Genomic DNA, 121,896 nt, shown 5'->3' on the forward strand with positions numbered 1-121,896 from the left:
GTCTTTAAGACAAAAGTAATTATGTGTATGGGTATTTGTTTATATAACAAAGCATGTATGTGTAAATAAATGTCCCGCAGACATATTTCAAAAATTGCCAGGAGCTCCATGTCAACATTCGTTGAGGGTTTTTCTCACACTTTGTGTGATGTGATGATGCTGAGGCCTTGGGTTCAGTAGTTCCTCCAGGCCAGGCAGCAGCTGAGGGCACAGAGCGGTGAGGTGGCTAGTGGAGCTGTCAAGCAGTATGGCTTATATAAGACCATGTGTCACTGAGACTTGGACAGTAAAGCTGCAGTTTATCACGATCAAGATACCTGATACCCTGAATAATTATAAACAATTAATACATATTTTCTCTTAACAGCAGGTGGCCAAGAACGGGTGTGCGTGTGTGTTTGAGATGAATTGTTTCATTCTCTGAATGGAAAGACACTCAGTGATCCCAAGGTTTGTTACCCATGTACAAATATGATAGCTAGCATACATTGTTGATCTTCTGAAGAATCGTGTACTGTATAAGTAAACTCAATGCGCATGCAAAACTATACCTCTATCTTTCTATGGGACTAATGTCCAGAACAGCTGGGAGTTATTAACTTTTAGTGTAGCACCTATTTGGAAATGTTAGCCTAATTGCAGCTGTGTTGAGCTGGTTGCCTTTCTACACCACTCTGTAATTCCATTCCTGACAGACTCTGGGGACGGGTTGGAAGGGAGGGACACCAGGACCTCTGTCCTACCATGTCAAAGTTCCAAAACATGACAGCCTGGGTCAACTCTGACACTGAAATGTGATGAGCAACCTTTAGACACTGCACAATGTACACAAAAATCATGCACGGCTCAAAGTAGTTTGGAGCTATTATTGATGCGGTTCAAAATGACAGTACATTTAAATGATAAAACAGTTTGGCAGACAAATAATATTCAGTACCTGACCTAATACACTGCTAAGAAATCAGGAATTCACATTGAAATAGACATACCATTAAACATAACCAAACTGAATTGGATGCACAGACACAGTATCTGTATCTGAGCTGGGGCAGCCTGGGACAACATATCGGCCCTGACATTTTATCCACACCAGCCCACATCACTGCATGCACTGCCAACTCCCTGTCAAATAGGACTCCATAATTTAATTATTATTATATTTTTTTAATAGAGATTAGTTACATACATCTTTATGTACATTAATATCATAGGCTAATTTGTTTGCGGTTCAAAACCTGAGGAAGTGGAAAAAACACGTTAACTAGATTGTTAACTGTAAATATAATACCCACTGCTAGTCCTAAAAAAAACTTTGCAGTTGTAGGCACAGCACTCAATATCTCAAAGCCATATTAAATATTTTGTTAGCAAAATAGTTGCTATTAAGCTGAATATTGAGAGTTGAGAAATAAATATATACCTACAGGAAGCTGAGACCCTCCTCTCTTCAACAGGGACAAAGGGACGAAGCTTTCAAAGCTGTGTTTTTACTTCAATTGCATTTTGAAATGTTATATGTTCAGAACGCATTTCTCTCTCAAACGCATGGGAGGAGAGGAGAGTGGCTCGCTCATCACAGCAGCAGGCCCCAGCGAGGGCACAGGCACAGGGGCAGGGGCAGGGTAATGCACCAAATCGTGGTCAATTCTTTTTGACTGAGGTGACAATGTAGAATGTTCTCTTTCTACGTTTATAGGCACCCTTTCCAGTTTTTTACAATCCATGATCTTGACTGTCTGATGACAGAGTCGGAGCAGGTCTCTTTGCTGATGCTGAGTTTGAGTTTGTGTTTGTGTGACCTCAGCTCAGAAAACCAGGCTGGCCCATCTTGGTAGGGAGGCCGGCCGTTGCTTCCTGATCAGCCAAAGGCTCATTACAGATCAGAGAAATTGCCCCAAAATGTTTCTTAAAAAAATCTTAACAGGCCCATGGGCCACCGGGCCATTTCACCTTTTTCATTGTTTTATTTTTTGATATATATAAAAAATATATTTGTGTGTGTCAATTTCGACCAGCCCATCCAAACAAAATAATCGTCCAGCCGATCTGGCAATTACCAGAATTGCCAGATAGCCAATCCACCCCTGTATCTGAGAAGCCTATAGACCCCAGAATAACTAGGGTCAGGGGTGATGAGTGAGGACTCTGAAGACCACCACTCTAGTCCAGGTTGCTTCATACAGATCCCTGTGGACATGTTTGTGTGTGTGAGTGCCACTGCTTGAGTGCATTCATGGCCGGCACTTCGGGCTCTGCAGATAAGCCCCCTGTTACGCTGGACCTGGATCCATTTCAGCCTGGACAATCTAGTAGTGACCCAGCTGGCCAAAGGCCAATAGAAAGCTGGATGCAACAGGCTGGATGCTGGATGCAACAGGCTGGATGCTGGATGCAACAGGCTGGATGCTGGATGCAACAGGCTGGATGCTGGATGCAACAGGCTGGATGCTGGATGCAACAGGCTGGATGCTGGATGCAACAGGCTGGATGCTGGATGCAACAGGCTGGATGCTGGATGCAACAGGCTGGATGCTGGATGCAACAGGCTGGATGCTGGATGCAACAGGCTGGATGCTGGATGCAACACCAGTAGCTATATATGGTTTGCCAAATTGAGTTTTTTAAAATCTGCTTAAGATTCTTTAATGAGATAAAGAATACTTTCCTGAGTTCTTATGAGCTTTCTTCATCTCAGCAGGGACAGTTTAACCACATGCTGTGTGGTGAGGTAATCTAGTCATAACGTCATACAAATCTGATCCATAATTATTGGCACAGTTGATAAAGATGAGCAAAAATGACTGTATAAAATAAATAATACAAATACTGAGCTATATTGCATGCAACAAAAAAAGGAAAATTATATTATTTTATACCAATACAATTGCTCAGAGAAAGAGTTTTTGTTTAACAAGTAATACAAAAAATAAAAAATGTATAGTGTTTCCAGGTCCTTGATATCCTTCATCTGCCCTTATGGACTGCCCTGTTCAATTCAAACCACAGGTTTTTAATGGGGTTCAAGTCCAGAGGCTGAGATGGCCATTTTACTGGACAATTAACATTTCTTTGTGGAGTTTGATGTATGCTTGGGGTTATTGCTGGAAGATCCACTTGCGGCCAAGTGTCAGACCTCCTGGCAGAGGCAACCAGGTTTTTTACTAAAATGTTGGTAAAATGTTTACTTGTTAAACAAAATCTCTTTCTCTTAGCAATTGTATTAGTATAAAATAATATAATTTCATTTTTTTTGGAGCATACAATATACTGTAGCTCAGTTTTTGTATAATTTATTTGATACAGTCTTTTTGCTCATCTTTATCAAGGGTGCCAATATTTATGGAACTGACTGTATGTGGTGTGTTCAATCAGCACATTCTCAGGGTACATGGGCTTGGTTACAGGGCAAGGAGGACGTAAATACAATGTGGTTGAATTAGGAAATATCACCTTTTACATTTGTGACTGGAGAGATAATACAGCATACTATCTTCCCTGTGCTCAAGTCTTTATTAAAGATAAGCATGTATGACTGTATTTTTAAACACACCTGCACATTTGTCGTTTAATAGAAGCAGTCCAGAACATTGAGAGGTTGTAGTGGTATTATGGCACATGTACTTACTCGTAGTTCCCTAGGGGGCTGTATTAGTGTGTATTTGTGTGAGTGTGAGTGTGCGAGCGTGAGTGTGAGTGTGTGGGCATGTGCCCATATTGGTACATCCAATAGTGACAGAACCTTTAATCTTCCAAGAGCAGTTAAGGTGCTTCTGCTTTATAAAGCAGCATGTGTAACAGTGTGAGTGTAACAGTGTGTGTGTAAGAGTGTGAGTGCCCTTTGCAGCAGCCAGTTTGTAATCAGCTGTCGAAGTGGGCTCCGAGTCTTAGCTGTAGCCGAGTGGTAGCACTCTCCTCTAACCCTGGTCCACTCAGCCAGCCACACAGCCCTGTGATTCACAGCACAGCTGCGGTAAGGTGATGGAAGGACAGAGGGACACACGCTAAACCTGAGCTTCACCACTACGCTAACTGGCACATGCATGCAAGTTGCATGCTGGTTGTGCGTATGTTTTTTTTTGTGTGTGTGTGTGTGTGTGTGTATTGTGTTTGTTGCAACATATGTGTGCATATTTATTGGTCGAGACCATTGTGATACTCTACTATAAAGGTAAGATAACCATCAGTCAGTTTTCTGATCATCTTGGTTGATGCAATTTCTTATGCTTGAGTAAGATCAATGTCGATTCAAATGCAATTAAATAATTGTTTTTGTTATGCGTTTCATATGGGTATGAGATTTTTATATGTACTTAAACACCAATTTTATAGTTTATGTACACCTTATGTACACATTTTGTAGTTTATGTACACCTGCAAAATACATCTTGCAGAGAAGGCTTGTGGTATTGCAAAAAAGTATTATTTGTAATGATAATGCGTGATACATCATATGATGACAAAAACCCTGAAAGTATTCTAAATTGATCAGTTTACAACTGATCAATATTGAATGTTTACATGGAAAAACAATCAATAGTTATTGTGAAACCCACATTGCTTCCTTTTGCTAACTATTTTATGATTGAACATTTCTGTAAATATAATTACATTGGAAATGAGTTACAATGTAATTGAATTGTGTAAATTCATAGCGAGATCTCGTTTAATGTTTAATGTTCTGGTTAAAATAAACTACTGTATACATACATCCACTCCAGAATATTATATTATACACTTATTCAAAATAACTCATTTCGGTAACTCATTTCAAGTCCAACGGAATAAGATTTTCTTACTGTAGTAGTTGACATCATTCAAACAGGAAATTATGAAAGAGGATGTTTAAAATAAATGTTGTTACATTACTTCAATGTAGCCCATCTTTATTGTCTACATTTTAAATATGCATTTACGCTATAATGTTACTGCTACAATTACAGCAACATGTTCTGTCACTACACAGTACTTTGTGGGATAATAACACTGATTGGGTTTGTTATTAACCAGTGATGTTGTGTTTTTAGCAGTTTGTGTGATTATTTGCTATTTTATTTTGCCTCAGCCTACACAAATATAACAATCTTTGAGAAGTATTTAGGCTGTCACATAACAAGATAACCAGGCCATACTGACTCCAAGTCAGCATGTTCTGACTCCAAGTAATCCACCTTGCCATACAAATACGCCACGGATAATTCAAAACACCTGCAACATGTCTACATAACATGTCATCTAATGCCATCAATGTGTTTCACGCCATGTGATACCGTAAAATGTTAGGTTTTGCAGTGAGTGCTGAGTGTGTCGTATTAGTGTGTATGAATGACTGTGGTACAGAGACAGCGCTGGGTGGGCCAGTGCTTCTCAGCTGAAAGGAGTCGACCGAGGTAGAGGGGCATGCATACAGTTACAGTAGTAAGACTGGTTATGGATGGATCTCTTCTCTGGAGATTGCGATTGTGATTCACCCTTTATTAACTGTCAGATTAATTATTAGGAATGGCTCGATAAATACATTTCTATTGTGACCACCAAAAACGGTGACCTCAAAATGAAGCTCTGTTGCCTTGGTACAGTATAATCTTGGTACAGTGCATTTGGGAAGTATTCAGACCCCTTCCCTTTTTCCACATTTTGTTAAGTTAAAGCCTTATTCCAAATGTATTTAAAATTCCAACATCAATCTACACAAAATACCCCATAATGACAAAGCGAAAACAGGTTTATAGAAATGTGTGCAAATTTACTGAAATACCTTATTTACGTAAGTATTCAGACCCTTTGCTATGAGACTCAAAATTGAGCTCAGGTGCATCCTGTTTCCATTGATCATACATGAGATGATTCTACAACTTGACTGGAGTCCACCTGTGGTAAACTCAATTGATTGGACATGATTTGGAAAGGCACACACGTGTCTATATAAGGTCCCACAGTTGGCAGTGCATGTCAGAGGAAAAAACAAGTCATGAGATCAAATTAATTGTCCGTAGAGCTCCGAGACAAGATTATGTCGAGGCACATATCTGGGGAAGGGTACCAAAAAATGTCTACAGCATTGAAGGTCCCCAAGAACACAGTGGCCTCCATCATTCTTAAATAGAAGAAGTTTGGAACCACCAATAATCTTCCTAGAGCTGGCCACCCGGCCAAACTGCGCAATCGGGGGAGAAGGGCTCGATGTCACGCCCTGACCGTAGAGATCCTTTTTATGTCTCTATTTTGGTTGGTCAGGGCGTGAGTTTGGGTGGGCATTCTATGTCTGGTGTTCTATGTTGTCCTTGTTTTGTATTTCTGTGTGTTTGGCCAGGTATGGTTCTCAATCAGAGGCAGCTGTCTATCGTTGTCTCTGATTGAGAATCATACTTACTGTTCCCACCTGTGTTTGTGGGTGGTTATTTTCTGGTTAGTGTTTGTTGCACCTGTCAGAACTGTTCGTTTCGTTGGTCGTTTTTGTTGTTTTTGTTCATGTATTCATATTGATTAAAAGTATTATGGATACGTACCACGCTGCACTTTGGTCCTCCTTTCCTTCTCCCGACGACAATCTGTAACGGCTGTCGTCTTCCTCTTCCTCGGACGAGGAGAGGAGAGAAGGATCGGTGGACCAATACGCAGCGAGGTATGTTGACATAATGAATTTATTGAAAAGACGAAGACTGACACGAACTATACTTGACTTATACAAAATAACAAACAAACAACGTAGACAGACCTGATCATGGAACTTACATAAAACACGCAGAACTCACGAACAGGAACAGACTACAATAAACGAACCGAACAACCAAAACAGTCCCGTGTGGTGCGCAGACACAGACACGGAAGACACAGGAGACAATCACCCACAAACAAACAGTGTGAACAGCCAACCTATATATGGTTCTCAATCAGAGGAAAACGTCAAACACCTGTCTCTGATTGAGAACCATATAAGGCTGATTACAAGACCTAAACATAGAAACACAAAACATAGAAATGCCCACCCACACTCACGCCCTGACTGACTAACACATACAAAACAACAGAAAATAGGTCAGGAACGTGACACAATCGTTACACTCGAGGCTGTAATCGCTGCCAAAGGTGCTTCAACAAAGAACTGAGTAAAGGGTCTGAATACTTACAGTGGGGAGAACAAGTATTTGATACACTGCCGATTTTGCAGGTTTTCCTACTTACAAAGCATGTAGAGGTCTGTAATTTTTATCATAGGTACACTTCAACTATGAGAGACGGAATCTAAAACAAAAATCCAGAAAATCACATTGTATGATTTTTAAGTAATTAATTTGCATTTTATTGCATGACATAAGTATTTGATACATCAGAAAAGCAGAACTTAATATTTGGTACAGAAACCTTTGTTTGCAATTACAGAGATCATACGTTTCCTGTAGTTCTTGACTAGGTTTGCACACACTGCAGCAGGGATTTTGGCCCACTCCTCCCTACAGATCTTCTCCAGATCCTTCAGGTTTCGGGGCTGTCGCTGGGCAATACGGAGTTTCAGCTCCCTCCAAAGATTTTCTATTGGGTTCAGGTCTGGAGACTGGCTAGGCCACTCCAGGACCTTGAGATGCTTCTTACGGAGCCACTCCTTAGTTGCCATGGCTGTGTGCTTCGTGTCGTTGTCATGCTGGAAGACCCAGCCACGACCCATCTTCAATGCTCTTACTGAGGGAAGGAGGTTGTTGGCCAAGATCTCGCGATACATGGCCCCATCCATCCTCCCCTCAATACGGTGCAGTCGTCCTGTCCCCTTTGCAGAAAAGCATCCCCAAAGAATGATGTTTCCACCTCCATGCTTCACGGTTGGGATGGTGTTCTTGGGGTTGTACTCATACTTCTTCTTCCTCCAAACACGGCGAGTGGAGTTAGACCAAAAAGCTCTATTTTTGTCTCATCAGACCACATGACCTTCTCCCATTCCTCCTCTGGATCATCCAGATGGTCATTGGCAAACTTCAGACAGGCCTGGACATGCACTGGCTTAAGCAGGGGGACCTTGCGTGCGCTGCAGGATTTTAATCCATGACGGCGTAGTGTGTTACTAATGGTTTTCTTTGAGACTGTGGTCCCAGCTCTCTTCAGGTCATTGACCAGGTCCTGCCGTGTAGTTCTGGGCTGATCCCTCACCTTCCTCATGATCATTGATGCCCCACGAGGTGAAATCTTGCATGGAGCCCCAGACCGAGGGTGATTGACCGTCATCTTGAACTTCTTCCATTTTCTAATAATTGCGCCAACAGTTGTTTCCTTCTCACCAAGCTGCTTGCCTATTGTCCTGTAGCCCATCCCAGCCTTGTGCAGGTCTACAATTTTATCCCTGATGTCCTTACACAGCTCTCTGGTCTTGGCCATTGTGGAGAGGTTGGAATCTGTTTGATTGAGTGTGTGGACAGGTGTCTTTTATACAGGTAACGAGTTCAAACAGGTGCAGTTAATACAGGTAATGAGTGGAGAACAGGAGGGCTTCTTAAAGAAAAACTAACAGGTCTGTGAGAGCCGGAATTCTTACTGGTTGGTAGGTGATCAAATACTTATGTCATGCAATAAAATGCAAATTAATTATTTAAAAATCATACAATGTGATTTTCTGGATTTTTGTTTTAGATTCCGTCTCTCACAGTTGAAGTGTACCTATGATAAAAATTACAGACCTCTACATGCTTTGTAAGTAGGAAAACCTGCAAAATCGGCAGTGTATCAAATACTTGTTCTCCCCACTGTATGTAAATTTGATATTTGTGCTATTTATTTTAAATAAATGCTCTGTTATTATGGGGCGTTGTGTGTAGATTAATGACGGGAAAAAAACAATTTAGTGCATTTTAGAATGAGGCTGTAATGTAACAAAATGTGGAGAAAGTCAAGGGGTCTGAATTCTTTCCGAATGCACCGTATAGACTGTATACTGTGTTTGCATCCGTGCATCTCCAATAATTGTTTGCTGTGAATTGTGCAGAGGCATTGGATCATTACATTAATTAACCCACGTCTCTCTGACTGTCAGATTTGAGACAGAGAGAGAGAGATGATCGAGCTGGGCCTTGCAGATGGCAGTCTGATTGATGAACTGATGGCGCTGACGGCTCAGAGCCTGAGCCACTTGGAGATCAAAGAGCACTTCAACATTATCAAGGAGATCGGCCGGGGGAAGTATGGCAAGGTTCTGCTGGTCACCCATCGCTGCAGGGGTAAGACGCCAACTCATTGTTTAAAAGGCTGAAATACTAAGGGCTTTCCTTTGGTTCAATGACACAAGAAAATGTTTTATTAATTTCATGTAGCTTGGAAAGTGGCAGAATTTTTTGGTATCAAATTACCCTTAGAATTATTATTATTTTAACATTTTAAAATTTCACATTTATTTAACCAGGTAGGCCAGTTGAGAACAAGTTCTCATTTACAACTGCGACCTGGCCAAGATAAAGCAAAGGAGTGCGACAAAAACAACAACACAGAGTTACACATGGGATAAACAAACGTACAGTCAATAACACAATATAATTTTTTTTTATATACAGTGTGTTTTAATGTAGTAAGATTAAGGAGGTAAGGCAATAAATAGGCCATAGTGGCAAAATAATTCAAATGTAGCATTAACACTGGAGTGATAGATGTGCAGATGGTGATGTGCAAGTAGAGATACTGAGGTGCAAAAGAGCAAAACTAAATAACAATATGGGGATGAGGTAATTGGGGCTATTTACAGATGGGCTGTGTACAGGTGCAGTGATCGGTAAGCTGATGCTTAGAGTTAGTGAGGGAGATATGTCTCCATCTTCAGCGATTTTTGCAATTCGTTCCAGTCATTGGCAGCAGAGAACGGGAAGGAAAGGCGGCCAAAGGAGGAGTTGGCTTTGGGGATGACCAGTGAAATATACTTGCTGGACCGCGTGCTATGGGTGGGTATTGCTATGGTGAGCTGAAATAAGGGAGGCTTTACCTAGCAAAGACTTATATATGACCTGGAGCCAGTGGGTTTGGCGGTGAATATGTAGCGAGGACCAGCCAGAGCATACAGGTCGCAGTGGTGGGTAGTATATGGGTCTTTGGTGACTAAATGGATGGCACTGTGATAGACTACATCTAATTTGCTGAGTAGAGTGTTGGATGCTATTTTGTAAATGACATAGCCGAAGTCAAGGATCGGTAGGATAGCCACGGAAGGAGTGTTGTATGGCATTGACTTGCTTGGGCAAGTTGCTGCGGGGGTGCAGAACAGGTGCTCTTATTCTGCATGGACTTTGTGCTACAGGATGCAAATTCAAATTCCCCAAAGTTTTGGGACACTGTAAAGTCCATGCAGAATAAGAGCACCTCGTCCCTCCTTTCCATAAGCATTTTTCTACGGCTTGCCATGCTTTCCACCTGGCTACCACAACTTTACAGTGTCCCAAAACTTTTGGGAATTTGTGTTATAGGATGCAAATTTCTGTTTGAAAATGCTATCCTTTGCTTTCCTAACTGCCTGTGTATATTGGTTCCTAACTTCCCTGTTGCATTTCACGGGGGCTATTTGAGGCTAATGCAGTACGCCACAGGATGTTTTTGTGCTGGTCAAGGGCAGTCAAGTCTGGAGTGAACTAAGGGCTATATCTGTTCTTAGTTCTACATTTTTTGAATGTAGCATGCTTTTTTAAGATGCTGAGGAAAGCACTTTTAAAGAATAACCAGGCATCCTCTACTGACGGAATGAGGTCAATATCCTTCCAGGGTACCCGGGCCAGGTTGATTAGAAAGGCCTGCTCGCTGAAGTGTTTCAGGGAGTGTTTGACAGTGATGAGGGGTGGTCGTTTGACCGCGGACCCATCACGGACGCAGGCAATGAGGCAGTGATCGCTGAAATCCTGGTTGAAGACAGCAGAGGTGTATTTAGAGGGCAAGTTGGTCAGAATGATATCTATGAGGGTGCTCATGTTTACGGATGTGGGGTTGTACCTGGTAGGTTCCATGATAATTTGTGTGAGATTGAGGGCATCTAAACTCAGCAAAAGAAGAAATGTCCCTTTTTCAGGACCCTGTCTTTCAAAGATAATTCATAAAAATCCAAATAACTTCACAGATCTTCATTGTAAAGGGTTTAAACACTGTTTCACATGCTTGTTCAATGAACCATAAACAATTAATGAACATGCACCTGTGGAACGGTCATTAAGACACTAACAGCTTACAGATGGTAGGCAATTAAGGTCACATTTATGAAAACCTAGGACACTAAAGAGGCCTTTCTACTGACTCTGAAAAACACCAGAAGAAAGATGCTCAGGGTCCCTGCTCATCTGCGTGAACATGCCTTCGGCATGCTGCAAGGAGGCATGAGGACTGAAGATGTGGCCAGGGCAATAAATTGCAATGTCCGTACTGTGAGAAGCCTAAGACAGCGCTACAGGGAGACAGGACGGACAGCTGATCGTTCTCGCAGTGGCAGACCACGTGTAACAACACCTGCACAGGATCGGTACATCCGAACATCACACCTGCGGAACAGGTACAGGATGGCAACAACAACTGCCCGAGTTACACCAGGAACGCACAATCCCTCCATCAATGCTCAGACTGTCCTCAATAGACTGAGAGAGGCTGGACTGAGGGCTTGTAAGCTTGTTGTAAGGCAGGTCCTCCCCAGCTATCACCGGCAACAACAGTGCCTATGGGCACAAACCCACCATCGCTGGACCAGACAGGACTGGCAAAAAGTGCTCTTCACTGACGAGTTGCGTTTTTGTCTCACCAGAGGTGATGGTCGGATTTGCGTTTATTGTCAAAGGAATGAGCGTTACACCGAGGCCTGTACTCTGGAGCGGGATCGATTTAGAGATGGAGGGTCCATCATGGTCTGGGGCGGTGTGTCACAGCATCATCGGACTGAGCTTGTTGTCATTGCAGGCAATCTCAAGGGGAAGACATCCTCCTCCCTCATGTGGTACAATTCCTGCAGGCTCATCCTGACATGACCCTCCAGCATGACAATGCCACCAGCCATACTGCTCGTTCTGTGCGTGATTTCCTGCAATACAGGAATGTCAGTGTTCTGCCATGGCCAGCAAAGAACCCAGATCTCAATCCCATTGAGCACGTCTGGGACCTGTTGGATCGGACGGTGAGGGCTAGAGCCATTCCCCCCAGAAATGTCCAGGAACTTGCAGGTGCCTTGGTGGAAGAGTGGGGTAACATCTCACAGCAAGAACTGGCAAATCTGGTGCAGTCCATGAGGAGGAGATGCAGTGCAGTACTTAATGCAGCTGGTGGCCACACCAGATACTGACTGTTACTTTTGATTATGACCCCCCCCCCCCCTTTGTTCAGGGAAACATTATTCAATTTCTGTTAGTCACATGTCTGTGGAACGTGTTCAGTTTATGTCTCAGTTGTTGAATCTTGCTATGTTCATACAAATATTTACACAAGTTTGCTGCAAATAAACGCAGTTGACAGTGAGAGGACGTTTATTTTTTTGCTGAGTTTATCTTATATTGTAGTACGGCCGGGGTGTTAAGCATATCCCAGTTTAGGTCACCTAACAGTACGAACTCTGAAGATAAATGGGGGCAATCAATTCGCATATGGAGTCCAGGGCACAACTGGGAGCTGAGGAGGGTCTATAGCAAGCGGAAACAGTGACAGACTTATTTCTGGAAAGGTGGATTTTTAAAAGTAGAAGCTCAAACTGTTTGGGCACAGACCTGAGTAGCATGACAGAACTCTGCAGGCTATCTCTGCAGTAGATTGCTACCCCGCCCACTTCGGCAGTTCTATCTTGGAGGAAAATGTTGTAGTTGGGGATGGAAATTTCAGAATTTTTGGTGGCCTTCCTAAGCCAGGATTCAGACACGGCAAGGACATCAGGGTTGGCGGAGTGTGCTAAGGCAGTGAATAAAACAAACTTAGGGAGGAGGCTTCTTATGTTAACTAGCATGAAACCAAGGCTTTTACGATTACAAAAGTCAGCAAATGATAGTGCCTGGGGAATAGGTGTGGTACTGGGGTCTACAGGGCTTGGGTTAACCTCTACATCACCAGAGGAACAGAGGAGGTGTAGGATAATGGTATGGCTAAAGTCTATAAGAACTGGTCGTCTAATGCGTTGGGAACAGAGAATAAAAGGAGCAGATTTCTGGGCGTGGTAGAATACAGTAGATTCAGGGCATGATGTACAGACAAGGGTATGGTAGGATGTGAGTACAGTGGAGGTACACCTAGGCGTTGAGTGACGATGAGAGAGGTTTCGTCAGGTGAGGTCTCAGCGTGTGTGGGGGGTGGGACAACAGAGCTATCTAAGGCAAGGTGATCGGGACTGAGGGCTCTACAGTGAAATAAAACAGTAAGGACTAGCCTAGACAGCAGTAGACAATGCATATTGATTTTAGAGAGAGGCATATTGACATTAGAAAGAGGCATAAAGCAGTCACAGGTGTTGATCGGGAGAGCTAAGACAACAACGGGTAAATGGCGATGAATGGGCAGAGCGGGTCAGTTAGGAACATGCAGGACCTGAGTTTGAGGCTGGGGCCGACAGATAAACAAAATTAGGTACTGTGTTATTGAAACTGTCCAGGGGGCATCAGCTGTGTAGACGAGAGATCATAGGGTCCAAAGAATAGCAATAGATACGCTAGGCGAGTGGGAGACACGGCGCTTAGAAAGCTAGCGGGCCGGGGCAAGAAGATGGGTCTTCGGCGACATTGCAACAGAAAAGCCAGTTGAGACCACATCGGGTGACCATGTCGGCAGACCAGTCGTGATGGATCGGCGGGGCCCCGCGTTGACAACAAAGGGTTTTGTTGAATTAGCTGGTATATGGGCATAGCTCATGGCTAGTTCAAGGCTAACTGGTGCTTGCTTCGGGACAGAGGTGTTAGCTAACAGTAGCCACTCGGTAGCAGCTAGTTAGCTGCGATGATCCGGTTTAATGATCCAGAGCGGCAGGAATCCGGTGATGTGGTAGAGAGAAGCAGTCCGATATGCTCTGGGTTGATATCGCACTGTGCAGACTGGCATGTATTGTCCGAGCTAAAGCTGGCGGTGTCCAAGCTAAAAGGTGAAGACCGCTAGCCGTGTCTAACAAAAACTAGTAGCTAGTTAGCTGGCTAGCTCCTGATGGAGGTTCCAGTTATAAGGAATAAAAATAGCAGATCCGTACCACATTGGGTGAGGCGGGTTGCAGGAAAGTATATTTAGTTCATAGATAGAAAGTGAGATTGAAATGTATACGGGGGAAAAAACGGCTATTTACACACAACACACGACCGACTGCTATGTCATCTTGGAACAGCAAATGTCATAGTGTACTGCCAATACTGGATCTAATGCTGCTGCTAATATCATTTATACCGTCTGCTATCTCTTGTGTTTTCTATTCATAAACATCTCTTATGGTCATAACATTTTGCCAAGTTGTTATAAAACATAACAAATAGGAATGTTTTACAGGAACACCGATGGCTCTTAAAGTGATGCCAAAAGCCTCCACCAAGCTCCAGGGATTCTTACGGGAGTACTGTATATCCTTGCACCTATCCTGCCACCCCTGCATCGTAGGTCTCTTCGGAATCGCCTTTCAATCTAATGAGCACTATGGCTTTGCCCAGGAGCTTGTTATTGGGAGGGACCTTTTTGCCGTCATCCAACCAAAAGTAAGATTGTGTTTGATTTTGATATAGTAAATCTGTGACCTAACATTGATTGAATGTTTTAGAATTCAATCAAGAGGATTGGTGAATATTGTCAATCTATACCCTTTTGAGTGTCCATAAGCGCAATGTACTGTTAAAAATAGTCCAAATGCACTGTACAGTCTTCTAATTCACCTTAGACAAGTCTCAATGACCACAAAGCTCTAACAGTTTCCAATCCTCTGCTCCCAGGTGGGTATCCCAGAGAGTGCAGTGAAGCGCTGCGTCCTGCAGATTGCCAGTGCCCTGGAGTTCATCCACGAGCACGGCCTGGTCCACCGCGACATCAAACCTGAGAACATCCTGCTGCTGGACAGCCACTGCTGCCGGGTAAAGCTGGCTGACTTCGGCCTGGCTCAGACGAGAGGCACTCTGATTCGCTTCATCTCCGGCACGCTGCCCTACATGGCCCCAGAGCTGTGTGCCGTTGCCCTGGAGGAGGGCCAGAAGGAGGTGACAGCGCCCCCGCTCAGCGTGGAGCCCAGCCTGGACACCTGGGCCTTCGGAGTGGTCATCTTTTGCATTCTCACCGGCTACTTCCCCTGGGAGCGCTGCGTGACCTCAGATGACTTCTACCAGGAGTTTGCTGATTGGTGCCAGGCACCCACCGTGGAGGAAGTTCCACCCTTGTGGAAGAGATTCACCCCAGCTGCCATGGAAATGTTCAGCAGGCTGTTGGAGCTCAATGCTAACAACAGATGCACAGTAGGGGAGGTCAGGTCCTATGTGGAAAAGGACTGGTTGATGCCGACGCTAGTGGACACAAACGGACTGCAACCGGAGAATGGCAAGGTCAGTGCCACCTGCTCCACCCCTAGTGTGTGTAGGAGTAGTCCTGTCCACCAGGAGGTGGAGTAAAGGTCTTCAGTGGAACGGTGTCTGAGGTATCTGTGTACACCTCCAGCTCATGGTATCAACTATCCAATTTACAGGGAGCACAAGGTGTGCATTCGACACCACTCTTACAATGCACTGATAGGTAGGGTAACTGAATCATACTCAACGTCAGTCCAGAGAGCCACACAAGGGCTACATCTGAAGTGAAGGGGAAACATTTCTGATAGGATAAGAGTGTACTGTAAAAGCAGCACTATTTGAGTGTGAGTGAGCTCGTACTATTCTGTGTGTATGTACACAATATTGGTAACCTGATAAATTTAGCAATGTTACAAAAGAGTTTGTATCTACTGTAGCATAGGAGCCGCTGATGCTATATTGTGTGTAACTACACAACGTTGGTAACCTGAGAAATATACTGTTACATAGAACTTGTACCTAGCATAGGAGCAGCTATTTTCAGAACAATGCTTTATATTCTGCGTTTTAGAATCTCTCACTGCACAGAAGACAAGCATTAGAATCATTTCATAGAGGGAGAGTGTGCACTGTGCGTTCAAGCTGGCTTAGTGGCAGTGTTCACTTTGGCAGTGCTCAATGTTCTCTCAAATGTTTTTGTAGTGTGTCACACTGTACAGGCTGTTCCGTGAATGAGGCTACCTCAGTTTGTCTATTTCTGTGCATACTCTCATTGTTCATGAATGATCCATATTCAAAAATAGATATACAGAAAATACATTAACTGTATAATGAATGTAATGTAATAGACTGAATATGAAAGGGGTATGGGTAAATATCCAGAGTGTAATTTTTAGATATTCCCTAACTGGCCCCAGTAAATGACTGTCACACTGAAAGCTGTTTCAAGTTTACATTGTTTCATATCAACTTAATTTAAAGCAAAGCCAACAACTTGGGAGCTGCTATATACCAATTAACTCTGTCACCCTAAATAGAAATTGACGTTCCAATCATCCTTTTTTGTGCACTGTAAAAAAAAAAAAAAATGTTTTTACGGTATCTTATTGACAAACAGGTACAGTATGTTACCGTAAATACCGTAAACTACAGTAGTGTACTGTTAAACCAAAGTTTCTTTGAAATTTATGGTAACATACTGTAACTTTCTTTTATTCGAATCAAGTACATAATTATTGTGTATAGGTTGCACGTAAAGTTTTTGACACAGTGTTTGAGTATGCCTTTGGTATGAACAAATAAACATAATCCATCTCTTCTGTCTGCTTCTTTTCATCCACTCTCGAGGGCATATCATATTTCCTTCTTTGAAGCTCCGTCCATAACCTAAGTGATTCATAGTCGCACCTCTCTCCCTCTCCTACCACAACCCTCACTCCTCACTACTCTCCCTCTCCTACCACTCCCTCACCCCTCACCTCTCTCCCTCTCCTACCACAACCCTCACTCCTCACCACTCTCCCTCTCCTACCACTCCCTCACCACTCTCCATCTCCTACCACTACCTCACCTCTCACCACTCTCCCTCTCCTACCACTCCCTCACCACTCTCCCTCTCCTACCACAACCCTCACTCCTCACCACTCTCCCTCTCCTACCACTCCCTCACCCCTCACCACTCTCCATCTCCTACCACTACCTCACCTCTCACCACTCCTCTCCCTCTCCTACCACTCCCTCACCCCTCGCCACTCTCCCTCTCCTACCACTACCTCACCTCTCACCACTCTCTTCCTCTCCTACCACAACCCTCACCCCTCACCTCTCTCCCTCTCCTACCATTCCCTCACCGCTCAACTCTCTCCTCTCTTACCAAATTTAATCAAATAAAATGTTATTTGTCACATGCTTCGTAAACAACAGGTATAGACTAACAGTGAAATGCTTACTTACGGGCCCTTCCCAAAAATGCAAAGAGAAAGAAAATAGAAAAATAATAGAAAAGAAAAACACATAAAAAATAAGAAATACACAATGAGTAAATATAACTTGACTATATACAAGGGGTACCAGTTCCGAGTCGATGTGCAGGGGTATGAGGTAATTGAGGTAGATATGTACATATAACTAGGAATAAAGTGATAGATAATAAACAGTAGGAGCAACATATGTGATGAGTCAATGCAAAAAAGTAGCTATTTGTTAGCTATTTAACTAACTTTATAGTAGTCATGTCTTGAGGGTAGAAGCTGTTCAGGGTCCTGTTGGTTCCAGACTTGGTGCATCGGTACCGCTTGCCGTGCGGTAGCAGAGAGAACAGTCTATGACTTGGGTAGCTGGAGTCTTTGACAATTTTAAGGGCTTTCCTCTGACACCGCCTGGTTTAGAAGACCTGGATGATGTACTGGGCCGTACGCACTAGCCTCTGATGCGCTTTGCGTCGGATGCCAAGCGAGGAACTTAAAGCTCTCGACCCGCTCCACTACTGCCCTGTCGATGAGAATGGGGGCATTCTCGGCCCTCCATTTCCTGTAGTCCAAGATCAGGTCCTTTGTCTTGCTGACTTTGAGGGAGAGGTTGTTGTCCTGGCACCACACTTTCAGGTCTCTGACCTCCTCCCTATAGGCTGTCTCATTATCATTGGTGATCAAGCCTACCACTGTCGTGTGATCTGCAATCTAAAAGAGACATATTTTGGCAATGAGGCCCTTTATCTACTTCCCCAGAGTGCGATGAACTCGTGGATGCCATTTTTATGTCTCTGCATGCAGTTTGAAGGAAGTTGCTAACTAGTACTAGCACAATTGTTAACTAGCATTAGTGAATGACTGGAAGTCTATGGGTATCTGCTAGCATGCTAAAAATGGTATCCATGAGTTCATCTGTTTCTGAGGAAGTAGATGAAGGGCCTCATTGCCAAAATCCTGAAGTATCCCTTTAGTGATAGTGTTGGAGTCATGCGTGGCCACGCAGTCGTGGGTGAACAGGGAGTACAGGAGGGGACTAAGCACGCACCCCTGAGGGGCTCCCATGTTGATGGTCAGCGTAGCAGATTTGTAGTTGCCTACCCTCACCACCTGGGGGTGGCCCCTCAGGAAGTCCAGGATCCAGTTGCAGAGGGAGATGTTCAGTCCCAAGGTCCTTAGCTTAGTGATGAGCTTGGAGGGCACTATGGTGTTGAATGCTGGGGTCAATGAACAGCATTCTCACATACTGTAGGTGTTCCTCTTGTCCAGGTGGGAAAGGGCAGTGTGGAGTGCAATAGAGATCATCTGTGGATCTGTTGGGGGTGGTATGAGAATTGGAGTGAGTCCATGGGGGTCTGGGTTGATGGTGTTGATGCCATTACTAGCCTTTCAAAGCATTTAATGGATACAGATGTGAGTGCTATGGGCTGATAGTCATTTAGACAGGTTACCTTGGCGTTCTTGGGCACAGGGACTATGATGATCTGCTTGAAACATGTAGGTATTACAGACTGGGTCAGGGAGAGGTTGAAAATGTCAGTGAATATACACTTGCCAGCTGGTCAGCGCATGCTCTGAATACGTATCCTGGTAATCCGTTTGGCCTTGTGAATGTTAACCTGTTTAAAGGTCTTATTCACAGGCTATGGAGAGAGTGGTCACACAGTCGCCTGGAACAGCTGGTGCTCTCATGCATGGTTCATTGTTGCTTGCCTAGAAGGTATTAACCTCGTCTGGTAGGCTCGCTTCACTAGTTAGCTCTCGACTGGGTTTCCTTTTGTAATTTGTGATTGCAAGCCTGCCACATCTGACGAGCATCAGAGTAGGATTCGATCTTTGTCCTGTATTGACGCTTTGCCTGTTTGATGGTTCGTAGTGGGATTTTTTATAAGGGTACGGATAAGTGCCTCGCTCCTTGAAAGCGGCAGCTCTAGCCTTTAGCTCAGTGCAGATTTTTCCTGTAATCCATGACTTCTGATTGGGATCTGTACGTACGGTCACTGTGGGGACAAAGTCATCGATGCACTTCTAATCAAGCCAGTGATTGATGTGGTAAACCCCTCAATGCCATCGGATGAATCTCGGAAGATATTTCAGTCTGTGCTAGCGAACTAGTCATGTAGCTTAGCATCCGCTTCATCGGACCACTTCCATATTGAGCATGTCACTTGTACTTCCTGTTTGAGTTTTTGCTTGTAAGCAGGAATCAGGAGGATAGAGTTATGGTCAGATTTGCCAAATGGAGGACGAGGGAGAGCTTTGTATGTGTTTCTGTGTGTGGCGCAAAGGTGAACTAGAGTTTTTTCGCCTCTTGTTGTACAGGTGAAATGCTGGTAGTAATTTGGTCAAATTGATTTCAGTTTCCCTGCATTAAAATCAACGGCCACTAGGAGCGCCGCCTCTGGATGAGCATTTTCTTGTTTGCTTTTGGCTCTATGCAGCTCGTTGAGTGAGTTCTTAGTGCCTGTAAATAGACAGCTACGAAAAATACAGATTAAAACTATCTTGGTAAATATTATGGTCGACAAATATTACAGTTCTTCAGGTTTCGTTAATAGGTAAGTCTCGAATGGAGCTCGTCCAGTTTGTTCTCCAGTGATTGTACGTTCGCCAATAGAATGGAGGGTAGATGCAGTTTATGTACTCGCCGACATAGTTTTGTCAGGGTGCCCGCACGTCAGCCTCTTTTACGGTGCCTTTTTTTTCTGAGTCTCGAGGATTAGGGATTACCCCTTAACCACTCACCTCGCTCCTACCACCTCCTCGCCACTCACCACTCACCCCTCTCCTACCACCCCTTCACCCTCCACTCACCACTCACCCCTCTCCTACCACCCCTTCACTCACCACTCACCCCTCACCTACCACCCCCTCACCACTCGGCCCTCTCCTACCACCCCCTCACCACTCGGCCCTCTCCTACCACCCCTTCACTCACCACTCACCACTCACCCCTCTCCTACCACCCCTTCACTCACCACTCACCCCTCACCTACCACCCCCTCACCACTCGGCTCTCTCCTACCACCCCCTCACCACTCGGCCCTCTCCTACCACCCCCTCGCCACTCACCACTCACCCCTCTCCTACCACCCCTTCACTCACCACTCACCCCTCACCTACCACCCCCTCACCACTCGGCCCTCTCCTACCACCCCCTCACCACTCACCACTCACCCCTCCTACTACCAAGTCACCACTCACCACTCACCCCTCTCCTACCACCCTTTCACTCACCACTCACCCCTCTCCTACCACCCCCTCACCACTCACCACTCACCCCTCTCCTACCACCCCTTCACTCACCACTCACCCCTCACCTACCACCCCCTCACCACTCACCACTCACCCCTCTCCTACCACCCCTTCACTCACCACTCACCCCTCACCTACCACCCCCTCACCATTCACCCCTCTCTTACCACCCCCTCACCACTCACCCCTCTCCTACCACCCCCTCACCACTCACCACTCACCCCTCTCTTACCACCACCTCACCACTTACCCCTCTCCTACCCCCCCACACCACTCACCCCTCTCCTACCACCCCCTCACCACTTACCTCTCTCCTACCCCCCCACACCACTCACCCCTCTCCTACTACCCCCTCACCACTCACCACTCTCTCTCTTACCACCCCCTACCACTCACCACTCTCCCACTCCTGCCCCCCTCTCACCACTCTCCCTCGTCTACCACCCTCTCACCCCTCACTCCTTTACATTGAATAAACCCCTGGCACCTGCTGCAGCTGGCCCTGTACTGACGGACGCCCGGCCTTTGTTAGGTTAAGAGCGGCGGGCGCAAGCACGGCTGTCCCAGGGAGGGAGAATGCGGTGTCCTGTGAGCTGGTGGCAGGAGGTTACTTGGTTACTTGGCCTGCCCTCATGCTTTGCAGCATATTTAGGGTGTTACACTAACCAGGGTCATCTTTCACCAGATCCCAGGGCCCCAGTCACACAGAAACACGGCCAATGTAAACTCACACTGCGGTGCACGCTATGGCATTTGACTCAGTTTTCTTCACACTGAAAAGCCTTTAGATAAATTCAGCCTTCACATTATATTACATTAGTGGGCACATTCAGACCTATGTGCCCTAATCTAAATGTTGATTCTACTATTTTAAAACTCAACAGTTTTGATTTTCCTGCACATTACATAGCAACCTGATAGCAACCCATGTGTCTTCAGAATGTGATTTTCAACCTCGCAATCCAACTGGTACAGTAAGTATATATACAGTGCATTCGGAAAGTATTCAGACCCCTTCCCTTTTCTACATTTTGTTATGTTACAGCCGTATTCTAAAATGGATTAAATAAAATAAAAAAATTAATCAGTCTACACACAATAGCCCATAATGACAATGTGAAAACAGGTTTTTAGACATTTTTACATAAGCATTCAGATCCTCGAAATTGAGCTCAGGTGCATCCAGTTTCCATTGATCATCCTTGAGATGTTTCTACAACTTGATTGGAGTACAACTGTGGTAAATTCAATTGAATGGACATGATTTGGAAAGGCACACACCTGTCTATATATGGTCCCACAGTTGACAGTGCATGTCAGAGCAAAAACCAAGCCATGAGGTTGAAGGAATTTTCCGTAGAGCTCAGAGACAGGATTGTGTCGAGGTACAGATCTGGCGAAGGGTACCAAAGCATTTCTGCAGCATTGAAGGTGGCCTCCATCATTCTTAAATGGAAGAAGTTTGGAACCACCAAGACTCTTCCTAGAGCTGGCCGAGAGACCAAACTGTGTAATCGGGGGAGAAGGGCCTTGGTCAGGGAGGTGACCAAGAACCTGATGGTCATTCTGACAGAGCTCCAGAGTTCCTCTGTGGAGATGGGAGAAACTTCCAGAAGGACAACCATCTCTGCAGCACTCCACCAATCAGGCCTTTATGGTAGAGTGGCCAGACGGAAGCCACTCCTCAGTAAAAGGCACATAACAGCCCGCTTGTAGTTTGCCAAAAGGCACCTAAAGGACTCTTTGGTTCTTTGGCCTGAATGCCAAGCGTCACGTCTGGAGGAAACCTGGCACCATCCCTACGGTGAAGCATGGTGGTGGCAGCATCATGCTTTGGGGGTATTTTTCAGCGGCAGGGACTGGGAGACCAGTCAGAATCGATGGAAAGATGAACAGAGAAAAGTACAGAGAGATCCTTGATGAAAACTTGCTTCAGAGCGCTCAGGACCTCAGACTGGGGTGAAGGTTCACCTTCCCACAGGACAATGACCCTAAGCAAACAGCCAAGACAATGCAGGAGTGGCTTCTGAATGTCCTTGAGTGGCCCAGCCAGAGCCCGGACTTGAACCCGATTGAACATCTCTGGAGAGACTTGAAAATAGCTGTCCAGCAAAGCTCCCCATCCAACCTGACAGAGCTTGAGAGGATCTGCAGAGAAGAATAGGAGAAACTCCCAAAATACAAGTGTGCCAAGCTTGTAGCGTCATACCCAAGAAGAGTCAAGGCTGTAATCACTGCCAAAGGTGCTTCAACAAAGTACTGAGTAAAGTGTCTGAATACTTATGTAAATTGTTTTTTTTTGCTGAAATTTCTTAAAACCTGTTTTTGCTTTGTAATTATGGGGTATTGTGTGTAGATTGATGAGGGGGGGAAACTATTTAACCAATTTTAGAATAAGGCTGTAACGTAACAAAATGTGGAAAAAGTCAAGGGCTCTGAATACTTTCTGAATGCACTGTATATTACATGCAAGAACATGAATCTTTGTGGCAAACAAGTTATTGCGGTGTCACTTCCAGGAAACTACAGAGATGAATCATGTGTTTTAATCAATGACAAGTACCTCAAATAGTATAGGGGTTAATCTGGTATTGATGACACTATGCCCATATATGCGTTCCGATACATTTTATCCAAATGGTTGTCATGTTTGTAGTACTACACAGCATATATAAAACATGTGTGAACAAAAATCATCATGTAAAATGACTGTCCAGCTCATTTATGCTCTATAATAATTGGATTCTAATGGAGACAAGGCGTTGCAAAAATGTAAAGCTTGTTAAGCCAGTCTTTTCCATTTGTCATCTGAACACGACATAACAGTACAAACCATTTGGTCATTCAATACTTTGGCAGATTCCTCAACCATTAGACAACATACAGTGGGGAGAACAAGTATTTGATACACTGCCGATTTTGCAGGTTTTCCTACTTACAAAGCATGTAGAGGTCTGTCATTTTTATCATAGGTACACATCAACTGTGAGAGACGGAATCTAAAACAAAAATCCAGAAAATCACATTGTATGATTTTTAAGTAATTACTTTGCATTTTATTGCGTGACATAAGTATTTGATCACCTACCAACCAGTAAGAATTCCGGCTCTCACAGACCTGTTCGTTTTTCTTTTAGAAGCCCTCCTGTTCTCCACTCATTACCTGTATTAACTGCACCTGTTTGAACTTGTTACCTGTATAAAAGACACCTGTACACACACTCAATCAAAGAGACTCCAATCTCTCCACAATGGCCAAGACCAGAGAGCTGTGTAAGGACATCAGGGATAAAATTGTAGACCTGCACAAGGCTGGGATGGGCTACAGGACAATAGGCAAGCAGCTTGGTGAGAAGGCAACAACTGTTGGCGCAATTATTAGAAAATGGAAGAAGTTGAAGATGACGGTCAACCACCCTCGGTTTGGGGCTCCATGCAAGATCTCACCTCGTGGGGCATCAATGATCATAAGGAAGGTGAGGGATCAGCCCAGAACTACACGGCAGGACCTGGTCAATGACCTGAAGAGAGCTGGGACCACAGTCTCAAAGAAAACCATTAGTAACACACTACGCCGTCATGGATTGAAATCCTGCAGTGCACGCAAGGTCCCCCTGCTCAAGCCAGCGCATGTCCAGGCCCGTCTGAAGTTTGCCAATGACCATCTGGATGATCCAGAGGAGGAATGGGAGAAGGTCATGTGGTCTGATGAGACAAAAATAGAGCTTTTTGGTCTAAACTCCACTCGCCGTGTTTGGAGGAAGAAGAAGGTTGAGTACAACCCCAAGAACACCCTCCCAACCGTGAAGCATGGAGGTGGAAACATAATTCTTTGGGGATGCTTTTCTGCAAAGGGGACAGGACGACTGCACCGTATTGAGGGGAGGATGGATGGGGCCATGTATTGCGAGATCTTGGCCAAAAACCTCCTTCCCTCAGTAAGAGCATTGAAGATGGGTCGTGGCTGGATCTTCCAGCATGACAACGACCCGAAACACACAGCCAGGGCAACTAAGGAGTGGCTCCGTAAGAAGCATCTCAAGGTCCTGGAGTGGCCTAGCCAGTCTCCAGACCTGAACCCAATAGAAAATCTTTGGAGGGAGCTGAACGTCCGTATTGCCCAGCGACAGCCCCGAAACCTGAAGGATCTGGAGAAGGTATGTATGGAGGAGTGGGCCAAAATCCCTGCTGCAGTGTGTGCAAACCTGGTCAATAACTACATGAAACGTATGATCTTTGTAATTGCAAACAAAGGTTTCTGTACCAAATATTAAGTTCTGCTTTTCTGATGTATCAAATACTTATGTCATGCAATAAAATGCAAATGAATTACTTAAAAATCATACAATGTGATTTTCTGGATTTTTGTTTTAGATTCCGTCTCTCACAGTTGAAGTGTACCTATGATAAAGATTACAGACCTCTACATGCTTTGTAAGTAGGAAAACCTGCAAAATCGGCAGTGTATCAAATACTTGTTCTCCCCACTGTATATCAACTTACTTTACAGCATGCCACTGATCAATGATTGAACCAAGCAAAAGTTGTAATAGGCAGCAAATGAGGAGTCTTGTCAGGGATATAGTGTAGACATTACTGTAAGTAAGTAGCCTTGCTCGAGCCTTGGCTTGTGTGAGCTGGAACGGTTCATGGGAGCAGGAGCCTATCTCCTGTTTCTGTAGCGCGAGGCAGTTTGATGTAGAAGCACAAACCCTGAACAGAACGCTAGTCTATGCATGGCCCCAATTCATTTTCTTACTGTAATACTTAATACATTGATATCTGAATACCCATCACTAAAACATGCATATATTCTTAATTAGTTAGTAAACAGTATCTCCTATGATGCCTGGCAACCATTTTTTATTATTATTACTTTAATGTCATTATCAAGCTCATATGTGAATATGGTAGAAGTCTGTCTGTCATATGATTTGTTACTGCCATGTGTGTGGAAACAAAGGAGAGCTTGCATTAAGATGTCATGTGTTGCCCATTGGAATTACATCATTATCCAGGGTACCACTGAGCATTCAGTCCAACAGATGCTTTAGATGTACAGTAACACCAGCAGGCCAAGATAGGGAAGATAGGGCCATATTAATGGAACCATCCACTGGGGAGCAATACCTATTAATACATCTCCGCTGTTATGGAAAAACACCACAACTGGGCCTTTCTCACAGCTACAGGCTGCCCCATTACAGCAATCAAAAGGCACGTGTGTGATGAGGTCAAGAAACATTGGGATTTCACAGCAGTTCGCTCCACCAACCTCGATCCACGGCAAACAAAGCTGTCTGTTGAAACCACAGCAAATGGCCATGGCAGGCTAGTGATGTCAGAGCTGTTGTTTTGAATATCTAGTAGATGAGGTTATGAACATGTGTCCAAGGTTCCAAGGTTAGGTGGTTGACAGTGCCGCAGTCAGTTCTAGAAATGTAAAGTAAAAATATGAATTGTAATCAAATTCAGGAAAATAAATTGTTTTATAATAGCTTTATTCATAAGTTGAATTATTCAATTCACTCTTGTTATTCAATTGCCTTCCAGACTCTAAATTTACTCTAATCCCCCCCAAAAGTTTTATAGAACACACTGTTGATGTTAGAGCCGTCAGAATTACTATTTACTATCAACAAGATAGTGATAAACCATTTTATCATGACTATGGCCTCAGTGCTGTTAGACAAAGCATTCAATGTAAAGAGATACCCTGCAAACGGTTGATATCTTTAAGAGCATGATTATGCAATCAAAAAAGTCCAATTGAGATCCATGCCAAGATACATAGGTAACAGGGATTGCTGTAAGATAAATTCCTCTTTGTATTATGGAGACAAAATCAAACCCAGAGTGAACATTTTATCCCCTCTCTTAAATATTGGTATGTACTCTGTTCTATTTATGTCTCCATCCCTGCAGCCTTTTGAATCCTGCATCCCTACCCTTACAAGAGCCCCCTAGTAGAGTGGCAGGCTGGGTGTGAGGTTTACATATAACACTCGGACCACAACTTACAAATTAGTCCCGCTGGGTATATCCTCAGTCCTGGGAACGCAATTGGCCCTGAATAACTCCTGGCAACACATAAAGCTCTCTGAAGGTTGACATTCATGGTCACGGGATGCTGCTGTACTGTATGTTCCTCCCATGAAGGGACATTATATCAGTCTTCTCATAAGAAACAGAATATTTGGTCATGGAAATATTTTTTGTTGGTGTCACATAATTATTTTAGTTTGCCTGAGAGAATGTGATGTGATGGTAAATGGCTTTTATGCTGAATATCAAACTATAGACGTTTAAAAACATACAGTTTAATACACAACACAAAAGCAATCTCCTGTGTCTCGAGCAACTGATCCTGTTTGCAGTCAGTCTAACACAGATTAATTTATTGTTATTTTTCACAGTATTGTTAATTTGTATTTATTTCATTTTTTTTACCTTTATTTAACTAGACAAGTCAGTTAAGAACAAATTCTTATTTACAATTATGGCCTACATTGGCAAAACAGATGACGCTGGGCCAATTTTGCGCCGCCCTATGGGACTCCCAATCACAGCCGGTTGTGACACAGCCTGGATTCAAACCAAGGTGTCTGTAGTGACACCTCTAGCACTGAGATACAGTGCCTTAGACCGCTGTGCCACTTAGGAGCTCTCGGGAGCCCTGGTTAAAGGTCCAATGCAGCCGTTTTTATCTCAATATAAAATCATTTCTGGTTAACAATGAATTACCTTACTGTGATTGTTTTCATTTAAGAGAGTCTAAAAGAAGCAAACATTGCTTCTTAGCAAAGAGCAATTTCTCAAGCTAAATTTTGCTCGGACTGCCTGGGAGTGGTCTGAGTGGGGAGGGGGAAACTGAAAACTAGTTGTTATTGGCAGAGGGGTTGGGAATTCTATGTCATTTAAGTGATAATGATAGAGAAGCCGGTGTTTTGAAGATAGATTGGCACGGGTGTTGTTAGGGCTGAGAAAAAAATATATATTTTTATTAAAAACTATATTTTGATCAATTTATTCATACTATTTCCACCTGCCACAAGATATAGTCCCGACACAAATCTAGGGTTGCTACCCAAGCCAGCTGGTCGTTTGTTCTATCGGTTCTGTTGCCATGATGGCTGGCAAAGTTCTCATCCCTTCTTTGCTAGCTAGCCAACTTTGGCTAACACAGTCACATCAAACAGTGCAGCCAGAATAACAGCAAAGTAGCTGCATTTGCGTTTGTTTAAGCTGTTTTCTAGTGATTGTTTTGGGACACATCCATAACAATAAGCTAATGATGTGCGATTTCACCTGGCATAGAACATTTGCCCTCTCGTCAGGACACTGTTGTTCAGAAGAGATAGCCAACTACACAGCTAACACAATCACTACAAGCTGAAGTTGGAATGACAGCAAACTAGCTTCATTTTGTGTTTTTCTATTGAAATTTCTTTGTAAATATCCATAAAAATGATGCTGATTCATGATTTCGACTGGCTGAGAAAAGCTGCCAGCCTGTCTGTCTCTCATTCCGACTCCTGACACATTCATTACCACATAGGACAGCTGGAGATTGGATTTCAATCAAAGTTGCAAATGTCCTAGAGACAGCAAAGTTATTACTGTTATGCTGTTGAAAACCAAATGCTAGTCTAAAAGAAATGGGAGAAAAGGTCTTAAAGCTTTTCATAGTGTAGATCAAGTTTATAAATTGCCTGGCTGAGCTGATGAGACAATGGATTGCTCAGTCAGATGGAACAGAGTAAATAGGCATTTCAACATCATAGATTTAGCCGGTGGTAACTTGTGGAATAGACACAGGCTGGAATGCGGTTTTAACCAATCAGCATCCAGGATTAGACCCACCCGTTGTGTAATGATGTCACCATGCTGGCCACAACTCCATTCCACCACACCAAAACAGGCAGAAATTTCAGGCAGCTCTTACACTAAAAGGGCATTATCATAATTTTCACAATTTCACAGTATTGCTCCAAACTCATAGTGTGAAAATATATATAAAACACAGGAAAATCACATTTTTGATTGCACTGCACTGCATACTGTATGTGCATAGACAGTGTAACCTTCACTATTTTTACTTGTCTAAAATGTAATATTGTTAGGCATTGTAAACCTTCAAAATATGCAGATCAGTATTTAAAAAAATATTACCATCATTTGAATCATTTCACAATGTAAAATGTTATATTAACACGACAGCATCAATAAAGCCAATAATTTTGTCTCCTTACAAAAAACATTACTGATAGCACAGTACGTTATTAAAGCAGTATATTTTCATTTTCTTCAATTGCGAATTACTTAATAAAGAAAATCTGACACTGTACATAAAATAATCATTGGAAGTATTCTTAATTGTAATTAATTTTATACCTCTCATCATCAATTTTGTTTCATTTTTCACATTTAAGTTAGTTTTCTAATTTACACTGATTGTTTTCCCCACTATTGACAATATTCTTAAAATTCCAAACACCAAATCTCAAACATGATTTCATAGAGAAAACAACACTAAACAAACATATTTAAACAAATAAAATACATAGCTATGAGATAAACCCTGTGAACTACTACTTTCATATTTTATAAACCTTAAAATCTAATCAATTCAAAAGGTAAAAAATCTAACATTGAAATTATTATTGTGTAAAATCTGAATAAGAACTTTCATATACACATAAATACTGAGAAGTTGAAGAGGAGAATAAAACAACATTATTTCATTGCACAATGTTATTGCAATTACAAATAAAAATGTTTCAAATTTTGCATTTATAAATGGTAAAAGTAGTAAAAAAAAATCACGATAAAAGTAATTGAAAAACAGCTGTTGGCTATGAGCTTTGACGCATAAAAAGCAATTAAGACTTTTCACATGCTGTTCTTTATGGAAGGAACTACCACATAGCAAGATCATGTTTCATTAATACATGTGTTGTTGTAAGATAGACACCATTGATTCTGTTCTGTGTCAGTCAGTTCTGCTTTACAGGCCATGGCACAACAAACTAATCAAAACATGTCAAATGAATCAAAACATTTGAAACAAATCAAATGTTAGAGACAAAAAAGAGTCAAGTAATTCTAATAATTGTGTCTTCATATATGAAAAAGAAACAGCAATATTATAAGTGGACCGATGAAGAGGGAACGTGAGGTTCTTATGCAGATATCCTGATTTTTGACGCCAACTTTGGGATCCTAAAAAGAGATGTCACAAGACATTTGAAATGGCAAGTTTAATGAATACAAAATATTCGAAAGAATTTTATGCGATAACATGTCTTCTCTATTTTGTAAAAATGTATAAACCATACCGTACTAATTTTACATGACATGAAAAAAGTACCAAATTGCTAGGTAATTACTATATACGAAAAACGTGTATTTCTCAAATGCATGAGAACGATGCAAAGCGCCAATGTAAAAACATAATCAAAACACCCCCTCTCATACTTCTGTTTGACAACAGATCATGTCAAGCCGCCATGTTGCTCACCCCTCTCCATTAGGCTCCAGGTCACCCTCCTCATCAGCATGGACATACAGCTCCTTGGGTTTGGGTCTCTCAATGACTTATGCAACCTCCTCTCTGGTCTCCTCAGCTGGCGTGGTCATCGACATCACATCCTCGTAGCTCTCCTGTGGATCTTCCTCCACCTCGTAGGTAACATGTCCTGCAAAACATTTAGTTCAGAGCAGCACATAAAGAAACAACACATTAATGTATGTACTGTATATACACTGTATGTATGAAACTGAGCTGGGACTTTATCTTACTGTGGTTAGCAGCAGCTCCTGCTCCTGCTCCTGCTCCTGCTCCTGCTCCTGCTCCTGCTCCTGCTCCTGCCCCTGGGCTTCAGGCTACTGGTTCCATATCTTCCACTGGTTAAGGTTTGAGCTGGGATGCTCTCCTCCTCAGCAATGTCATCGTAGGACAGGGAAGACACACGACATCGCTGGCAATTGTCCTTGTCTCCACCACTCTCTGATCCTGTTGGACCGACGATACAGAGAACGATGTGATGGTACAGTACAGCAAGACTGCCCTGCATAGTGGCCGGGCTGGTCTAGCAGTAATGCCGCAGCCTCCATCACACGTCTATGGTGTCAGCATGAGTTTGAATCCAGCCTACTACCTTTTGACACAACTTCTCTTTATCTTTCCCCACTGTCATCCACTATCTGTTCAATTAAGTCTGAAAATACCTTTAAAAAAAGTGCACTGCACCGACAATTCTTCACTTCTTATCATTACTATAGTAATCCTTTCTGTCATCTATCTATATTTTGACAGGGAACTCTCTCTGCTACACTAAGCAGTGGATATAAATACTTTATCATGTTTAATTGATATATATCGAGTTTTCTTAATAAAAATGTTGATCATTTAATGGTTGACATGCATGTTTGTGGTGTTGTTTTAACAAAAAAGGATTGCACTCACTATGTTTATTCAAGTCTCTCATTTCCGTTGGTCTGAACATTTCATTTCCATTGGTCTCAACATCCTCATAGTCTTCACTCTCAAAAGCAAACTCTTTTCTCACTGAGAATCTTGCTGGATCCAAAATATGACTCTAATCAAGACCTTCTCAGTGTCTCTCGAATGCACACATATTACGAAAACATGAGTTTTTGTTTTCACATATTACGTAACATTTCATTCAATGCCACAGGATGCTACTATTGCTGTCAAAGTGTTCACTGACTGCCCTCTGGTGGCGGCTCAATTGTACAGACGCATGTGTCATGTGTTTAGGATCTACAGGGTATACCACTTTAGGGTAATTTCATATTTTATTTACATAAAACGCTGTTGCGACATAGACACAGATAATTGCAAGTGTTTACAAAAGTGTCCTTCGATTTGGCTATTGTACTTTAGTGAATTAAGTCCCTACAGTATTATTTGTAGGTGTTGAAATGACATAAGTGCAGTTACACTTGACCCTGTTTACAAAGTGTCCTCGCAGTAAGAGAAAGAGAGCAACAACCATGAACTGAAATGAACAGAGACAACGCCCCAAGGGACAGACAAACAATCAAGTTGATGTGATGGGGATCTGAGCAATGGGCTGTTTGACTAGATAACCGGCAATCATATTCAATTATTGGGGAGAAATACACTATATATACAAAAGTATGTGGATTAGTGGATTTGGCTATTTCAGTCACACCCGTTGCTGACAGGTGTACAAAATTGAGCACACGGCCATGCAATCTCCCTAGACAAACATTGGCAGTAGAATTGCCTTATCAAAGAGCTCAGTGACTTTCAACGTGGCACCGTCATAGGATGCCACCTTTCCAACAGGTCAGTTTGTCACATTTCTGCCCTGCTAGAGCTGCCCCGTTCAACTGTAAGTGCTGTTATTGTGAAGTGGAAACATCTAGGAGCAACAATGGCTCAGCCTCGAAGTGGTAGGTCACACAAGCTCACAGAACGGGACCACCTAGTGCTGAAGCGTGTAACGCGTAAAAATCGTCTGTCCTCGGATGCAACACACACTATCGAGTTCCAAACTGCCTCTGGAAGCAATGTCAGCACAATAACTATTCCTCAGGAGTTTCATAAAATGGGTTTCCATGGCAGAGCAGCCGCACACAAGCCTAAGATCACCATGCGTAATGCCAAGCGTTGGCTGAAGTGGTGTAAAGCTCGCCACCATTGGACTCTGGAGCAGTGGAAACGTGTTCTCTGGAGTGATGAATTATGCTTCACCATCTGGCAGTCCAACAGACAAATCCAGGTTTGATGGATGCCAGGAGGACGCTACCTGCCTGAATGCATAATGCCAACTGTAAAGTTTGGTGGAGGAGGTATATTGGTCTGGGGCTGTTTTTCATGGTTCAGGCTAGTTCCAGTGAAGGGAAATCTTAACACTCTATGGACACTGTGTTAACAAACCTCCAAAAAAGCTTCAATGCCATACAACACTCCTTCCGTGGCCTCTAACTGCTCTTAAACGCTAGTAAAACTAAATGCATGCTCTTCAACCAATCGCTGACCGCACCCGCCTGCCCGACTAGCATCACTACTCTGGATGGTTCTGACTTAGAATATGTGGACAACTACAAATACCTAGGTGTCTGGATAGACTGTAAACTCTCCTTTCAGGCTCGTATTAAGCATCTCCAATCCAAAATTAAATCTAGAATCGGCTTCCTATTTCGCAAAACAAAGCCTCCTTCACTCACGCTGCCAAACATACCCATACATACCCATACCCATACCCATCTATCTTTCCAATGTTAATTTGCTAAATTGTAATTACTTCACTACTATAGCCTATTTATTGCCTTACCTCCTTACTCCATTTGCACACACTGTATATAGATGTTTCTATTGTGTTATTGACTGCACTTTTGTTTATCCCACGTGTAACTCTGTGTTGTTGTTTTTTGTCGCACTGCTTTGCTTTATCTTGGCCAGGTCGCAGTTGTAAATGAGAACTTGTTCTCAACTGGCCTACATGGTTAAATAAAGGTGAAATAAAAATAAAATACAGCATATAATGACATTGTAGACGATTCTGTGCTTCCAACTTTGTGGCAACATTTGGAGAAGGCCATTTCCTGTTTCAGCATGACAATGCCTCCGTGCATAAAGGTCCATACAGAAATGGTTTGTCGAGATCAACCCTATCGAACACCTTTGGGATGATTTGGAACGCCGACTGTGAGACAGGCCTAATTGCCCAACATCAGTGCCCGACTAATGCTTTTGTGGCTGAGTTGGAAGCAAGTCCCTGCAGCAATGTTCCAACATCTTGTGGAAAGCCTTCCCAGAAGTGGAAGCCGTTATAGCAGCAAAGGGGGGACCAACTCCATATTAATGCCCATGTTTGACTAGCAGGTGTCCACATACTTTTGGTCATGTAGTGTATTATAAGACATAGACAGTACACTATTTAAAGTCCGTAGAAAGATTTCAGAAAGATGACAAAAGCATTTCTGCCAAGTGAGAGATACCTATTGCTTTTCAATAGCTCGATAGAGCCCCACAGTCAGCAACATATCTGAAAACAAGGTTACCTCACACATCCAGCTATAGCTACTTATAACATGAAACATTGGAAATGAGTACTTTGAACAACTACAGTACCTTCACAATAGATTTCACCAGGTTTGGGCTTTCCACACGTCTTCTGGTGGACACAGTGATGTAAGACATTATCAGCAGTGCATTCGGGAGCTGTCTTTGGTACGCCTTCTTTTCATCAGGCTGTTCAATCTGATCCGGTGTGTGTTCTTGGGGACTGCCACACTTAGTCACTTGCAAAGGAGGGTAGCTTCCCTTGATGTAAAATATTTTAGTTGATACACTGTACCGACTCCCAGGTGCCTCAATAAAGTATCTACATTTTCCCTCCACAATTCTGAGTTGAATTCAATTTCACACTACCTGAAAAATAAATTATAAAGATACACCACTTACTATACTCTCAACATATTATTATTTTACCTTTATTTAACGAGGCAAGTCAGTTAAAGAACAAATTCTTACTTACAACGACGGTTTAGGAACAGTGGATTAATTGCCTTGTTCAGAGACAGAGCAACATATTTCTACCCTGTCAGCTCGGGGATTCGATCTAGCAACCTTTCGGTTACTGGCCCAACGATCTAACCACTAGGCTACCTGCCACCCCCATGAACATCTTCAAAGTTAACATTTAACTCTTACCTGCACAGGACACAGAAACCAATCCTCCACAACACATTCCCTTTGTTATTTTTGCACTGCTGAAGTTTGGACTTGTAGCCTATGCGTCTGGCAAAATGTGTGTCATCACGACTTATTCTGTTGGTTGCTTTCATTGAGATGCTGTTGCTACACTCCTTCTCTTTACATGCTAAAGAAAGTATTCACACAGCTCAACTTTTTCCACACTTGGTTGTGGTATAGCTTGAATTTAAATGAATTAAATTGAGATGTTTTTCACTGGCCGACACACAATATCCCATAATCTCAAAGTGTAATTATGTTTTTCAATCATTTTGGAAATTAGTAAAAAAGGAAGAGCTGAAATGTCTTGAGTCAATAAGTTTTCACCCCTTTGTTGTGACAAGCCTAAATAAGTTCAGGAGGAAACATGTGCTTAACAAGTTGCTTAATAAGTTGCATAGACTAATAGTGTTTAACAGTTGTTTTTTTTACTACCTCATCTCTGTACCTCACACAAACAATTATCTGTAACGTCCCTCTGTCGAGCAGTGAATTTGAAGTCAAACACAGATTCAGCCACAAAGACGAGGGAGGTTTTCCAATTCCTCGCAAAGAAGGGCACCTATTGGTAGATGGGTAAAAAAAAAGCAGACAATGAATATCCCTTTGAGCATGGTGAAGTTATTAATTACACTTCGAGTTGGTGTATCAATACACCCAGTCACTACAAAGATACAGGCGTCCTTCCTGACTCAGTTGCTGGAGAGGAAGGAAACCACTCAGGTATTTCACCACGAGGCCAGTGGTGACTTTAAAACAGTTACAGAGTTTAATGGCTGTGATAGGAGAAAACTGAGGATGGATTAACAACATTGTAGTTACTCCACAATACTAACCTAAATGACAGAGTGAAAAGAAGGAAGCTTGTACAGAATACAAATATTCCAAAACATTCATCCTGTTTGCAACAAGGAACTAAAGTAATACTGCAAAAAATGTGGCAAAGCAATTAACTGAATACAAAGTGTTATGCTTGGGGAAAATCCAATACAACACATTACTGAGTACCACTCTCCATATTTTCAAGCATAGTGGTGGCTGCATCATGTTATCGGTATACTTGTAACCATTAAGGACTGGGGAGTTTTTCAGGATAAAAAATAAACTGAATGGAGCTAAGCACAGGCAAAATCCTAGACAAAATCCTAGACGATCAGTCTGATTTCCACCAGACACTGGGAGATACATTTACATCATTTAGCAGACGCTCTTATCCAGAGCGACTTACAGTAGAGTGCATACATTTTAATACATTTTACATACTGAGACAAGGATATCCCTACCGGCCAAACCCTCCCTAACCCGGACGACGCTATGCCAATTGTGCGTCGCCCCACGGACCTCCCGGTTGCGGCCGGCTGCGACAGAGCCTGGGCGTGAACCCAGAGACTCTGGTGGCGCAGCTAGCACTGCGATGCAGTGCCCTAGACCACTGCGCCACCCGGGAGACCTTTCCTTTCAGCAGGACAATAACCTAAAACACAAGGCCATATCTACACTGGAGTTGTTTACCAAGAAGACAATGAATGTTCCTGAGTGGCCGAGTTACAGCTTTGACTTAAATCTACCTGAAAATCTATGGCAAGGCCTGAAAATGGTTGTCTAGCAATGATCAATAATCAATTTGACAGAGATTGAAGAATTTTGAAAATAATAATAGGTAAGTGTTCCACAATCAAGGACTTACACAGGAAGACTCACAGCTGTAATTGCTGTAATTGCTTCCAAAGCTGCTTCTACAAAGTATTGACTGTTGTAGCTCAACAAAGTCACTTATATATGATTATAGTAAACTAAATCATGGATTGCTGTTAAATCTTGTCCATCTTGTCCATAGACTGCTTACAAGGTAGGGAAACCAATATGTCATTTTGTAATTTGGCTGAACTATCCTTTTAATGGTGGGGAAATTAACTACAATTTTAGCACTACTTTTTGGAATGTATTGGCATTTTAAAACTCACTGAATTTGACACAATTTGACACAATATTTATAGATTTATAGTCTGATGAGAGGATCATACTCAGTTTTGCTTTAGTCAAGGACAAACTTTGATTTATTGTTAAAAGCTTCTAGAAACGGGTTAGAGTTAGTCCCCAAAACCAAGCTTTGATAACAAAATCCAATACAATAACTCAATAACTATTAATAACATAACTTTAGAAAAATAGAATGTATTTACTAATTTAGAACTAGACCTAATCCAGACACATTTGTGATATTTACACAAATACATTGTAGGTCTATGAAGGGATATTTATTGTGAGACAATTTACTTCCAGTAATGACTAAAGTTAAACCATGGTTTTCATATGCTCATAAAATCTGTTTTTCATGACTGTTTCATGACTGCAAAGTAAGATGTAGTATAGCAAGGTTAATATATTTACAGTAAACGTACATGCATTAATGTCACAGCGCTTATAACTACTAAAAGAAGAATTATAAGAGTACAGGTTATTATCAAGTTTCGTATCTCTTCAGAAAAAATAGCAAATACAACTAATATTATTCTCAACAACTGTTAACAGACACTTAACATATACAGTAACAAATGGCAAACTTCAACATGGTATCATATATACACTAAATTAGTTGTAGTTAACAACTATGTTTTCCATGAGTAAGAAGTTGTTCTGATGCCTGCAGCTAGATGACAGTGTTGGCAGTCTGTGGCTGAGATAGGAGATCTGCCAGCTTAGTGGAAAAGTTGAGCGAGCTGTCTGTGGCTTTGTGGTCTGTACACTTACTGAGAAAGATGCAGCATGTTGTCTTATCGCCCACCATCTCAGAAGAGAGAAGGGTAGGGCCACGTTTATAAAGTTAATCTTTGCATAGGCATTTTCAGTAGTACACACTATTTCTTGGTATCCGACCGCAAGACTCTTCAGGGGGTAATGCGTATAGCCCAGTACATCACTAGTGATGAACTCCCTGCCATCCAGGACCTCTATACCAGGAGGTGTCAGATAAAGGCCCTAAACATTTTCAAAGACCACACACTCACAAATACTACACTGACACTCCAACACACAAACACACGCACACACACACACACACACACACACACACACACACACACACACACACACACACACACACACACACACACACACACACACACACACACACACACACACACACACACACACACACACACACACACACACACACACACACACACACACACACACACTTTTACCCCTACCTACATGTACATACACTGTGTGTACAAAACATTAGGAACACCCCTTTTGCCCTCAGAACAGCCTCAATTAGTTGAGGCATTGACTCTATAAGGTGTCGAAAGTGTTCCACAGGGTGCTGGCCCATGTTGACTCCAATGCTTACCATATTTGTGTCACGTTGGCTGGATGTCCTTTGGGTGGTGGGCCATTCTTGACACACACCGGAAACTGTTGAGCATGAAAAACCCAGCAGCGTTGCAGTTCTTGACACACTCAAACCGGTGTGCCTGGCACCTACTACCATACCCCATTCAAAGGCACTTAAATCTTTTGTCTTGCCCATTCACCCTCTGAATGGCACACATACACAATCCATGTCTCAATTGTCTCAAGGCTTAAAGTCCTTCTTTAACCTGTCTCCTCACCTTCATCTACACTGATTGAAGTGGATTTAACAAGTGATATCAATAAGGGATCATAGCTTTCACCTGGATTCACCTTGTCAGTCTATGTCACGGAAAGAGCCGATGTTCCTAATGTTTTGTACACTGTGTATTACCTCAATCACCTCAACTACCTCGTACCCCCAGCACATTGACTCGGTACCGGTACTCCTTTTATATAGCCTTGTTATTGTTATTTTATTGTGTTTCTATTTCCTTTTTTGTGTGCAAATGTTCTTACTTTTTAACTCTGCATTGTTGGGAAAGGGCTTGTAAGTTAGCATTTCATGGTAAAGGCTACACCTGTTATATTTGGCGCATGTGACAAATACAATTTGATTTGATTTGGAAGGGCAAATTTGACCTTTCCGAAGAGGAGCCCACTGGGCACAGATGCCAATTCAATGTCTATTCCATGTTGGTTCAACATCATTTGATTGAAATGATGTGGAAACCATGTTGATTCAACCAGTGTGTGCCCAGTGGGAGGACACGTCATCAGATTATGAGTAGGCCTATCAGTCATCAAGTGTACTTTTAAAGAAAATATGTACTCTGCAACTTTCCTCTTTTGCAATCAGGTGACTAATCATTTCAATGAATGCATCATGAGTACGTTAATTAATTATTCACTTTTGATGTAACTTAGTAGCCAACGTGCGTAAGAAAAATGCTTGGACGTCTACTTGGATGATTATCTTAGTACTCTTGTGCAATGAACAGTTTGCTTACATTTGATGAGAAAACACAGACCACAGAGGAATATCTTTGCTAACAGAAAGCACAGCTTCCATCTTAGTAAGCCGACCTACTGACAGTTTTTTTCACATACACTACCGTTCAAAATTTTGTGATCACTTAGGAATGTCCTTGTTTTTTGAAAAAAAAACAAATTTTTTGTCCATTAAAATAACATCAAATTGATCAAAACTACAGTGTAGACATTGTTAATGTTGTAAATGACTAGTGTAGCTGGAAACGGCAGATTTTTTATGGAATATCTACATAGGCGTACAGAAGCCCACTATCAGCAACCATCACTCCTGTGTTCCAATGGCACATTGTGTTAGCTAATCCAAGTTTATCATTTTAAAAGGCTGATTGATCATTAGAAAACCCTTTTGCAATTAAGTTAGCACAGCTGAAAACTGTTGTTCTGATTAAAGAAGCAATAAAACTGGCCTTCTTTAGACTCGTTGAGTATCTGGAGCATCAGCATTTGTGGGTTCGATTACAGGCTCAAAATGGCCAGAAACAAAGACCTTCTTCTGAAACTCGTCAGTCTATTCTTGTTATGAGAAAATGCTATACCATACGAGAAATTGCCAAGAAACTGAAGATCTCATACAACGCTGTGTACAATTCCCTTCACAGAACAGGGCAAACTGGCGCTAACCAGAATATAAAGTGGAGTGGGAGGCCCCGGTGCACAACTGAACAAGAGGACAAGTACATTAGAGTGTCTAGTTTGAGAAACAGACGCCTCACAGGTCCTCAACTGGAAGCTTCATTAAATAGTACTCAGAAATCACCAGTCTCTTTGTCAACAGCAAAGAGTCGACTCCGGGATGCTAGCCTTCTAGGCAGAGTTCCTCTGTCCAGTGTCTGTGTTCTTTTTCCCATCTTAATCTTTTATTTTTATTGGCCAGTCTGAGATATGGCTTTTTCTTTGCGACTCTGCCAGAAGGCTAGCTTCCCGGAGTCGCCTTTTCACTGTTGACATTGAGACTGGTGTTTTTCTTTTAAAAACAAGGACATTTCTAAGTGACCCCAAACTTTCGAACGTTAGTGTAAGTATTGTAAGTCCATAAATTGAACTTGTAGTTTAGATGAACTCTTATAATAAATATGTGATACGTCTCGATCTTTCCGTGTCTTTTTTGTTTGTTATTGATTTATTTCATTTAAAAGGTTTAGGTGTAATATGAAATATGAAGATATATAAAGTAGGCTATACTGACACCACAGTAAATATGGTGGCACTGATAGTCTAGTTGTTAAGAGCGTTGGGCCATTAACTGACGATTAGGTGAAAAATCTGTTGATGTGCCCGCATAATCCTGATTGCTTCAGTAAATCGCTCTGCATCTGCTAAAATGTTTATGTAACGAGGGCTGATTTTAGGAATAAGAACTTGAGGCTTAGACTCTAGCTATTGTGAGGGCTAATACTGTGGAGCAAGTGCAATATGAGTGAAGCCGTAAATCCCATTCAGTCCTTTTCTAGCTAGCTACCCTCTGATGTCAATACCACAAATCAGATTAATGATGTCATTTTACACAGGTTAGTGCCACTACAAAGGTCAGAGCCAATGTCAGGAAGATTAAGACAGACAGACATATAAAACATACAGAGACAGACCGCTGTTCCAGTCCATACACGCAGAGATGGACATGGTTACTCAACACAGGTCATGTTATGGTCAGATCACACAGAGGGATTAAACTAAGCATACCGTACTTGAGATTTTCACTGCAATGTATTTATTCTGCACTATCTATGAAAACAGACTGTTGATAATTGAAATGAATCAATTAGTAATAAAAACATTGGGGTAATGTCATCATTGTCTACCGTCATTTGAGTGTAAAGGTGAAAGGGGGATATTTTACATCATATGTTGTAGCCTCCCCTACTGGTGACTTCTCAAATGAAATCTTACCATAGAGGGGATGATGGATAAAATAGATAAAAAACACCATTATTCAGGGGAAGAATCACTGGAACAAAGTGTCTATCCCTTCTCTTTTTGGGGGAATGAAAATAAAAGGCAACACAATTTTCTGAATTCTAATTGCTTTATTTGTGGAATAGAATATAGACATCTGTGCTTTTGATCTGTTCCGCTCATCGTCCTCTAGGGAATCAGTGCATCTCTTTCGCTGACATGAGTACTGGCTGGTGCCTCCTCTCCTGAGCCTACACATCCGGTCACTTATCATTGGGTTAGGTAAACACTTCATTAGGAGTGGTATGTATAAGATTCTTATAATTACTATATAATCTTCCCATCAAACGTTTGTTGTATTCATACAGCATACACATATAAAGCATATGACACGACTTTACTCATCTGTTATCACTTCCATGAGAAAATGACATTGTGTAAATAATGTGAATCATATAGCTATATATGTTTGGAAATTAATGTTAGCAAATATGTGTGAGGTTGACATAGTGCTCATTCTACTCCTATCTGCATTATATGAATAAATACTAAAGTAACTTTAGAACAGCTGTAGTGTGCACAGTTACAGAGAAATCTTTCATTGCAATATTATGCAAATAATAATAATCAGAGAAAAAAAGTAGGATTGCCAAAGTTTGCAGTAAAATAATTACAACGGTTATTGCAAACACCAGATCTCATAGACAGAACTGGAGCCATGCCAACAGTAACGTTCAATGAAGTACAGTAGCAGCACCGATATGTTAGCATGTTTAACAAAAACGTTGCTTGTCAATTACACAGCCATCAACGGGCTGCATACACTTAACCCTGTAACACAATATTACAATAAGAGAAGTCAACGAAAGGTAACTGTGAACTTTTCTTACTGGTAACCTCTTCTCCCTAATTTCTTTCTCTTTGACAATAGACGCTGTTGAATCCCTCCTCTACATTTTATTTCCCAAAGAAAAAAACTGGTAAAATACCTACAACGGTATCCATGCATATTTGTGATCAATAAACACAAGTCCTCCCAACCTACCACACACAGACCACAATCATACTCACCCACTTCGCATTCTGGCGAGGAACATGCCTCAATGTTTTTATTTCATTCATTTTTTTTTACCTAATGTACACTTCTGGTGCAGCACTTGACATCATTATTACTTTACAATGTTGTCAGGAGAAATAAATAAAACTAACTGTTCTGAGGGAAAGAATAAGGTACCATGCAAATAACCGATGAGCTAGTCATATCTGATATCACTAATATCAGTAGTTCTATTCTCCACCATCTACTGTACAGGAACATGCATAGCTGTATTAAGCTAGTCATTACACTGACATTTTTTGGTAAAGTTTGAAGATGCATGTGATTTAGAGACGTATGATACAAAATATGTTACATATGTACTACCATCTAACGATCTCTCCTTTATTTTCATTGAATTTGTGTGAAGAAATCTATTGCAGAATACAGAATTAATATTTCTCTCTCTAAAGGTGTATTTATATATCAATATAATTTTGTCATTATTCATAATCTTTATAATCTCTCCCTGCAATTTGTTACACACATTATGTATATTAGTTTTTCCTGCTTGTTCTAACGTTGCATATCTTGAAAAGTAAAAGGCCTTCGATGCCACGGTGGGTATATTATTGTTGAAAAACCCTCTTACCAACCACACCATCCATATGTGTCCGTTCTCTGAGTCCAAGAGGCATGTAGATTCCTGTTTCACACGCTGTCATCTGTTCCTGCTCAGCTCACAGTCTCTGTGAGTCTCTGTGATACTCACTCAATTTACTAACTCCCCCACCCCCTGTAACTCCCTAGACCAAAAGGTCAACCTCACAGTAACCTTTCCAGCACATCACATGGATGGTTCAAATCAAATGAATGAATAAATGAAAAAGATTCACGCTAGCCCTACCTCTATTCAGTAGACATTACGTTGGTATTGGATTGAAGCATTTGCAAAGAGTGTGTGGTATCATCCTTGAATGTCCTTCTTTCCCATGTTCTTCTCTGATGGGCCCCCTTCCTCTTCTTTTGTGCAATGGGTCAAGGTCCTGTGCTTGGGGGGTTATAAAGAGGAGATCTTGACAGTGTCCTGGGTGTTGAAGGTACTGGAGCGAGAGTTGCGTAGGATGCCAGGGATGGCGGGTGAGTTAGGTAGGCTCTCATCAGGAGTGTTGGCTGGGGGAGTGGGGATACTGATGATGGCTGCCGTGTAGTCATCACAGTTCAGCTTCAGGTCTTCAGTCCTGGCATTTAGACTGGAGCGACTGCTCAGACACACACACATAGATAAAGTTAGACAATGCACGCCAATATTCCCCTTAATAGTCCAACTTGTTTATTTTGAGTGGACTTTTATGTGTAATCATTGTAAGTAGATCAGTGTATTCTAGACAGGTAATTTGTTCTTCCACTCTCTGTAAAGTGATACATCCATCTACAACAACTATGTATAAAAATGCAAGTGCAATCTCTCCATTATCAACTGTTTCTCTAAACAATAAACTATCATTAGTCATGCTACAGTGACAAATGAAAAACATTTTTTTGCATAGTAAATTTATCATTAAACCCATGGAGGTTGTTTTGACAAACATCAACAGCATCAAAATGGTTAAAGCCAGCAGAGCTTGAACAACTTTGCCTCAGCTCGTAATTCAGGATCAGCAGAAGGTTATTTTCAATGAATCGGCCAGAGTAAAATATACTAAAACATCAACAGCCTCTACAGGTGATTTAGTGGTGGGGCAAAGATAGAAAGGGAGGGGTGGGCTCCTTGGATCAGGTGGACAGGTGGATGGTGCGTGTGGTACAGTACCTCTGTGGGTACTGGGTACCAGCAGGAGTCTTGGTGACGTGCAGCGTGTCCAGCTCCTGCACACTGCCCCGGCTGACAGAGACAGTGGAGTTGGCAAGGCGGAAGGCCCTCCTCTTGGCCCGGCGGGAGCAGCAGGTTGTGGTGGCCCCCTGCTGGCTGGACAGCGAAGTGCTGCGGCTGGTGCGGAAGCCCACTGAGTCGGTCACACACACCTCGCTGTAGGTGACTTCATCTGTGAACTCGTGATTCTGTCGAAACATACAAGAAATAAAAATGTCTATCATGTCCCTCAGTGAGTTTAAAACTCTGGGGCAAAGATGTTCAGGAGGAGTGTAAATGTTTCCTGCAGGCTGGATTGTGTTACTTTGTTGTACATTTTGATAATGTATTGACTACTGCTGCCTTCTTAGCCAGATCACCCTTGTAAAAGAGACTGTGTCTCAATGGGATTCTCCTGGTTAAGTAAAGAAAGAAAGAAAAGGCCTCTGATCGGCCGCACAGATTTGAACTAGCTGTAGGTTTCTGCATGCTATAGCTCCAGGATGATGTTCTCCTGATGGTGTTTAATGTCTGTTTTTAAGTGGTGAAGCCGAAAGACAAATTTCCACATTGCGTGGACAATAAAGTTTTTCTAATTCTATGATCGCTGCTCATAACCGCTGAAAGTGTGAAACATCATGAGTGTAACACTGCTGAGTGTGCATAAAGTACATCAAAGTGAGTGATAACCTTGAATAAAAAGTTATATCAGACAAAATGATCCATGAGATAGTTAAAAGGCATAAAAGGAGCACTCACTGTGGTTTTCTCCAAGCAGTGCAATAGGTGATGATGTTGGTGCTCAAAGGCGGATCTGTTCTTCACACAAAAAGGTGTGCTGTCACCATCACCATCCTGAGGGACACAGCAAGAGAGCAAATCACTTAGCCCAACATGGCCCCACATGAAAAGATATTGTCAGTGAAAATACAATGACATTAATATTTGAATTAGTAGCTGGTAATGTATTGCTGTGATAAGCAAACTTAACATTGTAAACACATGAGATTTGATTTTGCCCGACAAACAATGTAGATGTCACGCCCTGACCTTAGTATTCTATGTTTTATGACAGAATAACCCACCAAACAAGGACCAAGCAGCGTGAAAAAGAGGAACAGCGCTTAATGGGGAAATGGACCTGGGAGGAGATATTGGATGGAGCAGGACCCTGGACACAGCCGGGGGAGTATCGCCTTTCTGAAGAAGATATAGAGGCAGCGAAAGCAGAACGGCGATACTACGAGGAGAAGTGCCGGAGAATAGAGGAACGGCGACGAGATGAGGAAACACGGCTTGCACGGAAGCCCGAGAGGCAGCCCCAAGACATTTTTGGGGGGAGCACACGAGGAGATTGGCTGAGTCAGGTAGGAGACATGAGCCAACTCCTCATGCTTACCGTGGGGAGAGTGTTACTGGTCAGGCACCGTGTTATGCTGTGAAGCGCACGGTGACTCTAGTGCGCTATTCTAGCCCGAAGTGCTCTATTCCAGCTCCTCGCATTGGCCGGGCTAGAATGGGCATGAAGGAGGGTGCCGGCTCAGTGCTCCTGGTCTCCAGTGTACCTCCTTGGACCAGGATATCCTGTGACGGCTTTGCATACTATGTCTCCAGGGAGTCTGCACAGCCCAGTGCGTCCTGTGCCAGCGCCCTGCATTTGCAGGGCGAAAATAAACATCCAGCCAGGACGGGTTCTGTCAGCTCTACAATCCAGACCTCCAGTGCGTCTCCACGATCCCGTGTATCCTGTTCCTCCTTCCCGCACTCGCCCTGAGATGCGTTTCCTCAGCCCGGTACCACCAGTTCCGGCACCACACACCAGGCCTCCAGTGTGCCTCCAGAGTCCAGCACGTCCTGTTCCTCCTCCCCGCACTCGCCCTGAGGTGCGTGTCCCCAGCCCGGTACCACCAGTTCCGGCACCACGCACCAGGCCTCTAGTGCGCCTCCAGGGTCCAGTACGCCCTGTTCCTGCTCCTCGCACTCGCCCTGAGGTGCGTGTCCCCAGCCCGGTACCACCAGTGATGACCCATGGCACGAAGCCTCCAGTGATGATCCATGGCACGAAGCCTCCAGTGATGATCCATGGCACGAAGCCTCCAGTGATAATCCATGGCACGAAGCCTCCAGTGATGATCCATGGCAAGAAGCCTCCAGTGATGATCCATGGCACGAAGCCTCCAGTGATGATCCATGGCAAGAAGCCTCCAGTGATGATCCATGGCATGAAGCCTCCAGTGATGGTCCATGGCAAGAAGCCTCCAGTGATGATCCATGGCACGAAGCCTCCAGTGATGAACCATGGCAAGAAGCCTCCAGTGATGATCCATGGCAAGAAGCCTCCAGTGATGATCCATGGCACGAAGCCTCCAATGATGATCCATGGCACGAAGCCTCCAGTGATAATCCATGGCACGAAGCCTCCAGTGATGATCCATGGCAAGAAGCCTCCAGTGATGATCCATGGCACGAAGCCTCCAGTGATGATCCATGGCACGAAGCCTCCAGTGATGATCCATGGCAAGAAGCCTCCAGTGATGATCCATGGCACGAAGCCTCCAGTGAGGAGTCATGGCACGAAGCCTCCAACAAAGGCTGCCAGTCCGGAGCCTCCAGCGACGCCCTCCAGTACGGAGCCTCCAGCGACGCCCTCCAGACCGGAGCCTCCAATGACACCCTCCAGTCCAGAGCCTCCAGAGACGTTCTCCAGTCCGGAGCCTCCAGCGACGCCCTCCAGTATGGAGCCTCCAGCGACGCCCTCCAGACCAGAGCCTCCAACGACACCCTCCAGTCCGGAGCCTCCAGAGACATTCTCCAGTCCGGAGCTGCCAGAGTCGCCCTCCTGTCCGGAGCTGCCAGAGTCGCCCTCCTGTCCGGAGCTGCCAGAGTCGCCCTCCTGTCCGGAGCTGCCAGAGTCGCCCTCCTGTCCGGAGCTGCCAGAGTCACCCTCCTGTCCGGAGCTGCCAGAGTCGCCCTCCTGTCCGGGGCCTCCAGCGACGGTCCCCAGCCCGGGGTCTCCAGCAACGGTCCCCAGTCCGGGGTCTCCAGCAACGGTCCCCAGTCCAGAACATCCGCCGATGATCCACACAGCAAGGGTCCCCAGCCCGGGGCCTACGGCGAGGATCCGCAGTCCAGAGCCTCCGGCAATGATCCACGGGTCAGTGCTACAATTGAGGACTCAGTGTAAAGAAGGGGGGCGGCGTCCAGATCCAGAGCCGCCACCGAGGGTAGATGCCCACCCGGACCTTCCCCTATAAGTTCAGGTTTGCGGTCGGGAGTCCGCACATTTGGGGGGGGGGGGTACTGTCACGCCCTGACCTTAGTATTCTATGTTTTCTGTATTATTTTGGTCAGGTCAGGGTGTGATGAGGGTGGATATGATTGTTTTGTATTGTCTAGGGTTTTTGTATGTCTAGGTGTGTGTGTGTAGTCTAGGCATATGTAGGTCTATGGTGGCCTAGATTGGTTCCCAATCAGAGGCAGCTGTTTATCGTTGCCTCTGATTGGGGATCCTATTTAGGTTGCCATTTTCCAGTTTGGTTTGTGGGTTATTGTCTATGTGAAGTTGCATGTCTGCACTCGTTGTTTATAGCGTTCACATTCGTTTTGTTATTTTGGTAGTTTGTTTAGTGTTCTTCGTGTTTATTAATCTTATATTAAAAATATGTATTCATATCACGCTGCGCCTTGGTGTCCTCTATACGACGAACGTGACAGTAGAATTAGTTATTATTGATACAATAATACCATACACAGTACTACTGAGTAGACCGTATGCCTCCACAGGGCTAAGGAAATACATCTGAGTGACTGTCCTTAACTGTCTGATTGTACAGTAAGTGACCGTTCATGGCCTCTCTCTCCAGTGATGTTCACCCAGACACACAGAACCCCAGAGGACCAGTGCCCCCTCTGATGCTTCCTAAAAAGCATTTTTTTGTGGTTTGTTAAACATCTGGCTGTGAAGCTGAGATTTCTAGGTCAAGGTGGTTGATCGCTATCATTATTGCAATAGACGGCGAACAGCCTGTCAAAGTCATCTACATTCAGATGATCTTATCTGTTGGACTGAGAGAGAGTGTGTCAGACTGGGAGGGAGGGAGGGTGGGAGGGAGGGAGGGAGCAGGGAAACAGCTATGTTAGTCACAAAGCCAGTCTGGAGACCTGCTGCAGAGTCAGCGGGCTAAGGGACATCTGTTTGATTCACTACAGACATGTCCGATAAGATCGTCCCTAAGTAGAAATAAAAACAATTAGCTTTGGCCCTTTGGAAGTCGTGCTCTATTGGGTCATTGGATTACAGAGGAGATGGATTAAGTGAGTAGTGTGTTCTTAAATCCATGGTTTTGCTGTTCTGCACCAGTCTATATGTTGCCGTGTACAACAGCACAAAACACTGCACTGCGGTGACATTGCATGAGTGGTTGAACATTTCATATTAGCTATTGGAAATCTGAGAGAATGTTTTGCATTACATTACATCAAGTAGAGAACAGACTGTTAGCCATCCCTCATACAGTAGATTACAATTAATGTTAATCACAGTCATTTGGAATAGGATTATGCAGTCCTGATGATAGAGTTCAATCCTAGGTTATTTGTTTTGCAATTTATGACAGAATTGGCTATATTTGTCCTAATGTATCAAAAGAGGAACATACTGTAAATAGAAATACTGTGGGACATAGCATTGCAAATCATGATTCATAGATTAAGTTCGGTTGTGGCTGGAAGCCATGCATTCTTTATGCTAATGTTTTTTTAAAGATCCATGTTACGGGAAACAGTGAGGTGTCAAATTGGGGAGGTGGTTCTATAGGTGTTAGTGGGGGGGCTCTGGTATAGAGACAAAACTGCAGGCAAGACAAAGAGGACCAGGAAAATATACAACCCTGTGATAGACCTGGGAGAAAAAAACAACCCCTCTAGGTTTATAAATAGCTCTGCAGTCCTGTTAGTAATGGGTTTATAGATCCGTGCTGAAAAAAATACCCTCTCACTCTGGGATTGTAAATATTGGATTATAGTAGCTTTCAGCTGCTGAGAAGAAATAAAGATTACTCTGGAATCAACCTGGTGCATAGTAAAGATGAGAATTCAATCCCACCCCATCTGTGCCTCCTCCTCCTCTCCCACCTCTACTCGTTAAATCAGCAGAATGGGCATCTTCTTATATCCCTCTCTCCTCCTTTGGTGAAGCAAGATTAGTATACTGAAATATGTCTGGGAGGGAGCCCTTCTTTAATTCCCTGCACTGGCTACGGCTATTAAGGAATGTTACTGGAGATACTTCCAGTTGCATTGCCGTCTTCAATCATATTTGGCATCATAGAGTGTATGATATAACACACAGTTACTAACTACACTAGTCTGCCATGCACATAGTACTGTATGTCAACCTGGTCACAGAGCATTTAGTATTATTCTGTACGTAAATCCGAGACTCTCCCTTTAGTATGATATGTTACGTTTCATATGGTATGTATTCATTTGTGGATATCCATCACCCATTCCGTATATGATGTTACGAATTACAATTCATATTATATGTTATGAATTGGCAAAACATACTATACAGTATGTTACGAATTTGAAAGCGTATGATATGTTACGAATTCTAGTTACGTGGCTAACGTTAGCAAGATGGCTAACGTTAGCTAGGCTAGGGGTTAGGGTGAGGGGTTACGGGTTAAGGTTAGGGTTAGGGTTAAGTTTAGGAGTTAGGTTAAAGAGTTAAGCTTATGGTTAGGGGAAGGGTTAGCTAAAAGGGTTAAGGTTAGGGGAAGGGTTAGCTAAAAGGGTTGAGGTTAGGGGAAGGTTTAGCTAACATGCTACGTAGTTGCAAAAGTAGCTAGAAAGTAGTAAGTAGTTGAAAAGTGTCTAATTAGCTAAAATGAAAAAAATTCAGTCCAAGTCAAGCACTGATGTTTACATGGAGTAAACCTCTGTGAGGAGGGGTCATCATGGAGGGGTTACGTGCAATGATGATAACATTAGAATAGTTACCTAATGCCTATATGCCCTATAGGGCAGGGCATTTCAAAATAGGATATGGACAATATTGTAATGAAACAGGCAGGGAGCAGGTTTCGAACACTCAACCTTCTAGCCCGAAGTCCGGTGCGCTATCGACTGTGCCGCAAAAGCATGCTCGTGCGGCAGAGTCGATTTCCGCGCTTATAAACCCAGAGTCGTTACAGTATATATATATGAGTGTACAAAACATTAGCAACACCTTCCTAATATTGAGTTGCACACCCTTTTGGCTTCAGAACAGCCTCAATTCACCGGGTCATGGACTCTACAAGGTGTCGAGAAGCGTTCCACAGGGATGCTGGCCCATGTTGACTCCAATGCTTCCCACAGTTGTGTCAAGTTGGCCAGATGTCCTTTGGGTGGTGGACCATTCTTGATACACACGGGACACTGTTGAGTGTGGAAAAACCCAGCAGTGTTGCAGTTCTTGACACACTCAAACCGGTGCGCCTGGCACCTACTACCATACCTCATTCAAAGGCACTTAAACCTTTTGTCTTGCCCATTCACCCTCTGAATGGGACACATCCACAATCCATGTCTCAATTGTCTCAAGGCTTAAACATTTTTCCCTTCATCTACACTGATTGAAGTGAATTTAACAGGTTACATCAATAAGGGATCATAGCTTTCACCTAGATTCACCTGGTCAGTCTATGTCATGGACACTCAGTGTCTACACTATATGACCTGATCTTTCCAAAAAAGGGCAATAACTAGGGAAATACAAGAGATACAAAGGTACAAGTAATTGCCAAAATAAAGGAAACACCAACATAAAGTGTCTTAATAGGGTGTTAGGCCACCACGAACCAGAACAGTTTCAATGCACCTTGGCGTAGATTCTACAAGTGTCTGGAAATCTATTGAAAGGATGCGACACCATTCTTCAACGACAAATTCCATTATTTGGTGTTTTGTTGATGGTGTTGGAAAATGGTGTCTCAGGCGAAGGACCAGGATCTCCCATAAGTGTTCACTTGGGTTGAGATCTGGTGATTAAAACGGCCATGGCATATGGTTTACATCATTTTAATGCTCATCAAACCATTCAGTGACCACTCGTGCCCTGCTGATGGGGGCATTGTCATCTTATGGGGGCATAGCTATGGTAGCCAAAATAATGGCCAAAATAATGCCCTTCCCAGCATTTTTACCCTAAGCATGATGGGATGTTAATTGCTTAATCAACTCAGGAACCACACCTGTGTGGAACCACCTGCTTTGAATATACTTTGTATCCCATATTTACTGAAGTGTTTCCATTATTTTGGCAGTTACCTGTAGATACGCTATGTTAGAATGTTTTATTTAGGTGAAGTCTGAGGTAATACAACTGAGGCAAAACATTTTTTCACTGCTTTAAAGATGAACAGCTCAGGATGGATGGTGAATCAGGAGACTAGTGAATTGCTACTCATCCTCTAGTAACTCTATATTTTGTGGCCCCTGTTGCTAACACCATTACCTATGTGTGTCCATAAACTGCCTGTCCACAACCTCTGCTTTCTGTTCTCTGATTCCCTGACCTCTCAATACACTCTTAGAAAAAAGGGTTACAAATGGGTTCTGCGGCTGTCCCTATAGCAAAACCCTTTTTGAATGCAGACAGAACTCTTTTGGGTTCCATGTAGAACCCTCTGGGGAAAGGGTTCTACATGGAACCCAAAAGTGTTATACCTGGAACCAAAAGGGGTTATTCAAAGGTTCTCCTATGGGGACAACCGAAGATCCTTTTTGGTTTTAGATAGCACCTTTTTTTCTAAGAGTGTAGGATCATTGGTTGAAACAATTTATTTGCATACTGTGAATGAGATTCATTCTGAGGGGAAAATAATAGATATTTGGTGTAGCAAGTCATCCTTCATTATTGTAGGACTATTGGTGCTGACTCTGTTGGATAGATTTAATCAAAGGAAAGTTTGGGGTTAAATATTAATGACTGTCAACGTGACATTTGGTTATTTGAAATGTCATTGAAACTGAAGCTGACTGATTCTTACAATGTGCTTGATGTTCCCGGCCAGCGGCTTTATTCATCTTTTTTCTTTAATATATATATGTTTTTCAAATTGACAATCATAATGACATGAGATTATTATGCAGATAAGGCCAGCAGGCTAGTCTCTTTTTATTGGTATGTGAAAGTTGTATTGTCAATTTGTTTTGTAATTAAACACCTCTTTAAACGTGTACATGACACTGCAACAACATTTCCTCATGGGGACAATAAAGTCAGTAAAGTAAAGATTAGGTAGGTGAAACTACAGCAGAAAGTGTTGGTGTAGGGGAGGTGCTCCAGAATTGAGAGAGAGAGAGCGAGCGAGAGAGCGAGAGAGAGAGAGAGAGAGAGAGAGAGAGAGAGAGAGAGAGAGAGAGAGAGAGAGAGAGAGAGAGAGAGAGAGAGAGAGAGAGAGAGAGAGAGAGAGAGAGAGTAATCTGTCTGATTCTGAAGTAAATCCAGTCATTATTGGCCAAGAATAAGCTACAGTTAAAGGAACAATTAATGATGCCATGGCAACAAAACTATCTCCAGAAAAGAGAAAAGCTTTAGTGCTATTTTGTTTTATCACGAAGCTGAACTCCAAATGCTTTATCTTATCAGTCCAGAACCTCTGCTAAAAGCATTAAAGTAGGTATTTACCCTTTTGCCATTGGCTCTTCCCTACTTTGCGCAGACCCTGATGAGTGTGTGCTACTATATATATATATATTTAAACATACTTTAGGTGAAATACTGTATGCTGTACATGTGAAATCCAAACACACACCAGTGAAATAACTGTGATTCTGTATATGAGCACAAGGAAACATTTGCTCATGTGTATTGCTCACCTGCAATCCCCCATCCTCTTTGTGCTGCAAGAATGCATTGGTGGCCCCTTTCTTAGCCATTCGAATCCTTGCCTGGCGCACTTTCTGGAGAATGGAAAAGAATTGGACAGAAATGCCTGTGTCAGCATTTGCTCCACATACAACCCAGTGAGCAATATCTGGGGAAAAAATACAAAACGGACATTTCACAAGACAGTGTGAATCCTTGTAGCTTTCCAATCGGCATTTGCCTGACAAGCACACCTAGTAAGAATAGAACCCTATCATACATCGGATACATTACAGCAAAGCGGCTGTCGACTTTCACAACACACTGACATGCAGGTGATGAGAATGACATCATGCCTCTCTCTCTTACCTGCTGTGCCCTCATCTTATCTGCCCTTTGGTTCTGGTGGTAGATCCTCGCGAAGTTGGAGACTATAACAGGCACAGGTAGAGCAATCACCAGCACACCACTGAGGGAGCAGATGGAGCCAAATATCTTGCCCGCTATGGAGTCTGGAACCATGTCTCCATATCTGCAAACAGCGACAACAAGCCAGTGGGGGATTAATGTGAGGAACGCTCCTCTCAGGTCATTACTGTGACTAGTGAGACAGAACAGTTATATTTCAACATCACAGTGTAGACAGGCAGAGATGCAAACCAATGGCTGTGAGTGTAAACGTGTCAATCATCCTGTCTTGGACTTCAAACAGTTTACTTTAGAATGGCTCTGAAATTAAAAAAGAAATGTGGCTGAAATAGATGACAGGTACAGCACTCTACTACCTGTGAAAAAACTCATAGGGTGACAAGAAAATGAAATCAACACAATTACTCTTACTACACTAGTAAGACTTCAATAAATCCATTGTGACAAGTCTTCATTGTGCTTGTGTGAACATTTGATTACATCATACATTACTTGTCAAAACTCAGAAACTCATCTTTGCAACTGAACACCTCATTTAAGAAAGACTGATTGCCATGACTGAGTGATCACGCCAGAGCAATTAAGTAAACCATGTATGTGTCTCTCCTTCACTCTCACTGAACACACAAATACTGTACATGCACACACGCACGTACACACACGCGCACATGCAGTCGCACACACACACGCACATACACACACGCACACATTTTTCCACTTTCTCCAAGCACATGCTATCATTCAAACACAGGCACACAAGTTGCTGGTGGTTGCCTCATATAGAGTAGTACACCAACTCACCTCTGATTGGCCTAGCTCACTCCATAATTCACTGGTGCTGAGCTGAATGACTGTTACAAAGCAATAATAGGGGAGTGATGTCAGAAGCCAGACAGGTGTGGTGGAGCCAACATTTCCCACTTTCATCATGGCCATTGCTGTGCAGTGGAGGAATATGCCACCTGCCTCCTGATCAGCAAGCTTTCCCATTACAATAAGGCCTACATAGACATGCTGTGTCCCAACATGGCAGGGGGCTACTGTCAGAGATAAACACTACAAACCTGTTAGCATCATTCACTCATGGAATGTTTGTCTTTCAAATAATGTAAAGACCAAAAGGTTTGTTTTGGATTGCCCATCTGGCTGTCACTGCCACTGGATAGATTTCTTGAAGGGTCTATTTACATAAATGATAAATGCACAAAAAACGTCCCTGCTGTAAGACACATACAGTATGGCAGCTGTGGCACTATCTGCACTTTGGACCACCAACAATAAAACTGCGTAGTGGTACTACTGTATGTACTGTATTCACAACAGGTTGTCTATTTGTCGGCATTCTGCAGGTACAAAAACAAGCATGAAGATACTGTGATCCGCATGCATTAATAGTCAGTCACTGTTAGAGTAGCATATTGATCAGAGAAACATTGATACAAAAGTCTTATAGGACGCATATAACCATAAGGGAAAAGGGAAAAATATGAATTTTCTGTCTTAAAAACAGATTTGATTTACTGCTTTAATTTGAAGCTACTGATGGACTCCTCAAGCCATACAGTTGAAATCAGTTCTGGATAATTACAGGGGGAAACTGAGAAAGATTACTGTACAGTTGATGGGAAAGTTAATAGAGTTTCTCTGGACTGGGAACATTTGTAAACCACTCAAGTCCTTTAGATCAGCACCATTTTGAGCAATTGTTTGTGCCTCATACTGTAGTTAGTGCAGCACACCATCATAGTGCTGAGGGAGCATCAGCTAGTTCCAACCATCCGAGTAGCTGCAATAGCTCTGTTAAAGTAGAGCTGTAGTGAAGATGGTGGACGTGGTGGTTGTAGTAGTATTAGTACTAGTCTTTGGTTTAGTATGTCGATACCGTACTTACAAACGGTATATCTTCATTCATGATAGAAATTACATGCTCATAATGAGACTTACATTTCTTATTACACAAGTTAAATTATGTATCATAAGCAAATACCTAAGGGACATTTTTTTCCTACCATATCATTCAAATTCATTCTAAGTCTGATCCTAATACATTTTACAGCCAACTGTTTCCCCTTTGAATTGAAAAATAGATTAATGTTAGCAATGTTTTATCGTTTTGCAAGTTAGCTAGGAGGCAAGACGGCTATCTCAAACCCGGCAGAATAAGGAGGAGGAACATCTAAAAAAGCACTCATCGAGCCCATAAGACAAAGTGTTTGATAGAATACTACCTGCTGCCTTCTTTTTATGTGAAGATGTTGTCTATTGTTGTGTTCCCTGCTTCCCTCCGTTCAATAGCCCGTAAGGGGCTCTGTGCCTCCTGGACCAATCTACATCAACTCCAGCCTCTAATCTTGCTTCGCATTGGAAAACATCCAAATGATCGAATGGCAGGATCTCTGCAGATGGCCCTCGGTTCAAAGATAAGCAAGAGAACAAGTTATATACAGTACCAGTCAAACGTTTGGACACACCTACTCATTCAAGGGTTTTCTTTATTTTTACTATTACTACATTGTAGAATAATAGTAAAGACATCAAAACTATGCAATAACACATATGGAATCTTGTAGCAACCAAAAAAGTGTTAAACAAATCAAAATATATTTTATATTTGAGATTCTTCAAAGTAGCTACCCTTTGCCTTGATGACATCTTTGCACACTCTTGGCATTCTCTCAACCAGCTTCATGAGGTAGTCACCTGGAATGCATTTCAATTAACAGGTGTGCATTGTTAAAAGTTAATTTGTGGAATTTATTTCCTTCTTAATGCATTTGAGCCAATCAGTTGGGTTGTGACAAGGTAGGGGTGGTATACAGAAGATAGCTCTATTTGATAAAATACCAATTATATTATATTATTGCAAGAACAGCTCAAATAAGCAAAGACAAATGACAGTCCATCGTTACTTTAAGACATGAAGGTCAGTCAATGCAGAAAATGTCAAGAACTTTGAAAGTATCTTCAAGTGTAGTCGCAAAAACCATCAAGCGCTATGATGAAACTGTCTCTCATGAGGACCGCCACAGGAAAGGAAGACCCAGAGTTACTTCTGCTGCAGAGGATAAGTTCATTAGAGTTAACTGCGCCTCAGATTGCTTCACAGAGTTCAAGTAACAGATACAACATCAACTGTTCAGAGGAGACTGCAAAAATCAGGCCTTCATGGTCGAATTGCTTCAAAGAAACCAATACTAAAGGACACCAATAATAAGAAGAAACTTGCTTGGTCCAAGAAACACGATCAATGGACATTAGACTGGTGGAAATCTGTCCTTTGGTCTGATGAGTCCAAATTTGGGATTTTTGGTTCCAACCGCTGCGTCTTTGTGAGACGGTGAGTAAGTGAACGGATGATCTCTGCATGTGTGGTTCCCATCATGAAGCATGGAGGAGGAGTTGTGATGGTGTGTGGGGGTGCTTTGCTGGTGACACTGTTTGTGATTTATTTAGAATTCAAGGCACATTTAACCAGCATGGCTACCATAGCATTCTGCAGCGACACGCCATTCCATCTGGTTTGCGCTTAGCAGGACCATCATTTGTTTTTCAACAGGACAATGACCCAAACCACACCTCCAGGCTGTGCAAGGGCTATTTGACCAAGAAGGCGAGTGATGGAGTATTGCATCAGATGACCTGGCTTCCACAATCACCCGAACTTTTGACTGGTACTGTATGTTAATGCTCATTGATATTATGCTATGAAAGCTATACTATATAATTACAATTATTATATATTTTAACAATGGCATATTTACAGTAGATTGAACACAGGCATTAATAGAATACAAATGAAATATTTGAGACCAAAACAGAATATTACTGTGCACAGGTCAGTTCAGTGTCAGTGTCTCAATGTTTTCTTATGCGGCAATATCCATGCATTTCTCATCAGCATTATGAAGCGCTTCCTAGCTCTTTAATTTGCCCATAATAGAATAATGTCTTAGACAGATGCCCCTGTGGGAGAGCGAGAGAGAGGCAGCCTGGCCTAGATGTGGGTACTGAAAGGGGTCAAGGAGGGTTGTCAGTAGTTCACAGGGATATTGAGTAGAGAGAGAATAGTGAACCGAGAAATCGCAGAAAACTGTTAACTCTTATTTTTTTCCTTATTTTTTATTTTTTATGGAAAATGCTTCACATGATTCATTTTGATTTTTTTTTAAGATGAGCTATTATTTATATGGCTACCTTATATTCTTGGCAGTCATGTGAATGCAGTACAATGCTCTTCATATGAATCACCATCAGCACTACAGGCACTGTACCACTCTATTCCTGCCTCTCCACAATTCTGTCTCTACAATCAAGGAATAATTTTGGCTGCTCACATTTTCGAAAGAGAGGTTTTGTACATGATCCTTGTATCCAGCCCAAAGACTATGTTTTCGTGTCTAATAACAGTGCAATATGTTGCACTTCAAGCTTGAGAAAAATGACCAACTGTGTCTAAAAGGTCTGATTCAAACGAGCTAAATCATTACAATCCAGCATTCTCATACTGTAGGATAATCCTCTCTGAAAATTTTTTCGGGGAAAAGCCAATGAAAAACTTAACACTGACCACAAACAAGACCATTGGAGAATGGAGCATTTTTGCCAGAGTCACCCAAGGTGAACCTACAATTCATTGGGAGTCTTACCTACTCATAGCTAGCAGATTGTAACGGGCTAAGGTGATGCTCCATTAGCCGTTACAGGTTAGGTACTGTTGGAGTAGCAGATAATGTTCTACCAACTTTATTTCTTTATTTTATTTTATTTAACCTTTTTTAATTAGGCAAGTCAGTTAAGAACACATTTTTACTTACAATGTCGGCCTACCCCGGCCAAACTCTAACCCGGACGACGCTGGGCGATTGTGCGCCGCCCTATTGGCCTCCAAATCTAATCAGGGTCTGTAGTGATGCCTCTAGCACTGTGATGCAGTGCCTTAGACCTCTGCGCCACTCGAGAGCCCCCAAATTTTCGACCAACCTTAACTTGGCGACACATCCTCTATTCCGGACATCGGAAGACAACCAATGTCTTCTTATTATCAATGTCTAGTTGCAGGGGGTTTGCTTGCATTTTTTAAACACTCCGTTATTAAATGTTTTGCTAACCAAGCAATCCAACAATGTGTACGCCGCCATTTCTTTTCAAATTAAAAATCTTCTCTCATTTTATTGAGACAGGTGAGTGTCATCATGACATGCGGCACTTTGGGGTGGACACCCACCTGTCTCAATCAATGAGAGAAGATTTGAAATAGACAAGATGGCGGCGAATACATTGTTGGATTACTTCATGGAGCAAAACGTTAAATTTAATAACAGAGCATTTTCTAAATTCAAACAAACCCCCTGCAACTAGACATGGACGTTTAGAAGACATTGGTCGTCTTCCGAGTCGGGAATTGAGAAAGTATTAACAAGTTAAGTTTAGTCGAATATTCTCTGTGCTACATCAAACAGTACGTATCTAAAAACGCCTATTAGCCAGCTGGAACAGAGTAATGGTCTGACTAGGCCATAAATTGTAATTGCTAACCTACTCAATACTGACTATCCCATAAGGTGTGTAACTGATATTGACTTGTTGTGAGTGGAGTGGTGATTGTGTCCGGCATCTCTGATTGGTTAAACACTCATTTGCTGTACATGATAAACAGCTGCTAATGCAAAGTGACAGACCCACAAGCACCATTTGACATGCATCCTATTCAAACCTAATGGGGACAATGAGCTCATCAGTGATTGCATCAGGTAATGACTCATTTGGTAATGAACAGGCAAATGTCAAGTGCCTGGGAATTAAACAGAGGATGGATTTCCCCTTGGTTCGCTGACAATGTTAATGATTACAGGAGCACACCTGGATACCACCAAGAGAATGCTCTCTGTTAAGTTACGGTATGACCAATGATTTATTGACAGAAAGTGTCAGCGACCAATAGACCAGCGGTATTCATAGACATTGAAATTGCTGAGATGGGACAACCACATCCCCTCGCTTTGATTACAATTGTACAAATTCTATTTGGGTAAGAGAAAAAAAACTGTTTAATAAAAATGTAAAAAATCACTTTGACTTTGAAGTGTGGGTCATTGTGGACTTGGATTCCTTCAGTGATGTCCGCATGCTGTGTAGTTGAGGTGATTTGCCTCGGACAAAATCTGTTCAAATCATATTATTAATTCCCGGATATTAATAATATTGCCCGTCTGTGACTTATGACTGTCCCTCTGCTAAACTTCCAACAGGACTGAAACACAGAAGGGTGCCCTGACAACAACATTCAGAACAGCAGCATAACATAAATGTATGTATGAGTGATTCCATAAAGACATGCCATAAAACATGAACTTTATCACAGCATAAACATGAGCGCTGAAACAGGTAAGGATATTCATTCAGTGTTAGCAGTGAGCAGCACTCTGTGTTGCTGGAGCCTCGAAGGTTGCTGTTGAGATCGGTTGTTTTGTGATGCTGGGTAGGGAGAGAGAGAGCAGAGCATGTGTCCCATATAGATAACCAGGCTATTTACTGCTCCCTGTCTACAGCCTGTGCAATTTGCTGGACTGATCATGAAAAGCTGACCTGCCACCTTAATACTAACCAAAGCCAGGGGAAAATAACACAAATGAAGTGTTGTTTTTTGTTTAAGTTATGAAATAATTTTCTCTTGTTCCATTTATGGGGCAAGGGTATTAAAGTGTGTTTAGATGTGAATGTGTAAATTTGTATTTGTGTTTTCACTGTCTCAAGAAAGTGAAAGATATTTATGGCTCATTAAACCCCCATAGTGATCTGGTGGTTGATTAATGAAAAGATCATGCAATGGAGAATCATTATGCATGGTCTATTTAAGACCTAGATTCACTCAAATAAATTAGAAAGTCTTTTCGTCTTTCGATAAACAGCTGCAGTCCTATCTTCCTTAGGACAGAGTGGTAAATTGAAATTCATCAGCCATAATGGGTACCCTAACCATTCGCAGCACTCTGTAGTAGGAATGACAATGTGAGTAACATAGGAATACAACCCATGCGTGGGAAGTGATACTGTATGAGAATTGTCTGTTATTGAATCTCTGAACCAATTTTTTTTGTTGACATAATACAGAAAAAATGTATGACATACAGTACTGGCCTGTTGAGGAGTGACGGACTCCATCCTAGCTGGAGGGGTGCTCTCATCTTATCTACGAACATAGACAGGGCTCTAACTCCCCTAGCTCCACAATGAAATAGTGTGCAGGCCAGGCAGCAGGCTGTTAGCCAGCCTGCCAGCTTAGTGGAGTCTGCCACTAGCACAGTCAGTGTAGTCAGCTCAGCTATCCCCATTGAGGCCGTGTCTGTGCCTCGACCTAGGTTGGGCAAAACTAAACATGGCGGTGTTCGCCTTAGTAATCTCACTGGAATAAAGACCTCCTCCATTCCTGCCTTTATTGAAAGAGATTGTGATACCTCACATCTCAAAATAGGGCTACTTAATGTTAGATCCCTCACTTCCATGGCAGCTATAGTCAATGAACTAATCACTGAACATAATCTTGATGTGATTGGCCTGACTGAAACATGGCTTAAGCCTGATGAATTGACTGTGTTAAATGAGGCCTTAACTCCTGGTTACACTAGTGACCATATCCCCTGCGCATCCCGCAAAGGTGGAGGTGTTGCTAACATTTACGATAGCAAATTTCAATTTACAAAAAAAAAAAAACGTTTTTGTCTTTTGAGCTTCTAGTCATGAAATCTATGCAGCCTACTCAATCACTTTTTATAGCTACTGTTTACAGGCCTCCTGGGCCATATACAGCATTCCTCACTGAGTTCCCTAAATTCCTATCGGACCTTGTAGTCATAGCAGATAATATTCAAATTTTTGGTGACTTTAATATTCACATGGAAAAGTCCACAGACCCACTCCAAAAGTCTTTCGGAGCCATCATCGACTCAGTGGGTTTTGTCCAACATGTCTCCAGACCTACTCACTGCCACAGTCATACTCTGGACCTAGTTTTTTCCCATGGAATAAATGTTGTGGATCTTAATCTTTTTCCTCATAATCCTGGACTATTGGACCACCATTTTATTACGTTTGCAATCGCAACAAATAATCTGCTCAGACCCCAACCAAGGATCATCAAAAGTCGTGCTATAAATTCTCAGAGAACCCAAAGATTCCTTGATGCCCTTCCAGACTCCCTCTGCCTACCCAAGGACGTCAGTGTCACGGCCGTCGTAGGGAGGAGACCAAGGCGCAGCGTGGTAAGCGTACATTCTTCTTTATTAAAGAACGAACACTGAACAGAACGAACAAATTAACAAAACGAACCGTGGAGCTAATATGGATAGTGCAGACAGGCAACTAAACATAGAACAAGAACCCACAAAACCAAAAGGGAAAATGGCAACCTAAATATGATCCCCAATCAGAGACAATGATAAACAGTTGCCTCTGATTGGGAACCAATTCAGGCCACCATAGACATACATATACCTAGACTTACCAAAACCCCTAGACATACAAAAAACCCTAGACAATACAAAACAAGCATACCCACCCTCGTCACACCCTGACCTAACCAAAATAATAAAGAAAACATAGATAACTAAGGTCAGGGCGTGACAGTACCCCCACCCAAAGGTGCAGACTCCCGACCGCAAACCTGAACTTATAGGGGAGGGTCCGGGTGGGCATCTACCCTCGGTGGCGGCTCTGGTTCTGGACGCCGCCCCCCCCTCTTTACACTGATCCCTCCGCCTTTGTAGATCCAGACCGTGGATCATCGCCGGAGGCCCTGGACTGCGGATCATCGCCGGAGGCCCCGGACCGGGGACCCTCGCTGGAGACCCCGGAATGGGGACCGTCGCTGGAGACCCCGGGCTGGGGACCGTCGCTGGAGACCCCGAGCTGGGGACCGTCGCTGGAGACACCGTCGCTGGAGACCCCGGGCTGGGGACCGTCGCTGGAGACCCCGGGCTGGGAACCGTCGCTGGAGACCCCGGGCTGGGAACCGTCGCTGGAGACCCCGGGCTGGGGACCGTCGCTGGAGACCCGGGCTGGGGACCATCGCTGGAGGCCCGGGCCTGGGGATCATCGCTGGAGGCCCCGGACTGGGGATCTTCGCTGGAGGACCCGGACTGGGGATCGTCGCTGGAGACCCCGGACTGGGGATTGTCGCTGGAGGCTACGAACTGTGGCTCGCCGTTGGAGGTTCTGGACTGTGGCCCGTCGTTGGAGGTTCTGGACTGTGGCCCATCTTAGGAGGTTTCGAACTGTGGCCCGTCATAGGAGGTTCCGAACTGTGGCCCGTCAAAAGAGGTTCTGGACTGTAGCCCGTCGTTGGAGGTTCCGGACTGTGGCCCGCCGTTGGAGGTTCTGGACTGTGGCCCGTCGTTGGAGGTTCTGGACTGTGGCCCGTCTTAGGAGGTTTCGAACTGTGGCCCGTCATAGGAGGTTCCGAACTGTGGCCCGTCAAAAGAGGTTCTGGACTGTAGCCCGTCGTTGGAGGTTCCGGACTGTGGCCCGCCGTTGGAGGTTCTGGACTGTGGCCCGTCGTTGGAGGTTCTGGACTGTGGCCCGTCTTAGGAGGTTTCGAACTGTGGCCCGTCATAGGAGGTTCCGAACTGTGGCCCGTCAAAAGAGGTTCTGGACTGTAGCCCGTCGTTGGAGGTTCCGGACTGTGGCCCGTCGTTGGAGGTTCCGGACTGTGGCCAATCGTTGGAGGTTCCGGACTGTGAAACATCGCCGGAAGCTCTGGCCTGGGTACTGTCGCCGGAAGCTCTGGACTGGGTACTGTCGCCGGAAGCTCTGGACTGGGTACTGTCGCCGGAAGCTCTGAACTGGGTACTGTCGCCGGAAGCTCTGGACTGGGTACTGTCGCCGGAAGCTCTGGACTGGGTACTGTCGCCGGAAGCTCTGGACTGGGTACTGTCGCCGGAAGCTCTGGACTGTGGCCCGTCTTAGGAGGTTTCGAACTGTGGCCCGTCATAGGAGGTTCCGAACTGTGGCCCGTCAAAAGAGGTTCTGGACTGTAGCCCATCGTTGGAGGTTCCGGACTGTGGCCCGTCGTTGGAGGTTCCGGACTGTGGCCCATCGTTGGAGGTTCCGGACTGTGAAACATCGCCGGAAGCTCTGGCCTGGGTACTGTCGCCGGAAGCTCTGGCCTGGGTACTGTCGCCGGAAGCTCTGGACTGGGTACTGTCGCCGGAAGCTCTGGACTGGGTACTGTCGCCGGAAGCTCTGAACTGGGTACTGTCGCCGGAAGCTCTGGACTGGGTACTGTCACCGGAAGCTCTGGACTGGGTACTGTCGCCGGAAGCTCTGGACTGGGTACTGTCGCCGGAAGCTCTGGACTATGGAAGCGCACTGGAAGCCTGATGCGTGGTGCCGGAACTGGTGGTACCTGGCTGAGGACACGCACCTCAGAGCGAGTGCGGGGAAGAGGCACAGGCCGTACTGGACTGTGGAAGCGTACTGGAGGCCTGATGCGTGGTGCCGGAACTGGTGGTACCGGGCTGAGGACACGCACCTCAGGGCGAGTGCGGGGAAGAGGCACAGGCCGTACTGGACTGTGGAAGCGCACTGGAGGCCTGATGCGTGGTGCCGGAACTGGTGGTACCGGGCTGATGACACGCATCTCAGGGCGAGTGCGAGGAGCAGGAACAGGACGTACTGGACTCTGGATCGCACTGGAGGCCTGGTGCGTGGTGCCGGCACTGGTGGTACCGGGCTCGGGACACGCACCTCAGGGCAAGTGCAGGGAGGAGGCATAGGATACACTGGGCTGTGGAGACGCATTGGAGATCTGGAACGTAGAGCTGGCTCAATGCGTCCTGGCTGGATGCCCATTCTAGCCCGGCAAATGCGAGGAGCTGGAATAGAGCGCACCAGGCTAAGAATGCGAACTGGAGACACCGTGTGCATCTCTGCATAACACGGTGCCTGACCAGTTACACACTCCCCACGGTAAGCACGAGGAGTCTCCAACCTGACTCAGCCAATCTCCTCGTGTGCTCCCCCCAAAACATTTCTTGGGGCTGCCTCTCGGGCTTCCTTGCTAACCGTGTCCCCTCGTATCGTCGCCGTTCCTCCTGTGCTATCTCCACCTGCTTCCATGGCAAGGTCTTGTCCCCTGCCATTACCTCCTCCCAGGTCCAGGATGTCCTCCACTCATCTTTCTCCCGGGTCCAGGATGCCGCTCCTCATTCACACGCTGCTTGGTCCTTTTGTGGTGGGTTCTTCTGTCATGGCCGTCGTAGGGAGGAGACCAAGGCGCAGCGTGGTAAGCGTACATTCTTCTTTATTAAAGAACAAACACTGAACAAAACAAACAAAATAACAAAACGAACCGTGAAGCTAATATGGATAGTGCAGACAGGCAACTAAACATAGAACAAGAACCCACAAAACCAAAAGGGAAAATGGCAACCTAAATATGATCCCCAATCAGAGACAACGATAAACAGCTGCCTCTGATTGGGAACCAATTCAGGCCACCATAGACATACATATACCTAGACTTACCAAAACCCCTAGACATACAAAAAACCCTAGACAATACAAAACAAGCATACCCACCCTCGTCACACCCTGACCTAACCAAAATAATAAAGAAAACATAGATAACTAAGGTCAGGGCGTGACAGTCAGAGGACAAAAAACAGTTAAGCACCTAACTGAGGAACTCAATTTAACCTTGCGCAATACCCTAGATGCAGTTCCACCCCTAAAAACATTTGTCATAAGAAACTAGCTCCCTGGTATACAGAAAATACCCGAGCTCTGAAGCAAGCTTACAGAAAATTGGAACGGAAATGGCGCCACACCAAACTGGAAGTCTTCAGACTAGCTTGGAAAGACAGTACCGTGCAGTATCGAAGAGCCCTCACTGCTGCTCGATCATCCTATTTTTCCAACTTAATTGAGGAAAATAAGAACAATCCAAAATGTATTTTTGATAGTGTCGCAAAGCTAACTAAAAAGCAGCATTCCCCAAGAGAGGATGGCTTTCACTTCAGCAGCAATAAATTCATGAACTTCTTTGAGGAAAAGATCATGATCATTAGAAAGAAAATTACGGACTCCTCTTTAAATCTGCGTATTCCTCCAAAGCTCAGCTGTCCTGAGTCTGCACAATTCTGTCAGGACCTAGGATCAAGGGAGACACTCAAGTGTTTTAGTACTATATCTCTTGACACAATTTTGAAAATAATCATGGCCTCTAAACCTTCAAGCTGCATACTGGACCCTATTCCAACTAAACTACTGAAAGAGCTGCTTCCTGTGCTAGGCCCTCCTATGTTGAACATAATAAACGTCTCTCTATCCACTGGATGTGTACCAAACTCACTAAAAGTGGCAGAAATAAAGCCTCTCTTGAAAAAGCCAAACCTTGACCCAGAAAATATAAAAAACTATTGGCCTATATCGAATCTCCCATTCCTCTCAAAAAAAATTGAAAAAGTGTTGCGCAGCAACTCACTGCCTTCCTGAAGACAAACAATGTATACGAAATGCTTCAGTCTGGTTTTAGACCCCATCATAGCACTGAGACTGCACTTGTGAAGGCGGTAAATTACCTTTTAATGGCATCAGACCGAGGCTCTACATCTGTCCTCGTGCTCCTAGACCTTAGTGCTGCTTTTGATAACATCGATCACCACATTCTTTTGGAGAGATTGGAAACCCAAATTGGTCTACACGGACAAGTTCTGGCCTGGTTTAGAGCTTATCTGTCGGAAAGATATCAGTTTGTCTCTGTGAATGGTTTGTCCTCTGACAAATCAACTGTAAATTTCGGTGTTCCTCAAGATTCCGTTTTAGGACTACTATTGTTTTCACTATATATTTTACCTCTTGGGGATGTCATTCGAAAACATAATGTTAACTTTCACTGCTATGCGGATGACACACAGCTGTACGTTTCAATGAAACATGGTGAAGCCCCAAAATTGCCCTCGCTGGAAGCCTGTGTTTCAGACATAAGGAAGTGGATGGCTGTAAACTTTCTACTTTTAAACTCGGACAAAACAGAGATGCTTGTTCTAGGTCCCAAGAAACAGAGAGATCTTCTGTTGAATCTGACAATTAATCTTGATGGTTGTACAGTCGTCTCAAATAAAACTGTGAAGGACCTCGGCGTTACTTCATCTTTGTGGGCTATACTCGGCCTTGTCTCAGGATGGTAAGTTGGTGGTTGGAGATATCCCTCTAGTGCTGTGAGGGCTGTGCTTTGGCAAAGTGGGTGGGGTTATATCCTGCCTGTTTGGCCCTGTTCGGGGGTATCATCGGATGGGGCCACAGTGTCTCCTAACCCCTCCTGTCTCAGCCTCCAGTATTTATGCTGCAGTAGTTTATGTGTCGGGGGGCTAGGGTTAGTCTGTTATATCTGGAGTATTTCTCCTAGCTTATCCTGTGACCTGTGTGAAATTAAGTATGCTCTCTCTAATTCTCTCTTTCTTTCTTTCTCTCTTTCTTTCTCTCTCTCGGAGGACCTGAGCCCTAGGACCATGCCTCAGGACTACCTGGCATGATGACTCCTTGCTGTCCCCAGTCCACCTGGCCGTGCTGCTGCTCCAGTTTCAACTGTTCTGCCTGCGGCTATGGAACCCTGACCTGTTCACTGGACGTGCTACCTGTCCCAGACCTGCTGTTTTCAACTCTCTAGAGACTGCAGGAGCGGTAGAGATACTCTCAATGATCGGCTATGAAAAGCCAACTGACATTTACTCCTGAGGTGCTGACTTGTTGCACCCTCGAAAACTACTGTGATTATTATTATTTGACCCTGCTGGTCATTTATGAACATTTGAACATCTTGGCCATGTTCTGTTATAATCTCCACCCGGCACAGCCAGAAGAGGACTGGCCAACCCTCATAGCCTGGTTCCTCTCTAGGTTTCTTCCTAGGTTCCGGCCTTTCTAGGGAGTTTTTCCTAGCCACCGTGCTTCTACACCTGCATTGCTTGCTGTTTGGGGTTTTATGTACAGCACTTTGAGATATCAGCTGATGTAAGAAGGGCTATATAAATACATTTGATTCAATTTGATTTACTGTATTGATTGAGATAAGGTGAAGTAAAACTTCTCCGTTCTCTCAGTGAGAAAGTTGTGGATGCAGACGCAGTACTCCTTTAGGCTCGGATGGCGCTGGAATGGATAACTGCTGTTTTACAAGCTCTTGACCAATTCATCTATTTATTGTGTTGTTTTGCGCTGATCGTTACCTATGACTGAAAAGAGCTTCTGGACATTAGAACAGACATCACTCGTTTTTGATGAAGATTTCTACTTTAATGAGTCGGCGGCGCAGGACATAGTGCTCATCCTGGACATGGCCCAAATCCCGAGACTCGGAAGAGAAAGAGACGGCGCAAGAGAGGCCGACAGAGGCCCTATCCTATCCTAGACTATCCTATAAACTGAAGAACTGTATTATCCTATGTTTCTCTGAGTCGTGGCTGAACAAGGACATGGATAATATATATAGCTGGTTTTTCTAGGCATTGGCAGGACAAAACGTCAGATTCGGGTAAGCTCAAGGGGGAGATGTGTGTCTATTTGTTAACAACAGCTGGTGCGTGATCTCTAATATTAAGGAAGTCTCGAGTTTATGCTCGCCCGAGTTAGAATACCTCATGAGGTGTAGACCATACTATTTACCAAGAGAGTTTTCGTCTATATTTTTGGTAGATCTCTATTTACCACCACAAACCGATGCTGGCACTAAGAACGCACTCAACGAGCTGTATAGAAAACGCTCACACAGAGGCGGCGCTCCTAGTGGCCAGTGATTTTAATGCAGGGAAACTGAAATCCATTTTACTTAATTTCTACCAGCATGTCACTAGATGTGAAAAAAAACTCTCCTTTACTCCAAACAAGGAAGCACATACAAAGCGCTCCCTCACCCTCCATTTGGTTAATCTGACCATAACTTTATCCTCCTGATTCCTGCTTACAAGCAAAAACCCAAACAGGAAGTACCAGTGGCTGGCCCAATACGGAAATAGTCAGATGAAGCGGATACTAAGCTACAGGACTGTTTTGCTAGCACAGACAGGAAGGAATATGTTCCAGGAATCATCCGATGCATTGCGGAGTTTAACATTTCAGTCACCAGCTTCATTAATAAGTGTATCGATGACGTCGTCCCCACAGTGACTATACATACAGTACCTACTCATTGAAGGGTTTTTCTTTATTTTGTACTATTTTTTACATTGTAGAATAATAGTGAAGACATCAAAACTATGAAATAACAGATATGGAATCGTGTAGTTAACCCCCCAAAAAATTAACAAATCAGAATATATTTTAGAGTTTAGATTTTTCAAAGTAGCCACCCTTTGCCTTGATGACAGCTTTGCAGGCTGTAGTGGAGCGGGCCGAGAGCTTCAAGTTCCTCGGAGTCCACATCACTAAAGATCTATCATGGTCCACACACACCAACACAGTTGTGAAGAGGGCATGACAATGCCTCTTCCCCATCAGGAGGCTGAAAAGATTTCACATGAGCCCTCAGAACCTCAAAAAGATATACAGCTGCACCATTGAGAGAATCTTGACTGGCTGCATCAACTGCTTGGCATCTGACCAAGGGGGTAGTGCGTACGGCCCAGTACATCACTGGGGCCAAACTCTCTGCCATCCAGGACCTCTATACCAGGCGGTGTCAGAAGAAGGCCCTAAAAATTGTTAGACTCCAGCCACCAGTCATAGGCTGTTCTCTGTGATACCGCATGGGAAGCGGTTTCGATGCAACAAGTCTGGAACCAACAGAACGCAGAACAGCTTCTACCCCCAAGCCATAATACTGCCAAATAGTTAGTTAAATAGTTAACAAAATAGCTACCCAGACTCTCTGCATTGACCATTTTTGCACTAACTTTTTTAGACTCATCACATACGCTGCTGCTACTGTTGTCTAGTCACTTAGTCCTAGTTGTATGTACAGATCTTCCTCAATTACCTCGTACCCCTGCACAGCGACTTGGTAATGGTACCCTGTGTATTTTGCCAAGTTATCGTTGCTCATTGTGTATTTATTATTGCTTTTATTGTTATTTGTTATTACTTTTCTATTATTTCTCTATTTTCTTTCTCTCTGCATTGTTGGGAAGGGCCCGTAAGTAAGCATATCATTGTTAGTTTCCAGGTTGTTTACGAAGCATGTGACGAATAATACAATTTTAAAAGTACATATTGCCACTGTGGAAAATATACGAATTCCGCATAGTAGCACAGAGATAATTTGTTATTCCTCCCTTGTTAAAATAAAACAATACAGGGAACACCAATGGTGAAGACAGTAATAAAAAAAAGCCTCCATTTGATCATCTTAAAATAGAACCGGTCCTCAATGGGTGTTTTCATTTTCTAACAAAGACAATAATGCATTCACAAGATCTTATCATCACCACTTATCATCCCCCTCCTCTTCCTCCATCTACTTATCTTGCAGACTGATTCATCATTTTGTTTTGTCTCAAAATATTATAGCAATATCCGTTTTAGAAACAACTAATGTTTGCCCTTTTATACGGTATGCTAGTCCAGGTGTAAAACAGTCTTAAACCTTTCCAACTCTAGAGGGGAATTTCCCCAACTATTGAATCATATCACATGCACTGAGGCCAGTATCTGCTCCATCGTGCTTTTGAATCAGTGCCTACACCCCCATTATGCTTCCAATGATTTTAGTGTGCAGAGCTCTAATGATAAATAATGGATGACACAATGCAGGCAGTTGTAACATATTTGTATGGCTTTTAGCCTTGCCCTACAAGGTACCTCTGTTTTAAAAGACAATTCAACCCAACCCAACCCAACCCAACCCAATTCAACCCAACCCAACCCAACCCAACCCAGTGCACTCTTAGATAAAAAGGGTTCCTAAAGGGTTCTTCGGCTGTCCCCATAGGAGAACCCTTTTTGGTTCCAGGTAGAACCCTTTTTGGTTCGAGGTAGAACTCTTGGGTTCCATGTAGAACGCTCTGTGTAAAGGGTTCTACATGGAACTCAAAAAGGGTTCTCCTATGGGAACAGCTGAGGAAACCTTATAGGTTCTAGATAGCACCTTTTTTTCTTAAAGTGTATGGTTGTAACATACAACTTTTTAATGGAACTTTATTTAAAGGCTGGAATGTGAGGTTTTGTTCTCTAACCTTTAATATTTAATATGAGAATTTCTACCATCTAACCCAGAGCCTGTAGTCTGTAAAGCAGGCTAACTCTTTTTCAAATTGTTGGGGGTTTGAAGTAAATATTGAGGAACTGGTAAAAGATACTCAATTGAAATCTAATGACAAAGAAAAAGCCTCCAGAAGAGTTTTGATGGACGGATATTGCGGATAACTATATATCCCTTTATTCAAAGACATTATTGTGTTTCCTCCTGCAAGATTATTGTCGTGTGGCAGGTTTTACTTGAGAATTCTGCTTAAGCATCATGTTGGACCATTACCAGATATAGGGCGCGGCCGGTTCTGTAGCATTTACCGTCCTCTGCTTAGCCACAGTCTCCCTCCTCTCCAGCAGACGGTGTTCCTGCCTGCCACCCTACCCTCCTCTCCAGCAGACGGTGTTCCTGCCTGCCACCCTACCCTCCTCTCCAGCAGACGGTGTTCCTGCCTGCCACCCTACCCTCCTCTCCAGCAGACGGTGTTCCTGCCTGCCACCCTACCCTCCTCTCCAGCAGACGGTGTTCCTGCCTGCCACCCTACCCTCCTCTCCAGCAGACGGTGTTCCTGCCTGCCACCCTACCCTCCTCTCCAGCAGACGGTGTTCCTGCCTGCCACCCTACCCTCCTCTCCAGCAGACGGTGTTCCTGCCTGCCACCCTACCCTCCTCTCCAGCAGACGCTGTTCCTGCCTGCCACCCTACCCTCCTCTCCAGCAGACGGTGTTCCTGCCTGCCACCCTACCCTCCTCTCCAGCAGACGCTGTTCCTGCCTGCCACCCTACCCTCCTCTCCAGCAGACGGTGTTCCTGCCTGCCACCCTACCCTCCTCTCCAGTCCTCCTGTTCTCACTCGGCTCTGTTTATCCTCGGCTTGTCGATAGAAGACAGCCAAACAGCAGGATGCGAATGAACATTGAAGTCATTATCTGAGTGTGGTATTGAGCCAGAAAGCCATTCCATAGTCTAGAGATGGGAGCAGCAAGGGGCAGGGTAGAGAGAGCGAGACAGAGAGAGAGAGACAGAGAGAGAGATAGAGAGAGACTACTGAAGGTGAAAAGGAAAGAGGAGAGAGATGGACACCAGGAAAATTTGGAAGGTGCAGTGATAATAAGGGTTACAGACAAAGGTTGGCAAAAATAAGAAAAGAGCTTTGAGTGCTGGCTTGTCAGGGTGCCAAAAGTGGATGAGTGGATAAGGTGGGGTAAGGACAAATATGAGGGAAAAGAAGAGGAAGGACATGAGAGATCAAGGAAACAAGTGGAGTATGGGGGAACAGGCTGACGGTCAAGAGGGTACTCCAGTGAATTAGCTGATAGGAGCAAGGCCTTGAGATAGAACATAAAACCTGTACACAACCCCAGAGTGTCTGGCTGGCTGGCTGTGACCATAGAAAAGGGCTCAGGTGGAATGTTGTGGCTCACTCATCCACTTTTGACATAATAAATTGCGGCGAAAGAAATGGCAGACGTTTTACGGGCGCCTAACCAATTGTGCAATTATGTGGGGGTTTTTGCATTATTTGTAATTGTAATTTCTATCAGCTTTGTTAATGTGCAACCAGAGGGAAAAAAACTCTAGACCACCTTTACACCAAACACAGTGACGCATACAAAGCTCTCCCTCACCCCCCATTTGGCAAATCTGACCATAATTCCATTCTCCTGATTCCTGCTTACAAGCAAAAACTAAAGCAGGAAGCACCAGTGACTCGGTCAACAATAGTGGTTAGATGACGCAAATGCTAAGCTACAGGACTGTTTTGCTAGCACAGACTGGAATATGTTCCGGGATTCCTCCGATGGCATTGAGGAGTACACCACATCAGTCACTGGCTTCATCAATAAGTGCATCGATGACGTCGTCCCCACAGTGACTGTACGTACATACCCCAACCAGAAACCATGGATTACAGAAAACATCCGCACTGAGCTAAAGGGAAGAGCTCCTTCAAGGAGCAGGACTCGAACCCGGATGCTTAAAAGAAATCCCGCTATGCCCTCAGACGAACCATCAAACAGGCAAAGCGTCAATACAGGACTAAGATTGAATCGTCCTACACCGGCTCCGATGCTTGTTGGATGTGACAGGGCCTGAAAACTATTACAGACTACAAAGGGAAGCACAGCCGCGAGCTGCCCAGTGACACGAGCATACCAGACTAGCTAAATCACTTCTATGCTTGCTTCGAGGCAATCAACACTGAGGCATGCATGAGAGCATCAGCTGTTCTGGACAACTGTGTGATCACGCTCTCCATAGCTGACGTGAGTAAGACCTTTAAACAGGTCAACATTCACAAGGCCGCTGGGCCAGACGGATTACCATGACAGATGCTCTGGGCTTGTGCTGACCAACTGGCAAGTGTCTTCACTGACATTTTCAACATGTCCCTGATTGAGTCTGTAATACCAATACCAATGTTTCAAGCAGACCACCATAGTCCCTGTGCCCAAGAACAACTGCCTAAATGACTACAGACCCATAGCACTCATGTCCATAGCCATGAAGTGCTTTGAAAGGCATGGCTCAAATTAACACCATTATGCCAGAAACCCTAGACCCATTCCAATTTGCATACCACTCAAACAGATCCACAGATGATGCAATCTCTATTGCACTCCACACTGCCCTTTCCTACCTGGACAAAAGGAACACCTACGTGAGAATGCTATTCATTGACTACAGCTCAGCATTCAACACCATAGTGCCCTCAAAGCTCATCACTATGCTAAGGACCCTGGGACTAAACACCTCCCTCTGCAACTGGATCCTGGACTATCTGACGTGCCGCCCCCAGGTGGTAAGGGTAGTTAACAACACATCTGCCACGCTGATCCTCAACACTGGAGCCCCTCAGGGGTGCGTGCTCAGTCCTCTCCTGTACTCCCTGTTTACTCATGACTGCGTGGCCATGCACAACTCCAACACCATCATTACGTTTGTAGACGACACAACAGTGGTAGGCCTGATCACCGACAACGACGAGACAGCCTATAGGGAGGAGGTCAGAGACCTGGCAGTCTGGTGCCAGAATAACAAGATATCCCTCAACGTAATCAAAACAAAGGAGATGATTGTGGACTACAGGAAAAGGAGGAAAACCGAGCACACCCCCATTCTCATCGACGGGGCTGTAGTGAAGCAGGTTGAGAGCTTCAAGTTCCTTGGTGTCCACATCACCAACAAACTATCATGGTCCAAACACACCAAGACAGTCGTGAAGAGGGCACGACAAAGCCTATTCCCCCTCAGGAAACTAAAAAGATTTGGCATGGGTTCTCAGATCCTCAAAATGTTCTACAGCTGCAACATCGAGAGCATCCTGACTGATTGCATCACTGCCTGGTACGGCAACTGCTCAACCGCAAAGTGCGTACGGCCCAGTACATCACTGGGGCTAAGCTGCCAGCCATCCAGGACCTCTCTATGCCAAGCGGTGTCAGAGGAAGGCACTAAAAATTTTCAAAGACCCCAGCCACCCCAGTCATAGACTGTTCTCTCTGCTACCACATGACAAGCAGTACAGGAGCGCCAAGTCTAGGACCAAAAGGCTTCTCAACAGCTTTTACCCCCAAGCAATAAGACTCCTGAACAGCTAATCAAATGGCTACCTGGACTATGCATTGTGTCCCTTTTACGCTGCTGCTACTCTCTGTTTATCATCTATGCATAGTCACTTAACTAATCCTACATGTACATATTACCTCTGATATTGTTTACCTAATACCTATTTTTTACTTAAAAACTGCACTGTTGGTTAAGGGCTTGTAAGTAAGCATTTAACTGTAAGGTGTACACCTGCTGTATTCGGCACACGTGACAAATAAACTTTGATTTGATTTGTAAGCAGGTACAAGTACATTTTACTTGTCCCCTCTGCTATTTAGAGGAGTCAGTGTGCCATGGGATCTGAATGTCCTGGATGTACACAATGTAGACCATGTGTACATGAATTACTCATAGAGGTTTAAGCTAATACTTTGATGTGGATTACAGAAAGTCATTAGGCAAGAATAATAATAACAATGACTTTTATCTTTGCACGGCACTTAAAGCATTCTCTATAAAATGGAAAACAAGGCAAATCCCCAAATAATGTTCAAGATTGGCACCATTTAATTACTTATAATTAGATGTAGCTAATCTTCCATTTTCATTTTGAGTTTGGAGTGAACTGGCCCTTTAAGAAATAACCTTATGAAGAGATATTCTGTTAATCATAGGTAAATTAAATCTGATGGACTTGATACTAAACAGAGGCCAGTAGGCTATATTGTAAAAACAATGAACATCACAATCAGAATCACAGAAAGAGAAATACTGTCTGCGAGTGGCCCATCAAGGAAGATGTCAAAGAGAGAATACAGAGAGGATCCTTGGCTGGTTGTGTAGAGCCAGATTGGGCAGATATGCGTCCATTTGTGATGACTAAGGCAGAGAAAGGCATTAGATCGTTATCAACAGTATCTAATCTAAACTGATTTAAGAAGGAGAGGAGGAAGGGCAATTCAACTCAATGTTCACTGCAAATAGAGTGACTACACTTGGACTGCTGCTAGTCTTTGTCAACCTTTGTGGTTGTTTGTTTTAGACTAAATCTTTTAGCTAATGCTCATTTCCTGGTTTTCTACAACCTATTTAAAAATAGACAAATGATATTGTTCTATCCAAATGTTTTAAGTACTCTTGATTTTTAAAAGTTGCTAATTATTCTATTGCTAATTTTTGCTCACTTTTCTCTAGCTTTATGGCCTAAATATGGTAGTTGCCTAATATTTGTTTGTACTGTACAGTATATGCAAGACATTTCGTACACAAAAGTAATTTTTCTTAAGATGAATGATCACGGTTGGCCCATTCAATTTACTTAGGCTTAGTTGCTGGTGCAGTGAAATCCAATTATCATAACCTCAACAAACAATATACTGTGCAATTTATCTCCTTAAAAAACACTATGTAAATGATCTCCTCTGGGTGGCCAATCGGTTCTGCCCTGTGCCCTACAGTAGCTCAATCTTAAGGGGTAATGATATTAATGTAAGATTCTGTACATGTTTAAACATACATTAGGCCTCTGGTTATGTATGAACTGTCTGACCTGAGTGCAGGACCTGGCTGGTTAATGGGATTGTGAGGTAAATATTACCCTAGAGAAGAGGTTTCTCTGCAGCATCTGGTTTCTCTCAGAGTAGAAAAAAATTCTATACTACTAGAAGCTACATTGAAATATGCATCTCCCTACAGCTTGGGGCACGGGGAGAAATAAAGAACAATAAAAAACAGAGGTTCACTCTATCTCCCCTCCCTCGCATTACTCCTCCATGCAATCTAATACCGAGCCTATAACTTAAATTCAATACAGTGTACCTCGACAAAGCATGTGCACAATACAAAAGGCAACAGTGATAGATCCACAATTAATTGCAATGAACACATCACTGTACAGGAATGCACGTCTGCTATACACTTTGAATGGGGGCAATTTTTTTGTCTAAATATAGCCACGTCCATGCAGAGAGGGTTAATGCAATGAACACAAGGATCACCATCAACTGGGAGGACTTTGCAAATAATGTCTGTGCCATTTGTAAATCTACTAGAGAAAAATACCTCTTAAAGATACCTCTCAGGCAGATATCTGGAGAGCGTAATGAGTCACCCCATTAACACTCTAGTAATGCTAAAGAATTAAAGAATGACTCGTTCAAAGTACATTTACATTTATAAAGTCTTATTATAACCATTATACTGTAATTTTACGCATGATCAACTACTAACACAATAAAAACACAATTCTATAGGCCGACTATAGGTTCTGGAAAAAGCCTGTATTATATCATACTAGAAGAATAACATACTGTAGACATTATTCTGTCATTGTCAACCAGAACAAGATTTTCCAGTCTTCTGTGAGGGAATTGCATTTAAATCAAGTCTCCCTAACAGCAGATTGCTCAAGTGCAACTAAAAATGACCAACCATAACTCTTATCATCAGGTATTATGCTTCTACATTACTGTAAACATGATGTTAATGCATAATGTTTATAGCATGTAGTAATGATTCAACAAACAGTTACTCAATTCCAAAGGACCTCAGTTTCAGACTATAGAAACAGATCACATTCACACCATAGCTTCTGTACATTATTTCTTTAGCTTTAATTTTGCTAACATCTACAGTTGAAGTAGGAAGTTTACATATACTTAGGTTGGAGTCATTAAAACTAGTTTTTCAACCACTCCACAAATTTCTTGTCAACAAACTATAGTTTTGGCAAGTCGGTTAGGACATCTACTTTGTGCATGACACAAGTAATTTTTCCAACAATTGTTTACTTATTTCACTTATATTTCACTGTATCACAATTGCAGTGGGAATTGAAGTTTACATACATTAACTTGACTGTGCCTTTAAACAGCTTGGAAAATTCCAGAAAATGAAGTCATGGCTTTAGAAGCTTCTGATAAGCTAATTGACATCATTTGAGTCAATTGGAGGTGGAAGTATTTCAAGGCCTACCTTCAAACTCACTGCTTCTTTGCTTGACATCATGGGAAAATCAAAAGAAATCAGCCAAAATAATTGTAGACCTCCACAAGTCTGGTTCATTCTTGGGAGCAAACGCCTGAAAGTACCACGTTCATCTGTACAAACAATAGTACGCAACTATAAACACCATGGGACCACACAGCCGTCATACGACTCAGGAAGGAGACGCGTTGTGTCTCATAGAGGTAAAAGCACTTTGGTGTGAAAAGTGCAAATCAATCCCAGAACAACAGCAAAGGACCTTGCTGCTGGAGGAAACAGGTACAAAAGTATCTATATCCACAGTAAAACAAGTCCTATATTGGCATAACCTGAAAGGCCGCTCAGCAAGGGAGAAGCGACTGCTAAAAAACACCATAAAAAAGCCAGGCTATGGTTTGCAGCTGCACATGGGGACAAAGATCGTACTTTTTGGAGAAATGTCCTCTGGTCTGATGAAACAAAAATAGAACTGTTTGGTCATAATGACCATCGTTATGTTTGGAGGAAAAAGGGGGATGCTTGCAAGCCGACGAACACCATCCCAACCATGAAGCGCTGGGTGGCAGCATCATGTTGTGGGGGTGCTTTGCTGCAGGAGGGGCTGGTGCACTTCACAAAATAGATGGCATCATGAGGCAGGACAATTATGTGGATATATTGAAGCAACATCTCAAGACATCAGTCAGGAAGTTAAAGCTTGGTCGCAAATGGGTCTTCCAAATGGACAATGACCCCAAGCATACTTCCAAAGTTGTGGCAAAATGGCTTAAGGACAACAAAGTCAAGGTATTGGAGTGGCCATCACAAAGCCCTGACCTCAATCCCATAGAATATTTGTGGGCAGAACTGAAAAACTGTGTGTGAGCAAGGAGGCCTACAAACCTGACTCAGTTACACCAGCTCTGTCAGGAGGAATGGGCCAAAATGTACCCAACTTATTGTGGAAAGCTTGTGGAAGGCTACCCGAAACGTTTGACCCAAGTTAAACAATTTAAAGGCAATGCTACCAAATACTAATTGAGTGTATGTAAACTTCTGACCGACTGGGAATGTGATGAAATAAATAAAAGATGAAATGATTAATTCTCTCTACTATTATTCTGACATTTTGCATTCTTAAAATAAAGTGGTGATCCTAACTGACCTAAGCAGGTGATTTTTACTAGGATTAAATGTCAGGAATTGTGAAAAACTGAGTTTAAATGTATTTGGCTAAGGTGTATGTAAACTTCAGACTTCAACTGTATGCCATTTTTGTGTACGTTTCAGTACCACATACAGTTGATAACATAACATAGCAATGCAAGCATAGCTTCTCCCCTTCCAACAATTCATCAAAACAGTGTAATATTCTGCAATTACTTATTGATAAGAAGCATATAAAAGTTGCAGGAGGAAGGATTGGTATTTCGTGTTCCTCTGCTAGTCCTTGATATTTAATTGTTTACACCACCTGCCTTCCCCTTCCTTCAACAATCCTGTAGCATGCAGCTAAAATAGAGCAGCATCCTCATACACACCCTAGTGAGACATGAAGTAGCGAGACATGAGAACACTGTGCAATGAAGCTGCTTGTAGATCGTACACTCCATTCTGCTTCACCGACTTAAATATATATCTTTTTTTATTACAGTATAAACATCAACTCCGTTCACATGTTTAATGGCTTTGCCGTGCTCATCTAGGTGGTCTAAAAGTTAAAAATGAAGGAGTAATAAAATGGTAGTGGTGTGAAGCAGTGTAACCGTATAGAGGTACGAAACCTAAGGATTGTTGGTAGTACAGGTATGTGTATTGATTTATCACAATCAGTCAGTAAAATAAACTGTAAGGGGCCCTGGGACTGCTTTTGATGCGTGTCCTGGGAAACATGATCTCTCTCAAAAGCAGCAGAGCCCCCAAAAGAATACCATGTTTTTAACATAAATTAGTGTGTACCTGAATGAGACTAGATACAGTGCCAGAGTATTAAGAAGTAAGTATTTCTAGTCATGTTGTACTACTATTTCCCCCCTAACCTCTCAGTATGCTCCACCAGTCTCAGTGAAACCACTGCCCTGCCCAGCCTCAGTGCTGTGCCCAGCCCAGCCCAGCCTGACAGGCTGGGTGTAATAGCAGCAAGCGGCGGTTCATATCAGCGATCGTCTGTGATTATTATTGGAAGTGACTGTTGACATACACTGAGTGTACAAAACATTAGGCACACCTTCCTAATATTGAGTTGCACCCCCATTTGACCTCGGAACAGCCTCAATTCGTCGGGGCATGGACTACAAGGTGTTGAATATGTATGAACGTTCCAATTTGTAAGTCGCTCTGGATAACAGCGTCTGCTAAATGACTTAAATGTAATGTTAAATGTAATGTAAATGAAAGCGTTCCACAGGCATGCTGGCCCATCTTGACTCCAATGCTTCCCACAGTTGTGTAAAGTTGACTGGATGTCCTTTGGGTGGTGGACCATTCTTGATACACACAGGAAACTGTTGAGTGTGAAAAACCCAGCAGCATTGCAGTTCTTGACATAAACCAGCATGCCTGGCACCTACTACCATACCCGTTCAATTTTTTGTCTTGCCCATAGTCCCTCTGAATGGCACACATACACAATCCATGTGTATGTCAATCAATTGTCTCAAGGCTTAAAAGTCCTTCTTAACATGTCGCCTCCCCTTCATCTACACTGATTGAAGTGGATTTAACAGGTGACATCAATAAGGGATCATAGCTTTCACCTGGATTCACTTGGTCAGTTTGTCATGGAAAGAGCAGGTGTTCCTAATGTTTTGTACACTCAGTGTAAATCCCAAACTTACTAACTGTGCATAAAAGGTGGTAATTGGAGAGGCTGTGCTGAGAACGAATGTAAAGCATCAACACTCACAATAGAGTCCTTTGAACACTGCAAATTACATCATTTAAGGAGTAACCTCAAATGTAATTGCCATTTTGCCTCCACTGCACACTGTACATGTTCAATGACTCATTTTCCAAACAAACCAGACACATTTAGTCCCACAGTAGGTAAAGTATGGGCTGAGGGTGTTTGTTGCCCAGAAATAAAGATCACCTGTTGATAGTCGCAGCAAATATTGTACAGTAAGTTACATGATTTGATGTACAAGACTACAAGAGGCATCTTAAACTGCTGTACGTAGGAATTAAAGCAAGTTGAGATTCTGTACGGAGATATAAATAAATGTTATTCAAATACAGTTGCACTGGTTATTAGTTAGTTAATAAGCATACAAAATAGTGGAAATTGCAGATTTTTCTTTAAAATGACACACGCATATAGCATACATAAAAGCTTCATAAGCACTACATAAATGCTTCACACATCTATAAGCGTATGTCATACTCAATAAATGGTGTATAAACATACATAGTATGTTATGTCACATTTGGCAATTCACCCAACAGTGGGGATGGTTATGTCACCCTTTATACTGTACACCCTTTATAGAGTATGGCATAGGCTTATAGATGATTTGTGAAGCCTTTATGTATGCTATATAAAGCCTTTATAAGTTGTACTTTTTTTAAAGTGGGACCGAAAAGGGACTTAAAGGCATGGCAAAATTGAGATTTACGCAAAAAGAAGACATCTGGGAGATTATGAAGAAATGATCAGAAGATCGATAGGAGTTACAGAATACACAAGATCAAGCACACACATTTTGAAAGTCATATTTCATTGACAAGCTACAGTATAAGTGAATTACTGATGCCCAGAGCTGGAAACACATAAGATGGCTTCCACAACATGTGAACAATATCAGAGAAAAGGGATTGATAGACCTAACAACCAGAAATGGGCAGATGTTTTTGAAAGTGGTGTCAGATGTTGTCACGGGACGTTTCCATGTGTCCCTAAACCTCTCCAAAGTGGCGTAAATTAGATCATTCCAGTGCTTTTACATATTTGCAATCCCTAAATGCCATTTTTTCAGTATAAAAACACAATTTCTTCCATATCAACCTCAGTCAAACATTGTGGTGGTGTTATGGGGTATCCAGCGAACATTCAGGTGTCCTTTCAACCTCTCCAAAGTGTCAGAATGTAGTAATTGCACTGTTTTTGCACGCTGGATGTGCCTAAAATGTATTGTTCACTATACAAACAACATTTCTACCACACCAACCTCTCTCAAACATTGTGGTGGTGTCGGGGGACATGCAGGGGATATCCAAGTGTGTTCTCAACCTCTCCAAAGTGCCTGAACGTTTAGCCTAGGCATATCCAATGTACTGGTCCCACATACAAATGAACTGTTTACAAAAACAATATAAAAGCAACAGATATACATACAAAAATATATAAAAATGTCATATCAAACACAAACTTGGTTACACACCTGTCCTTCATTAAAAAGGTGCAAAAATAGAAATTAGCTGAACTATTTACAAATGGCATTCATGTTGGTTTTACATCCCAGGTGTAGATGATTAGACTTCACTTTCAGCATAGCGTGTGCATGTCATGAAAGTCTTTGAAGCGGTGCCTCTCTGCCAGGAAACAAAAAGCGAACTGGCATTTTGGACAGAAGATCTGGCATTTCACCCTTTCCCCCCCCCTGTGTTTTGTGCAATGCTTGCAGTTCTTCCTTTTGTCTTTTGGCATATGTGTTGGATAGTGGCGCTCACCTTGAGTGGGGGTCTTGTGATGGTTGTGAGGTTGCTTTGGGCCCCAAATTCAGCCATTTCCAACACCTTCTCAGAAGGCCAACTGGGTGAGAGGGGTTTGACCTTTTGCTTTGGCCATCTGCTTGTGGGAGAATGAAAGCATTTACTGTAGCAATGTCCACAAAGTGGTAAAAAAAAGTATTATACCACTTCCTGGTCTTGTGGAGGACCTGGTAGAGCCTATCAGAGCATTAGATAGGTCGACATCCCCCATGCTGGCATTGTAGTCCTTCACAGAAACAGGAATGGGGACATTCTTCCTCACCCAATGGCATTTTTCACCGATGGTCGTTATTGAATGCCTTATGCTGTGTGGTAAGTATGGTTACTTCACAAGTGTCCTTCCATTTCACAAAAAGCAGCTTGTTAGTCCTGATCCAACGTATGGTCCCCCTCTCCACTGTCTTTGTCATGTCGTTTACCTTGGTCTTGGGGAAAACGATTCTGTTAGGACGAATGGTGCCACAAGCACCTATTTTCTTTTTCAAGAGCTCTATGAAAAGCATGGGACTAGTATAAAAATTGTCCACAAAGAGCTTGTACACGCTGCCAAGTAAGGGAATGCCATCAGCTGCATTCCTAGTGGGTGTGATCTCCTTGCCTTCATAGATGAAAAAGTTCCACGTGTGGGCAGAGGCTGAATTGGCTAGCACAAAGAGCTTGTAGCCCCATTTGGTCGGCCTATTTTTCATATATTGCTTCAAGCCAATTCGAGCCTTTGAGGCAACCATGCGCTCATCTATAGATAGATTTTCAGCAGGCTGGAAGTAAGTTTTGCATGCCTCCATGTCATGATAATGGGGCTTGACTCTTGCAAGACGATCATACCCTGCAGTCCCCTTCTTCTGGTCATTCACCTGATCCTTTTGTGGATCACTCATGTGAAGAGTACGGTTAATGGCCAATAACCTGTTTTCACTCATGATGGAGGTGGGGAACTCGAACCGACAGAGTGGGGACTTGCTCCAGTTGTCAACTAGTCTTGATACCTTCACCAGTCTGATGTAAATCACCAAGGAAATGTCGTTGAGCTTGTCACCCTGCTGCTTCTTGCCCCATACTTGTTGGTATTACTAATTAGTATTTCCAGTACAAAAGTGGTAAAGTAGAGCTGAAACAGCTGTAATGTGGTGTATGTTTCATCACTAACCAACTGTTGGCCTTCAGGTCGTTTGGGTTTAAACCTAAATTGTTCTGGCTTCTCATCATCTTCAAGGACCGTATGCCACCTGTCCTTAGTTTCATCTCACTCTGTTGTGCTGCTTCCACTGTCTCTCCCTCTTCTCTGTTGAGGCCTAGATCTCCTCCCTGCCTCCGCACCTCCAGATGAACTTGCAGAGAGGGGAGTGGTGCCAGGGCCTGCAGTGAGGGTGATTGAAGAAGAGTGGGGCCTTTGTCGAATGGTGGATGTAGAACCATCAGAGGGGGGTGAAGACCTTGACCGTCTGGGCGCTTGCTGGGGAGGGGTGGCTCCAAAATGTCATCATCCAAATCCTCTGCATCCTCCGCTCTGTGGTGAATCAAATAAAGGGATATATTGTTGTAAGACACACAGAATTACAGTTGACAACATTTTCTAAATGACATTACTGTAAAGAAAAAACACCAAGCCTAAACTTTATCTGCACAGTGACTCACATAGAAGGTGTGAAGCACACACACAATGCAAACACTTTGGAGACAAAGGCAGAGGTGGAGACAAAGGCAGAGGTGAGAACCACAAATAAACAATGGCCATGAGAGTCTGGTGGCCTCTCCAAAGTTACAAGGATGAAACGTAGAACAGCAAACAGTGAACTAATATGAAACATAGACAATAACTACTTTGGAATTATATAACATTGAAATTACTTGTTACATAGGCGTATGTAAATTAAATTCAAAGCACAAAAAGCAGACAACTGATAAAAAACAAAATACATATAGTAAATTAGCTATACAAAGTCATGAAAATAATTTACTTACAGATCTAAAAGTGTATCCAATCCTTCTAGAATGCAATCTTCGTCGGCCAAGTCGAATTCCTCGTTGTCCAAATCGCTCCCCTGATCCGAGTCTGACTCCAGTATTTTATTCGAAGCTTCTATGTCGGTATAATTATTCATAACTACCTTCTTTTTAGGTTCCTGTTCAATATTCTTAGCTTTTACCTTTCTTTTCCCCCTTGAGAAGCCATCTTGTATGCTAAAGCGATGAAATTAAAGTGATGAAATCTGTTTACAATGTCATGTAGCATGCTCGGTGTGTCTTGTCTCTGAGCCAGGTAACAATAGTTCGCATTACAAATAAAAGGTTCTAAGCCTTTGTCCCACCCAGGTCAACTGCATATCCTGTAAAGGTTATCTCACTGGCTACAAGACTGTCAAGGTTACATAGTAGCCAATCCCCTGTGTAATGGATGCGAGTAAGCAGGACACATCATATTTTGATGCTCATAGATATAGTCACTCAGTGGACATCCAATGTTGCCAGTAAGTCATACATCATCAGATAACATGGCAATAGGCTAGATTTGTTCCTACCAACCTAAGGATTAATTTGATACCCCCATGTAGCTATAGCTCAAACACAGACCAAATCGAAGCTTACCATGGGGTTCAGATGTTTTCAGAAGATGGGCAAGGACTCTGCTGTCCTAGCTTCAGGAGTAAGTTGGTTCCACCATTGGGGTACCAGGACAGAGAAGAGCTTGGACTGGGCTGAGTGGGGGTGGGAGGGCCAAGATACCTGAGGAGGCAAAACAGAGTGCTCGGGTTGGGTGTAGGGTTTGAGCATAGCCTGAAGGTAGGGAGGGGCAGTTCCTCTTGCTGTTCTGTAGGTAAGCACCATGGTCTTGTTGTGGACGCAAGCTTCGATTGGAAGCCAGTGGAGTGTGTGGAGGAGCGGAGTGACATGAACACCAGGCAGGCTGCAGCGTTCTGGATAAGTTGCAGGGGTTTGATGGCACAAGCGGGGAGCCAGTGTCACCCTCCCAGAGGGCAAAGAACCTTGGCGTGACCATGGACAACACCCTGTCGTTCTCTGCAAACATCCGTCGAGTACGACCCTACCTCACACAGGAAGCGGCGCATTTCCTAATCCAGGCACTTGTCCTCTCCTGGACTACTGCACCTCGCGGTTGGCTGTGAGCGGGTAGGCCTTCCCCGGGAGGAAGAGCAGTTCTGTCTTGTTGAGCTTGAGCTTGAGGTGGTGGGCCGACATCCAAGTTGAGATATCTGCCAGGCACGCAGAGATGCGTGTTGCCACCTGGGTGTCAGAAGGGGGGAAGGAGAAAAGTAGTTGAGTGTCATCCACATAGCAATGATCGGAGAGACCATGTGAGGATATGACGGAGCAGAGTGACTTGGTGTATAGAGAGAAGAGGAGAGGGCCTAGAACTGAGCCCTGGGGGACACCAGTAGTGGGAATATGTGGTGCAGACACAGAAGACACAGATCCTCTCCATGTCACCAGGTAGGAGCGGCCTGCCAGGTAGGATGCAATCCAAGAGTGTGCATAGCCTGAGACACTCAGCCCAGAGGGTGGAGAGGAGGATCTGATGGTTCACGGTGTTGAAGGCAGTGGATAGATCAAGGAGGATGAGAACAGTGGAGCGAGAGTCAGCTTTGGCAGTTCGGAGAGCCTCTGTGACACAGAGAAGTGCAGTCTCGGGTTGAGTGACCCGTCTTGGAGCCTGACTGGTTAGGGTCAAGAAGATCGTTCTGAGAGAGATAACGAGAAAGTTGATCAGAGACAGCAAACTCAAGTGTTTTGGAATGAAAAGAAAGAAGGGATAGTTTTTGAAATCAGATGAGTCGAGTGTTGGTTTCTTGAGGAGGGGAGAAACTCAGGCCATTTTGAAGTCAGAGGGGACGCAGCCAGTGGCCAGGGATGAGTTGAAGAGGGAAGTGAGGAATAGGAGAAGGTCTCCAGAGATGTAGGAGGGGATGGGGTTGAGCGGGCAGACCTCACTAGTCGCAGGATGTCATCTGGAGAGAGAGGGGAGAAAGAAGTCAAGGCGCAGGGTATTTCTGTATGAGTGAGACCAGTGGACTCAATAGGCTGAGTGAATGAGTAGCAGATGTCTTCAACTTCTTTTCAAAGTGGTTGACAAAGTTGTCTTCAGAGAGGGAGGAGGAAGGGTGGAGAATAAAGGAAGGAGTAGAAGGTGGAAAATACCAAAATACCAGTGCTGTAGGCTACCTCACCTGTGAGAGTCAGATGGAGAAACACAGGAAGTAATCAGCGCCTACGTCACAATGTTGTCCTTTTCTGCACTACACTGTTGTATGCAAGTAAGTGTGTCAAAGAGAATGCCTACTGTAACTGTTGAGAGATATGTCATAACATTCTATGTTTCCTGTTTGGTTTGAGTGTAGAGAATTGTAAACAGTGTCTCAGACAGAGTCTGTTTTGTTAAATCAACATTGTCCAATAGCTGTAACGTGGGTTGGCAGTATCAGGCATTGTTAAGGACTGCCAATGTCTTCCTCTTATTTAGGCACAGCAGCAGACAATAGAGATGATGATATATGGTGGATTGATTTTGGAAGAAATGTAAAAACATCATCCAATGTGCATATTTCAACTGCCAATTGAGTTACAACTTGACATATGCCACTGTACTGGCTGCTACACATACTCTTCAATGTCCAAGTCATGGCATAAGTGTTGTATCTGTGTATGGTATTGTTGTAAATAGATGTGTACTTGCTTACATGTACTTGTTCTCTGTGTAAGTGGATATGTGAGTCTGTGACTGAATGGGAGTGCATGCTGAACGATGCAGAGGTGATCGATTTTCTTCCACCATATTTGAGAGGAAGGCATCTTCTCGTTAATGTGTTTACTGACTCTGTGGAAAAGGCGGGGGCAGGACAGGGAGGGGAACTTGCTCAGGCTATCAGGAACATATTTTGGGCAGTACAAAAGATGTTTAAAATGTGTTAACTTTTCACTGTCATCATGAGGAAAAGTTTTAAATCTTTAAAATCTATACATTTTATCAAAACTTTGAATTCAAAATGGAACAAGTGATATAATTTCCTTTGATAGATGTTTCTCAGAAGCTATGCATTATACAGTATGATGTTTCAATGTAATTACTATGTAATGACTAAGAAAATACCTAGTAACAAAAAGGATACAAATACATATTTAGTCCCAAACGTACTTACTAGGAACCAAGCAAGTGCGTACTACATACTTAATTAGTAAATACAAACAACATGTAATTATTATATAGTATATTTTTTGTCTCAAAGGTTAATATTGAGAACCTTATAGTTAAGTACAAGGTACTTACTATGTTAATACCTAGTCACAACATACACTACTGTTCAAAAGTTTGAAGTCACTTAGAAATGTCCTTGTTTTGAAAGAAAACCATTAAAATAACATAAAATTGATCAGAAATACAGTGTAGACATTGTTAATGTATTAAATGACTATTACATGGAAACGGCAGATTTTTTATGGAATATCTACATAGGCATACAGAGGCCCATTAGAACAGCGCAGAACTGGCTCTAACAAGAATAGAAAGAGGAGTGGGAGGCCCCGATGCACAACTGAGCAAGAGGACAGGTACATTAGAGTGTCTAGTTTGAGAAACAGACACCTCACAAGTCCTCAACTGGTAGCTTCATTAAATAGTACCCTCTAAACACCAGTCTCAACGTCAACAGGCGTCTGTGAGGTGTCTGTTTGTCAAACTAGACACTCTAATGTACTTGTCCTCTTGCTCAGTTGTGCACCGGGGCCTCCCACTCCTCTTTCTATTCTGGTTAGAGCCAGTTTGCACTGTTCTGTGAAGGGTGTATTACACAGTGTTGTACGAGATCTTCAATTTCTTGGAAATTTCTCGCATGTAATAGCCTTCATTTCTCAGAACAAGAATAGACTGACGAGTTTCAGAAGAAAGGTATTGTTACGTCCGTCGTTAGAAGGAGACCAAGGCGCAGCATGGTAAGCGTACATCTTTCTTTATTAAGATGAACACCAACAAAACAACAAAAGAATGAACGAACGTAACGTTCTGCAGGCTACCTAGAAACTGTGCAAAAACAACATCCCACAAACTAGGGTGTAAAACAGGGTGCCTAAGTATGATTCCCAATCAGAGATAACGATAGACAGCTGCCTCTGATTGGGAACCATACCCGGCCGACAAAGAAATAAAAAACTAGAATGCCCACCCAAATCACACCCTGACCTAACCAAATAGAGAAATAAAAAGGCTCTCTAAGGTCAGGGCGTGACAGGTATTTGTTTCTGGACATTTTGTGCCTGTAATCAAACCCACAAACGCTGATGCTCCAGATACTCAACTAGTCTAAGGAAGGCCAGTTTTATTGCTTCTTTAATCAGCACAACAGGTTTCAGCTATACATGATTGCAAAAGGGTTTTCTAATGATCAATTAGCCTTTTAAAATGATAAACTTGGATTCGCTAACAGAACGTGCCATTGGAACACAGGAGTGATGGTTGCTGCTAATGGGCCTCTGTACGCCTATGTAGATATTCCATAAAAAATCAGCTGTTTCCAGCTACAATACTCATTTACAACATTAACAATGTCTACACTGTATTTCTGATCAATTTGTGGTTATTTTAATGGACTTTTTTTTTTGCTTTTCTTTCAAAAACAAGGACATTTCTAAGTGACCCCAAACTTTTGTACGGTAGTGTATGTGATATATTGTTTATTTATTACCATGTATTAACCACAAAAATACTGTTATTGTTATTCACCAGTGATGTTAAAATGCTTAAAAATACTACTTACAGTAAGTATTTTTTTTGGGGGGGGGGGGGTATCTGTACTTTACTTACTATTTACATTTTTGACAACTTTTACTTTTACTTCATGGTTCCTTTGAAAATTATGTCTGAGTGTTGGAGTGTGCCCCTGGCTAGCTGTACATTTTTTTTTTAAATGGTGCTGTCTGGTTTGCTTAATATAAGGAATTCTAAATGATTTATACTTTTACTTTCGAAACTTAAGTATATTTTAGAAATTACATTTACCGTTGATACTTAAGTATATTTTAAAACATTTACTTGAGTCAGTTTCTATTAAGGTATCTTTACTTTTTACTGAAGTATGACAATTGGCTATTCTCTCATGTTGTTTCTATGTACTTTGCCATTAGTTACCATGTATGTTTGTAATAAAAGCTGTCTGTTTCCAGGTAGATACAACGTAGTTACTTATGAAATACCACCACATTGGATGACTGTCCCATTAAGACGACAGAAAATCTGTACGTGATCTTACCCTGTTGTTACATGATAGCACTTTCACACTTAAAGGGTAGGTACAGTACGAGGTAAGAGGGCTGAAAAGGAAGCTGTTGCTTATACAATGTAAAAACCAAATACCTTACGTGTATTACAGTGCAATGTAACAAAGTGATCGACTTTGTCGAAGTGAAAAACAAAAGCGTCACAATTAAGTCAAGCACACAACTCAGAGTGAAACTTATTGAAAATCAACCAGAGGTACAATGCATTCGGAAAGTATTCAGACCCTTTGACTTTTATTCTAAAATGGATTAAAGCAAAAAATGTTTTTTTGAAATGTTAGCAAATGTATAAAAAAAACTTAAACATATTTACAGAGGTATTCAGACACTTTACTCTGTACAATGTTGAAGCACCTTTGGCAGCAATTACAGCCTCGAGTCTTCTTGGATATGACGCTACAAGCTTGGCACACCTATATTTGGGGAGTTTCTCCCATTCTTCTCTGCAGATCCTTTCAAGCTCTGTCAGGTTGGATGGGGAGCTGGATCTCTGGATCTCTCCAGAGATGTTAGATCGGGTTCAAGTCGGGGCTCTGGCTGGGCCACTCAAGGACATTCAGAGACTTGTCCCAAAGCTACTCCAGCGTTGACTTGGATGTGTGCTTAGGGTCGTTGTCCTGTTGGAAGGTGAACCTTCACCCCAGTCTGAGGTCCTGAGCACTCTGGGGCAGGTTTTCATCAAAGATCTCTTTGTACTTTGCTCTGTTCATCTTTCTCTCGGTCCTGACTAGTCTCCCAGTCCCTGCCGCTGAAAAACATCCCCACAGCATGATGCTGCCAACACCATGATTCACTGTAGGGATGGTAATGGCCAGGTGTTGAGCGGTGCCTGGTTTCCTCCAGACGTGACACTTGGCATTCATGCCAAAGAGTTCAATCTTAGTTTCATCTTACCAGAGAATCTCCTTTCTCCTTTCTCTCATCCTATAGGTGCCTTTTGGCAAACACTAAGCGGGCTGTCATGTGCCTTCTACTGAGGAGTGGCTTCCGTCTGGCCACTCTACCAAAAAGGCCTGAATGGTGGACTGCTGCAGAAATGGTTGTACTTCTGGAAGGTTCTCCCATCTCCACAGAGGAACTTTGGAGCTCTGTCAGAGTGACCATCGGGTTCTTGGTCACCTTCCTGATCAGGGCCGTCTCCCCCGATTGCTCAGTTTGGCCGGGCGGCCAGCTCGAGGAAGAGTCTTGGTGGTTCCAAACTTCTTCCATTTAAGAATGATGGAGGACACTGTGTTCTTGGGGACCTTCAATGCTGCGGAAATGTTTTGGTACCCTTCCCCAGATCTGTGCCTCGACACAATCCTGTCTCTGAGCTCTACGGACAATTCCTTCGACCTCATGGCTTGGTTTTTGCTCTGACATGCATTGTCAACTGTGGGACCTTATATAGACAGGTGTGTGCCTTTCCAAATCATGTCCAATCAATTGTATTTACCACAGGTGGACTCCAATTATGTGGTAGAAACATCTGAAGGATGATCAATGGAAGCAGGATGCACCAGTGCTCAATTTCGAGTCTCAAAGCAAAGGGTCTGAATGCTTATGTAAATAAGGTATTTCTGTTTTTCATTTTTTATAAATTTGCAAACATTTCTAAAAACCTTTTTTTGCTTTTTCATTATGGGGGATTGTGTGTAGATTGATGAGGAACATTTTTTATTCAATCAATTTTAGAATAAGGCTGTAATGTAAAAAAAATTGGAAATAGTGAAGGGGTCTGAATACTGTAAGTAGAAACACATTTGTAGTCATGTACAATCATGTAATCATACAAGCTAGCACAACAAGTAAAGTGAACTGCATTCATTTCTATGTGGAAAACGAACTACCTGGATAAAGATAATTAATTTGAATGGACGGATAATGTGATCATAGATCTATTAACTCTGGTAAAAGTAACACAAAATAAACTCAATAACAACATGTAAATGTTCACATCATGATAGTCAATATACTGTATGTACTCACAAATGATGTCTCTTTAAAGGCTATAAAGAGAAGGATGGCTTTGGATTGTGGCAGACTTGTATATCATGGGTAACATTTAAAAGTAGATAGCCTAGTGCAGTGGTTCCCAAACTTTTTATAGTCCCGTACCCCTTCAAACATTCAACCTCCAGCTGCGTACCAGCTACTAGCACCAGGGTCAGCACACTCTCAAATGTTGTTTTTTGCCATCATTGTAAGCCTGCCACACACACACTATACGATACATTTATTAAACATGAGAATGACTGTGAGTTTTTGTCACAACCTGGCTCGTGGGAAGTGACAAAGAGCTCAAATAGGACCAGGGCACAAATAATAATATAATAATAATCAATAATTTTTATATTTAACACATCTCGACCGCCAAAATCCATCTGATGTCACATAGCTGTCCAGTACATTAAAAATATCCTTTCCTGTTGTCCTGGTTGCCAGTGGTTTGCAGAAGAGGATGTCTTCCTTAATTGACCGGACATATACCAGGAGCTGTGCAAGGCCCACCACGTCTGTTGACTCATCCAGCTGTAACGCATAGAATTCACTAGCTTGTATGCGAAGCAGTAATTGTTTCAAAACATCTCCTGCCATGTCACTGATGCATCGTGAAACAGTTTTGTTTGATGAAGGCACTGTCTGTATAGTTTTTTGGGCCTTTTCCCCCAGCATTGTCCCAGCCATATTCGCGGCAGCAGGAAGAATTAAGTCCTCCACAAAAGTATGGGGCTTGACTGTCCTAGCCACACGGTAGCTCGCCATTTAAGACTCTTCTAGCCCCTTCTTATTAATGGTATCTGTTGCTTTTATACATGTCTTACTACTCGAAAGTCATCGTAATTCTCGCAAAAAAAAAGTCCTGTGCCTTATTTTTCAAATTGCCATGTTTTGTTTCTAAATGTCTGCGCAGGAGTAAAGGTTTCATTGAGTTGTGAGACAGTACTTTTGCACATATAACACAATGTGGCTGAGGAAAGGCACTACTCCCAATATAAGTGAACCCCAAATTAATGTAGTTCTCATCATCTTTACGCCTTTTCGATGGTCCAACGTCCCTGTCTGTTGTTCGGTCCTTCCCGGGTAAGGGGGTAGTAGCTCTTCGGCTGCATCAGATTCACAATTGTCAGTGTCCATGCTAGCTGGGCTAACAACAAACGTAGAATTACTGATGCTAGCATTGGATGTGCTCGTGGATGCAGAACAACTTGTTTCATCGACAGGTGCAGGTGTAGTACTGCTGGTAGTAGCAGAACTACCAGTAGAGCTGGTATGTGTCTCTATGGATGCGGGCCTTACTTTTTTTATCATTTATCATTTTTTGAGCAAACAGAATGAGCAGCAGCTACGTTTGGCTACATACGGACCGTTAGTGGAATTTTTGCGAGAGAGTAACGGTTAATGTGATTAGATGTTAATTATTTGAGTAGGCTACCTGTATTTGACATTGTGTTGTTATTTCGCTGAACACTAGATGGTTTCATTTTATTTTTGGCAGTGAAACGAGGCTAATCAGGTGAGAAGAAAACCTCAGCATATGTATAGCCCCGTTGGAAAATATAAATGGACATTTAGAAAATGTGAAGACATTTTTATTTGTCTTCTAAAATATATATATTTTATATTTAAAAAAAAATGTGAATCACATTTTTATTTGGCATACCCCCAATGGCATTGCACGTACCCCAGTTTGAAAATACCTGGTCTAGTGTATTGGTACTGTAGCAACACTAACTAGTCACTTCTGGGTCAAGTAATTTTCTAAATTTGTCATAGTTGAAAAGTGTCGATCACATAACTTGTAGTAATCATGGCCGAATACCGACCAGGAACGCAGGCCACGTGCCCAGGCCCTGACCCTCAGGGGACCCTATTGATTTTGTTAGTCATTCTCACTCAGATATCAATGGGTAGAATTGCAGGAAATTAGCTTTAACGGTCCGATGCAGCTGTTTTTATCTCAATATCAAATAATTAATGGTAACAATTAAGTACCTTACTTTGATTGTTTTCAATTAAAATTGTCAAAAATAAACAAAAATAGCTTTTTAGCAAAGAGCAATTTCTCAAAGAAGAATTTTGGTAGGACTGTACTGTCTGGGAGTGGTCTGAGTGGGGAGGAGTAAACGGAAAAATTGCTGTTATTGGCAGAGAGGTTCGGAACTCTCTTTCTTATTGGTCTATTAACTAACTAATTTACCGCATGGTGATGTCACTATGGAAGGCCAAAACTTCATCCCACCAAAACAAGCTGAAATTTCAGAAGGTCTTTTCAAACAGCTCTTACACTTAAAGGGTTCTCAATTTCACATTATTATTCCAACCTCGGTGTGGAAATATCTATAAAACACAGGAAAATCTACTAAAAACTGCAACATTTTCTCTTCTCTCCATGTCAAAATGTGTAGAACTGCAGGAAATGAATTTTAAAACAATAAATATTCTCTCCACTGTCAAGAGGGGGGCCACTAAAATGTTTTGCTGCGAGGTGGGGGGCCCCCCACGCCAACCAAATCACGCCCCAAAAGGTTAGAGTCCTGACTATGAAAGACTGCTTTTAGTTGTTTGTTTGACCTGCTGGCCGCAATGAATTCTACAGCAGGATTAATGCACGCTTCTCCGGCTCAGTGGCTCCAGAGACATGCTCTGACCACCACCTGTCTATCATGTGCGCACAGAAAAAAGATCACGCTGCAGGCAGCATAGAGAAGGAAAAGACATGTTTAGAACTGATAAATGATTGCATGGTGCAAGAATGAATGCAATCAATTCATTATTGAATGTTATCGATGGACACAGCTTTGTAGAACCAAAACATACACAGTCTGTCTCTGCTCAACACTCGACCAAAAATGAATCTAGAGAACAAATCGTTTGGGTGGCTGCTGCAGTTAGCAAACGATAGCCTATTGGGCAAATCTCCCTCGCGCCAGTCAAGCAATTGCATTACGCCAAGAGTCATTCAACATGGTAGGGATAAAAACAGAGGACATAGAAGTCACAGTATGTGGGTATGTGCGGGTGTATTGTGATGGAAGGTTGGGTGTGTGTTTTGTGTTTGGAAAAGTCAGTGAAAAAGGAAAATGGCTGCAAATGCCAGAGCCCATGTGTGTCTATGAGCAGGGGTTGTGACAGTGAGCTTTCCATTTTGTGCAAATAAAATACATTCTAAATATAGTTGATTTATTTATTGTCCTATCATGATGGAACGGTCCCCAACCCTATACCCTAGACACCCACCTGAATGACCCATACACGAAGTAGAAGTCCTTCTCTGTTTTATAGGCCTACTGCAAGTAGCCTATACGCAGCCAAATCAGAAAGATGAATGTGGTCAGAGACCCACTAGAGCAGCACAGCTCCCTCAAGATTCTGAGCCTGCCTGGCAGGGTTGGTCCTACAAAGCCAAAGCCCCCTGATGGGAGAGCATAATATACAAGGAAATTCTCAAAGCTGCTAATGACTACCTTGTACCTAGCCGGTGGTGATTCCGGTGGGGTGCCCCCACCCAGGTAGTGGCAGTGCTGGCAACACTAACTGCAGTAACCCATGGGGAGGGGGTCACACTCGGACAATCAGAGAGGGGGCAAATTATTGTGGCTCTGGTGGCACAAAGTAATCAAAGGTCTGACTGGACAGAGATGCTTGGGAGAATGGTCACAACAGGGGACCAGCGTTTGTATGTTTCAGGGGAAGGGGGTGTATCGGAGCTCCATCAGCTAGGACTTGACATTGGTTAATCAAATCTCTTCATTCTTGCTCAATTTTGCATGCCTTCCCAAACAGCTGTATATGCATTCTCACATCAAGTCTTCTCTTGAGTTGGGCTCGGGGATGGAACAACTGTTGAACATCTGAGCTTGTGGTTATTTGTGGAGGAAGTGTGGGGAGTGTATATGAATGTGTGTATGTGTGTGTGTGGATGTGTGTATGTGTGTGTGTGGATGTGTGTATGTGTGTGTGTATGTATCCCACATCTGTTGCTATGGGGTAATGATGTTAGGGACAATATAGGATGAATGATAATATTTTGTTTTATAATGTCAATCCTGGTTATAGGTAACAATCCTTCGCTTGAACTGCCTACATTATTACACATATTATTCATTAATTGTGGAAATAAAGATATGCAAGATTTTTTATATACAGTATATATCTTTTAAATAACTATATAATAAAATCGAGTTGAGGGCGTTAGAAAGGCTTTTGATCTGCTTCTGTTCTGTGAGTGGCACTGTGTGCTCTTTATGAAGAATGGGTCCCGGTCTCTCGGGGGCCCTGGGATCCGGGGGGACGGGGGTGGTCTGTCGGTCACTGGGACGACAACCCAACTTCGGATGGGGGTAGGTTTTAGTGGGTGGAATAGTGGAGAACAATTAGAGGTTTACTTAGTAGCAATGCAAATATCATGGTACAGCTATATGGACACTCAATCATTATGGTACATTTAAATGGTAAGTTTACAAACATATATTATGATAAATAGAAAAGAAACTTATATCTCATTATGGTAAATAGAATAGTGAAATAAGTATAGCCAGTTGTAATTGTAATGGCTTAGCAGATAATATGAAAATACGATCAGTACTTACATGGCTAAAAGAGAAGGAATATAACATCTATTGTTTACAGGAAACTCATTCAACAATTTTAGATTAAGTTGTTGTCACGCCCTGACCATAGAGAGCTTTTTATTCTCTATGTTGGTTAGGTCGGGGTGTGACTAGGGTGGGTCATCTAGGTGATTTATATTTCTATGCTGGCCTGGTATGGTTCCCAATCAGTGGCAGCTGTTTATCGTTGTCTCTGATTGGGGATCATATTTAGGCAGCCATTTCCCCTTTGTGCTTTGTGGGATCGTGACTATGTATAGTTGCCTGCGAGCACTATAGTAGCATCACGTTTCGTTTTGCTGTGAGTTTCACCTAATAATAAAACGATGTGGAACCCAGATCACGCTGTGCTTTGGTCCAGTTATTATGACGATCGTGACAGTTGTGTGGAAAAAGGACTGGGGGGGGGGGTGAAATATACTTCTCTCATGGGCAAAGAAAATCAAAACGGGTGATGATATTAATTAACAATAATTTTTATCTGAGTGTGCAAATTGTCCAAACAGATCCACAAGGTAGAAATATGTTATTGGGTCCTAAACAGATTTGGCTCATTTATCTATACGGTCCAATAATGATGATTCACGCTTCTTTGAAAATATATTTAATAATTCATCAAACATACAAGCAATACACAACTCTATTATTATGGTGGGATATTATTCTATGGTTTTAAATACCAAAATGGACCGTAAGGAAATGACACAAAAAATATCACCATCATGCACTTAAGCAAATCACGAATATCACAGCTATATTGGAACTAGTGGATATATGGAGGCTTAATTATCCTGACCTAGTGAGATATACAGTTGAAGTCGGAAGTTTACATACATCTTAGCCAAATACATTTAAACTCAGTTTTTCACAATTCCTGACATTTAATCGTAGTAAAAATTCCCTGTTTTAGGTCAGTTAGGATCACCACTTTATTTTAAGAATGTGAAATGTCAGAATAATAGTAGAGAGAATGATTTATTTCATATTTTATTTCTTTCATCACATTCCCAGTGGGTCAGAAGTTTACATACACTCAATTAGTCTTTGGAAGCATTGCCTTTAAATTGTTTAACTTGGGTCAAACGTTTCGGGTAGCCTTCCACAAGCTTCCCACAGTAAGTTGGGTGAATTTTGGCCCATTCCTCCTGACAGAGCTGGTGTAACTGAATCAGGTTTGTAGGCCTCCTTGCTCGCACACGCTTTTTCAGTTCTGCCCACAAATGTTCTATGGGATTGAGGTCAGGGCTTTGTGATGGCCACTCCAATACCTTGACTTTGTTGTCCTTAAGCCATTTTGCCACAACTTTGGAAGTATGCTTGGGTCATTGTCCATTTGGAAGACCCATTTCCTACCAAGCTTTAACTTCCTTACTGATGTCTTGAGATGTTGCTTCAACATATCCACATAATTTCCTTTCCTCATGAGGCCATCTATTTTGTGAAGCGCACCAGTCCCTCCTGCAGCAAAGCACCCCTACACACGATGCTGCCACCCCCGTGCTTCACGGTTGGGATGGTGTTCGTCGGCTTGCAAGCCTCCCCCTTTTCCTCCAAACATAACGATGGTCATTATGGCCAAACAGTTCTATTTTTGTTTCATCAGACCAGAGGACATTTCTACAAAAAGTACAATCGTTGTCCCCATGTGCAGTTGCAAACCGTAGTCTGGCTTTTTTTATGGCGGTTTTGGAGCAGTGACTTCTTCCTTGCTGACCGGCCTTTCAGGTTATGTTGATATAGGACTCGTTTTACTGTGGATATAGATACTTTTGTACCTGTTTCCTCCAGCATCTTCACAAGGTCCTTTGCTGTTGTTCTGGGAATGATTTGCACTTTTCTCACCAAAGTACGTTCATCTCTAGGAGACAGAAAGCGTCTCCTTCCTAAGCGGTACGACGGCTGCGTGGTCCCATGGTGTTAATACTTGCATACTATTGTTTTTACAGATGAACGTGGTACCTTCAGGCTTTTGGAAATTGCTCCCAAGGATGAACCAGACATGTGGAGGTCTACAATTTTCTTTCTGAGGTCTTGGCTGATTTCTTTTGATTTTCCCATGATGTCAAGCAAAGAGGCACTGAAGGTAGGCCTTGAAATACATCCACAGGCACACCTCCAATTGACTCAAATTATGTCAATTAGCCTTTCAGAAGCTTCTAAAGCCATGACATAATTTTCTGGAATTTTCCAAGCTGTTTAAAGGCACAGTCAACTTAGTGTATGTGAACTTCTGACCAACTGGAATTGTGATACAGTTAATTATAAGTGAAATAATCTATAAACAATTGTTGGGAAAATTACTTGTGTCATGCACAAAGTAGATGTCCTAACCGACTTGCCCAAACCATAGTTTGATAACAAGAAATGTGTGGAGTGGTTGAAAAACGAGTTTTAATGACTCCAACCTAAGTGTATGTAAACTTCTGACTTCAACTGTACATGGCAGAGGTTCAATCAAGCAAGTCGTCTTGATTACCTTCTTATGTCATTCTCGCTGGCACCAAAAGTTTAAAAAGTGTTGATAGGGGACAGAATGCTGTCGGACCATCAAGTAATTGGCATATACATTGCTCTTACAGAATTTCTACATGGGCAAGGATAATTTACATTTTATGAAAGCCTATTGGATGATAAATTGTTTTTAACTCGGACAGAATAATTTATAACTGACTTTTCCATCCATCATTTGGAAAGTACTCAGACCCCTTCCCTTTTTCAGCATTTTGTTTCGTTACAGCCTTATTTGAAAATTGATCAAATAATTTCACCCCCTCATCTATCTACACACATTACGCCATAATGACAAAGCAAAAAAATGTTTTTTAGAAATGTTTGCAAAAAAAACAAAATAAAACAGAAATACCTTATTTACATAAGTATTCAGACACTTTGCAATGAGACTCGAAATTGAGCTCAGGTGCATCCTCCTTCCATTGATCATCCTTCAGATGTTTCTACAACTTGACTGGAGTCCACCTGTGGTAAATTAAATTGAATGGACATGATTTAGAAAGGCACACATCTGTCTATATAAGGTCCCACAAGCAATGAGGTCAAAGGAATTGTCCGTAGAGCTCCGAGACAGGATTGTGTCGAGGCACAGATCTGGGGAAGGGTACCCAAAAATGTCTGCAGCATTCAAGGTCCCCAAGAACATAGTGGCCTCCATCATTCTTAAATGGAAGAAGTTTGGAATCACCAAGACTCTTCCTAGAGCTGGCCGCCCAGCCAAACTGAGCAATCGGGGGAGAATGGCCATGGTCAGTGAGTCGACCAAGAACCCGATAGTCACTCTAACAGAGCTCCAGAGTTCCTCTGTGGAGATGGGAGAACCTTCCAGAAGGACAACCACCTCTGCCGCACTCCACCAATCAGGCCTTTATGGTAGAGTGGCCAGACAGAAGCCACTCCTCAGTAGAAGGCACATGACAGCCCGCTTAGTGTTTGCCAAAAGGCACCTAAACGACTCTGACCATGAGACACAAGATTCTCTGGTCTGATGAAACCAAGATTGAACTATTTGGTCTGAATCCCATGTGTCACGTCTGGGGGGAAACCTGGCACCCTCCCTATGGTGAAGCATGGTGGTGGCAGCATCATACTGTGGGGATGTTTTTCAGCGGCAAGGACTGGGAGAATAGTCAGGATGAGGGAAAGATATACGGCGCAAAGTACAGAGAGATCCTTGATGAAAACCTGCTCCAGATCGCTCAGGATCTTAGACTGGGGCGAAGGTTTACCTTCCAACAGGGCAAAGACTCTAAGCACACAGCCAAGACAACGCAAGAGTGGACTTGAACCCGATCGAACATCTCTGGAGAGACCTGAAAATACCTGTGCAGCGACGCTCCCCATCCAACCTGACAGAGCTTGAAAGGATCTGCAGAGAAGAATGGGAGAAACTCCCTAAATACAGGTGTGCCAAGCTTGTAGTGTCAAACCCAAGAAAACTTGAGGCTGTAATCGCTGCCAAAGGTGCTTCAACAAAGTACTGAGTAAAGGTTCTAAATACTTATGTAAATGTAATATTTCATTTATTTTTGCATGTATTATTTTTAGCTTTTTTCTTTGTCATTATGGGGTATTGTGAGAGGGAAAAAAACAATTTAATCAATTTTAGAGAAAGGTTATAACGAATAAAATTTGGGAAATGTCAAGGGGTCTGAATACTTTCCAAACGCACTGTAATTACATTTTGTTACTTTGTATTCACAAAGTAAGTATGAAGTACTTACTTGCTTTATTCCTAGATAGTACGTTTGGGAGTAAATAGCTACTATACAGTATATTTACTTTTTATTACTAGGTATTTACCTAGTTATTAACAGACTTTCCCAATCCTTTTTCTATCAGATCAAAAAGTTTCAAAATACAACCACTACAATTCAATGGTAGGCTAGCTAAATTATGGCCTGTGCTAAGATATTTCAAAGTGTTTATTATTGTAAACTGTAGTGCCATGCCTTGGGGACAATAGCTAGATTCATTATTTTTACTCCATAGATAAATCCTATTTTTAAATACCTTGGCTATTCCCAAATGAATGGTTCGCTCCCTAATTTGCAAGATAAATCAATATACAAGTTCAGTGGTTGATATTTTTTCATTGAGGATATTTATATAGTCCAATAATTTGGATTAACATAATTTCAGGTTGTCCTCCAACAATTCAGATGATCCCCTCTGAATACATAATGAGGATAAAGGCTATGTAAAGTCATCGCCTCTGAAAAGAGAACTGCATATCAACCTAGTCTACAATACCCAATATAAGCCATTTACTGTATATACACAATACACAAAATAAGTCGTTTATTGAAATAGCTGTGCAGAAGAAGTCAATGTTAACATTTTGTCATCTAACAAAACCCTCTGAGTAGAGACTAAGAATCTTACTCAAGACGTGATCTCTTGCATCTTTTTACAGTGAAATGGGGTGAAAATGTGGTCTGGGGCTGCTGAATAAAGTAATGATTTGAATCCCCATATTCACCCCTCAAGACAACAAACAAGCATCATAATAACCATATACATGAAGGATCTTGAACCACAGAATGGGCACAATTAGAGTAAGAGTGTTAAATTGATTAGACACGATCATGGAGCTCAACAAGATAAAGAGCATGCTCATGCGTCTAATAAACCAGAGCTATCTAGTGTAGTAATATGTGGGTCATATATATTAAACACACAGTACAGACACAATATGAACAATGAGCAGAGAACAAAACCATTGCATTGCAGTTTTAGCATGTTGTGTTATTTATTGGGTACTATGCATAGAGTTAAGAAGCTCCCATTTTAAACAAATGAATATGAATCACTCTATGTGAGGGTCATCCTTGTTATTTTCATCTTAATGTGGAGGTTGAGCTCAGTTATATTCTAATAATAACTCACAATCTCATATTTCGGCTAGGCTACATATGTATGTGTGCGTGTATGCAAGTGTTATGTTCTCAAGTAACACAAAACCATGGAAACAAAAGAATGATAGCTTAGCCAAGTGAGGATTTCAATATACAATATATATACAATATATAGAGGATTTCAATATTTGAATATACACTTTGAATATACACTGGGGCGCATGACATTCGGAGAGGCACTTAGAATTGCAAGGAAACTTAATGAAAATAATTGATGAGAGTATTCGCTGTAGTTATTTTTTTTCAGTGGCTGTGTTCTCTGCCTCAGTGAGAGAGATATTCAGAGACAGAGTCTGAGTGGTGCAGCTGTGCAGTATCTGCCCATTCCTGAGAGTTCCACGGGGAGAGGTGTGGTGTGGACACTATCGAGGCAGATGGGGACTTGGGAGGAAGATAAGTCAGCTTTGTCATCCCACCACATAGCCAGTAAATAGGTCAGCTTGAGAAGGCAGAAGGGCCACAGCGAGAGCCTGTCCAAAATTGTGAGCACTCCAATTACTTAGAGAGGAAGTCAACTCAAAGCTTCATAGACTACAGGAAGAAGAAAAGGGGAAGAGCAGCATAGGATGTATTTAGTCTACTTAAACAATCCCGCAGGTGAAGAAGCTGGATGTGGAGGTCCTGGGCTGGCGTTGTTACACGTGGTCTACGGTTGTGAGGCCAGTTGGATGTACTGCCAAATTCTCTAAAATGACATTGGAGGTGGCTTATGGTAGAGAAATTAACATTTAATTATCTGACAACAGCTCTGTTGGACATTCCTACAGTCAGCATGCCAATTGCATGTTCCCTCAAAACATGAGACATCTGTGTCATTGTGTTGTGTGACAAAACTGCACATTTTAGAGTGGCCATTTATTGTCCCCAGCACAAGCTGCACCTGTGTAATGACCTTGCTGTTTAATCAGCTTCTTGATATGCCACACCTGTCAGGTGGATGGATTATCTTGGCAAAGGAGAAAATGTTCACAAACATGGATGTAAACAAATTTGTACACAGTATTTGAGAGAAATAAGCTTTTTGTGCGTATGGAACATTTCTATAATTATATTTTTGTTCAGTACATATAAACAACATAGAGATCACCTTTGTGATTGATTTTACAGTATACAGTACCATTAAATAAAAGAAGGCCTCAATGGACTATTCAGTTGATACTTTGTTCAGTAGATGCCTACCCCTCCATCGGTTCAGTCACTGTTAAACTCCCTGAGTGCAGACGTATACCACTTCATGATATGAAATAAGGCAAGGGCCAATACCTTCAGTCTGTTGTGTTTTGCTTATGTTGCCTTCTTTGGAGTAGAATCCTCTACGGAGCCACGTCTCCTCACTATGTGCTTTATTCTCAATGTTCGTCATAGTCCACAAAACAACTTTAATTCTCTTTCTATTGCTGTGACCTGAGAATGGTCCCTGAAAGAATTCAACTCAGCTTCGCATTTGCACAGTGCACACTGAATATATTCTACAACAACTGGGTTATAACAAGAGTGTTAACCTAACACCAATTATCCTTTCCATTTCCATTGACCAATTTTCTAGACCAGAGAAAGTAGCATACTGTACAGCAGACCATTTGACTCCCAACTTGCAGTTCAGTGTCAATGGGTGGTGCCTTCATGACACTAATCTGCTCAATGCACCCTGTAGACCTTTACGGGTCAACAAATCCAGTTATCTGGAGAAAATCCAGTTGTCTGCTTTTTCCATAGATTATGAATAGCTTGTTATTGTCAAACTGCAGAGTACTGTCAAAGTGGCAGCATAAGCATAAACTATAATGGTATATAAAACGGCTTAGATATGCCTCCATGAAAAATGAACCCTCGCATGCCCTGACAAACAGTCAACAGTCTCAGAACAGTCTCAGAAAGTAAAATATATAGTGAATGTTAGATTGCTGCTTTGGCACAGGCTGTTCTACCCCTCTCTTTCTCCCTCTGAGAAGTGTTGGCTCCTAGGAACACTTTTTGTCATGCCATCCAGTGAATGAGAGCAGTTTGGGGACAAAAGGTCAGACCAATATGAAACATCATACAACACATGGCACTTCGCTGACATGGTTCAAAATCACATTCTTCAACAAAAGAAAAGAAAACTAATTTCAAGTCAACTAGAATCATTCTCTTTATGGGTCTCCTCGACCTCCAGCAGCAATGTTAATACCACCAGCAGGTAGACAAGACAGGCCGTCTGGTACAGTACAGTATTTGGCTAGTGGAAGGCAATTTCTAAGTATCACATAATTCAGAAATTAGGATTAAGCCAGGTTACATCACAAGATAATACAATTATTCATAAATACTAAACCCAATCTCATGCAAAGGAGCTCATGGTCAAAACTACACATTCAGATCTGACAATTTGTCACGAATGATATCTGCACTCAGTTATAAAACATGTTGAGTTATAAAACAGTTGGTGAGCCCAGTCAGTCAGCCTACTATTGTTCAAGGACAGCGGTGCTCCCAAAAGGCACTTACGTAATATAATAACAGATGGTGACTGAAGTGTATTGGGAATGAATTACTCAAGAAAGGGGAAAGTGATGCAACGGGAGTAAAGAGGCTTGTCTTTTAACTGAAATTGAGGATTAGGATCAAAGTCAATAAGGTATTTCACATTTTAAAACGTATTTCACCTGTTCCTGATGGGATTGGACAGTTTTCGCTATCAACAAGGTATGCAAGATCTAGAAATACTGTATCAATATTAACTATTTGTTAATAAGAATATTGGTTGTATTCAAAGTTTATAAATAATTGCTACATGTTGTGGGCAGGTTTTCACAGCTAGTTATTTCCTCCTACGCTATCTTGAATACTTATTTCCTTTCCTTCTAAACTATTGGCCAATGTGCTGGATGGGAATAGGTCAAGGTCAAAATGGGAATGAAAAAAGCTCGATATGAAGTCCCATTAATGAGGAATCAAGTCGGTTGCCCCAGAAACAGGGTCAAGTAATTGCAAATAGAAACGTGCATTTAATGGAGTCTCCGAGTCTTTCCCCTATGCTTGGATCAGCATACATGACTTGCAATCTTTCTGCTAACTAAGACTAAAGACTAAAGTATAACGTTTAACAAGCTATCATCAGTCTAGCCTGAACAGAATACATTACGGGAGATTTTATAACCATGCCAGCATAACACATGAACAATTTCAACATTTTTTTATTACCATTGAGAGTTACAGTATACCGTTCTAATCGAAGCAGGAGTGGTTCCTTATACTATTAGGGAATGGTTGTAATCTGCCTGTAATTCTGCCAGATCAAACCTCCTTGGCAAGCTGATAACCGTTTTTTGACAGTATTAAATTCTACTACAGCACAGTACTGAATTTACATCTGGCTAAGACAAACTAAGGCCAAAATCAGTGTCATTAAGCTATTTCAAAGAAGTCTGAACATCAGTGAGTGATCGATCATCAGTCTGCTCTAACAATGCTAATACCATAATTAGAAACATGTTCGTAAATAGAAGAAAACATATGTTTTGTAATAGTGTAACAGTCATCATCAGAACGCAATTTTCTAATTCTTTTTCTCTTCAATTGAACTAGAATCCTGAGAGAAAACGGCATGAATAAGGGATTTGGGGAAATTATGCATGTTTCCATTTTGGGAGGATAGTGTCATATAACCATTGACATACTCCAAACCTGAGAGGATAGAGTGGGTGCAATGAAATACAATCATCGGGTTGGCAGAAGCCAATGAAATGTTCTTGTTAAAGTATATTTGGTAAGTAGACTACAGTATAATGCCAAAATGTTAGAATATATCTTTACTTTCTATATATTTCAATAATTGCACCAAAAAAATGCAGCATATATCATAGAATAGCTACAGCACAGTAGTCTCCATTCCTGAGTCTCTTCCCTCTGAAATGGTTAACACTGCACTACTATTCACTCCATTAATAAAGGGTCTAGCTATATGGTAACATTTGATCAGAAATACCACAGCAAAATGATTTTCATGTAGTAGTTAGCCACAGTTTGGATAGCTTGTTAGCTAGTTGGCTGAAGCCAGCATCAAAGCTGGGCTGCGTTTCAAACTCAGAAAAGACACAACCTCGTCCACTTACCCTTGCCTTATGCCCTTGGGGGAATCCCCGAGGCCATATTTGTCGTCGGTCCAAATGATTAGCCAAGCAAGGAAAGTTTGCAACGTAAGCCCCACAGCCCTAGTTTTAAATGGAGTTTGCGAGTGTACAATTATGTTCACTTCGGGGACTGAAACGTCCAATAATTCAATTCGCAATGATTATACATCCGCTAAGAAAAGTCAGCCAAAACGTAAAACCTCAACATACAAGTGTAAGTAAAAACAAATGTAAATAAGTTATAAATTGTGCTACTAATGCACAAACACGTCTCGTAAAAGTAATGATGTTTTTGTTTGGTTAGCTTTTGGAAATTGTAGAAATAAAAATGTTCCTTCTTCAGAAGTTCCAGCTAGGCAGGCAAACGTTAGTTAGCTAATTCATTTGCTAGCTATCATACAGTAGACATATATTAATAATTATATAGTTAATATAAGTAACCATGCAATCATAATTGACTGTAGCGCATATAAAGCACGCACAAGCTACCAGTGGCAGAAAACACAATCGTCGCAGGACGAATGAGTGACGAATTTCCAGGCAAGGGCGGTCCATTTAAAATTCACTCCTTCCTCCCTTGCCCCTTGACCTGCAAGTGTAAGCTCATCAGACATCATGATACGTCATCAGAAGTGTCCACTTAATTTGAGGGCTAAGGTGAGAGGTTGAGTCTGTTAAGTGTTTGGAATGCAGCCCTAGATTACTTATTGGGAAACAATATTTCTGCTAGCTAGCTAAATGTAATTATATGTTTATTACGTTAATTAAGACACCTTATGTTGATGTTTACTTTATTTGGCAGTTACCTGGATATTAATGTTAGCTAGCTAGTTGTACATGTGTTGTGTCATCCAACAATTTCTTAACTCAAAAATGTTGCTTGCTAGCTAGTATTAGCTATTTGAATGGCAGCCTCATCACATTGATCGGGAATTCGCTGACTGGCTATAGCTAGCGAACTAACTACATCATATCTATCTGCATATGAGTGATCATTTTTGTCATAAATGTTTATTCCCCAAATATACGAGTGCCTTCTCACATCATGTCGGTATCATTTCTGTTTTCCTTTCTGATCCAGAAAAGGACTCACAAAAACCATGCCTGTAGCTTGTGTTGCTTGCAGTAAGCCATTGTTCTTTTCTTTTTGACCTGAAATTATGTCATTCATGACATCTTCACAAAAAAGTAGAAATGACAGCCAAAATGTAGCGATAGACAAAAATGCTATTGAGGCTTATTTAATGAAGCCTAAATTAGCATTAGCATTATGTTTTATAGATTGTGTCCTTTGCCTTTCACCTTTAATCAATTCCTGAAAAGAAGAGAAATGTCACTGCCATACATCTACATTGTTACATCCTCTCAGACGGCCTCCACACAATGGCAGGATCCAAAGTTCAAAACATGCCATAATGACATCACACCTAAATGTGTCAAGTGGATTCGGGGGATGGAAACAATAGGGCAAGGGAGCACTCCCTTCTCTCCTCTCCTTGGTTCTTATCGTTTACACACTGACACAGAAAAAGGCTCCACCTCCATCAATCAAATGGAAAGATGATGCTGTTGCAGTGATAAACAGAAACCTCGAGCAGTCCCTCCGACAGAGCTTATTTGTCCATTGATGGCAAGGCTGCTACACTGCTCATCAAGCAGCTCTTGCTACATCATTACCTGAGGGTGAAGCTACATTAATAAGCCAGCTTTAGATCATGTAATTCAACATGAGATAAGATGGACACAGAGATATATGTTACAAATCCACACCATAGGCGCTACATTAAAAGGCCAAAACCACGCATCTAATCCATTCTAGGAGTGCCAAATGGCCTATCTGAAATTTAAACAGCCATCTTCAAACGCAGATATTTTACAACCGGATGACTGTAATTCTACAGAGGAAATCAAGGAGATTGCATGAAGTTGTATGGCGTCATGGTACATTATCTCTCTACTCTACATGTCAATACATTGGATCGTCTCAGACTCATGTTGGTTTGAAGTAGAAATCATAATGGGGCCAGAAGATTGTCAGGCAACATGGAGACGGTAGTAAAAGCATCTGTGCTGTGTTTGAGCCCATTTAGTGCTTGGACACATACTGTTTTGAGTTTAATGGCCTGGGGGATTGCCATCAAAACAAGCCGGATTACTCATGGACGTATTGGAGAAAGAGGCCTGGGAAAAGACAGGGGCGAGGACCATGGCTCACTGGGGTACTGTTGTTCCTGTGGCCCAGCTGCACTTGAAATAATCCAACAGATGAGTCCTCAATCAACATAACAACATGTAGTCTCTGCCGCAGTGGTAGTCAGATGAAGGACAGTTTGAAACAGGATGCAGCTCATCTGAGGTCCCTTAAATATCCCTTTTCCTGCACTCATTCTGCCTATTTAACTACCCTTCATCACAGTAAGATACTCATCTGCAAACCACTGCTTTTATTTCAGGAATTATCTTTGTTAAGGTTTTGATGAATTAATAATGATGACATGTTTTCAAACCAAATTAAACGATGCGACAGGTTCCCTACATTGGGGAACTGTCATATAAAATTCTGCATCTTTGTACAGCACAGAACACTATTACATAACAATAAACCGTATGTCAAATTAAATAAGGTTACAGGATTTTTGTACTACTCGATCTCAAATACAAACTGAAGACAATATTCTTAAACCCTGGTCGTTCACACCAAGTGCATGGAGTGGGCTGTCAAATCTTCTTAACACCATTCATTTCCCATTCACAGTACACAAGCCATTACTCTCCCATTCATAACACACCTGCAGGGAGAGTGTTGGAGTGTGTGACACCTGAGAGCAGTGTAAAGATGATGTGACGACAGGGGATTGAAGAACTAAAATGACTCATTCACAGTCCAAGATATTTCTCAATTGATTCTACTGAGATTAGTACCACCATTTCATATTCAAGCAACACAGTATGTGGGTGGTAGAAGTTGATATGGAACTGGTTATGATACTTCTACAGTTTATAAAGGTTAAGTAGTATAACAACATCCAAACACTTACCCCAGTGTTGTCATGGTGACGATGGTGTACCAGAAGGAGGCGGGGATGCTGGAAAACGTGGTTCCCTTGGTGCCTTTCTCAGCGTAGAACATGACGGTGGCAAAGATGATGACGGCCATGGTGAGAGAGAAGAGGAGGAAGCCCAGCTCCGAGGCGCAGGCTTGTAGCGTGCAGCCCAGGATACGCAGCCCCTGAGAGTGACGGGAGAACTTGAAGATACGGAACACCCGGAAGACTCGCAGGGTGACAAAGGCCCCACTGACTTCCTCATTCTCTGGCATGACAAGGCCGATGTAGAAGGGCAAGATGGCTACCACGTCTATCACGCTCATCACCGAACGCGCAAAATCACAGCGGCTGGGGGCGGCATACAGCCTCATGAGGTACTCGAAGGAGAAGATAAGCACACAGGCCGTGTCCAAACAAGAGAAGGCCACTGAAAACTTCTCACCACACGGCAGGTCCTTTATACTCCCTTTGATTGGTCGGCAGGGAACTGTTTCCACAACGTTGGCAATAACAGACACAGCGATGAAGAAGCCAGTGACGTAGTAAAAAACCAAGGCCATGGTGCTTGTGTGAGGGTTCTCAAAGGCCCTCCATAGCCTCTCTCGTAATGTGGCGTCTGGGGGCAGGGGAGCGTCTCCGGCATTCTCGGCCTCGGTGTCCTCAGCCAAACGCTCCTGGTTCTCCTTCTTGCGATCCCGGTACTCTTCCATACAGCAGTCACCTATGATCTCCGGTATTATGCCATAGAAAGCAAGCTCTTCCTCAAAAGCCTGAATGCATTCATGTCGGGGGTAATGTAGCTTGCCTGTTCGAAAAAAGTTTAGTATATGGCGGAACATCTCTGGATCCCTGTCAAAGAAATATTCCTGAGTTTCCTCATTGTAGAAAAACTCCTTTTCTGAGCTGCCTAGAAGGGTGTCTGGGTAACGGTCCAAGGTGTTCTTCCATGTCTGAAAGCGTAGTCCACTCACATTAACAAACAGGATCTCATCACTGCGACTCTTTTTGTCCACAGGAGGCTTGGGCATGGTCTGTTGGGCCAGTGGTAGCCAGCCCACGGCTGCTGCCCGAGCAAAGGGCATCCATGTTGCAACTCCAGCAGCCATTTTTGATTAGTAGCTTTGTTTCAGGAGTAAACCGGATGGTGAGTAAAGGTACGGAGTGTGTCTAGGTACTTGAGGGCTATTTCTGGGCCTTTTTCCGGATCAGGAGGAAAAGTATAGGTATATCCGATCTAATCATCCGAACTGAAGGCCTCAACAACCGGGTTGGCTTGCCTCCATTTCCAGTCTGTCAGTTTGTTTGTGCATTGGCTTCAGTAGGAGAGGGAAATGTAAGGCAGGCAGAGAGATGATAGTGTTTACATCATCAAAGAAAAGGGTCAAGGTAAGGCAGTTGGGGACTGAACCTAAAGTTCAGGCCATTGGAATAGCTCAGGAAAACTAGGCCTGATTCATAAAACATCAGACTATTGACCGCTTTTGTATAAATAATAGCACAGTAATATTGTAGAACAATACTGTATATGGCTTTTCAGCAGTGTTAAAAAATAAAATAAATAATAAGTCTCTGGCCTTCGCTCACTGCCTCCCCTTTCTCAGAAGACAGATTAGTTGCAGCGCTGTGGTTTTTCAAATTCGTATTAAATTGTGATGATGGTCGCCGAAGTTGCAAGATAGACACATTTTCCTCTGTTGCTTTCTCCCTTTCCCTCTCACTGTTGCTCTCCAGCTTTGATTATGGGTGCCTCTCTCTGTCTCTTGGTTTCTCTCGCCCTCTCTCTCAAATGCACAACCAAACCTTAAGTATAATCAATTTCTTTGGTGTCAGAGGTCTTGTGAAAGGAAACGTTTGAGTCTTAGGCGTTTCTATTCCTTGTATGGTCGTCCTTTTTTATACCTGTCAAGAAACACAACACACACAACTTAGATATTGCGCAGCACAAGCTGTAAAGGCATGCTTGTCTCTTTGTGTCACAGCTTGGGTGAACTTAGCATACAGTTTGCATCACAGTCTGTTTAAAAAGTCTGAGCTTCAATATACAAACAGAGAGGTCCCTCACAAAAATAACTTTCAAGTTGACCACATTTTAATCATATTTAGAACCTAGACCAAACAGTTGTACCAATAGAAATACACATGTTCATTTTGCACTGATTGTCAATTTGTACAGAACTCCAACCCAAATAAGCACTTCATGTGGTCTCTAAACACATAATACATCAACCACACAAAACCATAAGATAATGACATGACAAAATGCTAAAACACAACTGTACCTCTTCAGTATTAATCCACAAAGGGATTATGCTTTAAATGTGCAATAACGTAAATAACGCTAAATTGTATTTCAATATAAAAAGGTTAACATTAAATGTCGAGATTAAATCAATTCTAAACAAATACAGATGACTGTATGTTCTTGTTCTTTTAATGTCACTCTTCTAAACAAGAGATGTGTGAGGGTGTATCCATGAAACATCTAGTCGGTCTTGTGAGGGGAGCTGGAGTGTGCCCCGACCCTAACCAACAGACAGGTGACCCAACCCAGATGCATTACAGTGCACAACATGCTCACCCAATCAAAAATCAATAAGACACTATAACACAGCAACGCTGCTGCAGTGGACGCGAATTACATCCAAAACAGCTAATTCAGTATATAAACAAAAACACAGCAATCTCACATATCAGTTGAGCACTAACGGTTAGTTTACAAGTGAAATGAGGCTTTCATGCTGTGTTCACTTAGCCTTTTATGTAAATTGTTACTTCAATGTTCTCGCCATGTTGCTTAAAACCACATGGTCACGCAGTCAATGGCAAATGAAATACGAAATAGTCCTAAGGAAAAGGCATAATTTCAACTACATTATCTTTACACTTAAATTCAGAAAAGGGTCATACATTTTTATTTTTTATTTATGTCAGTGTATAGTAGAGTATATTATGTGTTGACATATAAACAGAAATCTGAATAACTCGTGAAGTTCTGTATTCCATTACTATTAAGGCTTGGGTTGTAGCTAGAGCAATTAAGAGCTTACTTACCATGCGTTAAAGCTGCAGACAATGTGGAAGAGAAAGCAAAGGCAATGAGAGAATTATAAGCAGCCCCTCTCCTGGAATCGAACCACATCGCACACCGGAGAGTGAGGGAGTGATTGTCATGCTTAGCCTTAGCTCCTCTCCTGTCCACTCTCTCCTCTCAGTCAGCTCTGTGCCTCAGCTTGCTCTCACTTTCTCTAACTCTACCTCTCATTTGCTTGCTCGACCCCCCCCCACAACCTCTCTCTCTTTCTCTCTTGCTCTCTCTCTACTGCGCTCTCCCTCTCTCCCATCACATACACAATCACATACACACGCGCCTCCTTACCTCTTGAAAACACAAGAGCATCATACATTGGGAAATAAAGATGATGTTATTTGATACACAGAAATCACAGACTACTGTTTTTGCATGCACCATGGCTTAAATCTGACTAAGCAGTTTTACTGGGGGAATACACTTCACATTTTATACTCAGTCTCAACCCGTTCATAGAGATTCTTTGCGTGCCTGTTTTCCTACAGTTTTTACAGGGCAGCTTGATTAGGAAGTAGGGGTGGTATTTCAGGCAGTGTTTAAGCTTCAATTACCTAGCCAAAAAAGAAAACAACACAGGCCTGCTATTCCCAAAAGCACTTAATTAAGTACTGTCACATTTGCCGTTCCCACTTAGGATAACAAAATGAACGTTCAAATAGTTCTCAATACAACCTACCTGGATACTGTGCCTGGACTACATTTTTAAAAAGACAAAGGAACGGCTGAGGAGAGAAGCTTGTGATGATGACAGACACAGCCTGAGGAGGAACATAGGATAAACAGCACCTTAAGAAGAACATAAAGAAGCAGTATACAAACACAAGCTGTGGTGAATCTATTCCCTCGCTTGAATTATTCATGCGGACAAAAGCTGCATTCAGCACTCTGACATTCATTCAACCTACCATTTATAACCAGCCAATGGCCATTGACCGAAACAAACATACAGCACAAACTCACGTTTGTGAATGGGATAAACAGTTCATGCAACTGCACTGAAATACTGGTTCATTCTGTATGTATGAGTCTAGAATGTCAGCCTCCATTAAATAAATATATACAGTATGATGCACATCGCATGGAAAAGAATGTATCGTATCAAAGAAACCTAAACTGAACAATCTTGTGAAAGAACTGTACTGAACTGTACAGCTATCAGATATTGATCTGTTTGCCTTTGAAACCTTCCATGCAAAGGATCTGGAGCTAGATTAATCATTTAGTGGATCACGTGCTTCGTTTCTAAGGCCCACTTGTTTATTTTCAATGAAACCATAGCCATCACAGTGCACATGTGACTCTCTTACTCTAATTTCATGGTGAAAACCTGGAAATGTGTGCCTTGAGGCACTAAGTTATTGTGACTGATACTAAACAAAAGGCCCTAAGACACACAACATGGATTATTCACTGGCTTAAGCATTGATTTTTATATGGTGTTGGCATTCCTGCATTCAATAGGGAATAAAAACACAACAGATACATTTAACTGCAGTGAAGGGGAAAGCAAGGCAGAGGCGCTTCGTCAAAGGAAGATGGCTGGATTGCATTGAGGTGAAGGACTTGATAGTGATAGAGGCTGCATCAAGACTCACTGCTCAAATTAATGTTAATGGTAATCATGGGCATGGCAGTTACTTAAAGGAACAGTTTCTCTCTTCCAATTGGTGAAGTAGTGATATGATATCCAATGGGAGGGCTTTTCGTTAAAGTCAACTTTGATTGGCTGCTTCTGCAGTATGTATTATCTAATTAATAATTCACCAATCTCAGTGCGGTCATGTGCAGAGTGGAAGTAATGGGATGGAGAAACATTTCAAGAGTGAATGAATAAATACAATACAAGGAATGATGATGGGAAAAGGAGAAGCTCAATGGTTAGTCTCTACTTGCCCCTGCAGCTGTCTGATGTGTGTGTTTGTGTTCCACTTTAACAGTAACTGTATGACCTTTTTACTTGTTCCATGACTTGCTCTGGTTCGATTCACCTTGTTTGGGAGAGTGGGGTAAATTGAGCCATTTTTTTTTTACATTCAACAAAGATATCTACATATATTTCAGGATGTTGTGTATCCCTGAAAAAATATATATATTTCATGTAAACATTACAGTTTTGAAAACATAGCTTGTCCAAAAAAAAGTGGTCTCTTGGCACAACTTACCCCTGGTACTGGGTAGGTTGAGCCGCGCGACAGGGTAAGCTAAGCTGCCTACACATTTCTGTACTGAATTAAATATTACCAATACCTTTGAAAAACCATGTTTATTTCCCAAACACAATTCATCACAATCACCATTTTAAAAAATCATTTTATGCATCTTTTAACACAGGCTTAACACCTAACTCATATCTTAGCGATAATGCTTTACATTACACCCGGGATGAAAACACTTACATTTGCTCAACTTGCTATTGGCTCAACTTACCCCAAGGCAAACATTTTGACTATATTAGCCCACACAGCTACAAGGACGCACTTTCATGCTAGGTTAATGGCCTCATATTGAAGGTTAAAGAGACCCTAACTGATGTATAGAACAACCTTACAACTATCTACTTTGGTTTAGATACAAGCATCATGAAACATCTAACACAATAAGTTCCTTTGACACATTATTTTGGACCTAATTTGCTCACCACTTTTTCCATGTGTTTTTTTCCATAAAATTATGACCTCTTCCTAAATACGCTATTTTGTCAAATGATTAATTTTGTATGGTTTCCTAGAAACAAGGCTGGTTCAACTTACCCCACTCTCCCATATGGTTCACTGAGTTACTTTCACCTCCTGTTCTCGAGGTACATTTGGTGGCTTTACGTTCCTCTTAATTCAGCTAAGAGCTGTCAGCTCTTATCACATCCAACAACACAATTCCACAAAGCTGATTCGAGAGCTTTACATTATGCTACACTAGATTTCAAGAGAACTGCTTTCTTAGCTATGCAAACATCATCACTACCACGGTGTCACCATCAAACTTCACATGATTAGTAACACATCTACTACAGTTAAAATAGCTACCTACCTCAAATACACTGATGATATCATCTATACTGAACAAAAATATAAACACAACAATTTCAAAGATTTTACTGACTTAGAGTGCACATAAGGAAATCAGTCAATTGAAAAATTCATTAGGCCCTAATCTACGGATTTCACATGACTGGGAATACAGATATGCATCTGTTGGTCACAGATACCTTTAAAAAAAGGTAGGGGCGTTGATCAGAACCAGTCAGTATCTGGTGTGACCACTATTTGCCTCATGCAGTGAAACACATCTCCTTCACATAGAGTTGATCAGGCTGTTGACTGTGGCCTGTGAAAGGTTGTTCAACTCCTTTTTAATTGCTGTGTGAAGTTGCTGGATATTGGCGGGACCTGGAACACGCTGTCGTACGCGTCGATCCAGAGCATGCCAAAATAGCTCAATGGGTGACATATCTGGTGAGTATGCAGGCCATGGAAGAACTGGGACATTTTCAGCTTCCAGGTATTGTGTACAGATCCTTGTGACATGGGGCTGTGCATTATCATGTTGAAACATGAGGTGATGGCAGAGGATGAATGGCACCACAATGGGCCTCAGGATCTCGTCACGGTATCTCTGTGCATTCAAATTGCCATCGATAAAATGCAATTCTGTTCATTATCCGTAGCTTATGCCTGCCCATACCATAACCCCAACACCATCAAGGGGCACTCTGTTCACAATGTTGACATCAGCAAACCGCTCGACCACACGACGCCATACACGTGGTCTGCGGTTGTGAGGACCGTTGGACGTACTGCCAAATTCTCTAAAACTATGGAGGCGGCTTATGGTAGAGAAATGACAATTCAATTATCTGGCAACAGCTCTGGTGGACATTCCTGTAGTCAGCATGCCAAATGCATGCTCCCTCAAAACTTGAGATATCTATGGCATTGTGCTGTGTGACAAAACTGGACATTTGAGAGTGGCCTTTTATTGTCCCCAGTACAAGATGCACCTGTGTAATGATCATGCAGTATAATTAGCTTATTGACATGCCACACCTGTCAGGTGGATGGATTATCTTGGCAAAGGAGAAAGGCTCACTAACAGGGATGTAAAATGTGTGCACAAATTTGAGAGAACGAAGCATTTTGTGCAGATAGAACATTTCTGGGAACTTTTATTTCAGCTCATGAAACATGGGTCCAACACTTTACATTTATATTTTAATATTTTTGTTCAGTGTAGATTACACTTCATTTAGCAACACCCAAGTGGACAATAACAAAAGCCACAAAAATCAGAAATCATATATGGACATCAATTGGTGATTTAAACATTCCAAAGTTACCATAATAACTGTATTCCATATTTGGTGAGTTCCTTCCTTCCTACATGCTTAGAAAATAATATGATATCTAGAACCACTGCCAGCAGCATACCACCCTGCATACCACTGCTGGCTTGCTTCTGAAGCTAAGCAGGGTTGGTCCTGGTCAGTCCCTGGATGGGAGACCAGGTGCTGCTGGAAGTGGTGTTGGAGGGCCAGTAGGAGGCACTCGTTCCTCTGGTCTAAACAAAGATCCCAATGCCCCAGGGCAGTGATTGGGGACACTGCTCTGTGTAGGGTGCCGTCTTTCGGATGGGACGTTAAACGGGTGTCCTGACTCTCTGAGGTCATTAAAGATCCCATGGCACTTATTGTAAGAGTAGGGGTGTTAACCCCGGTGTCCTGGCTAAATTCCCAATCTGGCCCTCAACCATCACGGTCACCTAATAATCCCCAGTTTACAATTGGCTCATTCATCCCTCTCCCCTGTAACTATTCCCCAGGTCGTTGCTGCAAATGAGAACGTGTTCTCAGTCAACTTACCTGGTAAAATAATGGTAAAATAAATAAATAAAAACCTAAAAGGGTTCTTCAGCTGTCTCCAAAGGAGAACACTTTGAAGAACCCTATTTGGTTCCTGTCACGCCCTGACCTTAGAGATCCTTATTATTCTCTATGTTTGGTTAGGCCAGGGTGTGACTCAGGTGGGAAAGTCTATGTTTTCTATTTCTTTGTTTTTGGCCGAGTGTGGTTCCCAATCAGAGGCAGCTGTCTATCGTTGTCTCTGATTGCGGATCATATATAAGTTGTCATTTTCCTTTTGGGTTTTGTGGGATCTTGTTTTCTGTTTAGTATCTGAGCCTGACAGAACTGTGCGCTTTCGTTATTTTGTTTAAGTGTTTTTTGAATAAAAGAAATCATGAACACTTTCCACGCTGCACTTTTGTCTACTCTTCCTACCACCAACGAGAGCTGTTACAGTTCCAGGTAGAAACCTTTTGGTTCCATGTAGAACCCTTTCCACAGAGAGTTCTACATGGAACCCAAAAGGGTTCTACCTGGAATCAAAAAGGGTTCTCCTATGGGGACAGCCAAAGAACCCTTATGGAACAATTTTGTAAGTGCACTCCCGATACTCTGAAATGTTAGCACACTGGCTCACATGACCAGAGTCTGGAGAGCAACATCTTACAACCCATTACTGTAATGTGTAGCAACCTGGTTAGAAATATGAGACTTTACACTTTTACATTTTCCATCCAGTGAAACTTTATGTCCACAATTTGACCCTTACGGTACATGAAGAAGAATCATAATACCTACTTGCCATCTGAGCTCCTTGCATGTTGGCCTGTACTATATCTGAGGGCAGTATTTGTTTTGTTTAAATTATCACTACCTTTCTATGAATGATTACAGAGATGTGTAAAAAGCCACCCCGTGGCTAGCACTTCATTCCAACACTTCAGACACTCACACAGCTTCATCTGACTGCAGGCCAATGCTTGACTTGTCATTTCTCATAGACCCCTTTCCAATACACGATACACTGACGTCACGCATAAATGTGTGCGACTCTTGGCAACAGTAAGGAAGCCATCGCCATCTGCACCCATTCAACATTGCCTGGATTTATGTTTTTATTACTTCTAAACCAAATAACTTTTTTGGGTTCTCAATTATGTTTTGATTCATGCTTGAACAGCCATTAAGATTATATTTGTTTGTGATCTTTTCAAAATAACTATTTTGGATGCAGCAGCTCATTGATATAGGCTGTAGCAAAAGCCAAAGAGCCATTTTACTGGTTGAAGTTTAAGTGTTTTTTTTTAAGTATAATGCAGTTGATATGCGATGATGACGCACATATTATATTAAGCAGGATATTCATATGAGCCTTAAAATCCCAAAGTATTGTGAAATGCATTCATAAGCAACATGTAAATATAGGCTTTTTTTGCTGGCGTCCTACAGTGAGGGAAAAAAGTATTTGATCCCCTGCTGATTTTGTACGTTTGCCCACTGACAAAGAAATGATCAGTCTATAATTTTAATGGTAGGTTTATTTGAACAGTGAGAGACAGAATAACAACAAAAATATCCAGAAAAACGCATGTCAAAAATGTTATAAATTGATTTGCATTTTAATGAGGGAAATAAGTATTTGACCCCCTCTCAATCAGAAAGATTTCTGGCTCCCAGGTGTCTTTCATACAGGTAACGAGCTGAGATTAGGAGCACACTCTTAAAGGGAGTGCTCCTAATCTCAGTTTCTTACCTGTATAAAAGACACCTATCCACAGAAGCAATCAATCAATCAGATTCCAAACTCTCCACCATGGCCAAGACCAAAGAGCTCTCCAAGGATGTCAGGGACAAGATTGTAGATCTACACAAGGCTGGAATGGGCTACAAGACCATTGCCAAGCAGTTTGGTGAGTAGGTGACAACAGTTGGTGCGATTATTCGCAATTGGAAGAAACACAAAAGAACTGTCAAACTCCCTTGGCCTGGGGCTCCATGTAAGATCTCACCTCGTGGAGTTGCAATGATCATGAGAATGGTGAGGAATCAGCCCAGAACTACACAGGAGGATCTTGTCAATGATCTCAAGGCAGCTGGGACCATAGTCACCAAGAAAACAATTGGTAACACACTACACCGTGAAGAACTGAAATCCTGCAGCGCCCGCAAGGTCCCCCTGCTCAAGAAAGCACATATACATGCCCGTCTGAAGTTTGCCAATGAACATCTGAATGATTCAGAGGACAACTGGGTGAACGTGTTGTGGTCAGATGAGACCAAAATGGAGTTCTTTGGCATCAACTCAACTTGCCGTGTTTGGAGGAGGAGGAATGCTGCCTATGACCCCAAGAAACCATCCCCACCGTCAAACATGGAGGTGGAAACATTATGCTTTGGGGGTGTTTTTCTGCTAAGGGGACAGGACAACTTCACAGCATCAAAGGGACGATGGACGGGGCCATGTACCGTCAAATCTTGGGTGAAAACCTCCTTCCCTCAGCCAGGGTATTGAAAATGGGTCGTGGATGGGTATTCCAGCATGACAATGACCCAAAACACACGGCCAAGGCAACAAAGGAGTGGCTCAAGAAAAAGCACATTAAGGTCCTGGAGTGGCCTAGCCAGTCTCCAGACCTTAATCCCATAGAAACTCTGTGGAGGGAGCTGAAGGTTCGAGTTGCCAAACGTCAGTCTCGAAACCTTAATGACTTGAAGAAGATCTGCAAAGAGGAGTGGGACAAAATCCCTCCTGAGATGTGTGCAAACCTGGTGGCCAACTACAAGAAACATCTGACCTCTGTGATTGCCAACAAGGGTTTTGCCACCAAGTACTAAGTCATGTTTTGCAGAGGGGTCAAATACTTATTTCCCTCATTAAAATGCAAATCAATTTATAACATTTTTGACATGCGTTTTTCTGGATTTTTTTGTTGATATTCTGTCTCTCACTGTTCAAATAAACCTACCATTAAAATTACAGACTGATCATTTCATTGTCAGTGGGCAAACGAACAAAATCAGCAGGGGATCAAATACTTTTTTCCCTCACTGTATAAGAACTCCCCCCTTGTTCTGGCACGCATCGATCTCGCACGGCAAGGTTTGCAAACACAGAAAGGGGTCTATTGTGCTCATGCTAACCTCTACACCAGGGATGGGCAACTGGCGGCTCTCAGATCAATTCCTCCCAACACACACATTTATTTGTTATACTATTGCGAGTTGCAATAGTAGAATACACAAGGTGCAATTTAGAATTTTGGTTGTGCATCAGCAGTTCTTCTCTTGTATGTCAGTCACTGATAGTCACTCAATTAGCCCATGTCAGCTAACATTTTCAGATTGGTAAATTAGACTAGCAGCCAGCTACAGTTCCTTCAGAAAGTATTCATACCCCTTGACTAATTTCACATTTTGTTGTGTTACAGCCTAAATTCAAAATGGATTAAATATATTTCCTCTCTCACCCATCTACATGCAATACCCCATAATGACAGTGAAAAAATGTTTTTAGAAATGTTTGCAGATTGATTGAAAATGAAATACAGAAATATCTAATTTACATAAGTATTCACACCCCTGAGTCAACACATGTTAGAATCACCTTTGGCAGTGATTCCAGCCGAGAGTCTTTCTGGATAAGTCTTTACGAGCTTTGCACACCTGGATTGTATAATATTTTCAGCTCTGTCAAGTTGGTTGTTGATCATTGCTAGACAGCTATTTTTAAGTCTTTCCATAGATTTTCATGCCGATTTAAGTCAAAACTGTAACTAGGCCACTCAGGAATATTCAATGTCATCTTGGTAAGCAAATCCAGTGTATATTTGGCTTTGTGTTTTAGGTTTTTGTCTTGCTGAAAGGTGAATTTGTCTCCCAGTGTGTGTTGGAAAGCAGACTGAACCAGGTTTTCCTCTAGGTTTTCCTCCCGTGTTGCTCAGTTGGTAGAGCATGGTGCTTGCAACACCAAGGTTGTGGGTTTGATTCCCACGGAGGACCAGTACAAAGAAAAATTTAAAAAATGATGCACTCATTACTGTAAGTCGTTCTGGATAAGAGCTTCTGCTAAATGACAAAAATGTAAATGTTAAATGTGTTGCATTTCTTTTTATCTCCCACCACCATGCTTGAAAATAATGAAGAGTGGTATTCAGTGATGTGTTGTGTTGAATTTGTCTCCAAACATAACACTTTGTATTCAGGACATCAAGTTAATTTCCTTGCCACATTTTTTGTAGTATTACTTTAGTGCCTTGCATTTAGGATGAATGTTTTGAAATATTTTTATTATGTACAGGCTTCCTTCTTTTCATTCTGTCAATGTCACGTCCTGACCATAGTTCTTATGTGTTTTGCTTGTTTAGTGTTGGTCAGGACGTGAGCTGGGTGGGCATTCTATGTTGTGTGTCTAGTTTGTCTGTTTCTGTGTTCGGCCTAATATGATTCTCAATCAGAGGCAGCTGTCAATCGTTGTCCCTGATTGAGAATCATATATAGGTGGCTTGTTTTGTGTTGGGATTTTGTGGGTGGTTGTTTCCTGTCTTTGTGTTTTCTATGCACCAGCTAGGACTGTATCGGTTTTCACATTTGTTATTTTGTATTTTTGTATAGTGTTCACGTTATTGTCTCTTTATTAAATCATGTTGAACACTAGCCGCGCTGCATTTTGGTCCTCTCCTTCACCCCAGGAAGAAAGCCGTTACAGTCAATTAGGTTAGTATTGTGGAGTAACTACAATGTTGTTGATCCATACTAAGTTTTCTCCTATCACAGCCATTAAACTCCGTAACTATTTTAAAGTCACCATTGGCCTCATGGTGAAATCCCTGAGTGGTTTCCTTCATCTCCGGCAACTGAGTTAGGAAGGACGCCGGTATCTTTGTAGTGACTGGGTGTATTAAAACACTATCTAAAGAGTAATTAATAACTTCACCATACTTAAAGAGATATTCAGTCTGTTTTTTTTGTTTTTTTACCCATCTACCAATATCTGCCCTTCTTTGTGAGGCATTTAAAAACCTCCCTGGTCTTTGTAGTTGAATCTGTGTTTGAAATTCACTGCTCAACTGAGGGACCTTACAGATTATTGTATGTTTGGGGTACAGAGATGAGGTAGTCATTCAAAAATCATGTTAAACACTATTACTGCACACAGAGTCCATGCAACTTATTATGTGACAGGTTAAACAAAGTTTAACTCCTGAACATATTTAGGCTTGCCATAAAAGGGTTGAATACTTATTGACTCAAGACATTCCAGCTTTTAATTGTTTATTAATTTGTAAAAATTCCACTTTGACAGTATGGGTATTGTGTGTAGGCCAGTGACACATGTCAATTTAATCCATTTAAAATTCAGGCTGTAACACAACAAAATGTGGAAAAGGTCAAGGGGTGTGAATACTTTCTGAAGGCATTGTATCTATAAATGTAGTAATCATAGTCAAATTACCGGCCCGGTGGGCCCACATTGATTTTGTTAATCAGTCTCACTCAGATATCATATTAAAAACTGCTAAAATGTGTAATGTGTACGCTGGGAGTCGGGAAGAAAGTACAGGGAGTGAATAATTTAATAAATAAACGAACATGGAACAAAACAGGTAACACAAAAAGCGTACAGACATGAAACACGAACTGAGTCAATAACGCCTAAGAAAAGAACCAAAGGGAGTGACAGTTATAGGGAAGGAAATCGGGAAGGTGATGGAGTCCAGGTGAGTCTGATGAGGCACTGGTGTATGTAACGATGGTGACAGGTGTGCGTAATAATAAGCAGACTGGCGACCTCGAGTGCCGGAGAGTATACGTGACAAAATGTCTCTACATCCCATGACAAAATGTGTAGAATTGCAGCAAACTTGCTTTTTATTTTTTTCACCCCATGGTGATTTCAAAGTTGCCCATCCCTGCTCTACACATCCACATTACACTGTATGGCCCGCTAACCAAGAAAGACACCATACTGAAATATATGCCCACTTGCTTTTCAACCACACAGTTAAATATCCTTCACTATCAATCATAGCATTTCCAATTGTTCATAAGTAGATAGTACAATACGATTTACTATCAAATGAGATTGGCACTTTCCCTTTTATAGGCCCATCTCTATAGCATACTAAACTCAGCAAAAAAAGAAACATCCCTTTATCAGGACCCTGTCTTTCAAAGATAATTCATAAAAATCCAAATAACTTTACAGATCTTCATTGTAAAG

The 121,896-nt window shown here is 42.5% G+C and overlaps 2 protein-coding genes and 1 long non-coding RNA gene across 3 annotated transcripts; 1 reads left to right on the plus strand and 2 right to left on the minus strand.

Moving 5' to 3' along the window:
• The first annotated feature begins 8,969 nt into the window (after positions 1 to 8,969).
• LOC139558036 (serine/threonine-protein kinase SBK1) lies at positions 8,970 to 16,731 on the plus strand. The gene is made up of 3 exons (XM_071373451.1): positions 8,970 to 9,200; positions 14,440 to 14,642; positions 14,874 to 16,731. The coding sequence occupies exons 1-3, from the start codon at positions 9,038 to 9,040 to the stop codon at positions 15,537 to 15,539; spliced, it is 1,032 nt and encodes a 343-aa protein (XP_071229552.1). The 5' UTR covers positions 8,970 to 9,037; the 3' UTR covers positions 15,540 to 16,731.
• A 12,297-nt stretch (positions 16,732 to 29,028) lies between these two features.
• On the minus strand, positions 29,029 to 31,750 carry LOC139557296 (uncharacterized). The gene is made up of 4 exons (XR_011671362.1): positions 31,128 to 31,750; positions 30,461 to 30,674; positions 30,180 to 30,357; positions 29,029 to 29,881 (listed from the first exon to the last, which is right to left on the minus strand). It is a non-coding gene; the product is annotated as an uncharacterized lncRNA (long non-coding RNA).
• Positions 31,751 to 40,823: 9,073 nt separating this feature from the next.
• On the minus strand, positions 40,824 to 110,979 carry LOC139557297 (A-type voltage-gated potassium channel KCND1-like). The gene is made up of 7 exons (XM_071371911.1): positions 110,803 to 110,979; positions 107,743 to 109,650; positions 52,827 to 52,989; positions 52,469 to 52,552; positions 44,360 to 44,455; positions 43,562 to 43,809; positions 40,824 to 43,010 (listed from the first exon to the last, which is right to left on the minus strand). Exons 2-7 carry the CDS (start codon positions 108,855 to 108,857, stop codon positions 42,809 to 42,811), a joined length of 1,908 nt encoding a protein of 635 aa, XP_071228012.1. The 5' UTR covers positions 108,858 to 109,650; positions 110,803 to 110,979; the 3' UTR covers positions 40,824 to 42,808.
• Positions 110,980 to 121,896: the final 10,917 nt, after the last annotated feature.

Source organism: Salvelinus alpinus, chromosome 28 (genome assembly GCF_045679555.1).
Source record: "Salvelinus alpinus chromosome 28, SLU_Salpinus.1, whole genome shotgun sequence".
NCBI classification, from domain to species: Eukaryota; Metazoa; Chordata; class Actinopteri; order Salmoniformes; family Salmonidae; genus Salvelinus; species Salvelinus alpinus.

Coding starts and splice junctions, on each gene's coding strand:
- LOC139558036 (XM_071373451.1), top strand. CDS start 9,038: ATGATCGAGCTGGGCCTTGCAGATGGCAGTCTGATTGATGAACTGATG. Junction 9,201..14,439: donor GGTCACCCATCGCTGCAGGG/GTAAGACGCCAA, acceptor AATGTTTTACAG/GAACACCGATGGCTCTTAAA. Junction 14,643..14,873: donor TTGCCGTCATCCAACCAAAA/GTAAGATTGTGT, acceptor CTCTGCTCCCAG/GTGGGTATCCCAGAGAGTGC.
- LOC139557297 (XM_071371911.1), bottom strand. CDS start 108,857: ATGGCTGCTGGAGTTGCAACATGGATGCCCTTTGCTCGGGCAGCAGCC. Junction 44,456..52,468: donor AAGAGGATGGGGGATTGCAG/GTGAGCAATACA, acceptor TGTGTCCCTCAG/GATGGTGATGGTGACAGCAC. Junction 43,011..43,561: donor GGTACCCAGTACCCACAGAG/GTACTGTACCAC, acceptor GTGTCTGAGCAG/TCGCTCCAGTCTAAATGCCA.